Raw genomic sequence first — 144,179 nt, 5'->3', positions numbered from 1 at the left:
GGCAAATTCTTCAACACAGAAAAACAGAACGTTAATTAATAATTAGGAATGATTTTTTCCCCCGGTGATGATTATTTCCTCGTTTATTCGGAACGTTCTCAATCTGTGTCCCAGTGCGAAGCATTGATTGATTCTTTGTTAAGAGCTCGAATTCTTTAAATAAATTTGATGTTAATGCTGGTTATATAAATAACTTTAGTTGTTGTCATGGCGACAAAATACCCTTAGCAGTCCTTGAGTTCTCGTACCTGGTTGGTTGGAGGGAAAAAGTTTTGTTTGGGGTTTTTGGTCACTCGTTATCCTCTGCACTGCACACATCACCCTCAGTTTAACGGTCTCAAACACACTTATATTATTTCTACTTATTAGAGCAACGTCCTTGTTAAAGTGTATTTTCATCCCCGCGTATCATCCCCAGGTATCGATCTCCACAGGGTCTAATTAGAGAGATTTCTCCTGCAATAACAATTTTTAAAATCTTTAAAAAAAATATATATTTTTTTTTTGATCGTAAACGCAATTTCGGAATAATTCAGAAGTCACTCCAGTCTGACGCGATCCTCATCAGTCAGTTTCCTTCTGATGTTTAGTAACCAGTGTGATATGATTTATTAATGATCAAGCAAACAAATACAATAATAATAAGGAAATAAATCAAATATAAAACAATCAAATGCTGCATAAGGGCCTGGTTTTATAGTGACTCATAAAATACCTCGGTTTAATTTCACGGCCTATTTTGCACCAAACGGATTAGAGCGAAGGACTTTAAATGGCTTATTTACTAAATAATTTCACGCCGCAGTTATGAATGAACTCATTATTATTTCCCGGTTAAAGCGCACCCGCGAAAGTCGGCATTAACACTCGATCTGATGTCCTGCTTTGCTTCTGATGAAATCAATAACTTTTTTGAAAATGAGCAGAAAAAGCTTAAAACATGCAATTAGTTTAAAATCTGCTGCGCACTTCTGCTGCCTAATTAACCATCAGGACTAATTTAAACAAACGATTTATTTCTAAAAAAGCAGTGTGTGATGGCCCTGGTGATTTAGTTTATTGCTGTTATTAGTGTTATTACGGAGCCTCTATTATTCTTCGTTCTTTACACTGAACCCATAGCAAATGATTTTACTAAATGATAGGACGAACGACCAGAATTGATTATTTTCCCGTAACAGCATGCTTTCAGCTTTTACCGCTAACATAATCCACAGCTACCGAACGTCACGATTCACGTCTTTGCTTTTTTGATGGAATGAAAATGAAAACATGGGTGACAACATCGTAAAAATAGTCTGGACTAGTTTTTGGACACAACGTCACGTGCACGATGTGTGTGATTTTTAAGGCGACCGAGCTTTCTGCTGCTTTAACGTTCCGAGTAAATTTGTGGGGTTTTTTTTCCTCCTTTCTGCCCTCTAGAGGGAAGTCTTGAGTCACGTGCAAACGGAGCCTCTGACGAGAATGGCAACATCAAATAGAAATCCTTATGCGTTACTTTATGTTGTGCGTTACTTTATTATATTTGATCGATTGTCGCGTGACCTGAAGTTTTAACAGCTTTATATTTGTATGCGCTAAGATCATCACTAATCCGACAGAAATCATTCACTTTATAAAACTCTAATTTGCTTTTCACATCCATGTTTTATTTCTCTTTATTCTAAATCCCTGAAAGTGTTTAAGATCAGGAGAACTTCTGACTTTACATCAACTTTCCATGAACATCGCATCGCATTGGAGAAGCAAACACTGGCCCGGTAATCTCCCAGTGTTAAAGGCATTATTGGCTTGCCGTACTGGTTACCATGGAAACAACTAGTAGCTGATTTTTGATGAACGTTTGGTCCACCGAGGGTTAATTCAGTCAAAGGCAACAAGATGTGAAATGGACTAATCGCTAAAAGTTACTAAAAGATCCTCGCGTTGGTGCAGGTGTCGCTGATTCACAAGACATTGACTTGCAGATTTATTTTTTATTTTTTTATTTTAATCTAGCTGTGTGTGTGTGTGTGTCCACCAACAATCATTATTCTTCATGAATTAACCATTTGTTTGACAGCTGTCCATCTCCTCTCTCTCTCTCTCTCTCTCTGTCTCCCCTCCCTTCGCAGTGATGTAAAGGCATGAGGTCGAGGCGGCGCGGCTGCATGACGGCGCTCCTTGCATGACCGATTTTGCTCTTGAATAACACCTCAACCAACACTAACACCTCTCGCTTTCTTCCGTCCCCCGGTCCCGCCGTTCCGTCTGCATGCATACGCTGCGTGTGTGAACGTCCGCTGTGTCCCAGCATGCAGCAGTCTGTGGGCGGGGCTTGAAGGTTACCGGAGAGTGACGTAATAATGATGATAATAATAAGTGTTGCGCTGTATTAATACGACAGTCTCTTAGGTCAGCATTTTGTTATTAACTCTTGTCTTCTTTTTCATATTTATTATCACTTTTTTGTTTCCTTTTTTATTTGAATGCAGTGTTATTTTAATTTCATGACCCGCGTGAGCAAACGGTGAGCCTCTGCACGGCACGGCTTCACTTTATTTATTAAATGTTTATTTTCCCAGAGCTCACAGCGCCACCGCTTGGCGGAAACCACGCACGAGAATTACGTTACATTACGTTTCTGTTTTTTCTTTCTGACAGGGAACAGTATTAGGAGGTCGAAAAGAACAGAAAAAAAAGAAACAAGGTCAATAAGGAGCTTAGAAGTAAAATATAAAGTATTTAAGTCCTGGGTGTGCGTATCAGAGACCTGGCAACAGGACAGAAACCACACCTCGTACCAGGGCTCTTTGTTTTTGTTTTTTTTCATAAATGATTCTATAATATTCGTTTATTAAACATTTATTAACCATCAGATCTGATTGAACAAAATGTTTTGTTAAAAAAGTTAACTATGCCAGGGTTTAGGCTGCTTTCACAGGGTTTTATTTCCCTCCCAAAGAATTATGGTTTAAAATAAGGTGATTTTTTTTTTTTTTTTATCATTATTTTTTTTTTTTTTATAAAAAGAAAAAAAAAGTCCTTTCAAAAGTATGTTTAAATTAAAATAAATGAATGAATGAATAAATAAATAAATACATATATATTGTTTTTTTGACCAATCTGATTGCAGTTGAGCAACTAAATCACGCACAAATTGTTGGTTTCAAATGAGCTTTATTAATAAAATATAGTGTAGTAATATTTAGAGATTTGTCACATTTTAAATGTATTTTTATTATTATTATTATTATTATTATTTATTTTGAGTAATTAGATGCAAATCAGAGGTCCAGACAAGAAAGAAAAATTACACGAGTGTGGGAAAAAATGCATAAGTGAAAATAATGTGAACTATATGAAGCTTTATGATGCTAAAAATAATGAAAATATATAACTCTTTTTTTTTTTATAATTATTATTATTATTGAGCCAATTAGCGGAAATCTGGGACGTCCCACTTCTTTCTCCCACCAAAAAAAAAAAATACTACAAAAGCAAATAACTTGTTTGTTTTTTTTACAAATAATTACTGCTTATCATGTTCAATCTAAATGAATCTTTCGTCGATTACTAGTTACCATGCGTTTATATAAATTAGCTAGCTGATACTAGCAGAGGTTTATAAAATCGTTGTTATGGTTAACGTAATATGACCAGCCTGAAAAAACAAAACAAAAATGAAAGCAGCCTAAAATATCTAGGCATAAAAACCAGTAAGCTGAACCACAGTTGGCTCGATCACAAACCATCGAGTGCTTTTGCGTTGTTACATTTTACACAAGGACACAGAGAGACGACCGAATGACATCATCAGGTCTCTAGGTCTCTAACATGTGCGTCTGCGATACTAAAATATCGTTTCCGCATCCGCTAAGAGGCGTGTCCTGTTTTATTATTATCTATTTACTTTTTTTTTTTACCTCGGATTGATTGATTGATTGATTGATGACTCTGTGGACTAACACACTAAACCGTGTGCTGTTTATTAGCCCTTAAACTTCAAAGTCTTCTGCTGCTTCTTTTCTTCATCACGTCATGACGTCCATTCTTACGCGCCATTTTGTACTGTTTAACGACTTTTTGTTTGAATCTATATTTAGCTTAAGTACATTTGTAAGGGTGTTTGTAAGTCGAGGAACGCACAACGCGTGGACTAGACAACAGTGTTAGCCTATTTAATATGAAATTTACAAAGAAACGTTCACGATAAGAACCGTCCATTAGGAGAGGACCTGCTCTGATCGGACACCTCAAAAGAAAAAAGAAAAAAAAAGAAAAATGACAATGACATTTTGGTTTTTCGAGTATTATTATGGTTGATGTGTTTTTTATGCATAGAAAGATGTTACGTTTAAGTCAAAGTAGCAAATAATCTTTCCATTTGCCAAGTTTTATATTGCTTGTGTACAGTATGTACAGACGCTCTGTGTAAGGAAGAGAAGGAAATTCCTGCTCATTAGTTTGTATAATTATATATATTACCAAAAAAAGAAATTCATCAAGAAGGTGATTGATTTTAGTTTAATTATGTGTTGCGACTCGACGGGAAAATGTGCTTCCTTTGCTGCAAAACTGTACAGTTGGTAATCAAGTTGTAAATAAAGCTTGTATAAAATTCTGACCCGTGTCTGTGTGTTTCTATTTCGGTTATCTGTAATGTACATCGAACCCTCCAAGAGGTCCTACACTATTTAAATAATAAGTTAATTCCGGTAACATCATCCTGCTGATAGACTCCACTGCTGTCAGGGAACACCGTGGTCCCATGAAGACGTATAACTCAGTCAGCGGTAATGTTTAGGTACAGTAGGTTGTACATGTCAAAGTAACATCCACATCATTACCAAGACTCGAGGTTTCCCAGCAGAACATCACACTGTCTCCGCTGGCTCACCGTCTTCCCGTTGTGCATCCTGGTGCTGTGTGTTCTACAGGAAAGCAGTGCACACGCACACACACACACGGCTATGCATGTGCGGAGAAAAAGCCGCCTTCTTCTTTCGATGCTCTGTGGTCCTGTTCTGATGCTCACATACATTGACTTGAACCAAAAAACATTGAATTATTTTTTTTATTAGATAAAATATTATAAGATTTTATTTCATTGATGGATCATTTTATTTTTTAAAATTGGCATTGAAAATTAGCAAATTATGTCTAAGTATTTTTTTAATTTGAACGTAATGTTATATATTAGAATAAAATACTAATGTATTATAAACTTAATAATAAAAAATATTATTATTCAGTTTACAACTAGGCAGTTGTGGTACATATTGGGTGCCATTAATTTTGGCAGAAGATAGATAGACACACAGATGGACAGATGTGGTCAATGATGTTCTGACTTCTTTCTATTGGAAGGCATTAACTTAAACCAAAAACCATTAACTTTAATATCTAATAATTTAAATCCATTTTATAATTCTTATCATAAATTATTGAATATTATTATCATAAATGATATCTCATAACTTATTAGAATACGAACCATAAATTTTATAAAATTTCATTGGTAAATCATTTTGCTTCAAAAAAGAAAAGAAAAAAATTAAGCAAATTATGTCAATATGGATTTTTTTATTGTTTAATAAATAGTTCAGTGGTTAAGGCCTTGGAATACAGATCGAAAGGTCCTGGGTTCAAATCCCAGCACCACCAAGTTGCCACTGTGGGTCCCTTGGGCATGGACCTTAAGCCTCAATTGCTCAAATGTAAAAAAAAAAAAAGAAATCGATCTACCAAATGCTCAAATGTAATAAATTAATAAATGAAAATGTTAAATATAGGCTTAAAACACTAATGTAATAATATTAACTTTTTAGTATGTAAATAATAAAAATTTCAAATAAAGTATTATTATTATTATAATTATTGTTGCTTTTTATTGTGGTTGATCTGTTTAATTAAGAACCAAGAAGTTCTGGTACATGTTTTACAGAAGATAGACAGATATGATCAAAGGTTATTATCTGTGGGTTTTATTCATTTTTACGCATTTCATTTTAATGATGGGTGCCAATAATTTTGTGTTTTTGTGCTGCATGCTGTCGGATTCGTTACAGACTGAATTCAGTGTTTAAATGGCACTAGATGACGCACAAACCCTCGGCTGGCGACGCTTCTCCTTCCGTGGAATAATTTGGACTAATCCGGGCCGGAGATGAGGCGAGGAACAGAACAGGCTCCGGCTCTGATTACTATCATGTGTGTTGGAGTGCTTCACTGTAGTAGAGATGCTTTGGCAGTTTTTGGCTTCACCATGTCTGTGCAGATGAAGATGAGCTGGATCTTATTAAACCGAATGACACATGACCAGAGTTTGAACTTTGACCCAAGGTCTCAGAACATTCTTACTTTTGATGAACCAAATTACAGACAGACCTTCATTACGGAGGGGCTTAACTTCTGACGTCTGCTTGGCAAGTTTTTGCACGTGACCAATCAGATCGCGGGATTTCAAAGCTAATTTGTAATCACGTCCAAGTGCATGCTGGAGAAAATCCAATGCAATCAAGAGCTCAGTCTGTATCTATGGTGGATATACAATGATCAGGATGGGAGGCAGAAGGGAACATTTTGTCCCTGCTGTGTTGGATGTGATGGCTAGGCGACACTCCAAAACTGCAGACGAACTGGTATATTAATAGGAATAAATGATCAAAGTCTCATAAATGAATACGAAATAATATCTGCCAAATGTACTGGGGTCGAACAATGAAACTGAAACTCTGGCCCATTTATTGTTGGAGGTTTCATGGCTAAATTTGACCGGCCTGGTGGCCAATCTTCATTGATTGCACATTCCACCAGTAACAGCAGAGTGTGAAGGTTTAATTAGCAGAGTAATAGCGCAGTTTTGCTTAAAATATTGCAATGCAGGCAACATTATGAGTTATATCAGAGTTCAAAAGAGGACAAATTGTTGGTGAGCATCTCACTGGCGCATCTGTGACAAAGACAGCAAGTCTTTGTGATGTACTGTATCAAGAGCCACGGTATTTAGGGTAACGTCAGCATACCACCAAGAAGGATGAACCACATCCAACAGGAGTAACTATGGACGCAAGACGAAGCTGTCTGAAAGGGATGTCTACTGTTTCTACCAAAACAGTTCGTCAGGAACTCCACAGGGTCAGTGTACGTGGCCAGGCTGCTATAGACAAACCTTTGGTCACTCGTGCCAATGCCAAACGTCGGTTTCAATGGCGCCAGCAGCGAAAATCTTGGGCTGTGGACAACGTGAGACATGTATTGTTCTCTGTTGAGTCCACCTTCACTGACTTTCCCACATCTGGGAGAGTTACAGTGTGGAGAAGCCCCAAAGAAGCGTACCACCCAGAGTGAAGCATGGGGGTGGATCAGTGATGGTTTGGGCTGCAATATCATGGCATTCTCTAGGCCCAATACTTCTGCTAGATGGGCGCGTCACTGCCAAGGACCACCGAACCATTCTGGAGGACCATGTGCACCCACTGGTTCGAACATTGTATCCTATCAGGATGAAAATGCACCTTTACACACAGTAAGACTGGTGACCGAGCATAAAAGTGAAGTTGAACATCTCCAATGGCCTGCACAGGCTCAATAATATTTACAAGATATAAATATTATTGAGCCACTTTAGGGTGTTTTGGAGGAGCGAGTCAGGAAACGTTTTCCTCCACCAGTATCTCGTAGTGACCTGGCCACTATTCTGCAAGAAGAATGGCTCAAAATCCCTCTGGCCACTGTGCAGAACTTGTATCCGTCATTCCCAAGATGAACTGATGCTGTATTGGCTGCAAAAGGAGGCCCGACACCATACCATACTAATGAATTATTGTGGTCTAAAACCAGGCGTTTTAGTTTCATTGTCCAACCCCTGTATGTTCATGTATATCAGTATATTTAAATACAGTTTTTTTTCTTTACTGTATATTGCAGTATTTTTAGCAACACTCCCAGTTTTAGTGCAAGCATTCGGGAGGGAATAATGTGGGTTTTTTTTAACATTAGTCAGATTCTATAGGCACTTTTTTCACACACATCTGGCAACCCTGCTCTTGCTTTTGACATAAATAGTCTTACCTACTTTTCCCAGGTCACATTCCTATACAGCAGGACACACATAAAAATCTAAACCCGCCATCTGCAGGCTCACAGAAATTCCTGCTGGGAAAAAGAAAGCTACAGTACACCCAACCTACAGTTGCCATGTTGTAACAAATCCCTCCTTACATCTTCTGCGTTTTATAATCTGGTGAAACGCGCAGCAGCCGTCTCGCATTGACGCAGTGCAGATCGAGGGACCATGAACCGGGTTCACGGCAAAAGCATTCTCACATGGATGCTTCATAAAAACTTCCGGGAATGAGAGTCAGGAGCCAAAGTTAACACAAGGAAAAGAGGAAAACAACATGTTCATGTCGATCTTAATTAAAACGCCTCGTATGAGGGGCGTTTAAGTCAAACCAGGATTTGTGATGAATTTTCTGGTGGATGAGGGCATAAAACCGATTAACGCTTACAGACGAGGTGGCTCAGAGCTGCCGGATCCTTCAAAATTGACAGATTACTTGCAGAAGAGACACAAAAGTCTGTACACAAAACCCCTGTACATTGTGTACAATGTTGGTGTACATTCACCAACACCACTTGAACATTACAGGAACTCAGCTGGAAGTTATCGCCACGTCCCCTGTACAGTCCTGACCTCGCTTCAAGACATTTCCACATGATTGGACCATTGAAGGAGTTCCTGGGAGGCCAGCGTTTTAGACTTAAAGCAGGCAGTCTGATTATGGCTAAGATTTATTGAGAATATTTTCTACCTTGATAGTATCCAAGCACTGGGATAAGCGTATTAGTAAAGCAGGGGATTATATAGAGAATTAAAGGGAGTTTTAACTCTGATAACTACAGTATGTTCTGTTAAAGTCCCGCTTTGATTTGAACCCGCGCTGTAGCAAAAATCACAGGTTTATACAGTATAAACATGCTCTTTCTAATCAATCATTGTTGCTATAGTAACCTCTCTTTCTCAGGTAATTGTACAGTAGATGCTCCATAGTCTTCACCAAATAATACACGCAGTGTATGTGTTGCGTGTGCAGGGTTGCCAGGTCTCGGCAAAACCTCCATCACAAATGCTCTAAAACTAGCTCGAAACGTTTTGTATAAAACAGACATGTTTTCCTTATTTTTTCTATTAGCACATGCATTGTAGTGATTCCAGTTGAGTTAAAAGGTTTCACAGTTTCCATAAATCAATGCCAAAGTACACTGCTGCACTACGATTCAGACTGAAATATCACCCATGTGCTGTTTAGATTATAAGCACACACTGCAGACTACGGCATAAATATTGTAATTTGGAGTTTTTCTAGTAGAAACTTTGACTGTGCCGTGCAATACGCTTATTTTTATTTTAAACACATGTTCTCGGTGGTGCCAGTGTCCGGTGTAACAGTGTGTCGGATGCCGCAATTTCCCTTCCTGTGGGAAGACTTTGCCAAATCCTTTCAGAGGAAATAAGCTTATACATGTTTAACAAGTCACTAGGAGTCACCGGAGGACATCCCAGACTGATTTCTGTATTCATTAATTTGTTACATGTTTTGCGTATCAGATTAGACATTAGAATAGATTTCAGTTTTTTTTCTTGAGTGTCATGACAGAAAAGCGCTCACCATTTTGTCTAAGGTTTGAGTAATGACCATGCCACAACAGTCCCTGGCCAAGAGGACAAGAGAGTAAATTTGTCCATGCCTTCTGGATGGAAAGAATGGCACCTTATCTTTTTTGTCGATCACAGTGAAACTAGACAATCATGAGGGTTTGTAAGCTCATGCATGGAGAGGGTGATGGGTAGTGATTGATCAATGAGAACAATAGTGGTTAGAGACTAGATTATGGGAGCAGGGGTAGTTAAAGACTAGTTGATAGGTACAGTGGCGGGAAAAGAATAGTTGATGGGAGCAATAGTGGTTAGAGACTAGTTGATAGGAACAGTGGTGGTCAGTAACTAGTTGATGGGAACAATGGTGGTCAGTGACTAGTTGATAGGAACAGTGGTGGTCAGTAACTAGTTGATGGGAACAATGGTGGTCAGTGACTAGTTGATAGGAACAGTGTTGGTCAGTAACTAGTTGATAGGAACAATGGTGGTCAGTGACTAGTTGATGGGAACAGTGGTGGTCAGTAAGTAGGTGTGGGAACAGTGGTAGTCAGTGACTGATTGACAGAAACAGTGGTGGTCACTGACTAATCAATTAAATTAGTGGTGATCAGTGACTAGTCGATGGGACAGTGTTGGTCAGTGACTAGTCGATGGGAACAGTGATGGTCAGTAACTAGTTGATGGGAACAATGGTGGTCAGTGACTATTTGATAGAAACAGTGTTGGTCAGTAACTAGTTGATAGGAACAATGGTGGTCAGTGACTAGTTGATAGGAACAGTGGTGGTCAGTAACTAGTTGATGGGAACAATGGTGGTCAGTGACTAGTTGATAGGAACAGTGTTGGTCAGTAACTAGTTGATAGGAACAATGGTGGTCAGTGACTAGTTGATGGGAACACTGTTGGTCAGTAACTAGTTGATGGGAACAATGGTGGTCACTGACTAGTCAATTAAATCAGTGGCCATCAGTGATTAATTGATGGGGACAGTGTTGGTCAGTAACTAGTTAATAGGAACAATGGTGGTCAGTGACTAGTTGATGGAAGCACTGGTGGTTAGTGACTAGCTGATGGGAACAGTGGTAGTCAGTGACTGATTGATAGAAACAGTGGTGGTCACTGACTAATCAATTAAATTAGTGGTGATCAGTGACTAGTCGATGGGACAGTGTTGGTCAGTGACTAGTCAATGGGACAGTGTTGGTCAGTAACTAGTTGATGGGAACAATGGTGATCAGTGACTATTTGATAGGAACAGTGTTGGTCATTGACTAGTTGATGGGAGCACTGGTGGTTAGTTACTAGCTGATGGGAACAGTGGTGGTCAGTGACTAGGTGATGGGAACAGTGGTAGTCAGTGAATAATTGATAGAAAGTGGTGGTCACTGACTAATCAATTAAATTAGTGGTGATCAGTGACTAGTCGATGGGACAGTGTTGGTCAGTAACTAGTTAATAGGAACAATGGTGGTCAGTGACTAGTTGATGGAAGCTCTGGTGGTTAGTGACAAGTAGATGGAAACAGTATTAGTCAGTGACTAGGTGATGGGAACAGTGGTGATTAGTGATTAGTTTATGGGAACAGTGGTGTTTAGTTATTAGTTTATGGGAACAGTGGTGGTTAGTTATTAGTTGAGGGCAGCAGTGGAGGTTATAGAGATGTAGTTGTAGAGATCAGTTGATGAAAACAGTGGTCTGTTTATATAAAAACTGATGGTCAGTGACCAGTGATTAGTGATCGTTTGTATAAAAAAGATGGCACTCAGGTTACTGCCACTGTTTGGCATTTTATCAATACCAAAATGAGGAAGATTTATTAAGGCAACAATTCCACCTATGGCAAAGGGAGCTGACAAAAGGTGAAGCTATCACTGCTTGTTATAGCGCGTAGTTTGCTATGATTCAGTGAGTCGGTAAATCTGTGCAAAGCCATGAAAAATGATTATCATTGGCAGACTCACTGTGTGATCAAGGCTGCCGGCCAGATCTGACGTGGAGCATTAGGCTGCATTCACTTAGCCCGACTCCTTTGGCCTACTGATGTCATTTGGAAAACAAATAAATTAGTCCTGTCACTCAAAGTGAAAGCCTAATACTTATATTCTGGTGCCAATCTGTTAACCCCTGGGGACATTCTGGCCACACAACGTTCTCATTAATGAACTGTTCAGTTTGAATTTCAAATGGGGTGTAGTGATGACAGGAACAAAGCGCTCTATGGAGAACATGCGACTGCTCGTTGGGGGGAGCTGCGGGGGCTCCAAATCAAGCCTACATAATGTACTACTCTGCTGAATTATTTGGGACTTCGTTTAAGTGACTGTAACTTTTGAGAAAATCATGATCCTTGAACTTTTGATGGTAAAGCTAAAACAATGACCTCAGTTTTAATTTCAGCGGTCAAAACTATTCCTCCGGAGTGTATCCACTTAACGCAGATGTAGACTCCATAAAGGTTTTTTTTTTTCATCTCTTACTTGACAAATGCATTGGTTTCGAGAACTAATATTTTTGGATTAGTGCTTTGTTATTTTAGCCGCCATTGCTTAGTGGTTGTGCTTTTTGGCTAAGCCTTAATTAGAAACACAAATGAGGTGACATAACATGTGGCAGGAATCATCCTTTAAATTTTAGAGGAGCTGGTGTATTATGTATGATCGTGTGGACAGCGATGCTGGATGGTGTTCCAGTAAAAAAATTTTTTTTTTAAAAACAGCGAGTAATCAAGTCCAGGCTAATTTTTGCAGAAGCTTAGAATAAGCATTACCAAGGAGTAAAGCATGCATGTTTGATGTATCTGAGCTTGTTCTGGCAAGCTTTGAGTAAAGCTAAAATGTTTGGGACTTTATTTCATTGTTGTTGGATGGCTCAACGTTATCTATAAGCTCCATTTCCATCATATCCTTATGGACTTCCAAAAATGTAAAGACAGGAGGTGACATGTTGTCCAGTGATCGGTTTAGAACAAGTGCTGGTGGTGTCAAAGAACCTTAGAACCCAGGTCAAAAATTTAATAAAGAAATATATACTGTATATATAACATCGATGCAGATAACTGGAAAGCTATATATATATATATATATATATAGCTTTCCAGTTATCTGCACTGATTGATGTAATCAGAACATAGTTATTTTGCTTTAATCAGACGTCCTATTCTTAGAGATTCATTATCATGAGGACACACATTACAGGATGGTCTGGTATATAAGACATTCACTGGGATCATGTTGTGTCATGCAGTGTGACAAAGAATTATCCCAAACATACTGGTTGACTTGTGTGGGTTTTTCTGCAGTGTATGGCTAGGGCTGTATGATTTTTAAAAAATAATAATAATAATCACATTGTGATTATTTTGACATATTGTGATATAATTTATAGCAAATTATTAACTATTAAATATATCTTATTGTATTGAAAGGTATTTATCTAGACAAACAGTTGGACAAATTGTCTCATTAATTGGATAGTAGAAAATATTTATTTAATGACTCAAGATGATTGAAAAAAAAAACCTTACAAAATGTATTGACTGAAATTTTACCGATTATGCATGTTTTTGCCTGTTATGAATTTTTTTTTAATCGTTTTAAATAATTGCAAAGGTCCATAGTGCGATTATTTATACAACAGTTTTACAAACACCATTTATTATTATTATTATTTGCTGTATGATTTGTGTGTTTATCTGATCAGTTATTTTGCACATATTCCTCTGCTACTGGTGAAACTGACAGGTTTCACTGATGGTGACTGACAGTGAATGTAATCATCAGGGGTGAAATTCGTTTTAAATTCTTACTGGTACTAAGTAGCCAAAAGGTCAGGAGAATAAACCATTTACAGAACAGTCCTGTAAATCTGTAAATTCTTATTCTCGTTGTATTTCCACTTATTCTGCTTTAGAATGTCAGCTATGGTAACTTCTGGGGGTTAAATCCCAAATAGTGTTAAATGGAAAGCTAGTGCACTACATAGGGCGTACAACCTTTGTTCCACACACCAAGTAGTGCCCTTGATCAGGGGTAAAAGAGGGATTTGGGATCAGCCTTGTGTTAGAAGCTTAGTAGCTCGTGTAACCCCCGAACAAAACAACTAGGAAATTCAGAATGATATAGAATCATACCGATCAGATTACTTGGTCAGAACCGTCGTATTACGATATATATTTAGCGAGCAGGGATGCTGATGTCCGCTATAAATCAGATACCATAGAACAATATTTGTGCAGTCCTTAAGAAGCACAAGAGAAAAACACAAACCTGTTGAATGAAGAGAACAGTTCATTATTAATTTCTCATTGCCCTAAGCAGATGAATTGCTTGCTACAGCGCTTAGGTTAATCGGCCAACCTGATCACCACTTATCAAAGATTCCTATATTTAGTTGATCACAAGCTTGTGGCTATATTTTCACCCCACATTTAATTAATTTGCCACGGCGCTGCTCAAGCAGAAAGCCAGTGGTGGAAGCCGTGGACCTCCGATCTCTGTGATGGAAAGGAGAAATGGGAAATTGAGGTTGTTCACATCTTCCTCCCATATGTCCTTATATTCTTTTTGTCCTTAACACCGAGTTCATTTCCAGTGTGTTCATCCATTTAGTATACGTGTGGATGGAGCAATAGACTCACTTCACAACTTGGCAGGACACTGCTTCACTCCTTATTCAGATGGATGTGAATGTATAAATGAAGCTATGGCCTCCTGTCATGACAAATTGTGGATTAAGCGAAAAACATAACAACGAACCGACCGCGCGCCCCAATTCTGTCTCGCTATAATGTGAGTCAGTGTGTCTTTGGGAGTTTCGTAATAAATGTGTAAAAATGAGACCGCTATAGATCAGGTTAAATGTATAACCACAAAGGTGAGGGAGAGTCCCTAAAGGGAGGATCGGAAAGGGAAGATAAAGCCAATGTGGGCTATACTTCATCCTCCTGCACCGAGCTGATCTCCATGTCCAAGCCCAACCCAAATCAGTCACGTTCTCTCTCTGAGATATCGCTCCCTCATGCTCGTCTGTCCTTCTGCTGCTACACTTCAGCCAAAAATCTCAGCTCTAATTACGCTGTCAGTAATTACGCACATCAGGACTACAGCCAATGCAGTCTGTTCCACAGTTCAGAGAGTTCTCATGACAGAAACGTTATTGTAATTTATTCTTATTCGGCATTCAATCATTTGAAATTTCCATGGATGATCCGCGTCCTGAATACGTTCTCAGCTTGTTCACGTCATGCCTTGATTAGGGGAATTACATGCTTCTGAATGAGTTGTAAAGAAGCTTTTAGAAATATTCTCCTTTCATTTAAGTCAAAATTACTCTTCGGGAACACTCGGGATTTTTCTGAAAGCTCCATTTTGAACAGTTGGGGGGAAAAATGACTTCTGCAATTAGTAATATAATGCCTTTTAAACATTCCCTGTCATCATCTTGGATTAACTGGATAATTAATAGTATAGTATGGATTAGTTATTTATTTTAAAAAAATCAAGAAGATGAACTGCTCTAGGATAAATGTGTGAATTGCTCCATTTTTTTTGTTCTATGCTTGTGTAAAGGTTTGAATACACCCTGGGTGGAACGTCAGTCGATCCTTCACAGGAACAATACATTATAGGAGTGTTTCTGTGGTGGGAATTCGTGCCCATTCATTCTGTAGAGCGTTTATGAGATCAGACACAGGAATGGGCTGTCCCCAAACTGTTCCCACAAAGTTGGGAGCAAGAAATTGTCCAACATGTCTTGGTATGCTAAAGCATAAGTTTCATACCGAGACATGAGGATTAAGAGTTCCTTTCACTGGCTGAACCCAACTCCTGGAAAACAACCCCACACCAGTTTCCAGCAAAGTAGTGTATGAGCGCCTAACTATTGTACCCATATATGGTTCTTCTGTAAACTGTCACTACAAAGTTGGAAGTGCACAATTGTGCTTTTATGTCCATTGAGGCTGCTCGATTTCGACAACAAAAAAATATATATAACTGCTGTTATTTTCGTCAAACACGATAACTCACTGACTTTGGAAACATGATAGATTTATTCAACTTTAAATCAAACAACTTGGTGTATTTGACAGTGCAGATAAATACCACAGATATAAATGACGCACTCTGAATGAGCAAGAGTTGAGTGAGGTACGAAATCACACTGCAGTAAAGTAAAAGGATGTGATGAGAGCTTACTCACTCTTACTCATCATCTATACCGTTGTATTCTGTATACAGGGTCGCAGGGGGCCTGGAGCCTATCCCGGGAGACTTAATGTATAGCACAAGGTGGGGTACACCCTGGGCAGGGTGCCAATCAAGCGCAGGACGCACACACATATACACACACTCATTCACGAACTACGGGTCATTTGGGAACGCTGGAGTACCTAGAGCAAACCCTCCAAGTACGAGAACATGCAAACTCCAAGCACACAGACCCAAGGCAGGGATCAAACCCAGGACCTGGAGGTGCGAGGCTGAGCTCACTAACGCTCCAAACCATTTCCACAAATTATTTTTACAAACTTTTGATCATATAGTGAATTTGGTTCTTCTTCTTCTGCTTTGCTTTTCGGCTGTTCCCTTTCGCCACATTGAATCATCTGCATCCTCTTCTTTTACACCAACTACCTTCATGTCCTCTCTCACTACATCCATAAATCTCCTCTTTGGTCTTCCTCTAGACCTCCTGCCTGGCAGTTTCAACCTCAGCATCCTTCTACTGATATATATTCATAATCTCTTCTCTGAACATGTCCAAACCACCACAATGACCTTATCTCTCTAAAACATCTAACATTGGTTGTCCCTCTGATGGACTCATTCGTGACATATGGAGAACTTGTTTGCCAATGGCAAAAAAAATGAAACATCAAAAACCTCCTTCAGACTGGACACCACTAATCATTAGCAAGCTTCAAGTTCTTGTAACAAAGGTCGTTGCCATGACCCCTTCTTAGTCAGTGTTGTAATCGATCCTTTCAAAATATCCCAAATCCAGTCACTGCCAAGTCCAATGATACCATCAAGTCTCATTGGCAGGCTTGAAATACTCCTACTCCAGTTCACTGCCCATCTGGACCTTCTGATTCATTCGCTTTACTGGAAAACCTGTTTCATGTGGTTGCACGGTCTGTTACAGAGGTATGAGCGTCGTAAGCCTGTTGTTCTATTGAATACTTCCTCACGCAAGCCTTTTCAGCAAAACAGCCTAATTTGTGTGAATGAGTAATGTTTTGAAAATGCTTTTCTATGTTTTTACGAGCAAAAACTGCCAAAACCGATTGAACAACTGTCTTTAAGGGGTTTTCTCAGTCAGGCCTCAAGCTCGACCGCAGTTGCATTCTCGAAAGACGCGGTGCCATCGAGCTGCGTACGCACTTGGCCAAGGGGACTGAAAGCCATTTTAGCCTTGTTCGTTTTCACACGGCCATCCGCATCCAGCGGGGCTGGTTTTGCTTTGTTGTATTAATATTAATGGTAATGAAATACGGCTGTAAACGTGGACACCGCCTGCTTCTTTCACCCCCATGCTGCGACTCTGCTCGCCTCCCCGTCTTTGAAGAGAAAGCCTATACACCTCAGCCCCCATTAGCGTGCCTAAGGTCTGCCGAGGCTCCCCGGGACTCCTGTGGTCTTTGGCCTCTGCTTCAAGCAGAGCTCTCCGCGCAGGAGGTTAAGTAGGTGTATTGAGCGCAGCAGAAATGGCTCCATGATCCACTCCCTGATCTTCACAGACGCTGACTTCTCCCCTCTCAGAGACTGCGGTGGATTTGGCTGGAAACCTCTGTGAATATGAGTGCTGATACGGCCCTGGGATTAAGTGCGATGTATAGTGGGAACTCTGTGTCAGAGAACAAACTGGACATGGTTTCATGCAACGTTGCAATTTGTGCATCAGCATATTTGAGGAAAGATATCTGTTTGTGTAACTGATACAGAAAAAATGTGAAAAACAGAGTCGTTAATGACTTTTCCCCTCTTATTTATATTCCATTTCTCTTCTCTTTCTTTCTACGCATTTGCAGTCTCTCTTCTTTTATTTTTCATTTAAAGGTAATTTATTTAACATTCCTTTCTCTCTTATCTTATTTGTAGACCTTTTATGTCAATTATTCCCCTTGTTTTTGTCGTTTCTTTGCCTGCTGTTCTTTTATTTTATTTCCCTTCGTTTTTGCTTCCCTTTCCTGTTACTTTTCTACTTTCCTTTTTTTTTTTATTATTTTATTTTGTAAATAATTTTCCTCTCTTCTCCTTTTCCTTTACTTTCATATTTCAGGCCCGTTTCTTGTCCATTTATTTTCTTTGCTTTTCCTTTTCTTCCTGTCCTTTAAGTTTCTTTTCTTGACCTGTTTTCCGTTCTTTTCCATTCCCTACCTCTTCTGTCCCGGCCTTTTCTTTTTCTTTTATTTCCTTTTATGAATTATTTTTCTTTTATTTCCTTTTAGTTTCCTGTGCTGTTCTTTTTTGAATTTTCTTTCCTTTTCAATTAATTCATCAATTCCTATCCTATCATTTTTCTTTCCTGTTCTTACCTGTATAATTTCTTTTCCCTTCCTGACCTGCTCCTTTCCTTTACTGTAATTGCTTTTTGTAATGTCCTGTCCTGTCCTGTCCCATCCTTTTCCTTTCCTTACTTTCTTATCTTTTTCTCTCTTCTCCTTTTTTTTCAGCTAGCATTGTGACCAGAGACAGAACAGGTTACAGTTTCTATTCAGAGTACTGTCCCAGCCACAGATGAGGTATAGTGTGATGCTGAAAGGATTTTGAATGCTTTAATGGAGTCCAGAACGGGGCTTCATGCGTCTGGGAAACTGGCACTGAACGCCAACACCAGAGCCAAATGATGGCCCTTTCAGATCACCGAACAAGTGAGCATATGTCTTACCTGTTTAGTTTGGAAGAAATCCTGACAGATTGGCCCGGAGACTCGCTTTGATAAAAATGCTCTCAGATCTTTGGCAGTGAAGCGTCCTGTCTCCTTTCAAAATAACCAAAATAAATGGTCTGGAGGTTAACTGATGTTTGGATGAAGATTTGAAAAGTTCATCTGTGTCCACCTGGCTCGTCGATGAAGTGAGCAGTGGTCAGAGCGATGGTTTTTTATGAGCGTGCATTAAATATAGAGAGCAGATGCGATCAACATATGAATTAAAAGTGTGATGAATAATTTATCAAAGATACAGGCCGGCCTCCTCAACCTCAAAGGAGCAGCGGAGATCCGGCTGTGTGTGAAACAAGCAATAAAAGCAGCCCTGAAATGGATTTAATGCTGGCGAAGGGAAAAGTTAGTCATTATCCTTACAGAAAACTCAGTCAAGAATAATCATAATTTTATATGAATTCTATATGTGTGGTATTTAGATGTTTTTTTTTGTAGAGTTAAAATTTCACATAACAATATGTGTGCTTTATTTTCATCTTTAACATGTGACACTATCACATTATTATTTTAAATCACATAATCTCTCTTACCTGTATTTTTTTCATGTTTTCACATGAAATTAAAAATTTACGTTTTGACTGGATTTTGTTTTTATCACCAATTTTTTTTTCGTATTTTTGTTTAAAAATCATTTTCACATTTAGATTTTTAAATGATTTTATTTAAAAAAATGTATACAATTTTCATTTTGTAAGTGATTTTCTGAGTGATTTTATTTTTACATCATCACATTTTGATTTTTTTTTAACACATTTAAAAAAAAACACATTTTTACACATTTTTTTTACAGAATTTTATTTTTAAATCATGATCACATTTATGTTTTGTTTTATTTAAAAATAATCATCACATACATTTTTTTTACATAACTATATTTTGAAATCAACTTTTTCATGTCATTTAATTTTCAAATCATCAGATTTTTATAAATTTTTTACATAATTTTTATTTTATTTATTATTAATTTTATTTATTCGAATTAAAATCACATTACTATATTTTAAACACATATCATATCATATAATCACATGGCATCTAGCGCTTGGGATTTTATCACATTATTCTTTCGTGTGTTTCCTTGAATTTCAGGGTGTAATCACATGATCACGTTACTCGCATAATTGCAGATTTTTTTTCCCCACACAGCAGTAAAATTCATGTTTTAATTATTTCAAAGATAAATTTAAAGAGCTTGAAGAGGAAAATAAAAGTTACTGCTCAACAATGGGAAAAAGTTTATAAGAACCTCGGCATTTTATTCCCTGCTCATGGAAAACCAGCATTTCGTTTTATTTGTTCACGTTTTCTAAACGTGTGAGTGCAAATATTTCCGATTTTACTGCTGAGGATTTTCCTCACCGCCAGGGCCGGGAGATTAAAACTGAATTACAGCAAGCAGACGGAGGATCTTTCCAGAAAAACACAGCAAGTCCCAAAAAAAAACTGGACCACAAATCTGTGTGTGTGTGTGAGAGAGAGAGAGAGAGAGAGAGAGAGAGAGAAATGGAATTCACAATATCGTTTCCTCACAAAAAAAGGGAAATTAATCACAAATAACTGAGAAGAAATTAGGTCACACGCTCCACAAATCAAAATTACATCTGTGGATGTTTCAGAGATTTAAGGAATTGGGGGGGGGGGGGGGGGGGGGGTTCCTTTGAAGTGTAACTCAGCGTGCAGTAGCTACAGGTGAAGCACGTTCGTCCACAGCTGAACCTGGACAACATCCAAAAGGTCTCAGAGACACTGCGTCCTCAGTCCACACTAAATCATTCACTCCATTTATTTAACTATTGATTTTAATTCACATCCATGTGACATGATCATAAGAGTAATATGTGTATTATTAGAAATGCCACATTACATAACACGCCATCAGTTTCCGTCCTATCGGAATCAAGATCTCCACCAGTTACTGCTACAGTATAACCGCATGCTTCGAGTCTCTCAGTTGCCAAAAAGGTGAAAAATTTTCATACAATCTTCTAGAAATTTCTGTTTGACTCTGCCAGACATCACACACTCACTACTTTTAATCATGTCTGGAGGTCATTTCATTTCCTCTTTGGATTTTGCTGTTTTAACTTTTTTTTTTTTTCATCTTATCAAAAAATACATTTATTATTTTTAATCTTTAACATCATGGACCTCCTGAACCTAATACAATGATTAGTTTGAGACTTCAGCACTTGGCTATACAGTATGTCTGAATGTTTCAAGTGGTTCATCATCATTGATTTGTGGTTTTAATATGTAATGTTTATAAAACGGTTTAAAGAAAATTAATTAAAAAAAAACACAAAATGTATGATAAATAACTGTTTGGACTAGAAAGTTAATTTAAAGGTTATACTTTTTTAATTGCATAACTAATTAAATTATATAATTAATTGAGTAATCAATTGCAAATATATGTGCACTGGAGGCTCAGTGGTTTCTCACCTGCCATACAGAAGGTTCAGGTTCGATTCTGGCTGCGGTGTCAGTCTGAAGGCTGAATGAATTGGGAGGGTTGTGTCACAAAGGGCATCCAGCGTAAAACCTGTGCCAAGTTGTGTGCGGATCTCAAGGTCGGCTCCCGTGACCCCTCAGCAGGAGCAGCCGAAAGACTAACGACATTATTAAAATTACATAAAATAAATACAATAAAAAATGTATAGACATAAAAAAAGTATATACTTATTTTAAGATTTATTTGTATAATGTTTATTTTTGTTTGAATATTGATTATAGAAATAAAAACCTCTACCTCTATACTTGGAATTTAAGGTTAGTGAAAATGTGTTCAAACATCATTACCTATAGCATTTTAAGTTTAAGGCATGTGATAATTAATTAATTAATTAATTAATTTGGATTTGGTATATACAGTATGACCATAGTGTAGCAATAAAACAATCACATTATTTATTTGAATATAAAAATAATTCTAGCAATGGTATGCCATTCATAAATAAACAAATCTCTTATTTTATTTCAATTTAAGTATAGCGATTTTAGAAAAATAGGAATTAAATTATTGATTACAATTTAAAATAAAAAATGTATCATTTGAATAAGTGCATTAATGTAAAAATGGAATATTTGAATAATTGATTTAAATTGATTTTTAAATAATAATAAAAATAATAATAGTAATAATAATAAATTATATATTATTATTTATTTAAGGTTCATAGCAGTTAAAAATAATAATAATAATTTAGATAATGCTAGCAAGAGAAACAATTAAGCTATGAATAGAACTATAAACGTTATTCTAGCAAACGTGTTTTTATTTATAAATAAATTATGTGCTTAATTTAAAGTGAATTAGATCAATTTATAACTACAATTATTAAATTATTAATTGTATAAATTGTAATTTAAAGTACATTTTAAGTAAATCTAAGTATGGATGTTATTATCATTGTTCAAATTTATTTATAGCAATAAAAAATATTAATAATCTGAGTTTAACTGTCCTGCAGTGTTTAAATAAAAGTAATTTAACCATTTATTTACCTGTCAAGGTTAAAATTCTGCAAATGATGCATTTGAATTTAAAGTTAATTATAGCATACAAAATCATTTTTAAGAGACCCATTTTGCTTCATGTTGTTATAAACATGCTTGCTTATGTACAGGATGCTGATCGAGTCATAATTTAGTTTCTGATATTCTGTTAAAGTGTATGAAAGCTTGTGTGTGTACATGACATCATGTAAAACTGTAGAGATGTAGTAAATCTATTCCTAATCAGCGTACTCCGTAAATAGTAACTCTGCGTGTGAGGCAGTAGAGCTCGACTTGTGACGCAGCCCGAACAGTGACGTGTTCTGTGCTTAACTTAGTTCTGAGTCAATAACATGAGACCAACAAATTTGACTTAGCCTAGCTGTAAGGCATGCACGTCCATAAGCGGCTAATTACACAGCTCCAGATGGAATCCCTTTCTTAAATGGAAACAGAAACCCATGAAAGAGCATGTGTTTTTTCTTTCTTTCTTTTTTTTTTTTTTTTTGGCCTCTCCAATCCAGAGCAGACGTTTAACATGAGCGCTGTTCAGCACGGTCGTTTGTCCTGCGCCTGATTACGCATCTGCTGTCAAGGCTCAGGTCCCGAGCCTGCGTGGGAATGCCCACCTACACGTGTATTAATCTTTGTATTTTTTCCATAGCCTGTGAAAATAAACTTTACGCCAAGCGTGTGCCGTGCTGCCTGAGGGGACCGTAGCTCACGCCCGTAGAGACCAGCGGTTCCACCGCCCTCCAACGGAATGGCTTTTAGTGTCGCTGCACGTGGTTTTGATTGATGAAAAAGCCAACATTGGGATTAAAAGAAATGAGGAAGAAAAAAAAAAATCCAGAACTGGTAATTTTATAGGCACTTTATTAAATTATGACATATTTAGCTTTCAGTAGGGGGGTGTGGGGGAGGGGGGTGAGAAAAGGTGGGTGCTGGTGTTTATGTGCGTTTGTGGAGCGTAGAACCTGGACTTGAGAAGCTTTCCAGAAGAAGGAAGGAGACTTCCAGCGTCATTATGATCAACGCAGAGGCACTCGCTTTCAATTACGCTGCTAGACTGGAGCTCGGCATGGCAATGAATCTTAAACGTTTAGCCTAAACACACGGCTCGATATTTGAATTCGGTGACATTTCTGCAGACGGGTGATTAATGACACTTTCAACATAGATTGCTTATTCTTTTCCGATGGGAAAATGCTGTTCGGGCATGAATCGCGGCATTATTGAGACCTGCCTTTGTTCTGTAGGATGGAACAAAATTCATTATCATTTTAAAATTATATTGACATTAAAATTATCATTTTATCTCATTTTAAAGTGGATGGTGGATGGTGACGGGGTTGGAACATGAAAGTGTATCATTTTCTAAAATGTCTTTGTATGCTGTAGTGTTACAGGTTCCCTTACTGGGACTAAGAGGCCCCACCCTGTCCTGGGATGCTGACTGCTTTCCTGGCCTCCCCACCCAACAACAGTAATGCTCAAGTGGAGGTTCTTATAACAGCAAAAGCAGGGGCTAAATTTCAACAAATACATACGACTGTGCCGGATCAAGTGCTATTTTATAATCTGCTGAATAATGAAAACGGAAGTCATGCTGTTAAATTAGGATGATTTATGCACCGATGTATAATGTGTGGGTCGGCCCAAAAGTCTGGATCCCTAGGCAAACCAGGAAATGCTGTAAAATTCATTAGCGACGTCTCCATGTAAAGAATCCTGTCTTCATTCGAACGAGTTCTATTCAATCTTCTGTTGAGAGATTTGAAGAAATTTGGGCTGTAAAAAAAAATATGCATAAAGAAATAAATCAAAATATATGTTTAGTGCCTCTAGTACCAGCTTTATTTTTTGTTTTAAATAAAAAAAAATGACACTACATCATCTTACTTTTAATATTAAAATAAGAAAAAAAACATCCCTCTTCAGTCCATATTTTTCATGCTCGATTTTCGTCAAGTTTAAAATCAAAGTGCTTGTGTTTCTGAAAAAAGAAACAACAACAAAAACCTCAATTTAATCCCAGCTCTATCAGACACGACGGTCAAAATGAGAGTGAATCCTCCACACTGTCATCCAGCAGTTTACATTATCGAGACAGAAGAAAGAATAAAAGAGTCACTTTTCTATCTCTTTAGCTGCTCAGCTCTTTTTTTTCTGATTGTCTCATTTTATCTTATCGATTTTAATGTTTTCCAAAAGTGTGAAAGTTTATTTCCAAAAAAAATTAAATAAATAATAACAATTTAAAAAAGGTTCTGTACCATGAAGAACTTTAAAGCGTTCTAATCCATGTGTAAGTGGTTTATTACTGATCGGAGCCAACAAAGTGAATATGAAGTTTCAACGTCCGAAACACTGAAGCAGGAAACGGTCACAACACAACCGGTCTTTAATTTGCCTACAAGAAAACATGGTAAAGCGGTCAGGACTGACTCAGAGCTTACTCAGACTTTAAAGAAAGGCGAGACTTTGCAGTGAATATATGGACCATACAGTAGATCGATCGCACACACGATACACACTATTGAATGCACTACATTGGCAACACCGATACACTGATCGATAGGATGACATTGAGACTTATCAACAGTTCGTAATTTTTAAACCCACTTAAAAAATGAGTATTGGAAGCATTGTGCTTATTCTAGCATTTATAGATGCTGTAACATGTAACAATAATCTTTTCTTCTTCCAACAGATGAAGGATTCAGTCTCATACGGTATGTAATCGCTTACTGTAGATCTTCACTGCCCATTAAATTTGAGCCAATCCTACGAACTTCTTTAGATAATTATAATAATTTAAATTTCTTGATAATATCAAAAAAAGTTGATTTTTTTTTATTTAAACCAGTATCTTAAATCTGAAGGCTACTGTAGCAATTAAAGACAGCTGCAATTAAAGACAGCTGCAAAAGGCTGCGTGCTTAAAATGATCTTCTCCCCATCTGCATTTTCTCACCCAGTCTGTTTGTGTTACTGGAAACGGATTCCTCTCTGGGAATCTAAAATGTGAAAAATCTGCATCGTTCACACTACCGGTGTCCTTTTTATTAATGTCCAGATGTTTCACTGAAAAAAAAAAACAGAAAAAGAAAAAAAAAACATTAATGTTTTTCTTATGCCTGTTCCTGCTGTTAACTTTTGACAAATTCATATTTGTGCACTATTAACATGAACTAGTTCGTTTCAATTTGTGTGAATTGAAATTCAAGCTAGCTCTTGTGAAGTGTGAACTCGCGCAACACATCCCAGAATCTTTTGCGAGCCATTGGGAAGAGACGATGGCGGATAAATCAAAATTTTAGACTCCATAGTGTCTGTGTAACAATAGTATCTGCACTTGAGGTTGATAATTTGCTTTATGATGCGACGGTAAGGGCAGAAACAGCTGGCGATGTGCTGCAAAACACACCATCTTATTTTGTTTCTGTCTTTTTTTGGACTAAGCGTCCTTTAAAGAATGCGGCCCAGAATTGAGACAAAACTATGATATGGACCTCACTCACTCGCACTCATCGTCTGTACCGCTTTATCCCGTATACAGGGTCGTGAGGGGCCTAGAGCCTATCCCATGAGACGTATGGCCCACAGCAGGGTACACTCAGACACCCAAACACTCACTCATGTACTACAGGTGATTCGGAAATGCCAGTTAGCCTAATCTGCATGTCTTTGGAAGGAAACCAGAATACCCGGAGGAAACCCACCAAGCATGGGGAGAACATGCACACAGACTCAGAGGCAGGAACCGAACCCAGACCCTGAATGTGCGAGGTGAGAGTGCTAACCACTAGCACACCCTGGTATAAACGTGAACTACTTAAATGCTTTATAACTAGGAAGCGAATGTTTGATGTTGTATATTACAGTAATTCTGCTAATTGTGACCTCTGCTGCCAGGGATGAAACATCACGAGTCTTGTTGGACACAAGTTTGCATGGAGTTTGCATGTTCTCCCCAGGCTTGGTGGGTTTCCTCCGGGTTCTCCGGTTTCCTCCCACAGTTCGAAGACATCCAGATTAGGTTAATTGTTGCTCCTAAATTTTCTGTATTGTGTTTGTGCTTCTGGCCCCCCAAGACCCTGTATACAGGATAAAGAGAGAGAGAGTGAGAGAGTCAAATGGATGGAGTTCTTTTTCCTATAAACATACAGTCTTTCTTCACGTTTATTCCTTTGTGATTAATACCCTGGCAGTGTGACAACTCTTAACACACTGAGTATGATTTCTCCAAAATGACATTCATACCTTTTCCTGGGGTGTACAGACTTTTGCAATTGATGGTAAATCTGCACACTCTATGTGCTCAGACTTCCTGTTACCAACACAAAGTAACCTCAACTTGACTTTAATGGACTGACTAAGAGCTTCATCCCCGACAAAAAATGACTGTTGATTGACACAACAAACCTTTTTTTAGATTTAAGAGGAATTCATATTGCTTTTGAACTCCGTGATTCATCATCCTTCGTCCATAATGTCCATCTGTGCGTTGTCCTTTCCCGGCAAGCCTGGAGAAAGGAAAAAAAACCAAAAAAAACCAACCCATTTCATTTCCCCTCTTTCCCGTTCGAGTAATTCATCAGTCATCCGGCACCTCCGCTGCCCCACGTCGTCCCTTAGAAACCTTACATATGTGATTGTTCATAAAGTGTACAGGGCTGGTCGTATATAACGGCTGCGCGGACGTTTCTGCTGGGTCTGTGTTTGACATTTCATATCGCCGCAAAAGACATGCTGTGTGTAACAGAGACGTCTGTGCGGCGTTACAGTCGTCGACAGCCAGCGCGCAAACTTTTCAGCTGATACATGGAAGGCTTTTCATGCACTCTGAGCCACGGCCATGCAAATAAACAACAGCAAAATGAACTCCATCACTCTCACATCTGATCAGCTTCACATCCAGGAAGAAATAACAAACATGTAATAAATGTATCCACACTGGCTAATTGTTTCTAGCTAATCGTGTATGTTATAGCTGGTAATAAACACACCATAAATCATCATTTATTCAGATGTACAAACCGTCTGCTGTAAATCAACAGTGTCAAAGCGAGGCTTTGTGCTCCGGCCTGGCGTAAAAAACATGATCCCAATTTGATCTTAAATGTCTGATTTAAAGTTTATAAAAACTCTGACTCAGAGTGTATTTGGTAATGAGTTATTATACTGCAGTGCCTTTTAATTTATTATTTTGACTGATTAATTTTATTTTAAATCAGATCTGACAGTAATTCCATGTACAAGACAAATGATATTAATGCCTTTATCTTTACGCTTTATCGTTTCCGTAGCAACAGATCGCACAGGATCTCATACAGCTAATTCTAAACATAAGCAAAATGTGTTTCTTACCTTAATATTCCTCCATTCACTCACTCCTTTATCAAACACACAGTTTCATTGTCTATGCAAATAAGGTACTGTAGAGCCACGCCCCCTCCAAAGATCAGCAGAGCTGAACAACAAGCCATGGGAATGGAATCTTCTTCTTATATGAGGTCACATTAGGGAAAAAAATAAAACTGGCTTGTTTAAGCTCCCGCCAAAACAAGAATGAAAAGGGGCGGGAAAAATGTTTTTTGTTGTTTTTTTGGTTTTCAAAGTGAACTTTGCATAATAGGTCACCAACAAAGTAGTTTTTCTTTGATGAGAAGGATGACACTGATGAAGAAATAATTCCGTTTAGTGTTTTACTGTTTTTTAATATAACTTACGAAACAGGAAGTAAATCATTTAATGGATTTTCCAAAACATTAAATAGAACAATAAAGCACAAAATTAAAGCCATTCTTTAATAAATAAAGCATTGTAGTTGTTAAGGGCGGCACGGTGGCATAGTGGTTAGCCCTGTCGCCTTGCATTCCCAAGGTCTGGGTTCAACTCCCAGCTCTGGTCTGTGTGCATGGAGTTTGCAGGTTCTTCCCGTGCTTGGTGGGTTTCCTCCACATTCTCCGGTTTCCTCCAACAGTTCAAAAACATTGGAGATCAGACTAACTGGCAATCCCAATTTGTCTAGAATGTGTGAGTGTTGGTGGCTTGTGTGCCCTGTGATGGATTGGCACCCTGTCCAGGGTGTACCCTCAATAGACTCCAGGCTTCTTGATGATCCTGTACGGGGTTGCGGTATAGAATACGAATAAATTAATCTAATAGTTAATACATTGATGTGGCTAAAAAAGAATAACTTTACGCTGCTATCATTGTCACCCTGCTTTGTTGTTAATTAACAATGAAGACTATAACAGCACAATTGAGTGTTTAATCCCTTAATCCCACAAAACTGTAGGGCTTCAGATTTCTCTTCTTGGTTGCCGAGAGTAGAAACTCTTCTCCCCTTGTAGTTCGTCCACATCAAAGTTCTTTGTGTTGTGGGTTCTGAGATCCTTTTCTGCTCAACAGGGTTGATCAGAGTGGTTGCTCGGGTTACCTTAGCTTTCTTGTCAGGTTAAACCAGTCTGACCTCAAACATTTCTCATCAAAAAGTTTCTTTTTGTTTTTAGGCATAATTCGGTTTAAATCGGAAAGATTTGTCTATGCTTGAACAAGATCATCGGTTTCTAACTCAAACCAGCCAACCTGTCACCAACAACGTTTACATTTATGCCATTTAGCAGATTTTTATCTCATCAGGCATCTGAGCAGTTGAGGGTTAAGTGCCTTGCTCAAGAGCCCAACAGTGGCAACTTGATGTTGATGGTGGGATTTTGAACCTGGGACCTTCTGGTCAAAGCTACTGTACACTCTGCCTTAACAACTCAAGTGTTTGCTGTCAATCTGCATGTGCAACCATTAAAAGGAATAAAAAACTGACACCGGATGGCATGGTGGCTTAGTGGTTAGACCTGTTGCCTTGCTCCTCCAGGGTCCGGGATCAAACCCCACCTCGGATCTGTGTGCATGTTGCGTTTCCTCCCACAGTCTAAAGACATGCAGATTCGGACAATTGGTGTTCCCCAAATTGGCCATAATGTGTAAACGTGTGTGTGTGTGTGCACTGCGATAAATTGGCACACTGTACAGGGTGTACCCCGTCTCGTGCCTGGGATGGGCTCCAGACCCCCCGTGACCCTGTGAAAAAGTTAATATGGAGAAGTTTTTTTTTTTATCGTCAGGTTGCTGGTCTTACCAAAGTGACCTCTATATTGTAACCCAACTACTACATTCCTCTGGGCGATCATGAAAAAACTGTAGACACGTTATGTGCGTCATTTTTCCAAATACTTTAAGCAACCTCAAACCCAGCGAAGTTCATTACATCTGAAACCTTTTTTCCCTTTTTTACGAGGGCAATGAATTGTTCACACGTTACATTTGAAACCACTTGAGCTTGCTGTGAACCCGACGTCCACGGCGCACACGGCTTAAGGTCCAGTCAAAGTCATAACTAATAAAAAAAGGCTAAACTGAATCCTTTAGTGATGGCTTAATCAGCGGAGACCTAAGACATCCCGAGGTGGGTTTCTCCAACCAAATCAAGATGAATTTCTTCCTTTTTGGCTGAAGAAGCGGATTTTTTTAAATGTACCCATAAAACAATACGGAGCATGGTCGCCAGATACTGAATCATGATTTTTTATTTTTTTTTGAAAAAACATCTGGGTCTTCATGTTCCACAAGCAAAGCATGAAGAACGGCTTCGGTTCTTGCGGGTGGAATGAAATGCGAGCCATCTGGTGCCCACCACTGATCCATTAAATGTGTTGAAACTCAGAGTCTTTTCATTCAGCATTCGGAGAAAACTTGGAGAAAGCTGTGAAAAGCTTCGCTGTAGATGTTGTTGATCTGACCCTGAGCAGCAAAGCTCCAGATGTGCCCTGAAACGCCTAATCATTTTCTCCCAACTGGAAGAAACGGGTAATGTCTCGTACGCGAACGCCGTTCTGCCGCAACCTTTAAGGAAGTTGACGATCGTGTAATAAAATTCCCCTGGAGCTCAGCACTCTCCTGAACAGGCACCGAGCCATTTGACTTACTCAATAAAACGAAACATTCCTCATCATTTTTTTTTCCTTTTAACACACGAGACTTAGACTAGATAAATAGTTTATTGCTTTTAATTATGTAAACAAATCATAACTCGGTGCAATGTATCGTAAGTTACTGGAATGTGTACAACAGTGATATGGAGAGGTTTAGAAAGCACAGGGAAAAGAAGAGCCAGTCTGGACCATGAAGAGCTGTCAAAGAAGCATAAGCTTAAGCTATATATTTAATAAATTAAACAAATAGACTTCTTGTGAAAAAAAAGAAAAATGTTTGTTAGTACCTTATTTAGTCACAAAAATATAGTGAATCTTATTTATATATAAAAATGAACAAAGAAGCATCCATTTTTATAAAAATTCAATTCTCTAAATTACATCTATGATACATTTGGTATTTACAGAGCCTGCAGTCGATCGCAGGGAATCAATCATCCTTCAGAAAATGAAGAACACATCAAAGGGAAAAGCTACAGCAGTCCTTTTTCCCCTCTTCAGTCTCTCTGAACGACCTGCCGAAGGTCAAGCTTTAGCCGCTTAAGCCAAGGAGTACGAGCACCTGAAGGCACAACGTCAGCACGGTGAAGGAAGCGCGATCCGATAAGGAGGCGGAGCCTGAGAACGTCCTGTCGTGATCGGACCTCCCGCGATCTCGCGAGTCGCCCTCGATGGTGATGTAGCCGTCGATGATGCGGATGACGGGCCGGACGGGTTCCAGCGTCGTGCTGTGCGTGAATAATAGAGAAGAAATCAGATTAGGATGCTGTTTTGTCTGGAGAAACGTTTAAGACCCTGAACATCCTGTTTTTTTTTTTGTTTTGTTTGTTTCGTTGTTTTTTGGGGATGTGGGTAACACATAAACATTATTTGGATCTTTTTAACAAACCTCACCAAAGCCAGAAGTGGTGGAAGATTTCTCGGATTGAGTCAAACATCCTGTTATTTTAACTGTTACTTTTAAAAACAACGAATAAAAATTGAAACAACAACAACGACAATAAATGATGTCCTGTTGGCAGTCCAGGGATTATTCACTGTGTTCGTTGCGGCCTGTTAATGACTAGTGCTGGGTTTTTTTCATGAATTACTGTAGTACAAAAACAAATGAAAAACGTGACATATTACCAACAAAGGTATTATTACATTTTTAAAATGTAATACGGTAATGCACCTGTAATTATTACAACTTTAAAAGCTAAAGACTTTTACCTTTTAATAAATGTAACAAGTTTTTGCGAACTGCAATTACGTTTCCAGGAAATGTATTACATCTGTAGCATTAGTACGTTTCAAGCTCCTGAAAGGTTTTTGTAAAAAGCTATTTGTATTATGCTTGTAGAATTATGACATTAAACGACACGAATTAAAAAGTGCAGATTTGTTAGATTTTTACGTTAATAATATAGTTTTTATTACATTTCTGGGATTATTACGTTAAAAGCTGCAGATCTTAATTACGTTTCTGGGATTATTAAATTAAAAACTGCAGATTTGTATTATATTTGTGGGATTATTACGTTAAAAGATGCAGATTTATAATACATTTGTGAGATTAATACGTTAAAAGGCGCAGATTTTAATTACGTTTGTGCTTGTTCTGTATTACATTTGTAAGATTATTGCATGTAAAAATGCAGTACTACATTTGTGTTTATTACATTTGTGGGTTGTTTTTACGTTGGCGAGCGTAATAACACTGCATTTTGGCTTGGGTTTTATGGCAGGCATACACACGGTTTGTCTTCTCCAAATAAACTTTCTTGCTTTCAAATGCTGGGGAAAAAAAAATCTAGTCCGTGATGGGAAACAAAGGCTGGAATAAACACATGGTATAACGAAATTGGTTCTTTGGAAAGGTAAGCTCTCCAGACCCTTGATGGTAGTGAGATTTGAGCCACCAGTTTATTCTATTATGATTCCAACTGTTCTCTCTCTCTCTCAGTCCCAGCCAGGATCTTAATTAGTCCCAAACTGGAACCAGTTCCGATAAAGCCCTCCTTAACAAAATATTCAATCAAGACTTGGATTATTGTTAGTTTAAAGCATAATCTTTAATTAAAACATTTAGTTGGGGCAAACAAGAAAATGGTTGCCATTTCTATCTGTGAAAAAAAAAATCATTATTCCAAATAGGTTAATTTTCAATCCAAGTCATATGCTTGTAGTTAACAATATTTATTTTGCATTGATTTGATTAGCTTTGTGCTTGAAGTCATCGCGTTTCTAACCTCCCTATTTTAAATGCAACAGAGGTTTACTTAAGCTTGATTCGAGTCTCCTAATGCTTTTTGACAGTTAGCATTAGGCCATGTATCAAAGCAATAGCAAAAAAAAAAAAAAGGCGCCTATTCATCCACCCACTGCAAACCAAGGGGTCAGGAAAGAGGACTGTGGGCTGTTTTTTAAAGTAACAAATGAGCTTGAGTTTTGAGAACGATGATCGAAACATTCAACACCGACAATTTCCAGTTGGAATGTTGGTAATAATCCATCACGGCACATTCAGGTTTGTTGTGCAAGCTTACGAAACGAGCCGTCACAATAAATACAGGTATTTTCCATGCGGGAGAAAAAAAAAATAAATAGAAAGCTGTGAGTAAAGATTTGGGTAAGAATCTGGCACGGGTTAAGGCTCGCCTGCTTTGGGCTTTGTGTAACAGAGGAGGAAAAGGCGAAGAAAAATCGTCTTTTTTAATTTTTTCCAAAAGTGAAATCACATCCACTTCCTTGGACTCTGTCAACAGTTTCGGTAGACCGATGGTACTCGGAGGTCCGGCTAGTTTTTTCCCTTTGCCTACATGAGTCCAGCTGGCTAAAACACCAAGGCTTGTACACGTTCGCTTAAAATTGTAGACAAATTAATTCGAAGGATCCTCCAGAGCCCTGCGATGATGACGGACATATGTGCGTGTGCAGGAAAGAGAGAGAGCGAGAGACACTAGGCTCTCTATAACACGGCGCCTGGACAGCGACTCGCTCGCCAAACGTTTGGGTCCCAGCTGAGTTTCTGTGCTACAGGTAAAAATAAATTCAGTGTATAACCAGAAAATATTGTTTGCTTTTACAGTCTGGGTTCCACCTGCTACGGCGCGCCAGAGTATATTTTAATAATCTGTAAAAGGGATATTTTTTGCACTAGAGTAGGTGGCTGTGAAATATACACGGTGCATCAGCTGGAGTTTTAAAAAAACAAGAGACAGGAATATCTGTCTTAGTGCGCGTGTAAGTTGGGTCCATGAAATAGTTATTCAGTTAACAAGTCCTTTAACGTATCCTTTATTCCATTAATCTGATTATCAATGATCTAAAAACCTCTTGATTCAATCGTCTAAACGGATTGATATCCCCTGAGAAACTGCTAAACGATGAATGCCTTGTCCGTCATTCTCCGTGAGGAAGTCCTTAGGTTTCAACTGTTGGTCCATGGGCGTTAACGCACCGTAAAGGATCCTTCCGTGTCACCGATCGAGAGACCAGTTCGGGCAGAGGCAGCGCTGCAGGGGGACGATGGGGTTGCAGTCTCGTGTGTACGTATGTATGCATGGAGTGTGAGATGTGATAGCGGAGGAGCCTCCAGGACTCTCGGATGAACGTAACACCTGCGTATCAGAGACACACTGCTTCCTGCCAGACCCTGTCCTCTCTTGCCGTCGCCTCGGGCTAAACACCCCTAACCAACACTATATGCACCGAGCACAGGTAGATCAGCTGCAGCGAAACTCTCGCTTCACACGGGATACGAGGAAGCATCCGGAAACTTCTCGAATGATGGAAATAGATAGTGTCTTTTAATTGTGTCGAATGTGAAATGAAGCGCATGAGGAACCGGAATACTTGGATTTCACATGAGGAATTCATAGAAATCCGTTCCGATAATAACTGGAAAACAACCTTGAAAAAATGCTTTTAGAGCCTTTCTTTGTATTACATGGGAGTTCTTCTCTATGCATTTGAGGCCTCCTGAGCAGGTTTAGGTTAAGGTTTTTAAATAACCTTCTGGACTTTTGGGGCAGGTCTTCTACAACTGAACTACAGCATTATAGCTACCTTCTTTGTTTTAGACTTTTGGAAGCAGCTGAAAGCAAACAGAATTGCTCAAGGTCCCCCAGTGGCAGCTCGGCAGTATGGGAGTTGAATTAATCCAGTGGAGTAATGCATTAACCATTGCCACGTCTATGTAGAAGGTGTCTATCTATCAAATTTTAAGATTCTTCAGTTATCCTAGAATGGTTTTGCTGTCAGAAAAGGTGATAGATAGAAAACTAAATTGTTAACCAACCAATAAACACTTGACCAACACCTTTTTCAATAATGTTCAAGCTTCAAACTATTTAATTACTTATTAATCCCCATCCTTAGTCTTGAATGATTTGAAAAATTTTATTTGTTCTGCTCAACCCACCTTTCCTCCATGCGGACCCAGAGGTCATTGAACTGGCGGTGCCGTTGCTTCTTTAGCCTGTTGCGTCGTTTCTTCTTCAGCTTGCGCTCCACCTTCTCGAGAAGCTCCAAGCTGTCTGGGAGCAACAAGTGGGGTGGAGGGTCCTCCTCCTCCTCCATGGGGCGCCATTCTCGGTCTTCATGAAAAAAGGCTTCCACTGGCGACTCCACATCTGATGCATTGTCGTCCTCTTTGTCTGTAGGACGGCTTGATCTCTTGCCACTGTAAAGGAATGAAGAGGAGTTGAAAGGAACAGCAGATTAAACCTTGTCCTGGATAGCAGTGTGGTTTGGTGGGTGTTTTCCCCCACTGGAAATCCTTTCTAGTCTAAAACTATGTATAATCACTGTATGGAACGCCACCACAGCATGTTCCACTGGCGCTGGAATTGGTTGAAAGAGAAAATTGGATTCCGTGAAAGAAGAGCTTATTTGCACGCTTGTTAAACCAACGATTCAGACAGATCTATCATGACCACTTTTTGAATTTGACTTTTTTTTATTTCGACCAGACACATTCATAATTCAAGAGGAAGCATCTGAAACATGCATCACATAAATACTGAGCCAGAACCGTCTATTTAGAAGCTATTTTCTTCATTAAGGGCTATATGAAGGCCCTAATTCTCCGAGGTTTGTGCACTTTTTTTTAAAGGGGGGGAGGAATTGAAGATGCAATTGATAAAGCAGGATACTAGCTTTCTGGAGATAAAAAAGAGAGCATCTGCTTGTAATCGGAGCTCAATCTGGCTCCAAGAAACGCAAATGCATGCGGCTTGTAATGGCGTCTGAAACATTACAGGCATCTATTATAGCGGCAATGGCGCAAATAAATCGAGACGCTAAACTCCGTCTGAATTTTTACATCGGAACTTTCTGGACCGCAGGCTTCCAGTGTCTCCTCCAATCTGGCAACCCATCCATTTTATAAATGCCTCTGTGTGCGCGCACTTGGCGTGTGAATGTGTGGGTGCTTATATAAGAGGGGAAGCAGAAGAAAGAGAAAGAGATGAGGTGGAACAGCATTCTGTCCACTCCCTGAATATTTCAGATGATGACTTGATAAAGGGATGAGATGTTTTTCTTGGGTGTCCAATGACCATCCGAACTTTTTTGTGATATGTGTGTGTGTGTGTTTTATGGAGCGTGAGACGGGAGTAAGTCATTTAGAAGAGAAAGCAGAACAGAGATGAACAGAACGATTGAGTTATCTGATACGGAGTTAGAGATAGCCACCCAGAGAAGAGAAAGAAATAGATGAAGTGTTCAAATCCTTTGTGAATGTGTGCATTCCAGGAGTTTATAACCTTTTAGATGTTAAAACAAGAGGCGGACTTTAAATCAGACCGTGACATTTGAGCACAGCTCCCCTGTGCTTCCACAATATTTGATAGTTTCTAAGAACTTCACGTTAAAATTTATTTGCTTGTTGTTGTAAAGTATATATGCAGCATATAATTTTGGCTTTGTAGCGCAGGTTAGGGTTCAGGGACGCCAGAGTTTAGGAAGCAGGAGTCTGAAAACAGCATGGAAAGCCACAGCGTGGATTTCACGTTTCAACCCTCTGGAAGAATGTATAACCACCCCGAATGTTGATTTACAGCTGATTATGTTTTGGATCACTATTGGCGATATATACCAATGTTGGTAAAGTCATCATGACAATAGCTTGGGATGGTTCCACTAGACTTGGGATGGTTCCACTAGACTTGGGATGGTTCCACTAGACTTGGGTTGGTTCCACAAGACTTAGGATGTTTCCACGAGACTTGGGATGGTTCCACTAGACTTGGGATGGTTCCACTAGACTTGGAATGGTTTCACTAGACTTGGGATGGTTCCACGAGACTTGGGATGGTTCCACTAGAACCATCTGCATTCACAATAGATTAGAACTGAAATTCCCACAAACATTTTTGTCCCTAAGTATGGAACTAAAAAAGTGGACTCCATATTAACTTAAACACCTCTAATGGTATACTGAACTTTAAGCATAATAAGACAGTGTCAATCCCTGCTACCAGTTATCACCCAGATGAGGATGGGTTCCCTGTTGAGTCCGGTTCCTCTTAAGGTTTCTTCCTACTGCCATCTCAGGGAGTTTCCCCTTGAGACCGTCACCCTCGGCTTGCCCATCAGGGACAAACTAATCCTTATAATTTGTACATATTTCCTAACATTTTTATTTGCATAATATTTCGAAGATATATGTTGTGACAATTTCTAAAAGTGTTATAAATAAAAAATTTAATTAAATGAATAGCTTCCTTTAGTTTTTTCCTTAGGAAGGTGGGACATTTCTGAAATTTTATCCCTAATTTAGTCATAGATTATTCCCACCCATCTCTTTGTTAAGGCACTTTCCTATCATGGTAAAATCTTCCAACCAGGCAGGGCGAAGATTATCACGTGTTGAACTAGTGCGATGTAACAAACTCGGAGGAAAGCGCCCCTTTAGATCCTGTCAGATGCACGTGATTGCCTGGTTGCTGTGGCGTTGCCATATAACACCTCCATATGAGCCCCCCAAAACCCCAAGGTTCAACCATTCCGCTCTCTGGACCCCTGGATACAGATGGTTGTAGCATCACCCAACTTCTCCTGCTTCATACTGAACTTCTCAAGATATTAAACCCTTCCCTCAGATTGTGGAATGACATTTATTAGCTCTCAGATACTATAGTGGGAAACAGGATTATCGCTCAAGTGATTATTTTTATTTTATCAGCCATCATGCAGCACTCTGGTGTCATGTAAGGAGAAAAAAAAAAGAAAGATCTTCAAAGAAAAAAAAATCCTCCTACTTCTTATTTGAACCATTTTCAGTTAAATAGTATGAAGATGTTTTATTTACTACTCTTGGGAATGTTAATAATATGTTTAGACTATTTGAGTGGCTTAGTGGCTAACATTAATACCCCATACCTCCAGGGTTAGGGGTTCAAATCCCATTTAAGGGGATTCTGGGTGGGTTTCCTCCTCTTACAGTAAAAAAGACATATGATATAAGACTGATTGGCATTTCCAAATTGGCACTAGTAAGTGACTGGGGGTGTTAGTTTGTGTTCCCTGTGATGGGTCAGCTCCCCATTCAGGGTATACCCTGCTTAGTGCCTTACAGTAAGTTCCCATATACAGGACAAGTGGTACAGATGATAGATGGACGAAAGTTTAGTTATTGACATAAATGATTAACCAAACTCCTGAGTCCTGAGTCTGATTCCAGAATTCGTCACGTCTTTTTATAACTGTCTAACGTCGTGCCACGGTTCTGGACTCGAGCATGACCAATCGCCATTATGTCTTAACACTCTGGTTTGATCAAGCTCATAAAGTGGCTGGCATTTTCCTATTTCCTAGTGTATTTCTGAAAATCTCTGTCCATAATTTAAAATAGCTGTTATATTACTACCAGATTTACATCAAGCTTCCTGGAACGCCTTTTATTTCCGTCCTCTCAAATCACAATTAAGCAACACATATCGGGTTCTGTGAAAGTTGTGGCAAAGTTACAGCTTTAGACTAGTGAACCGTGCACACAAAGGCTCCATTCTGGCCCACAGCTGGAGAACCAGCACAGGCTCTGCAGTTGATTATATGCCCTGGTTCATTCAGGCGGCGTGGGATCGCTGATCTGCGCTCTGTCAGCACGACACAATTCTACACTTTCACTCGATTTTGTCTGCAGTATGAAAGATCATCTGGTCCAAATTCTCTTTTAAATCTTTTTCATTTTCTATTGAGCATTTCTGTTTGGCATGCTACACTGACATAGAGTTTAATACAGTGCAGTAATATCACATTGCACTAATTAAAACTTATTTAACACTTCTCCAACTTATATTAGAAAAAAGAATTACATGAAATAGTGAAATAAACAGGTTTAAAACCTTTAAGCGTTTGCTTTTGTTTGCAAATTTGAAAAAGATGTTTTTAGTTGCTATTTTTTTCATCTCCTGAAAAAAAACCTAAAATTTTTTTGTGGTTTAAGATTTTTGTGGATTTGAACGTTAAGTCCATATCAACTGTTACCAACAGCAACCAATCATTTTTTTGCACACTGGCCAAGATTTAAAATGTGCCTTTTAGTCTAACTTTATATTTGTGTAATTACATTTAAAATCTTTTCATTTCTTTAATCTTAATTTTTTAATTTTTTTGCAAAACAGATCACTGGATATTGTACAAATGTATCTACCCCTAGGAGCGTTTATAGAAACACAATATGTTCAATATTTTGCAGATATAGTGCATAACCACACTATGGTACATGGCTCTACCATGGTACATTCTTTGTTACAACACTACACGTTCTATAGTATGGATCAAGAGTACTACTATGTACTGTCATATGATACTATGGAATCCAGGATACCAGGATACTGTTAAAAATATGTTCCATCCATCTGTAGTCCAACTAGGGCCAATGGTGATCATTGTATTTATTCGCATCTTGTACAGCCGTGGTAGGACCTCCGGTCAACAATCACACACTACAGGACAATTTGGGAACGCCAATTAGCCTAATCTGCATGTTTTTGGACTGTGGGAGGAAACCGGAGAACCCAGAGGAACCCCACCAAAGCACAGGGAGAACATCATGCACAAACTTCATGCACACAGGAATCGAACCCATCAGGAATCGAACTAATCACTAAGCCACCATGCTGCTTATACATGTAGTACCATGAATGTAGTATTTTATATAGTATAATACCACTGTATGTATGTACAGTAACATTAATTCAATACAATAGCGTAATCTTAATATTACATACAATAATATGTAACTACCTGTACTATACCATACCAGTAGTATGTTTTACCAGATTTGATATAGTACAGTAGGTATAAATATATTTGCTGAACTTTGATAGCCAATGTGGTGCCCAATAAGTACCATGAAAGCGCCACATTACGTACCCTGGTACTCTGTAAGGTCCTTTGATGCCTCCCATGGTAATGTTTGAAGTACCATAGTGATACTATGGTATATTATGGTATGTACCATCTTCTTATATACAGTATGTGTATATACTGTAACTTTCACCGCAAAATGTGTTTATGTTGTTTTCCACAACTAGGCACATTTGCTGTATTAAAATATACATCATACTACAATTCCTAAATAAAAAATAATTGACCGCATACCAAATATTCGTTGCTATGTAGTGCACAGGGGCCACTTTTGCTCGAGCCCAGACTATGACTAACCTAGACGTTTCCACCGTAAAAGCCGAATAAGATTGGTTACACAGTTAGGGGTTTAAGAGCAACGAGGCTCCATTTTACTTCGCACTATAATAGTTACAGAGATCCCTGACTGAGGCCACAAAGCCATGACCCTGACTCTGATCTTACTCCATAAATACTGCCCCTCTGACACACGGTTTATTTTTGCAGCCAAATCGCCACCATCGCAGCTCCAAATGGCTCAATTAGGTGATTAGCGGATTACAGTCAGCTGCTGGTATTAAACATCGGCCGCTTGGTTGCCTCCCTGGTTTGTTGGCTCAGGCTGGTTGTGGAAGGAAGCGGCCAACCAGGCAGCCTTGAACTCATCTTTGATGATGGACAGAGACATGGACGGACTAAAAAAAAAAAAAAAAAAAAAAAAAAAAGGCTTATTACCGGGAAAATTTTCCAATTATTCACAGACGAGGCCGAACTGAGCCGAACATCTGTTTCGCTGCAATCGCATCAAGCATCAAGCGAAGCGCTCGCAAAACAATTTCCACTGGATTTCCAGTCCAGGAAAATAAGCCTTAAAATGAGTAAACAAGACGCGAAGCCTTCGAGGCACAGCTAGCTCGCAAGCGAAGCGGTGGCACGTGTAACTTTACACCGCTGTAACTGATCAAATATGGCTCAACAGGCTCTCAACCATTTCACAGGCTTTATGGGAAAGTCATGGTGTGATGGCAAATTTGTACCGAGCATGTCCGCTTCCTTCTCTTCCTGTTCTCCGTTTCTTTTTTTTCCTTCTTTTTTTGGCTTCTCCCGGGGCTCGAAGTGAATTCCAGCTAAGGAAACGAATTTAAAACCGCACTAGCTCTTGAGCTAATTGTGTCGACGCTGTTAGGAAACATAAGAGCGCAGATTAGCATGCTCGTGGGTCTGAGCGTGTTTGAGAAACGCTATACTCCCACCGGAGTGCGGGATCAAGGACGTGGACTCGGAACAAAAGCTAAAAACAAGCAGTTTAGCTCAAATTTACAAATTAAATACATTTTTCTGATGTTTTTCTGTGGTTTGTCTCAGAAGTAGAGAGATCTAAACAATCTGTCATGGTCACGGTGGCACGGTCACATTCGTGTTAAAATTTTCTCAGGGCAAACTAGATATATATATATGTGTGTGTGTGTGTGTTTCAGTATATGTTACCTGTTAATGGGCTGGCCAGCTGGCGTGTGCTCCACCTCGTAGCCTTGGCTTCTTAGAACATCGATCACTGTGTTGTTGCCCAGGAAGTGACCTGCAATATAAACACTGGCTCAGTCATCAGGCAGTCAGCTCGTCCAACACGCAGCCCGAAGGCTCGCCTGGCAAACTGATAATTCCCCCATGCGTAACTGGATACAGCGCGGGAGCGGTGACACACAATGGGGCAATACTTCACAATCTGGCCTAAAGAGCTGACCTGAATAAACACACATTGGCACTTGTCAGTTTACAGGAAGTGAGTGTTTGACACAAGCACCTCTGTCAAAGGGCGAAAAATGAGGCAACAATAGCGTGGCGTAAGTGATCCCTCAAACCCTTGAGCGTCTCGGAGGTTGGGAGATTCCCTACAACAATTGGATATAACCGGCCTTGTCCATGTTTGGCTACAGAGAAAGAACAGATTTTATTGTTACACCCTTCTCAGGATGCAGTGCATTATGGGATAAATCGGCGCTTTTGAGACGAAGCTGACAGCAAATCGCAACCTACAATAGTTCTACTTCGATATATTATTCTGCATATCTGCCTGAGAGGTGATATCACACATGAGCTCGATTCTGATTGGTCAGTTGATTAGAGTTGATCCTTTTGTATAACAAGCACAGATTGGAAGGAGTCAGTGATCTGTACCAATCACAGAGGGACGGAAAAAGAAAAGTCATTGAACCTTCCACAACTTTAAATGAAAGTAAATACAAACCGATAAAAAAAAGCATCATTAATAAATGATTGCTTGTATCTTGTAACTTGTATTTATTGTAAAGTAATCAACTTTATTATGGTAGAGGCATCACAGAACACTGGCGTCGATTGCCTTTCTGTAAGAGCATACCACAATGTGCTTTATTACTAAATGTGCAGCCAAAAAACACTTTTGATCAAGAAATCAGAAAATTTTATGTTTGCACAAAAAAAACATCATCAGGCACAAGCACATCCTTTTAGATATTTAAATTGGGACAGGAGTCCAAGTCATTTTTAAAGGGAAAGCTTGAGCTCTGAGGTTCTCCTGGGCGAGTGAGTCAGGCGTGATGAAAGGCCGCGCTTTCGTCCAGCCGAGCAGCTTGGGACAATGTGACCCCGTTTCCTTTGTGCGAAACAGGGGGAAAGCAGAGAACCTGAACCCACGATGACCTGTATTTCCTCGGGGCAGCAGGAGGGGGGATGCAGGTCACAGAGCTGACCGACTCGCTCGCCCTAAGTCTCTTTCTCTCTCTCACATACAAAAGACGAATGACGGTTTGCTGGTACAGAAATATAATGATCGAACACTTCTTGATTATCAGTGCTATGTGCTAACAGTTTGTCCCCCCACTTGCCATGTTGCAACGATAAGAAAGTATTTAAGTATTTAAACTACACTCACACATGCAGAACCCAGCTGATGAGGATTAACGTGTGGCATTAAGCAGGAAGCTTCTAGCTTTGTGCTCTGAGACTTATCCTTTAAGCCGCTCTCTGTTAGTGATCACCGACTGCTGGACCTCCCAGCTACAGTCCTGAAGCTTGCCAATGACAGATCAGAGGAAAAAAAAAAAAAACAGTGTTCAGAGATGAAAGTTGTTAGTGAAAGCTGCTTTTATAAAAGCAACAGTTTTGCCCGGTCCTTTATAGCAGTTAACGTTAGGATTTGGGCAGCAGCTGCTCGCTCGGCTCGCTCCACATCACTATAAAAGGGCAACTTTGAAACCCTGGAGAAACCCTTGAGCGAGGCACGATGGATATGAGGTTAATAATAATCGTCACGCTTTTTGCCGTCCGGATTGGAAGAACGTCTTGGTGACAGGTATCTGGCACTTAAACAGCACTCAGAGTAAACCGATCTTCCATTAGCGGATGATGTGAGGTCATGAAATCAAACGTTCACTTTTCCACTATTAATCTGAAGCGAGGCCACAGCGCCGGAGTGAAAGCGGGGTGAACACGTGCCAATCAAAATGTTGCCTGTAGGGGGTGACACGAAAGATATTTTCTCAATCCGTCAAACCCTGTGGCGGGCAAGTAGGCGCTGAAGAATGGCAGGCTCTTAAATGATTAAGCACGTCCAGCGTGTAACCACGAAGTGGTGTGGAACGCAGAATGGGTTCTTATGTGGCTAGTCCATTAGTGTGAATTATAAACATACATCTATTCCGCAGTCTCTAATTCCAGACGGCTCTCGGGTTCTCGGTTCTGATTGGTCGGTCGAAAAAGTGGTGAACAGCAGCACTGACACTTTGTCCCAGGTGCAAGGTTTAGATGAACACATTTAATATATACATTACTGTTTTTATAGTAACAAGTTACTCAGAGACATCAGATCATTGATGCGGAAGGAGGAACTCCTTCTTTTGGAAGGAGTCTCCAGTGTCAGCACTTTGTGACAGTCAGATGTCTCTTTGATTTTTTTTTTTCAGAACTTAATTTATTTGTCTATAGTTTATTTTATGTATAATTTAATTCTTTATTTTGTCTGTTTATTGTATGTATTTTTTCCATTAATAAATTTTGCCTATTTATTGTATTTTTTTAATTAATTATATTTGTTAATTGTTTGTTTGTCCTGTTTTCTTATATTGTGTTATTTGTTTATTGGTTTTATTATGAGTTTTGATGTTTTATTTTGTCTGCTTGTCGTTTACATAATGATTGTTTTAGATATAAGGTCTGTTTATTGTAATTATTTATTATTTGTTTTATCTGTTTATTCTTTATATTATGCTTTTATTGATTACTTTGCCTGTTTATTGCTTATTGTATTGGTTTATCATTTGTCCATTAATTGTTTTATTTTGTCTGGTTATTGTATTGGTTTAATGTTTATTTTGTCTGTTAATTAATTCATCTGTAAATTGTTTGCTTAGTTGCTTATTTATTTTGTCTGTTTATTGTTTATTTGACCTGCTGTTTGTTTTATCTGCTCGTGGTTTATTTTGTCTGTTGATTTGTGAATCTGAAAAATACATATGATATTAATACTCGTGTAAAAGAACAGAACATGACAAAATAAGGACTTTTATAACGTTCAGTTCTATCTTGAAGTTTTTCACCAAGTCATCATTGGATAAACTGCTCAACGCTCTAACAGTGGGTCTCTTGTGGTCCTCTGTTAAATTTCTGACCTGCTGCCCTGAAGAAACCAGTTACACCTCGTATCTATCACACCTGCCTCTAATATTCGTGCGCTCGTATAGTCTTTGCGATAGTAAGCACACTAGAACCGAGCTAGAAGTAAATTATCGGCAGTGGACGAGCTCCAGGAGCTGTTTGGAGTGGGACAGAGATCGGCCCCTCCATGACATAAATGTGTTTGGGGGGCACTAAGGGGCACTAAGGAGCAGCATCTCCTCTGCTCAGGGTCCCACACCCACCTGTCAGTAAACACAGCACTGTTCTGGGCAGGAACAATCTCCAAAACCAACAATGCCACACACTTGAGAAATATGTTCATCCAACTGAGGAATGTGTGAGAGACTTTTTTTTTCCAGTCTTAAGGTTTATTATCAAAACCAATCAGGAATAACAGGAGTTTTTAGAGAACGCTGTTTAATACAGTGGTTCCTGGAATGTGACGAGGAACAGTCCGCTGTATGATAAGAGTTTTCTGGCTTGAAAGCAAATCAGAGGCAATAATCATCCGTAAAAACAGACAGGCTGTACTGAGGTCAGAAGTAGCTGAGGGGGGAAAAAAAGACAAGAAAAAAGAGCAAAGCTAACAGCGTCTCTGGAGCTTCTCAGAGACTCAGATTATTTAAAATGTCTGGGACAAAGTGAAGGTGGCTGTAAACACGACTCCTGTAGAGCTGATAAAGCTGTCTGATGGATGTGTTTTTGCCTAACAGGCAGCTTTTTCAGGATCATATCAGAGGATTTTAGTTCCTATAGAAAATGATTCTGTCTAGTCTCAACGTGTCATGACATGAGGACAAGAAAATACTTTTTATAATAATAACTACTACTACTACTTCTACTAATAATAATAATACATTGAATTATATTTCTGTCTGCTTATGTTAATATTATTGATTTATTATTGTTCATTATATTAATTTATTGCATATTTTGCCTGTTAATGATTTATTTTGTGATTTTGTGTATTTGTTTATTGTTTATTTTGCATGTTAATTAATGTATGCATTGACCTGTTAATTATTTATTTTATTTGTTGACTGTTTATTTTATCTGCATGTTTTGTTATTATTTATTGTTATTATTTATTGTTTATTTGGCATGGTCATTATTTATTTTGTTAAAAAATTTTTATTAATCCTATTGTTCATATCATTTTTTTCTTGTTTATTTATTATTTAATTTATTTTTGTTTTGTCAATTAATTGTTTATTTGTTCTGCTTATTGTTTTTATTATTGGTTTTTACTTTTGTTATTGCTTAGTTTTTGAATGTATTGTTAATTTATGTAATTTTGTACTGGTTTATTGTTTTTTATCGTCTGTTAATTGTTTATTTGGCATGCTTATTATTTATTCATATGTTTATTATTTATTTTGCCTATTAATTACGTATTTATCTCTTTATTGTTTATTCATTTTATGTTTTTATTTTGTCTGTTGTATTAAGGTTTAAACTCATATGTAAGGTTTATGAAAGGATGAAGTTTAGTACCTTCAGTAGATTCAGGGACAATACTTTTCTCTAGCATCTTAAAGGGTTTTTTAGTCTTGTCTCTCTAGGGAACACACAAACATTCAGGTCCAGGATGATATAAAGGTTCATAAACGTCTCGTGAGTTCACAGATGCTCATAAAGGTGACTAATGAAAACCTCTTAAAGCATGTTTGTACACATATAAACCTTTTTAGGAACCTTTTGGAAATCGAGGACATTTTCTAGAGACAACAGCATCACTTAAAAACAAACAACAACAAAAAAAAAACCGCACACCATAGTAATCCAGCATGGTAATTCTCCCATGTGGTTGCAGGAATCTTAACTGTAAAACAGGAACAGAAGCAAAAATAGTTTCTTAGGGTTGTGTTTTTTTTTTTTTGGATAATTAAAAGATCTTTTTAAGATTAAGAAAGCCTGTTAATGCATTCTAATTGAAACCTTTCCTGACAGGGAAACCCAATGTTGTTGCCAAATCGCTCCTGAGGGTTCTCTTGTTTCATTAAACGGTGACTGAGACAGAGCCAATTTGTCTGATGGTCGCATGCAAGCTTGTGAAAATAGACCTCCAGTTAAGACGTGAAACTTGTTTAAGTGCATAAACGGCACAGAATTACTGGAAAAGGTAAGAATTTCTACGCTAGTTAGCAAGTGAATGGTGATATATCACACAAATTTCACCTTTACATTCAGTCAGAGGTTGTGCGACGAACTTAAGAGTGTACAGTACGTTTGTGTGTGTGTGAAGTCCAGAGACACTCATAGTGATAGCGCTGTAGCTAATCTCCAGTGTTAGCAGAGCCGTCTCGGCTGTCTGGAGCCGCGGAGTGACCTGGCCGTCTGAAACAAAGGTGACTCCATCCAGGGGCGCCGCTCTCCTGCCGGATCTGTGTGTGTGTGTTTATGTGAGTGTGTATGTGCGTTAGGGCAGCTCTAGCCCTTAAGGAGTGTGTAATATTCACACACTTTACAAGACTATGCAAGACTCACTGCAAGTTCATAAATCCCCGCACATGTACCTGAGGCCACACAGCGAGAGCTGTCATGTCTATTACATCACTTACAGCGAGCTGCTGCTACTGAACACCAGCACCAGGGAACATAGAATTAGCTCGCTGATTAGAGAAATTAGCCAGCTAACTTTGCTAGTGATACATCAAGCGTTGTGAGGAATACACTACAAAGTTTTAAAGAAACAAATGAAGCGCTAGGCAACTCAGCTAGCTAGCTTTCTAAGATGTATATCTGCTTTTCGTGGCTAATCGAGGCTAATCATGCTAATCAAGGACGTGATTAGCGAAAGAAAAAATTCGCCTGGACTGCAAGAGAGGATTTCCTGATTTGAGAGCAACGCTTATCTACTGAATCTACGTCCGCTTTACGTTTCGTACAGCTTTTTTATTTTACTCTGTCGTGTTCAGCTAGCTAGCAAGATGCCAGAGATACGGACCTAAAAGGGTTTACTCAAAACTCCAACGTTTTTGGGTTAGCAGCACGTGGACTGAACTGTTTTCTTAAGCTGTTCGATTACTGAGTGCTATTCAGCACGTCCAAGCTTTCTCTCTCTCTCTCACACACACACACACATACACACACACACACACACACACACACACCAGTGCCTCAGAAAGCATCCAGTGTCCTCCACGTCCGTGCTCCAATTATTAGCGTGAGTGGCACATCTTAAATTGAGTCTCTTTTTTCCATGTCGTGTAATATTTATATTAGGACTTGTGAACCGGGGGCCGTGCTAAATAAATAAATGGGTGACGCTGGAGCTTTTGGGTGTAAGTGAAGGCTGTTTGTGTATGTAGCTCCTGCATTGAGCTGGAATTCTGACAAGTCTATTTGACAGGAACATGCAGACAGAAAGAGAGAGAGAGAGAGAGAGAGAGAGAGAGACAGACTGAGAGATCAATAGGGGTCAAAGGAGATAAAGTGATATGAGGAAGACAAATGTCTCACCGTGTTTAGGTAAAGTCTGCACAATGAAGTATCACTGATAAAGTGTATGGATAATTGAGTAATAGTCACATCATCGTCATTATTATTATTATTATTATTATTATAAGAACTACTACTACTACTTCGATTCTTGTATCGGAATCAAATACAGCTCGATTCATGAATCAAAATCATCTCTGGTTTAAATCACATTGCATCCAATTTATACAAATGAAAATTATATAAAATTAAATAAAGACCCTACAGATTTACATTCAACTGTTGGACTGGAGACTCCTTCGAAACGGATATACCGCTTTATCCCGTATACAAGGTCGTGCGGAACAGGACAGGGTACCAATTCATCACAGTGCACACACACATTCACACTCCATAGACACATGAACCCGAGGCCTAAATCAACAAAAACCCGGACCCTGAAGATGGCAAGGCCTCCTTAAACCCTAAAATAACCCTGTCTACTTCCGACCAATCAGAATAGAGAACTCAATACTGCTGAGGTAGAAATGAGCCTAGTATGAACCCGCATTTAAATTTTTACGCGGATAAACCTGGATAAAAGCCGGACTCCCAAATATTTTGTGAAGACATCGGATGAGCAGCGCAGCCGAGTCGACGATCTGATAACCTGAAAGGTCGAGGTGTGCCAGAGAGAGAACTGTGTAAACATGAGGAAAATGACAGGGTAGTTCGGAACGAGTGTCTGCGTGTTATTTAGATAGGTGTAGCAAGGACTGAGGTCGAAAGTCAATGATATATATATACATCACGTCCATCATCGGTGTAGCAGCAGCACTTTTAGCTGGTGTTATTGGAAAGACCAGGAGACTCTCCCGAGCCGCAGGGAATCCGAGTTCAAGACATGAAGACAGCTATTATACATGTATGTCTATTTATAACAAAAAATGTACTTTGGAGCTTTGTGTCTTTGTCCTATGTCTACATGTCTTGGAGTAGAACATACTCACAAAAGCTACAATTTAAATGAATTTGAGGTGAATTTAAACCAAAAGTGGGTGTGGCCTAAACCATAAAAATTGAAGTCTCTTTAATTTGGTTTACGCAGTTATTATTTTCATTTATACCTTCCTATGACATGTTGAAGAATTTTCCAAGATATGAACAAATCTATACCTCCTTTTCCCCCTGGGGTCACCAAGTTGGATTATATGTTCTGGCACATGTTTTACACCGGATGTCCATCCTGTCATAAACTTCCATTTTTTAAATTGACCTGGGACTGCCACATGCAGTAGCTGGGCGATATGGGGCGTATAGTTAAGGGTCTTTGCCCAAGGATCCAACAAAGATGACCAGGCGGTGACCCCAGACCCTTCAACCACCAACCCAGAGCCTTAACTACCTGAACCACCACTGCCCCTTAATGCATGGTTTAATTATATCACTATGTCCTTGGTTAGGCGGTTACTAAGGATAAATAAATGAATAGTGTAAACGCATCATCAGTTGCCCTATGACCTTTATATCTGGCTGCTCGTCCATACAGATAAACAAACGTCTTGCTCACGTCTTGTTTTTTTAGCATCCTATGGGATCCCTGTCCCAAGACAAACGTCAAGTCTCTTCACGATGTCCTGCAAACATTTCTGTTTGAAACATTAAGTGCTCGTATCTGTCTATAACACATCTGTTTATCTGTTCGTTCAGAGTGTTATGAATATTCATATTCAGTTACATCCCGGGCATACAAAACAGCTGAACTCTGATGAGAAAAGCAAACAAACAGATCCCTCATATGAGTCTCTCATACACTCTAAGTAACCCTACAGTATATTTTGGGTGAAATAAATATCACTGGGTTTGACAGCTTGCTTAATATTAACCGCGTACAACTCAAACGGACAACGTGTATTCTAGGTTTCTCTACGTGTCAGTCCAAAGCTAATAACAGGCCCCAGAGGAGCTGGAATGGAAAAGAGAAGGTAGAATAATTGAAAAATCACGGCTTGCGCTCTGAGCACGCGAACAGCGAGAGGCGGTATGCGTTTCACTACTATTAAGCAGATGCCCCTTGTAATAGGTATTTTAGTGCCTGGCAGACAAGCAGCACTGAGGCCTGTTTTATTCATCACCGTACCACACACAAAGACTGCTGGAATACTCAAGGGGGAGATTTTTGACGCTGATGCACATACCATGACCATCATGTTCAGCCTTGTGCTTATGGGCAGATTACGGACTTACTAAACCACAGTTATTATTTTTGTTCTCGGGATAGACAGCAAGGATTTTTATTTATTTATTTATTTATTTATTTATTTTGATGTAATTGCCTGACTTAAAACTGAGAGAGAAAGCATGGACAAATAAAGGAAAATACCTATAATTAGAGATTAGATATTACACCAAAAAGACTTCTGAATGCTCAAATCTGATTTGTTCATAATATAAGGGGTGTTCAAGTCAAACTGAGATTTGTCATGAAATTTCCTGTGAAGTCATAAAGTTTATATTTACAGAAGACAGCACAGCATAAAGGGAAGACACTGATCTATGGACGTCCAAGATCGAGGATCCTGACGGATAATTCATCAACAGTTTGCGGAAGAGACGCACCACTTTGTGGGAACTGTACACAATCATTCACCAACAACACTTGCACATTACAGAAACATGGTTGGGGGTTATTGGCACATTGACCTCGCTTCAAGCCATTTCCACATGCTTGGGCCATTAAAGGAGTTCCTGGAAGGCTAGCGTGTCAGACAAAACTTTCTACCTTGATGGTGAAAACCTTGGGATAAGTGCATTAGTGTGGGAGGGGATCTGATAGTTTTACTCACTTGCAGCAGCTGTAACAATAACTCAATATTACTTATTTTTTAAAGTACTCACGTCAATAACATCACATTTTGGCATAAACAATAGCACAAAGAGCTATGGGTAAAGTATTTTCTGCTTAAGGAAATGTGCAACTCTTATATTGTGTAATGCTTGCCAACTTCGCCCTGTCTAAAAGGTCAGCCTTTGATATTTAACAGCTTGGACTGCCTGGCTCCTAGACTAACCCTTAACTGACCTTGATCAGGCTAACAACAGGTTGAAGGCGCCCCTCTCCCTCGCATATGCTAGGCTAATGGCATACTGTAGCCAGAGGTAAGCAGCCAATAGGTCACAATAACTGGCTCGGCGTCTGAAAGATAGACGTTAATTGTTGATCCTTAGACAAGTCAGTCTGCTTGGTTAAAATTTATAGCTGTATACGTTGGAAGCTAAGTGGGCTTCATGAATACCGCTGCACAACGATTGACAGTGCTTAGTGCTAGCTGACCAGCTTGTCATGGAACTGTGGAGCACTTGGATGAAACCTGAGAAGAGATTTTCAGTACCGTTGAGAGCTTTGATAGATGAACAGCTAGATGAAATATTAAGCCGTGTTGTTTATGTGGAAGTGCATGATTATGGAATAACAGTGTCAAGCCATTAGAATTGAGCTCTGTAAGCTAGTTTTATTAAAAACGGGAATGGAATTAATTATATATTGCAGGAAAATCCTGTCCGCTAAATGTAGAACTCGAAGTGGGCCAAAAAAACTGGATTAACTCAATATTTCAAGGAAATTTCTAAGATGCATAGGGCTTCCTCCACGCCTGAGGTCTTTTGTGGTGATTTTAATGGCTTCAAATGGCTTGTTGTTATTGGAGCCTGTGGACTTGACACAAGCAGACGTATTTTTTTCAGTCTTGGCTTATTGCGATCATCTAGTAGGTAGGTAAGTGCTGTAAAAAGTCCAGTAAAGGCCCGAAGCCAGCGAAGGAGCCAAATAAAATCTCCTTCATGTTATTTTAGCATTCTACCCAGCGCTCATTAACGCCCTTTGTGTCCGTGTCCAATTTCAAAATGATTTCAAAGGTAACAGGAAGCGTCTTCAAGTATTCAAATGTCTTTACAATAAAGAACAGCGTTGAGCGAGAGTGATCAGTAGTAGACAAGCTAAACCTAGAACAAATGTCGAACAAGTTCACCACATGTTTTTGTTGGAGTAATGGTTTCCTGCAGTGGTATGAGAAAAGAGAGAATCATTCATTTTGGATTTTTTAACTGAATCAGAGCGCTTTTTAAGGACAGAATATCCATCCTTGTTAACCGGATGGCGGTTAGCGTGAAAAATGGAGCGCTGTAGCTAGGCTAACAATCTAGTGACAGGTCCGAGGCACTGGAACAACACGGCGTGGTTACAATTACCGCTCAGATCTGCGCCAGTACATGGAAAAGAAGGAATTCACTATAATAAATGATTAAAACAGTTCCAATTAAAATATGAACAAAAAAGTAAAACACTCAAGATATTATCTGGAGTTATCTCTTGAAAGTGACTATATGTTTTTTTTGGGGTTTTTTTTTTTCTGAGACACAGCTCTGTTTTTATGTTAAAGGTTATTCAGGAGCCAGTCGTTGTTCTTCCTGAAAACTTCATATCTGGTATATCTGTTTTTATTAAGGAACACACGCAAACCCGGGCGCAGATAGCATCTCGACCCGACGCTAACTCTGAGCTGAAAGACATTCCCGTAAGATCTCTTTAAAAACCCCGCCATGCTCGAGTCCCAGTGAAAGGCGTTCAGGAATCCCAAAGCAAAATGTTACTGATACGAAGAAAAAAGAAGAAAAAAAAACACCTTTTCTATAGAGACTCCATGACAACAAGAGTTTGACTGAGTGACTCGAACGTTTATCTGAAATCTAGACGGGTCAATAACCAGGTGCCTTTTGAGTCTGATCATGAGTCCAGTTTACACTTCACAGCAATGGAGATGGAACAGATACCCAGGTGTTCTGTTGTTCTGTTCGCAGAGCATGGCCGAGTGGAAAAGGCTAGGCGTGAGGAAAAAATTTTATTGTTTACAATCCATGGCCGGTATTTAAAAGATGAGACCACCAAAAGAGTTCTACAACACTAAATAGATAATAGTACAGCAATGTAAAGGGAATAATCTAGTTTAAGAGATGTTTTTGGGCAGTAATCATCTCTGAGAGATGCTTTCTGCACAGCATTCCGCTTGGGTTTTCCCTTGCCGAGTGGAAAAGCCCAGCTCAGACCGATCCTGCGATTCCAAGAACGCGATACGAGTAGGCGAGAAAGCGCACCGGGCACTCTGCGAGGACGGCGCAGACTTTACATGGGCATGGTTTCAAACTGGAGTCCACCTTAAAGCACGCCGTCTGCTTTAAGTACAGCTTTCAAACGGCAGCCAGTACAAAAGTCAGAGATTAATTAGTGCAGCACTGTTCCACCGAGAGCCGTAATATCGAGTGTCCTTTATGTTTTTTCCTTCACTAGACTGAACACAGAGCGCGCTCTGCTCCGGCGCAGACCAGGATTAAACTTGCGTGCCAGTTTGGCCAGCTTGCTGTAGGGTCAGTTAGGTAGAAGTAATGTAATTTCCTTCCTAGGCTCCTTTTCATACAGAATAAAGAGAAAGCATAATAGAAAGCAATCATTTAATACCCAGAGTTGCAGTTCTTCGCAGCAGTGCATTTTTTTTTTAAACCTCATTTTACTTCATGTAAATTACCCATGACCTGGAATATGTGATTTTTCCATTGACTTGCATCTCTTTAACGGTTGACTTTGATTACACTAAATGAGTTAAGGCTTTTCATGAGCTCACTTTGTGACAAAATAAGCTCCGTGTTCAAACCAAGGTATTAGAGGATTTCAACAACATGCTAACCTACTGAGGCCATAAAAGGACAAGAACGAATAAAATACATGGGGGAAAAAATCTCCTTTAAAAAATAAAATAAAAAAGAAAAAGTGAATACCCAATCATAATATATAGTTATTCTTTTTTAATATTTTAATAATCATTGTAATTATTTATAAATAACTTATTTAGTCTATACATGTGATTTATGTATTAGATGTAAGAATGAACAAATATTGTGATAAACTGGGCTAAAAACACAACGTCCCACCTTCATGCTCTTTTCTAAACAATCATAGATTGAAACTCTGTTTTGTTGTAAGTAATTTTATAATTCACCTCACAATGAAATAAACAAAAACAAAGACTCTTTTTACATTGACCTTAATATACTCGACCATTTCAAGAATTTTTAAAAATTAATTTTTCCGTTATATCTCCTATTTTTACCTCATATGTCCCTTAACATATGCATGTCCAGCCTCTAATCAAGCTAACATTTTAGCCAGAAAAAGTTCTAGCTACCCTAGTCTTCTAGCTATCTGTATTACTAGCTAGCTAACTTTCTATCTACCTAAGGTTCTACCTGACTATCATTCTAGCTACATAGTGCTCTAGTTATCTATCATTCTAGCTAGTTAATGTGTTAGCTACCCATTGTTTAACTACCTGTAAACCTCGCTACCCAGCTTCTAGCTGCCTATAATCCTAGCTAGGGTAACATTTAGCTACAAAGCGTTTGTTCTAGCTAAGTCTATGTTTAGCTACTCAAAATAACATTCTATCTTCCTAGTGTTCAAGCTAACTGTAATTCAAGCTACTAAACACTCTAGCTACCTATCTATTATTCTTACTACCTAACATGCTAGCTACCCAGTTTTCCAGCTACCCATCATTATAGCAAGCGGACATTCTACCTACACACTGTTCCAGCTACCTGCTATTCTACTGTAGCTAGCCAACATTTAGCTACCCAATGTTCTTGCTAAGTGTAATTCTAGCTAGCTAACTTTCTATCTACCTACGGTCCTGGATATTTATCATTCTAGCTACCTAACATTGTAGCTAGCTAATGCCCTACCTATCTATCTTTTTAGCTAGTTAACATTCTATCTACCTAGTGTTCTACCTACTTATTATTCTAGTTAACGTTCTGGCTTGCTAATGTAGTTCTTATGACCTATTTTGACTAATTTGACTGCCGTTAAATAAATCCTTGTGTCTTTAATGATACACATTGAGACTATGATATTAAATTGACACTTAAGAAAAATGCAAACTTTGATAAATACAGGCTAACAAACTACCAATCTATCAATCAATCAATTTCTCTATCTATCTATCTATCTATCTATCTATCTATCTATCTATCTATCTATCTATCTATCTTCTTTCTCCTAATCTAGATCAGATTTTTCATCTGTGTGTGTGAGAGCAAGAGCACGCATAATAGCAGAAAAAAAGCAGACACTAGTTTGTGAAAGCTTTGCGTTAATATACTGATGGCCTTTGAGTTCGCAGTGGCACATTCCTCTCTTTAAATCTGCAAGGTGGTAAACATCTCCAGCGCACACACGCACACACATCATCTCTATCTGCCAACCCAAGCAACAATAAAATGGCCTGAAGGTTCTGGAGAGGGAAAGATAGAGATGAGAACAGGAACAAGTCGAACATAAGCGCTCCAGCAAAAATAAACAGAAGCCGATCGATCTACGTGAGCGTGTCATTTGACGTGTCTGTTTCCGAGCCAGGACGCTGTTTTAACCGGCTTCAATCTCGGTGTCAGATCTGTCGAGTCAGCGTGATGGTGGCAGTGGCGGCAAGAGCGCTAATGCTGATGGACAGAAATTCCATACGCACTCAGGAAGTTGGCTGTGGTTTCTCTTTCAGAGTGTGTGCGTGTGTATGTGTGTTTGATAGCAAGAGTTTAACCAAGTGCACAGTGTTTATACTTCGCCAGCTTTGCAATGCATCATGGGGCATCATAGGGAGGGATCTATGCACAACCAGGCGCACACAACACTTGCACACAATTTGGGTGTGTGTACAAATGTATAAAGTGGCCTGTTATTCATTTAGATGCAATCGAAATGTGTTGATACATACGACTTTTGCAGCCTGCAAAACTGGTACAAAATAATAATAATAATAATAATAATAATAATAACAATAATAATAATAAAAACAAATAAATAATCCTTTGCACTGCGTGTAAAGTATGCAACAAACAACACAAAATGATAACAGAGATTCCTATGGCACAAAAAAACAGCTCCACCATTTGCCAGAGCATGCTTTATCCATTAGTAACTGTACTGTTCTCTGTCCAGATTTCTCCACTGTGCTTTTTATGCAACAATTTCCCTCTCCCTGTTTCACACACTACAATTATTATCCAACAGAGTGCATTTTATCTTATCTCATTGTCCAGTTTGTTTAAATGGATATGTTTATAATCTTTCAATATCCCACTGATCACAAAAACTGAAAACTACCCCAATCAGCCATAATGTTACACACACTCACAAGTGAAGTGAATAACCCTTATCATGAACATTGATTGGATATACAGTGATGGGCAGCAAGTAAACAGTCAGTTCTTAAAGGTGATGCGTTGAAAGCAGGAAAAAAAAAGATTTCACATGGGCCGAAGTTGGCATTCTTGGAATGAATCCATTTATATTGCCGTAAGTGTGTGTGTGTGGGTGTGTAAAGGCTCTTTCCTATTTATTTTTTTTAATAGATCTCCAGAAGACTTGGTTTTGCGAATGCAACACACTGTGATCTTCACAAAGACTGTGAGGCACCTCTGACCTTTGACCCCACTGCTCCTGCACTTTATTAAGAGAATCCAATAAGGCCAGCATAATCCTACAGTCTTAAAGGCTCTCCAAAACAAAGAGAGGAGAGAGGGGGTAAAAGTGCCTTCAAGCTCCTGAAAACAGGCCATAAACGGCTTGGGGAGCGGCGTTATCGCACTGTCTTTACCTCGTAGCCATCCTGCCTCCAGACTCCAGACTTAAAAGGGTCTACACAATCCTTTTGCTTTCCATGTGCCGCTAATAAGCAGATATGGAATTCTTCCCTCTCTATCATAAAGCACTGAATCTTTGGGAGCGACTGTTTGGGAGTTGGCTTAGGGCAAAGAAAAAGAAATACCATTCCAGGTGCGTGTAGCCGCAGCTCTGGGTGGTGCAGAGGTCAAAGTGTGGAGGTGAACTGGATTCAGCTCGTGCCGTTTAATCAAAGGGATGGGGTGTCAAGGCTTGCTAGCGCTGCATAGTTTCAATGGAATATAACGTTCAAGTCAACCTGGGACTTGTGATGAAATTTCTGGTGAATAAACTCGTAAAAGACTTAAAACACAGAACGGTGATGAGACTGAGTCACACTAAAGCGTTTCCATGGTGCAGATGTTTTAAAGATAGCAGAACGTCCATAGGCCAAGGTGGCTGGATGGGCATGAGTTCCTGGGAGGCCAGCGTTTAGAAGTGAAGCCCTCAGTGCAAACATGGCTCCAGGATACTGAGAGAATTTTCTACCTTGATGGCGTCCAAGCACTAGTGAAACACTTGGATAAGTGCATTAGTGTAACAGGAAATTATACAGAGAAATAAAGAGAGTTTTCCTCTCATAACTGTGTTCACAATCAAAAGTCCAGGTTTGACTTGAACACCAAATGTACAATTCAGTCCATGAGAAAATGGCCTGTTCTTTATGTTCATTAATTCAGGATGACTCTGGTGCCAAGTAGGATTAGCCCGTACCGCTAACATGAAACCAGTAAAATGCCAGGAAATGAATCTTTGCCTAGCTACCAGCCAGTGAAACTTGCCGATCTTGTTGGCACCTGCTTGGCACCCTGTCGGCGCCGTGTTGCCACCCCGGTGCCGTCAGCGCTGGAAGCGTTTCCAGGCTACAGCTCTTCGTATGCGGCGCTCGTAAATGGTTTCACAGTCATTCGCGCTGTGATAAATCACCCCGATGCAAAACACCAATCCTCGTAAAGAGCGGTGAGTCTGGAACGCCAGCTCAGCACAGCTCCGGTCCCCTTCACATTAATGGCCATTTTGGGTGATGGGGGAGCCTGCTGCATTTTTAACGCTACAATAAACGTGAAAGCATTTTCGTATATATTTGGGTGTGTACTGTACATGAAAGTTGTTTTAACATCTGAACCAGATTTATGTGACAAGCTTGCAAAATAAAAACGGTTATAAATTATAGAATAGATGTGTCAGTTTTATAAATTGGCAATGAATAATAATAATAATAATAATAATAATCAACGACATGCTTCTTATCACTGAGCTGTGATGCTCGGATGTCTGATGATCGTTTTTCAAACGCTGAAAATGTTGAACACTGTTTATGCCGCATGACACACTTCGGGCGTGCCAGAGCTAACCCAGGCCCCCGCTTAGCATGTCTTATGAGCGGTGACTCTGAAGGAAATTTAATTGTGTGTGAAAAGAATACAAGATCCAAACATAAACACTGAAGCTTACAGCCACAGTCGCAATTACATGGCCACAAATATTTGAAGTTGTGGTTTTTCTACTAAGGAGTTTGTAATGCGACGAACAGCTGCTCGGGTATTTTCTCACCCGAAGCGCTTCCCTGTTGCAACATTCGAAAACTCGTGAACAGATCCTGCTAGTGTCAAAACAAAACAGAAAAGCAAATACATAAAAAAATGACAAAAGCCACTGTGCGACTCAAACGAGCGCCTGCGCAGGTACCTGTATTGCATTACTCTGATCTGCGCCGCTTGTTTAAGCATTTCCAGATGCTCTCCCACAGCTTAGTGTTTCTTAGCCATCAAAGTGCATGTACATTAAAATAGCGAACAAAGCTTCAGGCTCAGATTTATGATCAGATTTATTTATGAATGCCTTGTTAGGTCTGAATTTGTTTAATCCTGCTACAGAATCTTTAGATTTGACTCCAATTTTAAATGCACACAATCATTGAAGACTTTACAAAGACCTTGTGTTGTGAAAGAATAAAATATTGCTCAAACATGCTGCTGATTTAGGATTGGGGTGCGACTTATAATACATTTATGATTATATAAATATAATGTATAGTTACAATGTATTTAAACACAGAAACATTTTCTTTACTGTGCATCGACAGCACTTGTGTGACCAAGCCTACTGTAACTACACTTTAAAGGTCCCATATTTTGCTATTTCCTTAACAAATTAACACAGGTCTCAGGGCCCAACCAAAGTGTGTGTTAACGCTCCAGCTGAAACACACCTCAGATAATGCATTTTTTATTTAAACCTCTAACCTCTGAAACTAACTAACTAACCCATTATTTCACTTCTCTTCCAAACGCACTGTTTCAGTGTTTATGTAAATGAGCTAAATTTGAAACATTCTCCTACAAAGAACAGCAGAGGTGAGCTACAAGCAAGAGGAGGGAAATCTTATATGAGGTCACAATAGGGGGACAATTCAAATTTCTCCTGTTTAAACTCTGGTAAGTACAAAAATCGGAAAAGGATGGCCTCCGAGTGGCGCAGTGGTAAAGTGCTCGCCCTATCATCGCTGGTTCAAACCCTGGGTGATGCTGTTACCTCTCACAGTCGGAGGTCTAGAGCTGAGCTCTCTCAGAGGGGAGGGATGAGGGGTATTAGTGCTCCCACATTAATTACAGCTCTACAGCCATTCAGGGGCGTCTGAGAGCTTGCGCATGCGGAAGGAGCGGCTAGCGCTTTCCTCCGAGTGTGTTACTCCGCCCCTAACGGTGCGTGAGCAAGCAGTGTAAAAAGATGCGGTCGGCTGGCGTCACGTGGTTCGGAGGAAACACGGGATAGTCTTCGACCCTCCCGGCTGAGTGGTAGTAGTAGCCTTAATGTGGAGCCCCCTAGTGACGGGGAGGAATTGGCTACGACTAAATTAGGGAGAAAAATGGGGGGGGGACAAAGGAAAATAAAAAAGAAGGGAGGTTTGTACTTGCAAACTGGATTCCCATCTAAATGACCGAAACATGCACTTTTAGATTAGAACTTGAAACAGATTATAACTAAAAACTGAAATATACTTTATTGTTTCCCCAATAATAGTCCGTAGCCGGGAGTTCTAGGGGGCATGTTCTCAGGTGGTGGGTGAATCATGTGATTAGATTTTTGGGCCTCGTGATTTTCAATTCATTTATGCAATCATTGAGTTTAATGTCTGATTTGTTACACGCAGTTATATTTCTTACATGATTTAAAGCATTAAAAACAACTGCAAGTATTTAATAAATGTTGAAATTCTGTGTAACTTTCATTGAATGTTAAAATCCCATGTCTTGTAGGAAGCCATAATTAAATTTTCCTGCTAATCTAATGCTTCAGTCCTCACGTCAATCCAGTAGGTGGCGCTAATGCACCATCTGGCTCTAAACTTAAAAGCGGAAAAAGCGATACTTTTGCAAAATGTGAGTATTTGCAGGTTTATATTTTCTGCAAGGGCAGATTTAATATTTTTACAGAAGACATCTGTTTTAGATCATTTAACGTTTTGAAGTTTACATAAATAATTTAAAACTTCCGAATCAATTCTGAATTGAAAACTATCAAATAAATTGCATTACAATTTGGGTGGAAAGTAGATATGACAAAATTAACAATTTTTTTTTTTACCAGCAATACCAATGTGAGAAAACTAGATGCTCTCCCACAGCAAAACACCAATATTTGCCCTAATATATGCAATCATTTTACAATATACTGTAGAAACAGTAAAATCCTGAGTGGTTAAGACATTTGTAGTAGCATGGCACTTTATGTTGTCATGGCAGGTCGTTCAGTCGATTAGATACAGGTCATGCCTCGATCCCAATCCAAGTACACAACAAGGTCTTTCTATACCACTACCTTCATCTCTCTGATAAAATTGGGGTTGTGACCTTTAACCTGTACCGCAGCCTTCTGTATATCACACGCTACATAACTGTGACATCATCCTACAATAATTTTACTGACATTCCTCAGATTCTTCTACTAGGATGGTAAGATGGGTAAAAAAAAAAAAAGTGACCGAAGGAGAAAATGAGCATGCTGGTTGTGGTTTTCCTCTGACTATCTTCAGAACGAATCGTGAGAGAAATTCCTGTGTGCTCAAACAGCGTCAAGTAGCAAACAAACACCGTGTTTCATGGCACCGCAATTCTGAATATTTATAGCGCCGTAAACATTTGTTTGTCGTAAACAGGATTTGCTTACTGTTAAAATACAGCTTTGAAAGATAGGGCCGGAATTTTAGTGCACGTCAGACCCTGGCAACGTGTGGGAGAAGACTTTGAATGCATGTCCGGGAGGATTTGTCGTTGTTGATGTGGATAAAATGGATGGGAGAAGGTCAAGCCAACTGGATATATAGGTGAGATGCTTCCATAGAGTTCTGAAAGCTTAATTCTGAAATTTTGAAATCATTGGATGAGTTCGTCAGATGGATTGCATAGGTCTGTAGTGATGGGTAAAGTTGTAAAGGTGTGAAGTTCTAAGGAAATTTGTTCAGCTTTAGGGTTCATTCGGCTTACTTGGAAAGTTGACTGGATGAGTTGGAAAGTTCTGAGTCCTTCATTTGTTTATTTGTTCTAATTGGACTGGCGGCACAGTGGCGTAGTGGTTACCTCCAAGGTCGGGGGTTCGATTCCAGTCTCGGGTCTGTGTGCATGCAATTTGCATGTTCTCTCTGTGTTTGGCTGGTTTCTTTCGGGTTCCCTGGTTTCCTCCCACAGTCCAAAGACATACAAAGTAGACTAAATGATGTTCCCATAGTGTATGAATGAGTGTGTAAGTATGTGTGTGTAATGGATTGGCACCGCGTCTTGTGCTCAATGCTTCCTGCGACCCTATACAGAAAATAAATGAATTGCGACGACCTGGGTTCATCCGATTAGTCGTGAACTTCTGAGTTTTATTGGACGAGTCGCAATATTCTGACCGCTAATAAGTCCATATGGTTTGGCTTATCATACGAGACCATTCAACATCAACAGCAGACCATGTAAAGACAAGGTCAGGTTGCGGGGTTTTAGGTGATTGGGGTTGAGATCACTTTCCCTTCACCTCTCTGCACTCAGAACCTTGTAAAGCGATCCCCACAGGACCGGGGCCATGAAACAGGGTCCTTGTTAGGGACTGCCCTATTAGCCCTGTCTCTGCTTTTACTCACACACTTCCTGTGGCTCAGCAGACTGTGGAAGCTGGGCTGCTACCACCAGCTCGCTCACGCACAAACACACACATGCACACAAACAAATGAGCGCTTGTACTTACTATACTATGAAAACATTATATATATATAAATGGCATAGAAGCAGTTTTGGGAAATCGGTAAACTGAGAACCATTGAAAGTTATTCAGGCTGAAAATCTGGGTTAATAACACCCAAACCGCGTTTCCTTCCGTTTTAATTATAGCATGAGGCATTAATTCGCTAATCGTGCTAGCTGACAAGTTCTAGTCAGGGCTGGATTTTTGGTGTCCAACAATATGATAGTGGATTCCTAGATGTTTTAATCCCATTTATGTTTTTTATCCCATCTTCTCATTGCCTTTTACACTTACATTTCTTTTCTTTTTTTATTCAATCTCCTTGCTCCATCTCTTTCCATTACATTCTTTTTCCTTCTTTTTCCACTCACGCATAGTGGTGTGACTGGACTGAAGCAGTCACTTGTCGGCTATTAACTAGCAATGTGTTTGCTTATCTGCCTGCTACTAATCACATTATCTCTGTAATCAGAGCATATCTGCCTGAAAGGGCCAGTCTGATTGCTTGAGAAGTCATCTGCAGGTCAGGTAATCCTTTCTTCAAACACCACCAAACTTTTTAAGTCTGTCTGTTTTCATTCCTACACCTCGTCTGATCTCAATGGCTCCGAATTTGGTGATTACGCAAAAAAACAAAAAAAAAAAAAACAAGCTTAGCAATTGTCCAGGGTTTCACAATAAACCCAGACATTTCATCATTAAAATAAAGTGGAATTGGAATTCTGGCGTCGTAGGGGCGACTCCTGGTTTGTGTTCAAAAGCAATACTGAATCAATGTAGACTCATTTCGGATCTCCAGCTAAAAATCCAATTGTGTTTAGACATGCCAGTCTCCTTATCAATCCCCCCTCCCTCCCCAGGCGTCAAAAACCTCAAGTAATGTAACAAAGAGCCCTAATTGTTCCAGTAAAGAGGTGCTAACAGTATGCTCCGCCTGACAAGATTCACCTCGACGAGCCCGACGTTTGTCACCCTCGCCTTATGTACACAGCTTTAGAGGGTGATGTTCTAGACTCCTCAGTCAGATTCCTTCCAAGTCTTTCTAATCAGCGATCTAACCCACTGATGGGTGCTTCGTTATGCTGGAATTCGAACCGCTGACATTGTCAGCCATGCGTTCCACATTGTCTTACACCTGGAACATGTAAACACGGCCCCGTCTGGTGGGGTTTCCCGACGTATCTTATCGCATTTTTCTGCAGAGGTAAACAGATGCCGTGTGGAGAGAAGCCTAGGCTGGGTGTGTGGTTTCATTTTAAATGAGGGAAAGTCCTCAAGGGGGAAAAAAACAACAACTGATTTCTGCTTTGTTTTCATTTTCCTTTGAGGTTCACCAGGTCTTGCACCGCGATCTGATACCTGCCAGATGAATCCCCAGTCTTGAAAGCAATTGATAACACAGATTTGAGGCATGCTTCTCTAGAAAGTTTGCATTTCTGTTTGCAAATCTGGCTAAAGTGTCTTCACAGACTATGGTGATTTATTCCAGACAAAATCAATCCTCTTGTAGGACAAGTCGGAAGCAAAACGCTCGAGCACAATACCTTGTCTCAGAAGCATCTGCATTATTGATTAAGTTAATGTTTACCACCGTCTACCTACCACTGTATTTCTACATACAGTATGTAGCTTTTAGATAGTCCACCCGTATCTGCTATGAACGTTCCAAGAACCTGCTTCGCTTATGAAACGTTGGCCTCCCAGGAACTCCTTTAACAGCCCAAACGTGCATGGTCAGGACTGTATGGGGGATGGGTCAATAACTCTCAGCCCAATCCCTGTAATGTGCAAGTGGTGCTGGTGAGTGATTGTGCGTACAGTTCCCACAGACAAGTTAGTCACAAGTTATACATGGCTTTTAACAATAAGTGAATTTTTTTATGAATTACTAAAATGACTGCAGTGGTCTTAGAGCCCAGGCTCAACCAGGATCGTCATTCACAGATATACAGCCTGCTTTCAGGTGTTTGCACTATTTAAATGTTTTAGTAAGAGTCTTTCCACCGTACTACGCTTGAAGTCAATCACTTTTACGAATTTAATCAGAGAAATTTCATCACAAGATTCTAGTTTAAACGACCAGAATATCAAATCTAACGGAAGCTTAAAATCTTGCTTTATGCTTCAAAACTATATTTGGGAAGATGAAAGAAGAATGAACCCATGGCTTTATTGGTAAGGTTGCCATTTACTACTGCATTTCTGGTACAAAACTTAAAAGGATCTTTTTTGTTCTGTCCAAGCTTTGCTCCTCACTTTAGCCAAATCAGTTCTCCAACCTTACTCTAATGCCTTAATCGTTAAAGCTCACTCTGTTAAACCTTCACTTTACAGCATTCACGCATTATCATTAGCAATAAAAGTGAAGTCACACTCTGGGAGAACTGAGTATATCACCTAAGGGAAATGTACTGATGAACTTTAAAAGCATTCTGGCCTTTTACTCTTGGCAATGTTGCACTTAAGCATAAGGTTTCTCAAAGGTTCTTGGAACACTTAAGGGTTCATACCTCCCTATAGGAGCTCACCTTGATAGAAAACCCTATAGGATTCCATGTTTAAGAATTCTCTAGTGTAACAACCAAAAGAAACCTTTTAAAATTCTAAATTTAACCCGTCCAAGAGCACAGGATCGGTTTCCTCAAGAGCCGAGTCTCCTCCACTCCACTTCAGGCCTCTTCACACTGCCCTCATGAACTCTCCAAAGTTCACACACTTCCTGGCTTTTATAAACTCCCCTGCTTCCAGTTTGGCGTCAAATGAAGCCAATGATATGGCAATAAACAGATTGCTGGAGTCTATAAGTCGGCTGTGTTAAACTCGGCCCTCAGGTGCCGGTCACAGAGAGCGACTTTGCCGTTTATTAGTCCCTCACTAGCCGTCTGTAGCGGTTCAATAGCAGATCACAGTCGGTTTGACTTAAACGCCGGTACACTAAGCCCTCTCCTCTCTGCGTGAGTGCAGCACTTAGAATGAAAAGAATTTAAGTCATTTGCTCTAAGTAGCCATAATCAGATTCGAGGCTCGTTTTATGTAATGCTTGTTCTGGGTCTGCAGATGATCTACAGGTGACCTCACATTGAACTTGAGATGAGAGTTCTGTTCCAGAACAAACTTCTCGTAGAGGTTATCTTGAACACAATTTCATGGTTGGTGTTTGACAAACTTCCGAAAATATACACAATACCCGTAAAAGTGAGGAACTGGGTAAGTGAAGGTTCCTTTGGATATACTATGGCTAAAGTAGAGCCTTAGGATTAAATGCAAAAGGATTTGAAAATCCTGTTTAGAATGCTCAACAAAAAAAAAACGATCAAAGAAGAGAACTGTATTTTAGGCTAAACTGGGTGTACAAACCTGCTCCGAAGGCGAAGAAAAAGGTCTTGTCGGGATGCTCCTCCAGCAGAGCTTTGACCCTCTTGCCCATCCGCTCATTTCGCTTGTAGATGAGCTCCTGACGAAAGTAGCTGTCGATCTCCTGAGCCGTGATCTGTTCACTCGGAGGCAGAGTGACGTTGTTAAAGTTGGGGACCTGAACGCATAAAAAACATTTTAGAGAGTGGTCACAGCTTGTACTCTTTGGCTAGCTGTTCTTTTGCTGGATGTGAATGTGTGGACCTGGGAAGTGTCATGGTTGAATATGATGGAGTTGAGATCGCCGCAGTTGTAGTGCTTAATGAGATCCTCTGTGGTGTAGGGGACCTGCAGGCTCCCGGCCCGGAGGCTCTCCTGCTGAAGCAACGTCTGATTCAGGGCAAAAATCACCTACAAGAGACGTCGAGTGGAAATGAATTAGTACTGCATAAGAGAGAGCGAGGTAAAGAGAGCAATAAAAAAAAAAAAAGGTGGAATATTGATGTTTGAAAATCAAACATGTTTTCCACTGACCCAATAATAAAGTTTTAAAAGTTCCCAAAAATCTATAACGAAGTTTGTACTAATAAAAGACTAAGACTTTTGCACAGTACTGTATAATCATTACAATATACATTATGAAAAGAACATTTTAGTTGACATTTTCTCATCATCACTATAGAATATTTGGAAATTCCATAACCCATAAAATTTGCTTAGCACTAGCTCATTTGCACAAACACTGAAATGATGGATTGGAGGAGGAGTGAAATAAAAATTTAAAAAATTCTTTTGAAACAGCTGTTTCAAAAATCGCAAAATTCGTAATCTCGCTTTGCTTTCCACTGACGCAAACAGGTACCTGGAGCCTATCCCAGGAGGCGGGGAACACCCTGGACAGGGTGCCAATCCATCGCAGGGCACACACACTACGGGCAATTTGGGAACGTCAATTAACCCTACCTACAGTAGGTAAGGTCTTTGGAATGTGGGAGGAAACCGGAGTACCCCGAGGAAACCCACCAAGCATGGGAAGAACATGCAAACTCCATGCACACAGAGACGGGAATCGAACCCAGACCCTGGAGACGCAAGGCGACAGTACTAACCACTACACCACTGTATCGCCTAAATTTAATCCTAAAGAATAAAATGTGTAAGGGATTCATATGGCGAGGGTTCACTGTATTTGCTATTCCTACGCAACAACAGCAAAAAAACAATCCTCAAATTCATTGTTAACCTGCAACAGAAACAAAGTTTTTTATTTTGTTAAATTTTTAAAATATATTTTTAAAGTATTGTAAAGATTAGCAAATATAAATATCGTCTCTATAGCAACAGGTGTACGATCGCTCAAGCACTAAAGACGAATTCATTGTAAAATGCTACAGGATGACTCTCGTAGCCCGTTTGCACTGATGAGGTCCTGCACTTTCCAAAATCAAGCATCTGGTTCTCGGTCAGCAAAATTAGTTTGGTTCTTGTGCCAGAACGCTGCTGGTCTGGAACGAAGAACCGGAGATGTCAGGAGCTTGGAGGCATCCTTATTATGAGTCATTTCCATAATGGATATTTAAATAAGACAACAAGACAATAATGAACGACAAAAGAAATTTAGCGAAAGCTCGTTAGTATTTTGAGGAATAATCGAGCGTGTTCCTAAAATTGAGACCAGCATTCCCGGGATGGACTCTCATTCCAGAGAAACTTTAATAAACATAAAACGGCTTCTAAAAGTAAACGTATTGGCGGTAAAAAAAAAACCCACAGCTAACAGCGTAACAGTCGTCTGATACGGCGTCTGCGTGTTGTCTATGACGTGATGCTGAAATGTGTTTCCAATTCCAGAAGCACACGTTGTAACCTCCTTGTTATTTTTGCGCTGTTCATTAGTTAATGCTGACATCAGACGCACACATAAAGCTCAAACGTTTTCGGGTTGTCGCGTCGTTAATCTTCATCCGCAGTTGCAGCGAAAGCAACGTCGCTGTTTTGTTTACCGCCTTTCGTGTTTACGCAAAGGAATGACCGAAGTTTTAAACAGTATTCATTTCTCGCACTTCTTTTTCTTCGATCCGAGCTTAGCCGAGGAACAAAAGCTCTCCCTGTCTTTTAGGCTCTCTTTCTCTCTCTCTCTCTCTCTCTCTCTGTTTCCAAAAAAACAAAGTGCTAACATCAGGGAGTCTTCTCCGAGATCAAAGGCAGCGTGCTGCTTTTCTTTCAATTAGTTCTACTTCTCTTCTTTTTGTTGGTCCTGTTTCAGGAGCTCGCTCTTGTCTCACCATGAAATTCTCCTGTGTTTACCCACTGGCCCAGCAATGTGCCCACAGCCCCTGATTACACACACACACACACACACACAAACCACTCTCTTTAGATCGCTCTCAATAGCTCTCCCTTCAACCAAATAACAAGTTTATTTGTTTCTCAACGGGGAAAAATCAATCACGCCGCCGGCCGCCCCCGTGAACAACGCCGCACTGTGGAGCTTTCAGCTTCCACATGAATTTAAGAGAGTTCTCTCAGCGCTCTCTCTCTTTCTCTCACACACACACTCACACACTCACTCCGGTGCGGAAGGACTCTTTTCATGTCGTGTGATGACACTCTCTGGCCCTGGCGGCCATTGTTTCAGGGTCTCGTCCAGGCCAGAGGGCGGCAGATGCCTTCTCATCCGGGACAAAGAGCCAGCTCTCCCCCTCCAGTCGTGCTCTGCTCTCTCGTCACTTTCATCCCTCGCTCATCAAAGCGTCCTGCTCTGCATTTGAAAGAGGGCCGGCTTTATGCCACTCAAATTAGCCTATCGCCACCCCGCCGGCCACAAAAAAAACTTTTCCCATCTGCTCCGGGGCCGAGCCCCTTTCAGCATCTTAAATCACGGGTGGGGAAGAGGAGAGAAAGGGGTCTCTCTTTTAGAGAATGAGAGTGAAAGAAAGGAAAAGTGTGTGGGGGAGAGTGGGAGTGGGAGTGGAGAGAGTGAGAAGGAAAAAGAAGAAGAAGATGAAGAGGGTTTGAACTGAGTGAATTACATTTCTTCCTGTGATCTGCCTCGATGGGTTCATTTATGCACACACACACACACAGGCGCGCGCGCACACACGTACACACATGCGTGTATAAGGACCCGTGGCACCAAATATCAAAGAATGGTGGTTCCATGAAAGTCAATAATTCTTTGTAATGGAAATCGCTACTTCTCCAGGGCAGGAAAAAGCAAACAAGTGAGTAAGTAAGCAAATATAATTCCGGCATAAGCACCCCAAAGAAAAAAGTAAGTCAAACAACATAAGAATAAAAAGCATTTCGAGCCATAATAAACTATCTACAGGTATGTATGGATTTAACGTTGAGAGTAAACAGCATAAACAGGAGGATATCCCCGGGTCCGACCTTGAAGAACTACCAACAAACTCGTTATATGTGTGAAATGTTGCACTCAAACGCATCGCAAAATCAACAGGTTAAAGGCCAGCTCACTTTTGCTAATTGCATGCTTTGACAGTAATACCTCCACACCAGAAGAGGGCAGTAGTCTGATTTTTTAATAAAAACAGGAAATGCAAAAAAACAAGCCTTTGTCGCAAACCATTTGCAATCATCCCAGACAGAGAATTACAGTAGCAGGTTTTCGTTTTACGCTTTCTGGAGTTTCAGTTCTATTGCACATTTAAACATTGCTGATTGACTACTGTTGAATTTCAGACGTAGTTTGTACAGTGGCGCTCTTGCAAGGCCATGGTCACTCTTCATCTTTGACAGAATCAGCTAGACCTGAGTACTTGTGCGATTCTTGCGTACATTTTTGCAGCCAAAGCGACCTTCTGATTAGTAGTGCAACACTTTAATCACTGAGCTACCCCTGCTGTAAGATTCTGCGGTTATACAGATGGTGGATAACCCTTCGAAAAAAACTTTCAAAATAAAAAAGCCAAAATATTATTTATCTCAGACCTTCGTTAGTTTACATTCCTCAGCTCTGTCCCTAACCTCTTTAACCTTTTGAGGAGCAGTGGTGGCTCAAGCGGTTAACTAATCAGAAGGTCGGGGGTTCGACCCCAGCACCCCCAAGCTGTCACTGTTGAGCTCTTGAGCAAGACCCTTCACCCTACCTTCTCCACGGGCGCTGTATCCTGGCTGACTCTGTGCTCTGACCCCCATCTTCCTAACTGGGATATGTAAAAAATAATAATGTTGTATGATACCTGAAACGAATGATTGAATCTTAATCTTAATCTTAAACCTCTTGCTTTGTTATTATGCCTCCAAGGGCACAATCTACGAATGTGTAAACAGCATATTTGGCATGTAACAGACCAACATTAGGGGGACGAAAACCGAAGTCAGCCATGTTGAATTTGAATGAAATGGGCATCGGCACAGTTTTCTTTAAATTAGTCGTCAACGAGCGTTCCAAGAATTTGCTATAGCAGCAGTTTTGTTTTAATCCACTGGGATCAACCTCTGTGATGTGCGTGCCAGAGTGCAAACTGTACACACAGCTGAGGTACTCTAGAAGCAGCAAGTGATCGTGATGTAAAACAGGTGCAAAGCAACTAGAGCCCAAATAATAAAACCTTAGACCGGGTTTAGTAGCGTTGTGGGAGCTGATGGAGAGAGTGATCGGAAACATGCTCAAACACTGTGAGAAAAGGAAAGTAAGGGTCGCTATTACCCGTTCGCCCCTTGTGGAATATGAGGGAGTCGGTGCTCGTGCACTAGAGTTTGTGAAAGGAAGTTAGCGGGGCAGGTCGACCAGGAGACATTTTCAGTTTTCAGCATGGAAGCAGGCCAGGCTGTGTAATTCATCCTCTTTTATCTTCAGGTTGATGTGTACCACCGAGTCAGTCCACTTACTTGGTCAAACACCAAGACCAAATGAAGGCTCTGATCGCTCCGTCGTACTTACAGTAAGTGATGACACGGATGAAAAAGTATAGATGGTATCCGAGAAACTCAAGACTTCAATGCTTTGAGTGAATACAAGGCTACATTAAGGGATACACCAGGACTTCTCGAGTGCCAGCCGTCTTAACGGAAAAGGTTTCGTGTACCGTTTGCTCTGGGTCGCGCTGTCCCATTTGCATTACGGAGAAACCGTAACCGTATTTCCTGCAGTAGCACCGTTATCCCAACGACTGATTGCTGCGTCCCCTCATACGCTGATAGACATCGTCACTCTTCTGTGCTAACGGCCTGACTTTACTTACTTAAAAGGAAACCTCTCTCTCTCTCTTTCTTGTTCTCGTGACATCAAACGTTCCACCAGTCAGGAATGCAAACAAGCAGGGAAAAGGCTCATGCACGCAATGCCGGTGACATCATCATAAGTGCCAGGATTCCCCCTGCCCATGCCACCACCGGATTTTTGCGGTCACCCCAAGATCATGAAAAAAACAACATGGACTGCAGTGTCACGCACGTTTCTCGTTCGTAAATAATGACGGTGTTAGAGTTGAGGTAGAGTTTTTCGAGCGCTTGAGATTTCAAGCCTGGGAGAGAAATGGAAAAGTATGGAAGAGGGCTAATTAAAAACAGACCCATGTGGATAGGAAGGGAGGATAAAAGAAAAGTACTCGGGAACAAATACGTGAGAAACAGAAAGAGAAAGAAAAGGAGAAGCAGTCTGTCTTTTTAATGGCTTTGGTTATTTATTATACACATTATGTGATCGTACAGGTTAAAGATTAACTTGGGAGAAAAGGAGTGTTTTATAGGCTGGGAGTTCGCTAGGGCGTTATTAAGTAGGGGCAAATACTTCAATACATCAAGCGTAACTTGTTTTTACAGTAGTGACCTTTTGCAACATTTTGGCATGGTAGATAGTTTCACAAATTAGCATCGATGCAGTTATGACTATAATTTCGCAAACTGCTTCTGGTCGTCATTCTTTCCTGGACTAGCGTCAGCGCGCTGGTGGCTGGTGGCTGCGTCTTCGTTGACAAACAGCTTCACAGCCGCGTTCTATCGTTCTAGCATGACTTACTCAAAAGGCATTAACCTTCTTTTCACATTAAATTTACACATTACACATAAGCTTCGCTGAAGTTATGACTAAAATGGCCATCCTTCTTTACTGCTGTTTTCTTTTTCCGTATGAAAAAATAAAAGCTAAGCAGAATGTTGCTTAACAACCAGCGCTCATGCTCATCCAAGGTCAGCCTGGAAGCCAAAATCTGCGATCCAAAATCCCACCCAAGCAGCAGAAAGAAAGCTGAGAAACCAGCGTCCTCCTGTCCAAGGACGGTGATTGAAAAAGATGGACGACCCTGCCAGCAGTCCTAGACGCGATCTCCGGCGATCTCTTAAAGCTCTCGGTTCTACTTCTTCGTTTATTCCTTTGGCAGACACTTTTACTCGAAGCGAAGCAGATTCTAATCCAAGTTTAGAGCTTGGATTAGCAGTTGAAGGTTGAAGCCCAACCATGGCGCTCTGGCAGCTTAGAGAACTTTCCAGTCAGAAAGCGCATATCATCAGAAAACCTGGCCAAGTTCTGCTAACCAGTGCGGAAGAAGATTTGGTTTGTCATGTACAAGATGATCTAGTCGTCCAAAAGGTTCATGAATGTCCATATTGGGTCTTTATATGGACATAAAGATAACGGATGAGCTATGCATTCAATTCAGGTCAGTTTTATCTGTCTAGAGGTGAGGAAAAACTCCCTGAGATGACAGGAGGAAGGAACTTTGAGAACAACCAGACTCTTTTAAGGGAACTTCTTCATGACCCTCGATAGTGTGGTTATAAATCATTATAAGCTCTTCCAAAGCTGTATAATACAAAGTCAAACAGTTACAAGTGTTTTGAGAAAATGTACATTATGAACAGCAGGGTCTTTATGGTTACAGCAGCAGTTCTTATGTACTAGCCGGGAGTTTGAGGGAAGTTCGGAGCTTTAGAACGATAAAAATACTAACAACCAAAATGCAAAGGCAAAGGAATCGTCTATATGGGAAAAAAGCTAACGTGGACGATCCATCAGGAATTTTTATTTCATTTTTTCCTACAAATGTAGACGTCGGTAACATAACCAGAGAAAACGGCTCCACAGGAAATGTAAATCAGAACTTAGATCATCTGAAGCCGTTGCTTTAGGTATCTTGCCAGACCTAGTATGGTGAAGCGCTGAAATCCTATCTTGAAAGAAGGCTTTTGATTTATACCTGGTATTACGCGTTAAAAGAGCTGCAGATCGAGCGAGCAGTGAAAGCATCCGATCGTTTCATGAAGTGCACAGAGCACTCAGTCTTTCAACAGGAGTTTCTCTTCTTCTGGGCCTGAAAAGACAAACCTGTCATCACTGGGTGTCTGATGGAGCCTCCCTTACACACACACACTCACACGTACACACACACATATATATACACACTAGTCCAGGTCAGACGGGGTGTGTGTGAATTCGCTATCTTATGCTTTGATCCTCCAGACACTCTGCAGGTCCGGCCTCCGCGAGCTATCCCGGGCATTCCACTGGAAAACATTGATGGCACCAGGCTGCCTGGATTACAGCAGCAGTGTATACACACACACACACACACACACACTCACGAGTCATCATTATGCTCTGGGAACCTTCTCAGCGGAGACCGAAATCGTGTACTTGTAGTACAGTTCAGGTTTTGTATTACAACATAATCATAATAGATTACGCGGTTAAACAAATGTGTTATAATTCTGGACATTTTCGAGACGTAATTGTAGTTAAAATATGTTTAGACACTAATTCAAACACTTAGTCGTGTCGCATTGCACACACTGACAAGCATCTGATTGCGTGATATGTACAGTACATGTATATCAAATGTCTTTCCTGAGATTTTAATTCCTGCTTCATTAAGTGTGAAAACTGTTGCTCATACAGTTGTCATAGTTTCTTAATAGAATATCAATAACTTTGTTAAATAAAATCACGAACATTAGCGCACATCTCACTCACTCATCTTCTATACCACTTTATCCTGTATTCAGGGTCACCTGGAGCCTATCCCAGCAGACTTAGGGCACAAGGCGAGGTTCACTGGTTTGGACTGTGGGACGAATCAGAAATCCCGGAGGAAACGCACCAAACACGGGGAGAACATGCAAACTCCATGCACACAGAGACGGGATTCGACCCTGGCCGGGAATCGAACTCAAACCCTGGAGGTGCAAGGCGACAGTGCTAACCACTACACCACCGTGCCACCTGGAACCAGACATAGACTGTAATATATAAAAATCAACTTTGACTGCAGATGATATTCTTAACAGGGATTTTTTTTCCCACAAGGCCATGTGGGTGAGTATAACATCTGTACATTAGGAAGAAAAACATATCTGTTTGAAGCTGGTATAAAGACAGACTGGCTGGGTGGCACTGGGGCAGATTCTTTCTCACAAGCTTTATCATCATTACAACACACAAAAACGTAAGTTTGGCAGATTACTGATGTCTCAGTAGTTTGTCTGTTTCTATGGAAACTAAAACAACATCTGTCCTAAACCCGAGACAGAGCGAGAGACAGAGAGAGAGAGAGAGAGAGAGAGAGAGAGAGAGCAGAACTTCCACACTTGGCCGTCCCAGTAGAAGGGGTACCTTCTACGTTAAAGACATTGGCTTAGTGCCTGTCAGGGTGGCGAAGGAGGCGTGACCTTTGCGCTTGTCAGTCAAAGTGGAGGGTGTGTCCTGTGTCCTGCCAGTCCCAATAGGAAGCGTGGCTTTTGTCCTGTTAGTCCCAATAGGAGGTAAGGCCTTTGTTTCTGTCAATCACAGTAGAAGCTATGCCCTTAATGCCCGTTAGTCCCTGTGGTTAGCATACGCCTTATGCCTGTCAATCCAAATAGGAGGTGTGTCCTTGATGCCTGTCAGACTCAAAAGGACATGTGGCCCTGCTGCCTGTCAGTCCTAGTAGGAGGTGTGGCCTTCATGCCTGTCAGTCCTAGTAGAAGGTGTGGCCTTCATGCCTGTCAGTCCTAGTAGGAGGTGTGGTCTTCATGCCTGTCAGTCCTAGTAGGAGGTGTGGCCTTCATGTCTGTCAGTCCTAGTAGGAGGTGTGGCCTTCATGTCTGTCAGTCCTAGCAGGAGGTGTGGCCTTCATGTCTGTCAGTCCTAGCAGGAGGTGTGGCCTTCATGTCTGTCATTTCTAGCAGGAGGTGTGGCCTTCACGCCTGTCAGTCCTAGCAGGAGGTGTGGCCTTCATGCCTGTCAGTCCTAGTAGGAGGTGTGGTCTTCATGCCTGTCAGTCCTAGTAGGAGGTGTGGCCTTCATGTTTGTCAGTCCTAGTAGGAGGTGTGGCCTTCATGTCTGTCAGTCCTAGTAGGAGGTGTGGCCTTCATGTCTGTCAGTCCTAGTAGGAGGTGTGGCCCTCATGTCTGTCAGTCCTAGCAGGAGGTGTGGCCTTCATGTCTGTCAGTCCTAGCAGGAGGTGTGGCCTTCATGTCTGTCAGTCCTAGCAGGAGGTGTGGCCTTCATGTCTGTCAGTCCTAGCAGGAGGTGTGGCCTTCATGTCTGTCAGTCCTAGCAGAAGGTGTGGCCTTCATGTCTGTCATTTCTAGCAGGAGGTGTGGCCTTCATGTCTGTCAGTCCTAGCAGGAGGTGTGGCCTTCATGCCTGTCAGTCCTAGCAGGAGGTGTGGCCTTCATGTCTGTCAGTCCTAGTAGGAGGTGTGGCCTTCATGCCTGTCAGTCCTAGTAGGAGGTGTGGCCTTCACGCCTGTCAGTCCTAGCAGGAGGTGTGGCCTTCACGCCTGTCAGTCCTAGTAGGAGGTGTGGCCTTCATGCCTGTCAGTCCTAGCAGGAGGTGTGGCCTTCCAGTCTGTCAATCCAAGCAGGAGGTGTGGCCTTCACGCCTGACATCCCAAGCAGGAGGTGGAGCCTCGATTCCTGTGCATTTCAGTTAGAGGTGTGCTGTTTTATTTGCCATTTACTCTCAGTGAAAAGGTATGACACTCCAATCCAACAATCAAACTTTACACTGACTTTCTGACTCACTGACAATTAATTCATATTAAAATAAACGAATCGGATCATTGGTCACATGTCTATAGTCACAACGATTTATACAGGAAGGAAAAAAACACACACCGCTTAAGACTCTAACAGTTCATTAATTCGTGCATCTCAGGCTAATCTACAGAGAGAATAAAAGTGGGTGGGGCCCAAAATCGACCCATAGAAAACAGACAAAGAATTTGCAGTCAGGAAATGAGATCGTTCATCACTGTCATCTGCCATTGTCTCACATCAGTTGTCAGAAAACCCGGTCAGTGCACGGAATCCAAAACATTGTTTGACATCCTCTTCAGTGAAGCAGGAATGACGTGAGCTAATCGCTCCTTCAAGAGTGTTGTATTATGTTAAGTGAGTACAAACTGCGGCTTTCATTCTGCCTTTGCCACTTATCCAACTGAACCTCAGCACAGTCCCGCTCACTGCACCTATATACACACAGACACACACAGACACACACACTCATACACATACCTGCACACAAAACTACCTTTCTATTACATCTCCCTCATAGTTTAAAGCACCTCGCTTAGCTGCGTCCTCAGCCACAGATAAATATTTAGCCTGTCAGGGGGAATCAGTATCAAACACAAAAGCGTGGCGGCCTCACCAAGCCCACGTTGGTCAAACGCGCTATAGCATGCCAGGCCCAGGGGATTGTGGGAAAGGAGTGTAAAGGTGTTGGTCACTAACAAAAACTCCAGTGTTGTATTTTCTCAGCCTTAATTTTATTTAATGCTGTTTGGCACACACATATATAGCTAATAAACTGTCATAAAATGTTTGATCTTAGACAGAAATTTCTGCAAAATTTGTTAATAAGGCATTTGCTAACCTTTTACCACTAACTAGATAGCTATGATTAGCCATTTTGAGCTAGCTGAAAGTGTATTTATTTCACAATTACTTTAAAAAACCTTATTTTTACTTTTTCTTTTTTTCTGTTTTAGCTTAAGATTTTTGTGCCCCTCCTTAATTTTGTCACGTTCCGCCTTAATGTTGTGGTTTTTACTGTTTGTTTGCTCAGTAAACATGAAGGGCACTTAACCGGACATGCAAACAAGATTAGCTGCTAGTCTGCAACCTCGCTAAGCACCCAGAAACAATCACATTTTCCAACAATGTGCAACCCGAAGTCAAACTTTTGGCTCAGAGCAACTGTGGCTTTTCTCTTTGTAGTGCGTTCCTGTATTGAAAATGCACGTATATAAATGCTTGAAAGCGAAACTGTTGTATGCGTAGCGGAAAAAATGTGCGGAGAACCTCTCTAACCCCCCAGCACCACCACCTCACCCCTACCCACCTCACGGATGCAAAAAGCGGTGTAAGGCGATCAGCCCTCGGCGGTTTCTCGACCAACTGCAAAACTAATGTAGACATCGCTGAGCTGCCTGACTAGCAAACCGCCAATGCCACTCAACAGCGCATAAATACAGAGCTGACACACACACCCACACACAAACAGGCAGATATGCTCAGAGCTTAGCTAGCCACTGGATTCTGGTCATACTTTGAAACAGACTTGAAAGTATAAATCCACAGGAACCAAGGGAGCCTGGCAAGCGCTAGCGCTTTATGGAAATGTATTTAAAACCCAGTGCTTAAATCACACGCGTTTAAATCAAACGGAGTGCGAGAAACGTAAAAACGTGCGGTGCGAATAAGGAAAAGACAGATGTAGTCAAGGTAGAAATAGCAGGAGTGAGTGAGTGAGAGGAGAGAACAGAGAGCTTCTTGTCGCTGAGGTTCTGCAGCTTTTTAGAGGGTCAGCACATGGAGGCGGACAAGCAGAAAAAACTCCCCCATCCCCAAAGACAAACACACTCCGGGTGTAAATGACCCCGAAAACACCCGCCGTTTCATCTGGGCGTGTGGAATTCTCTCCGAGCCAGGACAAAAAGTAAACAATACGGGCAGGGGAGTGCAGGGTTGGGATGGGGGGGGTTGCCCAGCTCTAAAGGGGGTGGGGGAACTCTCCCTCTCTCTCACACACACACATACAGGAGAGAGAGAGTTAGAACTCAAGGAGCTCTGGAAACCCACCGCCTCTCGTCTGATTCACTTTACATGTGTTTGAGCGGCCAGAGAGCGGAGGACGGAGACTTCAAAAAGAGTTGAGTGGCAGCGTGAAACGGGCTCCGACGGGGCTGTTTTTAAAAGCGGCTCGAACACGCATGCATGAGCTTTCGGCCCTGTGGAGGAGCCCATTGTGGAACAGGGACCTGAGCGGGAGGAATGTAAAAAAACGACTTATCACTGATCCACAGATGAGTCAGTGAGGGCCTCACGTTACTGTAACCACAGCAGTCAGAATTATAAAAGTGGTTAAATGAAACAAAGTTAAGATGTACGATCATAAAAAGTCAGTATTATGTGCTTGTCGGACGTCTCCTTGTACTAGTGGTTTTACGACAATTTGTAACTATTAGCGTCCAAACGTATAAACTGTGTTTAGAGTTGGGGGCGTTTCTAGCTCGGACCTTTTCTTATGACGTAATTCGTTTACAATTCGATAAAATCCAATCACATCTGTTTGGTCAGTTTAATAGATGGATAGACATAAACTGAGAGTTTTATACGGTTTATAAATCTGTTCTCACTTTGAGTGAATTTCAGCTAGGCCAAAATAATAAAAAAAAAAAATGTCATGATGTACAGCTCATGTGAAAAAGTCCATTGTATGTGATGATGTAAATGAGAGCTAGCAATGATTATAAGTAAAAGGAGGAAAAAACTTTTTTTTTTAAACAGAGGGTACTATATAAACTCAATTTGTTTTCAGTTTTCAAAATGAGGAATTACCACAGTAACTGCAACACAAGCAGCAGACATTTACATTTAAACTAACAAACAGTAAAATAGTAAAAAAAAAAAAAGATCATAGTTATGATTAATAACTGTAAAACAAAAAACATCAGTAGTAACCAAAACAAAGCCATTTTGCTATTATTATGTAAAGTTTTGCTTGGCAGGATTTATTTATTCAAAACAAGTACAATCCTATAGTTAAAGTTTATTATTATTATTATTATTATTATAGCAGGATTATAGAACATGCACAAACAGTTTTCACACTGTTGATTTTTTATCAATTGTAACTAATTTTAATATGCAATACCAATTTGCATTATAACACTATGATTAAATATTAAATTTGGAAACCAAGTACAAAATGGAGTTAATGTTTTGGTTTATAAGTGATAATTATTTGTTTCATTACTAAATAGGTAAATGATAAGAAACATTCATAAAAAAAGAAATATTTAAAACTTCTATAATCTATGCATGATACATTAGAAGGCGGTGAAAAATTGCCATGATGTCTAGAGCTCTAATAACTTGCATGTTTAATAGAAAAAATTATAATGAAGCTGAAAAAAGGAACAAGTAACAAGCAATGGTGTGAAAATAATGAAAAAAAACCATAGAAATTGTATTATTGTATTATTTTTGTTACAATATGTTTAAATATGAAATATCTCCACCGTGATGATTTATTCATAATTTAATTTGGTTTAAAAAAACAAAAAACGGTTCTTATGCACATAATTTGTGGTTGTGTATGTGTGTTGCGTGCGTGTGCTGTGTTGTGTTTGTGTCTGTCAGGAAGTCTGTCAGGGCATCAATGAGTGGTTCAACAGCTAGAGGTGTGAATTCACCATCTGCCTTTCACTGCATGTTAGCCATGACTCTCTCGCTCACTCACTCACTCACTCACACACACACACACACACACACACGAAATGTGTCCCTGTATTTCCTTGTCGTCAGCGCTGTCTGTTCCCACTGAGTATTTCTCTCCTCATCCTATTAATCATGTCGAGCGAGTCGGCTGTTTACAGTCCAGACGCATGCCAAGAGTTTTGAGCGCTCTCTCGCTCTCTCCCGAAACCCTAGGAAGCTCCCTATAATCTAAACAAGTGAACTTAAGAGAGACAGACCAGGATAGAGTGGAATAATCCAGATAAGGGCTCAACATTTTATTTTTTATTTTTAAGAAGAACCAGGAGCATGACTACAGTTTGCTTGAATAGCATTCGACAAATCCTAACATTAGCAAATGCTGTAATGTGGGATTTGTAAAGCTTTGGACAGAAACAACAAAAACCTCAAGAGTAAATCATGTTGTTAAAAATGCTAAACAACCACAGCAATAACAACGCAACAGTTTTATGTTTCTTTGGCTGTCTGAGTTACACAGCTAAAAAAGCTGAGGAGGAGATGTTTATGAGCACAAATTAGCATGCTATCGTGTTATTTAGACACTAAAATGATTACACAAACTACTCTGACGCTATAATACTTAATCATTATAATACAATAGTATTATAATACTTTAATAATTTCAGTATTAAAGTAATTACTGAAATGATTTCCAACACTTTTATATAATTAAATGAACAAAAACTACACACTTAAAGCTAATGCTAAAACTGCAGGAGGCCATTTTGAAACTGAATGAAATCTTTCGAGTGCACATTTACATGAGCCACGTGAGCTACAATCTTAAAAAAATTACAAAAAGTACCTCAACACTGGTGTCAACCATTTTTAATCTGAAATCTCTTGATCTTACATCAAGTTTGGTTTGTTAGAGCTACAAGGCCCATGTAGCTAAACATGTAGCTAAATTAATGTAGCACTACAACTACTATGTATGTCATCATGCTAGGTGTGTGCTAAAAAATGATATTAGCAGCTTGTGCCTTATTTAAACAATAAAAATATATAGTGAAATTGGAAATCATGTTACAAAAACCATAAGCAAACATAGCTAACTTGGCACTGAGTTACACTGAGATGTAAACATCTAGCTCATCTCTCCGTTTTATGTAGCTAAGAACAATTAGCATGAACAACACGACATATGACAGTTTGGCAGTACTTCAGGATTTGCCTGATGTTTAACCTGCACCATAAGTAAAATCAAAATGTTGCGTGAAAGCAATGTCATAAACAGTTATGTGCAGCTGAATTAACGGCGCTGAAGTGGTATAAGTGAATTTTAACACGCTGGAGTCGTTTTAAGACAAAACGAATCTTCATCCGATTTACTTTAGCGAATTCTTATCTGTGATTAACTCTGCGATTACCGAACAGGGAGTGTACTCGGATGACGACAAATGATGTACAACTTAGCGTAAACAAAGAGACTCAACTTTATAAAATTTTTATTTCTTTATATTAATAAGTAAGGCGGAGAGTTCTCCCGTACAGAAAGACAGGCAGACATGTACGTGGGCTTCGAACTGAAATCATAATATCACTGATTACATTAAAGCCGATCAGCTTATTTTTAGCTTTAACCTTTTAACTTTTTTAAAAACATCTAGGTCAAGGTGTGGTTTCTATATAATAGCTAGAATTAAAATCCGAATTAAGCTAGAATTAAAAACTTTTTTGTCATTTACTTAAATATTTCATAAAGAAATCGTTTGTGAATACTATTTTAGCATTATTTGTTAGATAGTGATAATACACTATTATATGCATGCGTTCCAGTCCAAAAGTGGTCAAAATAAATGTGGACAACCATATATATTTTGACCCGTCTGCCATTTATGTGGAAAATTATCATATTAATTAGACGTCAGCTGGTCTAAATGTACCTATAGTACTGCTAAGACCAGTCATCTCCGAGATTTTGTGCATAACTGCTCGGCTGTATTCTAAATGCTACAACACTAAATACTATAGTAGTTCTGAGAGCCAAAGGCAACAGGTTTAAATCCCACCAGACTCTGTTAACACTCACAGGGCACTAATGCATTAGCACGTTAAAGACCGGTGTGTGTCTGCCAATGAGAGGACAATAGAGGCTATAATTGGTGCTGAGCACAGCTCACACACTTGGTAATTGGGTAGAGTCATTATGGGTCGACACAAATGAGTCTCTCAGCAGTTGTTTCACTGCAGGGGAAGAACAATGGGGCAGGACGACAGGGTTTATAAAGTTCATGCTGCTACTGGAACAGCGCTACTGAAACAGTGCTACTAGAATACAATACTGTGTATACTGTAAGAAATGATTACCTAGTACATTAAGGTCAGAGATCACACTTCTGACTGCATTTTATCTGTAGGGGTTAATCGCTGATATGTGTAGCATATTATAGGCACGTTTAGGCAATCATGTACCGATGGTATTATTTTATGAATTTATTATAATCAAAGGGTTTCTTTATTAATTGACGCCATAATTTTAAATAGCAATGAAACTTTTATTTTTTTATATTTTTCAGCATGCACTGAAGTAGTTTTTCCTATTAATTATTATTATTATTTTTATTGTTTGTAATTTATTTTTAAAAAATTTACTCTTTTTGTTTCACTTCGTAGAAGTCTAGCAGTCAAGTACCCCAAATATGTAAAAAAATACAATCAACCTGAAAGTACAATGTGTTTAAAAAAAAAAAGAATGCTGTAAAATAGGCCAAACACACGCAAAAATAAATTTGTAACAACTGCAATTTTTGTCTAATTCCAGCACATGGAAAAATTCTGCTCATTTTTTCCTCTACCAAGCTGAGAGCCACCTCTTGCTATTTTTAAAAAAAAGCAGTACAACAGGCAGTAACTCTAATGTTTTGTTAATCTATTGTTCTTCCTACTAGCTAGCCAGTAACAGCCGATACACATCTGGGTCATTTGTTAATTTTAGCCCTTAAATGAATCTGGAATGGTCAACAACCATCAAAGCTAAACTATAAGAGCTTGTTTAAGCCAAAAACTCATTTGTAATTTAAAAAAAAAAAATAAAACAACCAGCAGTCGCAGCTTATACAGTTCCAGAATGCGTCCACGCATTACATAAACCTCAATAAAAAATTACAGCTAGACACTCTTACACAGGTGCTATAGCGGAAAAAAGACGTCTCGTCGACGCCTAGCCACTCACACACATAAAACGTTTAGTTCGACTCGCAAACACTCATGGAAAACGAAGCCGTTGCCAACAATTCAGAAATAAAGTCTAAGTCTGCTTTAATGGAAATGTTCCATTTAACGCTCGGACAAGAAAAGGTCATAACTCTGAGCTAGCATAAATAGCACAGTAATGTTATTTGTGTAGCGCTTGTTAGACATTTGAAAAAGGCAACGAGCTCATAATATCTTTAATTACATCTACGTCTGGCCTGGATGATGTCGTTTAGTCCTGCTTCATTTGATAGCGTCGACTTTAATCTAGGTATTTTATCAAAGCCCTGATCTTTGTTAGCGTTCGGCAAGGCCAAGGCTTTGATACGAGCGGTTTCGCTTGTCATTGAACGTTTAATCCTGCACCTCACTGATTAATTGTGTTTATGTATGGAACTGAAATGGAAAATAGATTTTATTGTGTCCTAAGGACTATATTTAGGTCAAGATAAAGCGTGAAACTTCCTCGACATTGCTCCATCTGTTTTTCGCTGCCTACAATCCGACATCCTTAAACCCTGAAATTCTTAGTCTCTTTCATTGCCTGTCTATTTCTCTTTCAGAGTTTGGATGCTTGATGCTGATCAGATCAAGGACAGTCGCTTGAGGACAGTCGGCTGAGGATACACGTAGACACTCCTGGCTCTGATACCCTGCTGTGGGAGACAGGAACGTCTCCTTAAACGAACGCAAGCTTGGCTGCAGAGAGACTGGATAGATCTCGAGTGGCAGACTTCCTTTAATCTCACACAGACATCTGTAAACAGAGACGTCTCATTTCATAACTTGACAAAAACACGACGCGAGCTGGGAGCGGAGACACGGCGCGCCGGCGACTATGCAGCCCGGTCACTGGTTTAAATCTTAGATACGGCACAAGGGCTATCTCAATTACCTGCCCTTTCTCTAAGCTCTATCCTTCAGCAAGGTGCCTAACCCCTGAAGTGCTCGAGGGCGGCTGCAACGTGACACCCACGTCTCCTCCCTCCTCACCCCCTCCCCCTGTCTCTCCTGCATTAGTGCTCTGAAACCTCCCAAGACTCTTTAGTGATCCTTAGCGGGTTCATTTCAATAGCTCTATTGACGCTGATATGGATAGATGGCACATTCACGGTATCTGATACGACGAGTCACTGGACATCGGCGCGTACACAAGGTCCTGGTGGAAGTGAGGACACAGCAAGTTGAATGGTCATGCTTAGCTTTCTCATTCAACAGTACAAATCTTCGACTGTAACTAAGGACGTGTTACCCAGGTATCATAAGTACCAAACTGTGACAGACGGGTGGAGCTAATAAGACCTTTCCAATCTTTAAATTGTCTCAAAATATCTATAACAAGCTTGTAGCATGTAGTGACTGTCTGCCAATGTCATATTTTTATCACAAGATGCAATGTTTCTATTTATTCCCACACTCTATTCTTTTCTTGCTACTCATATTTAACTTGACTTTTCATTTATTATGTCAGGCATCACCAATGAGAAGTCCATCTTCTTCAAGTTACACTAAATCCCAGTTAATTTTGTATTAAAGGGATACTCTCACTATAGCAATATAATAGGAAGCTGGGGTCAAAGTGCAAGGATACAGCATCCCTGAAGCAGATAGGGTTAAGAATCTTGGCTCAAGGCCTTAACAGTGAAAGCCTGGCAGTACTGGGGCTTGAACCCGTGACCTTCCGAGCAGTAATCCATAGGCTTAACCACCATTGGCCCATTTATGTTATATTTATTGCATGTATATAAACCAATCAGCCAAAACATTGTGAAATGAACAACAGTGATCACCATCTATACAACAGCAAACTGGAGACAGGACCAAAGGCCAGCCGGTCCGGTCTGAACCCATAGAAAATCCAATGCAGAACAAAAAAAATGTCAATGCAGAGCAAAAAAGTCAATGCAGGCCACAATAGAAAGGCACCAGAACACCCATGGAGGCCCGGCAAGCAAAGAGCCCAGGACCGCCCACCCAAAGACCTCCAAACTCTAGAGTCCACAATCTTATCAAGCACCCATTTGTATGTGCCTGACGAACAAGTCCGATCCAAAAAGGCCCCACCCTGCAAACCACAATACGAAAAGGATCCACTGTCAAAGTTGTGGTGCCAGACACCACAAAGAGCCAGAGTCGCCCTGGTGGCACAAGGGGAACCCAAATCCTAGGTGTTTATAATGTTAATGGCTTTAATGTTATGGTTGATGTGTGTATTTTTGATATTTATGCATGAATGAACCTAACGGTGCCAATACTTTTATCGAGACATAGCAGAGTGCTTGGCTTGCCATAACCAGATATTGTCTGATATTCAGCCACAGAAAAAGGAGAATTAATATATGTATGTATATTTAAACACTGTCTGACCAAATATGCTTGGTATTTTGTTGATTGAGGAAATTATTGGCACCTTTGGATTCACCCTGGACCCAGTTTTAACCTTTCAGAATGGGAAAAGCGCGGGACGCGACCTAAGCATGGATGTAAGTTCTAGATGTGAATTTCGTAACTGTTCCATTCTGTTCTGTCTGGAGGAGACGTGTTATCAGGACTGTGTTATATAATTCAATAAGCGATGTTGGCTGCTGGATCACAGGATCAGAAGTCTTTACGAATCCAGAAGCATTAAAACATATCGCCGTCTGTCTGGAAATCTTGGAAGAGCATAAATGAGAAATGCACAGAGACAGGATGCCGTGCAGTTAATCCACATTTTGTCTAAGGCAATAAATCCAGACAGATCAAATTCAGCGTTCTTGACTTCACAGCTTCAAAACAATCGTCTCCGATTTGCAGTCTCCGTCAAACTCCATAGAAACTCGCCAACGTTGCTCTCGACGCTCTTTGCCGAAGACGAGCTGAATTGAAACCACCTGTTATGGGCATGTGAGATCTGTTTAAACAGCGTACAAATCTGGCCATTGTAAATTATGATTTCAGTATGGATACGGTAGACTGCTGCAATTTTTTATTTTATTTTTTTTGCTTCCTTTGTAATCATCATCCGCCTCTGGGAATAACGGCATCATGCAATCCATCTCAATCTGCGTACTTGACTCTGAGCACATGCATGAATTATCATCACTACGTCAAATTCAGCTCACCACAAAAAACAAAACACAACTGAAAAAATCGTAGAGAGCACATTTTGTTTTCTGCACTTGATTGCAATACCGGTTGTTTGGATTTAATCTGATTAGGGAGCGCTTTTTATTCTACTCAGAAGCTCGTGGCTCGATGCCGAAATTTTGCCAATACAAGGAAAAAGTTTGGGAGCTTCAGACCTTCAATAATTTCAAGGCATTTCTCTCAACACAGCATTAAAACATTTAATGCCTAATAGGGATTTGTGGAGAGACGCAATGACTGACAGCAAGATTGAATCTGTTGGTGTTTAATTCAAGGAACAAATGTGATATAGTAAAAACAACTCTTTTTGCTTAAAGACATGATCTGACTTTATTACAAGAAACTATTTGAATTTTGAAATTTTGAATGCGTTCTGACTACTGAATTAAAACGTTTCCCAGAAATTTCTGTTCTTTTCATTTTCTGAGGATAGTAGAGTATAAAGGAAGTATAATAGATGAATAAAGTAAAGTAAAATATGTAATTCTTTTTCTTTCTCCCTTTCTCATTAATAACTATTTATCCACACTGTTATTAACAAAGCATCATTTCAGCGAGTACACGTTAAGAACAGATAGCACTCTTGTATCTTCCTTTATATAACCATGTTCAAGTCGCCGTCTCAAAACAGCAAAAAGATGCTGTTTTGATTTGCAGTTGTTCTCAAAAGCGGCTTGTAAAATTTAATACAAGCTCTTACGAAACTCTCAAAATCGAATTAGCCGACTTTGAAACGCTACGGTTATTGGAAAAAAAAAAAGGACGGGTTCCTTGAAGCAGCATCAGCACCGTGTCGCTGGAAAAATAAAGAAGGATATCAGTAACTCGAACACAAAAGATCAGTTCTTCCGCCGTGAAAAGTGAAACAGGTCGAGGTGTGTAAAATAACACTCGTATTGGAAGCAAAAAAGAAATACTGCTTTAACGAATGCCATGTGTATGAAAATGGGTGCCAAAACATTTACATTTTAGCTGGGTATCATATTTATAGTACTGTTTCTGGATTAGTCAAGAAGATGAGAAGAACATGATATGAATTATTAACAGCTTCATCCTCGTCAGGTGTCATGGACAAGGAGATTTGCACAAGCTTATGAACGCCATCGATATAATTCCATCCATCCATCTAGGAACCTCTGTAGTCCAACTAGAGACCATGAAGGCCAGTGGTGATTACCATTCCTCCGGTCAACATTATCGATATAATTATTTTTCCGGCATGATTAAGCTCGAGTGAGTGACTGTATCAGGTCCAGGGACAGATGTTGTGTCTGGTGTCCCACTACCCTGGATAGGACACCAGTCTTTCTCTGGTGTCCTTTCTCACCATGCACTCATTCATTCACACCTTGGGGCAATTCAGAGTCGTCAGTCCACCTACATGGCAAGTGGGAGGAACCGGAGAACCCAGAGAAAAAGGCTCGAACTCAATCACAGACCGTCATTCGAACTCAATCATGCTGTCTTGTAGTAAATATCTGAAAATAATTAGACTGATCACATTTAAAAGCTTGTACTGATCACCTCATGTACCTCTTTCTTCTTTATTTGTCTTTACTTATCAATTATGTATTAAAGCTTTCTCACCAACAATTCCATTACTTCCGCGCTTGGACCTCTCATCACATCATGGCTGGCCAACAACCAACAAATCACAGATGTTTCACTCTGAACATATTTAATATCTTTCAGGATGGAGTTTTTCTTCATGCTGATGAACCTGGAATTAGCGGTGGTTACCTCAAATTCCCCCATGTTCCTTTTGGAAATTGATGGAAACTAAGTGCATCATCATTCATCATCTCTTTACGCTTCATTACCGCATGTGACAGCAGCCAGACTCCTTGCTTTCACTCTCCAAGCCTACGCCACCTCCACCACCTTGATGAGGGCTGCCCCAGCTCTTTGGCTCTGACCAAGGATCTCCTAATGAACGTAGTTAAAGGTGGAGAACCTTCATCCAAGATCAGCAAGATCATGTGTTGCGCAGGCCTATTTTCTGACAACCTCATCATTCTCCCTAATAGACGTCGAGACCTTGCGCACCACAAGGTCTGGGAACTGCTGTATTTCCTAAAGGAGATGGGTTTTGACATTTTTGAGGGACTTGTAAAGATTTACTGCCTTGAATAAAAGATGTTTAACTCGGAATGATGAGAGGTCTTTTTGATGGATGCTAGTTTTGTTAATGTTTGAAATGGTTCATTGTGGCTCGATTTCAGGAAGTATACAGTATCTTTTCAGCACAACCTATTATTATAGTAGAAAGCTACTTAAATTGATATTTTCCTGTTTTTAGTGTATTATTAGCTCGTTAGATATATATTAGGGTCAATTTTTCCAGAATAACTTATACTTATACTGTTACAGAAACTTTGTGGTGCCATGACGGAACATGGTTTTAGCACCTTAAAATAAAATGATTCACTACTGAGCTTAAAATATACTTGGAGAATCTTCATTTTTGTATCTACAGTTAATTCGGTAAGATAAGATAAGGCAAAGAAACCAAACAGCTGGATTGAAAGATTTCTCTCACTAATTCTATAACATGCGAGTTTTCTTGCCCTTGCTTGGGGTCTAACTTGTAAATATAAATATGTTTTAATGTTTAATACACAAAAATGGAGGAAATAATTATAACGTATAACTTCTCAGTTAAACTTACTGTAACATATTTTGCCATTATGCACAAACTCAGTTTTATCGTCACTTTATTACAGTTCTTTGCACAATCAGTTATTATATCAGTAAAATTAATAGTATTTTCTTTTTCAAGTAATATTTTAGTTATAATTTCTTTTCCCCCAGACTTTTGATTTATATGCTTTATTTACATGCTTATAATATATTTTGTAGTTTTTGTTAGCATTGCACGAGTAACTTCCAATCAGTTCTCGCATTACACTGTGTCTAATGACTAGATGTAAGATACCGAGTGTGCAGTCACTACGCCTACACAGCTGCCTTTGTGTTATTGTCTCTATTGCCGATGGATATTTTGAATTTCCTTCAGAATCAATAAAGCATCTATCTATCCATTAATCCATGAATCCATTCAACCAACCAACCAACCAATCAACCGTTTCATCTTATCATGAATAATGTGTGATTGCTTATATAAAAAAAAAATTACAAAAAAAAAAAAAATCAAACTTGCAAAGAAAGTAAAATAGATCATGGGAATGTATTTTTGCATGGAACGAGGGTTGTGGGATTACTTAAATTGTACTCGCGTTCCAGGTGACAAACTCCACAGTTGGACCACCTCAATTATACTGTATTTGCACCTTCATTTTGATTTAGAACAAATGTAAAACAAAACAAAAAATATTCCATTAACAAAATGCCAGGCCGGCCACGCCCACAGTGAACTCTTAGACTCACAGCTACACTTAATTTCTAAGAGTGTCTTAGGAAGTCTTAGGAATAATAGCTTAATCTTCCACCATTCCTTGTATTTATTAACCTTCACAAGGCGCAAGAAAACATTTCAGACAATCTTCAGCCTGTCCTATCATAATAGCAGCACTTAAACTGGCAGAACGGAGCTGACTACACAGCACAGACGTGATGTCTATGAGCACTGACTCTGTGTTTAGCCGTCTGCGTGTTAGCTTAAAATTGCCATGAGTAATCCCCTTAGTTCCATCGCCGCATTAGCCCCAAATTCCAGCAGCCGCTACATGATTTCTGAGCGGCTCTGTGTGCTTTGAAGGACACTCGTAATTGCCGGCCGCCTAATAAGCCGACTCCTGCAACAAGGGCGTTTTGAGTCCGATTCAGATGAAAACCATTACTCTCAAATTTATCTTAATAACGGAAGACACGCCAAGAGCAGACTATTTGTTCAGCTGATAGAAACCCCACACCTGCTGTGGCCCCCTGCCCCTTCACCAGTCACAGCCACTCATCTGCCCCCTTGAAGCTTTAAACGCAACACTGCGGCACTCTTCCTCCCGAGGGCTTCTGGAAATATTTCACAGCAAATATTGCAGAGACTGCGGAAATAACTTTTTTTTTCAAAAATCTCACATGAATGAAGGAAAAAAAATCTGGCTTTATCATGTTGCATTACTTATAGGAAAGAAGGTTCCTCGAGAATTATTGAGTTCAATCTTTTAGGATCATGACTTTTAGGGCTTAAAATAATTAATCAAGAGAATCACCCACCTGCGAGAAGTTCAACCCGTTGAGAGGATGGCACTGCTCCTCAACCTTCTCCACAGCTCCTGTCTTCTTCTTCATCCTCTCTGCCTCCTGGGCCAGGTAGAGATCCAGCACAGGAACTCCACGCGTCTTAATGTCCGCCTCGGTCAACGAGTTCACCATGAGCATGACCCACACCGGCCGTTTGCGTTCCCAGTTGCCTGCGATGGCGTTGAACAGGTAATCAGCGTACAGACCTTTGCCTCGCTGATCCGGAGTCATCCACGATGGCATCATGAGCTTGACGTACTCCAGGTGCCTCTTCAGGCGGCGGTAAATGTCTTTCGGCAGAACATCCTGCAGGTTCTCGCCCTGCGGCAGCAGCTGGCACCGCGTCAGCGCCGAAATGGTATAGGGGTCGGTGAGGTCCAGCTCAAAGTATACAATGTTACTCTCCTGGAAGGCTTTTTTGGAGTTCTCCGGGATGTAGTCCCAAACCCGCGTGTAAGGCACATGGATGGTGCCGTAGAAATACGACGGCGGGTCGCGCTTGATCGTCCACAGGAAGGAGTTCAGCTCACTTTGCTGCAAAACAGTGTGTAAGACCTGATCAGTGATCGAGTGACTGCTGTGCGCATTCATTTCACCTGGAAGTGAGTGTTGTAAAGACGGTATAAATGCGTAATAATGCTGAATGCATTGGCTTCTGATTAGTTTAAAGCCTAAAAGCCATTTTTAGAAACAGCTCATTCATGACATATTCAGATTTGAGATCCTAACTAACCTGTAACTTTGTGTGATTGCACAATATAAGAAATATAGGAAATAACACTTTTCACAAATGTTGATTGGAGAGCCGCTAATTGCCTTAACGGGCTGTTAATATGGCATTTAATGCAATACACGTCGCACAGATTAATGAACTCTGCTGGACATCTTTACACATTGCATTCAGCTGGAATAATGCAATCACGTGGGATGATTTTAATTTAATAAAACGTAACGGGAAGGGGAAAATGCGCATTTTATAAATATGCACATGTATATTTTTCCCTGTGCTTGAAAGTTGTGCACAAACTGATTTAAATAAAAAGTTAGGATACGCACAAACTGATACCAAGAGTAGCAAGTTTGTAACTTGTTAGATACTTAATGCAATATTTAGTGTAACATAGTATTAGTGATAGTATTTGATTGCAAACAACGTATGACAATATTGTTAATATTAGGTCTAAAAGAAAATGAGATGGCAGAAATATGTTAAGATTTTTTGTCAAGTTAAATGCTTTAAAGTTGCCTATTATTTAAAGTTAACATTGCATGAAAGGAAAATGTACAAAATTGACAATAGCTATAAAACAAGTATACAAAAAAACCTTTTGTTGTTAGTTATGATCTCAAAGCAACAGGTTGATGCCCTTCCTAAATACTTATACAAGGTGCACGCTTAAACACTTGCAAGATTGCATGCTTTCATGCAACTTGTACAATCTAACTTTTAAACCTGTCAATAAATATTCTTATATATTTTGCATTAACAACATTTAAAACAGCATGCACTGCAAAATCATTGCAACTGAGCAGCGCGCGGTACCTTCCTGTTGAGGTCGCAGCTCGTGCTCTCTCGCGCGCTCCACTGGCTGGCCTGCAGGAGCAGCGCAAGGCACGCGCGCACAAACGCGCAGCGCGTGAGCCCCATCGCGGCTTTTCTGATCCGTTCTCCTGTCCTGCCCGCGCGCGCGCGCTCTCTCTCTCTCTCGCGCTCCCTCAGAGCTCCGCGGTGTCAGGAATCCGGTGAGCGGCGGTGCGGTGTGTCTCCGCCATGCTTCACTACCACTCTTCACATGCACGCACCTTGGTTATTTATTTTGACTTTGTAATAAAAAAAAAAATTGAACAACAAAAAAAAAACTTAAACTTTATCCAAGTTTCATGACAGTCCAGGAAAAAATAACTTGTCCTTGTCCTTAATCTGCATGCAAAAGAAATGTAATAAAGAAAAACACACAAACACACAGCAACAGGTCCGACTCGAAACTGTGAAACAGCCAGCCTCGCGAGCTCAGTGTCTCGTGCTGCTGTTTCTCCGCGCGAGACGAGTGAATGACCAGAGCAGCATCACTGGAGCTCTTACCTACCCCGTTCCCCCTCCTCTAAAGACACCCCCCTCACCCCCCCACACCCAACATACACTCCCCCGTCCAGGGCAATAATCTTATTGAAGCATCTCGTGCCCCCGCGGGGCTTTTTTGGAGGAGGAGCGCGAGCCATCAGCCTCACCGCGGGGCTTTAACTCGAGCAACTTGGGGCAGTAAAGCGCAGAAAGTTTTGAGGAGCTGTAACAGCACTAATGCACCATGCAACAACACCACAAGTACAGTATAACACACACACTCACAAAGTGCATCGGGTAAGCACGCGCATGCACATAATAAAATGCTTAAATAAATTCAAATTCAAATTCAAATTTTATTTGTCACATACACAAACATACACAGTACGAAATGTAGTGAAATGCATTATACGCCTGCAATTGACCCTAAAAGAGAGTTAAATTTTACAAATAAGAAATAAATATGAATAAAAAATTAAATTAAACTAGGAAAAATAGAACTAAAAATAAAAATAGAAATGTGCTAGAAAAAAAAATAGAACTAAAAATAAAAATAGAAATATGATGTACAAAATAGAAATATACAGTTAATAAGAAGAAACAAAGAAAAAGATATAATAAACTCTGTCTCTCTTTCTGTTATTTATTCTGTCTTTATCAGACTCCCTGTCTGTCTTTCTTCCTTTGACTGTCTGTCTATACCTTTACTTCTGTCTGTTTATCTGTGTCCATCTGTCTGTCTCAGTCTGTCTGTCTCTGTCTTCTCATGTCTCTTTGTCAGTCTATCTGTCTTTCTGTCACTCTGTCTGTCTAAGCATGTCTATCTCAGTCTTTTCTGTCTCTATTTTTCTGTCTCTCTGTCTGAGCAGTCTGTCTGTCTCTCTCTTTCTGTATGTTTTAACTCCCACCACCTGCCTGCCTGCTTTTCCTCTCTCTGTCTGTCTCTTTCTCTCTCTTTAAAGAGCATGTCTTATTCTGTCTCTCTCTTCCTGTCTTTCTGTCTGACCCTCCCAGTCTGTCTCTATCTTACTGTTTGTCTCTCTCTCTCTATCTATATCTCTTTTGATAGAGTAACACAACACTGTCTTTTCTTTGTCTTTTCTCTTTTATTTAATCATTTATTTAAAAACAATTTAAGCCAATGAATTCTACACACAGAAATTGAGAAAGGTCATTGAATTAGCTAGGAGGGCGGCTCAGTGGTTTAGAGGTTCAGAGGTTAGTACGGTTAGGGAATTATAGCGCTGTCTGAGGCTGCAGGTTCAAGTCTTGACTTTGGTCTGTGTGTGTGGCGTTTGCATGTTTTCCCCGTGCTTGATGGGCTTCCTCTGAGACATGTAATTAAGTTGCTGTTGTTCTTAGTCTTTCGGCTCGCGACACAATTTGGCACAAGTTTGCCCTTCCTGATGCAACCCTTCCATTTTATCCGGGCCTGAGACCGGCATCGCATCCAGTGACTGGGCATTGGGCATTGGGTGGGAATCGAAATCAAGCCTTCCGTATAGCAGGCAAGAAACCTACCACTGAGCCACCAATGCCCTTGACATGCAGCTCAGTGGTGTTTCGAGTTTTACTTTAGTGTGCGTGTGTGCTTGTGCCCTGTAATTGGTTGGCACCCCATTCAGAATGTACCCCAGCTTAAGCCCCAACCTCCCTGTGATAAGCTCCATGCCCCTGCACCAGAGACGATGCATAGACGCGAACGCAATATTATCAAGCATGACACGTTTCTGGTTTCCTGAATCTGCATTCTTTCTAGCCATTCTCTACCATGTGATGTCATCAGTGTTCACCTCTGGATTCATCATGCGGCTTTTTGAGGCCAAAGGTTTTGTTCTGCATTTGAGTTTGTAGAAAAATTCATCAACGTTGTTTACTTAGTGAAGATATCGAACCACCGACTGTCTGCGCTTTGAGAAGTTTTAAACCAAGTGAGCACCAAGTAAACAACTGAAATGCAGGAAAACTGAAAGCAGATTTTCCGTCAGGGATCCAGCTGGTGTGTCTGGAGAGAATTTTCGAGCCGATTGGGAAGCACGAGGCACGTGCTTATGACATCACGTGGCAGGGACTAGTTCTATAAAAAAAAAGTTCTACATGGAGTTCAAAATATTTTCAAATAATTGTTATTTATTTATGAGGATAGGGACCTAGTAAAGGAATTATGACCTGTGTTACTTATAATACAACATGAAACATTAAATACAACATCAAACTGAGATGTTTTAAGCATAAGAAGCTGAATAATAAAATTTTCTTTTGAAAAAAGATCTAAAATCTATATATACTGTAAATGTGAAGCTGGTGCTTTATTGCACTTTAAGCAATTTAATAGCCAACACATGTATTTCGTTTCTTTCCAACATACAAGCACAAAACGTGTAAAATAATATAAAGGTTTTCTTATTTTTAGGTTAGAAATAAGCAGGGTTTTTTTCTTCCTGTATGACGCCTATTATTCAGAGAAAAGCAGTGCTATAGTATCAAATCAATAAAAGATAAACCCATGATACAGGTGAGTTTAAAGGATTTCTGGATAAAAATAAAAGAAAATTCACCTATAATGACCTCACTTTTTACACTTTACTGTTAATGCATATTTCTCGTTTTAAACATTTAACTACAAATTCATCTATTTACTAGCAAATAACCCTAAAAGCACTTAGTAATTCATCACAGAGTCTTTAAACATGACATCTGTCTTGCTCTGACATACTGCAAACCTCAGCAGTGTGAGATTTTAGACTCATGCCTTCAAAAGAAAATTAGGAAAGTGAATTTTAGCACCATCTAGCGGCGGGAACAACTATCACAACAACTAGGAGAGAGTGCTGGCACAAATGACACATTAGTAATTTTGTTCTTTAGGTAGCTAAAGGGGTGATGTATACAGTACTTAAACACCAAATCAATTAAATAATAATAATTAATTTATTCATCTTCTACACTGTTTATACCTAGGGCATGAGAGATGAGTGTTGAGAGTATCTAACAAACTATGATCTACTACGTACTAATAATATCATCCTGGTCTTATAATTATGCTTTCATAATTACATGATCCAAATTTTATAATTATGACTTATTACGTATAAAAATATCTTGATTTCATAATTATGACTTGTTATTTCATATTAACAACATCCCGATCCCATGTGTATGACATATTTCATAATTATGGGATACAAATTAAATACTGTGACTTACAATCTCATAATAACAACATAATAATAAATCATTGGTTCGTCAGTTGAGAAATTTGGATTTAGTAATTCTGAGATAGTAAGTCATACATCATGAATGTATTTTATTGGGTTTATATTTGACAATTCAGTCTCTAGATGTGCAAAGCTGGTAGAGACAAATCCCAAAAGACTTGCAGCTGTAATTGCAGAGTAAAGCGGTTCTACAAAGTATTGACTCAACAAGACTGAATACAAATGCATGCCACACTTTTAAGATATAATTTAAAAAAAAAAAAAAAAGAAGGGAAAATATTGATAATTTTCCTTTCACATCACAATTATGTGCCACTTGGTCTATCAGATAAAATCCCAATAGAATACATTTACGATTGTGGTTGTGGAAAAGTTTAAGGGGCGCGAATACTTTTGCAAGACACTGTATTTAAAGCCGAACTTGATTCATATAACTGATTAAAATTTCAGATAGCTATGAGTGCCGATTCACTCGATTTAAGGGCCGTCATTAAAATTTTAATGTGAACCTGCAGCAGGAAGGTTCTGAATGATTCAAGTGTCCCAAAAGATTCATCTGTAATTCAGACTTGCTGTGTTCCCTTCACTCTGCTTAAAGAACATGACCTTTATCTTCGCACCTACACCTGATGTAATTAAGCAACTAATTAATTAACAATCCTTCCTCAGTTGAAGCGTGTGTGTGTGTGTGTGTGTGTGTGTGTGTTTATGGTAATGCAAGTAATGCAAACACATGCACAGACACATGTGAAGGACCCTGGGTTCTCCAGGAACCAGGGTTTGGGAACTTCAACTTTAAAACATCGTCCAGTTTAATTTAAAATCGTTGGAAAACTGGATGTAAATCAGCACTCTGCTTCTTGCCTGTTTATCGATTGTAAGCGTAGGCAGCACATAAGGTTTTACTTTTACAGGCCGAGTAAGTAATTAAATGCACAAAATAGCCAACTTCCATTACAACGCCGTCGTTAAAACCGAACAACTTCCATATGTTATGAAGAAGGACAGACTTAAACGAAATGAAGAAATGCTCATCTCAGCACTGTCGCCTGGGCTGTGTTCGTTTTGTCTCTTGACACCTAATTAGCTCGGAATTATTTCGGTTACTTGAGTTTATATATATATATACCACACTGTCTTCTTTAAGTCAGAAGTGAAGAATTTATGCACCCCTCTTAAGGGACTCCCAGTTGTGCAGTTCATGTAATGATTAGACACACTCAGAATGCACCTTTAAGTCATTCAATAGCATTTAGATTTAGACGGAAAGCTGTGGCAGTTCAACTATTCAGAGCAAAGCAATGTGAGAACTGAACCGGGTGCTGGTGCAGTGTTTCCCATCTGAATTCCACCCGTTCACGGTTCATTTACTAGGATTGTTTAATTGATGAATAAATAATGTGCGTGCGTTCTTTCCAGGGGTGAAAGTAGTTTTAAATTCTTACCAGCCCTATGTAGCATAATAATGGAGAGAATAAACCATGGGGGTGGTAGACAGTCCTGTAATTCCTGTAAGTTTCTATTTATAACTTCACTTATTCTGCTTTATAATAGCCTCAGCTAACTAACAGTTTCGAGGTTGAATCCCAAATAGTATAAATTGGAACGCAGGTGTTCTATGTAAAGGTGTAGAATCCCTAGCGGACTTGTTTAGGGTTTAGAGACAGATTTGGGATTCAGACTTGTGTTAGCTTTGTAGCTTGTGTTAGCGGTGAACAAAGCAGTGAGCTCAGTAATGAAAGACTTACACGACACGGAGGCAATTCGGAAGCAATTACAAAGGAGACTACGAGGGGCAGGCATTCAATTTGTATAAAAAAAAAAAATCTGAAAAATATTTGGCCAAATTATGTCTCCAGGAATGAGTACGTTCATGACCATTTCTTCTTGTTTAAAAAACCTGCAGTATAGTTTCACATGATGCCGCTAGATGGTCAAAGCCAAAATGGCGCACCAGGTTGAAAAAATTAAACTGCACCAGGGCCAGCCCATTCAGCTCATGAAACGATGAAACGTGTGGGCTTTGTACCCCAAACGACTTGGGGTACAAAATTTTGTCTCACCCACCCACGCACCCAGCCTCGCACACAGTGGCTACTTCCTCTTCCATCACTTGAAAGATCGACTTCGTGGCAGCCGCGTTTAACGAGGTTGACGTGAATACCGAGGTGGAACTTTACCTCAAGAGCCAAGAAGAAGGCTTCTTCAAAGACGGGGCTCCATCAGCTCATCCATCTTTTGGAGAAGTGTGTCGTCTTACATGGAGGATATATAAAGAGGGACCAAGCTCAGGAGCAACATTTGTTTTCAATGCATTCTTTTTTCTTAGCAATAATAACAATTTTATGACCGCCCTTTTTAAGTGTTGTTTTTTTTTGCTGAAAGTCTTTTCTCTTTCTGTTACTGTGGACTGAATCCGACAGCACTTTAAGTCCCCACAGTGTCAAAGTGCTAAAAAAGTGCCAACCTAAGAGACATCATAATAATTTTTTCTCAGTATGTACTGTATTAGCGCTAATGCTAGCCAGTTATTTTCATTCACATTCCTAAGAGAAATAGCATTTACTTTTATTGATTTTACTAATTAGCATAAAAAGCTGCGTAATTTGAAGTAACTAAAAGTCTTGAAAAGGAACTTCAGTCCTGTTTATAAATGTTACCACGTAGGCTAAGTAGCTAGCTGACAAACAAAAGCTAATTTGACAGTCTTGTATATATACAAAATAAAAGCTAGCTGGCTAACATGGGCTAGTCTTCTGTATTCTGTATATATTCTGGATATACTGTACTTACCTTTATAAATGTTTGAGCTAGCTGGATGAGCAAGCGTTTTGAGAATATTTAATACTGTTAAAAATATGAATAATCTACTATTTACATTAGGCTTGCTAGCTGGCTACGTGTGCTAATGACAGATTTTCTATGATTTTTAGTGGTCTAGTACTGTAAATAAATAATGATAATATTTACTAGTTTTGTTAGCTATCTGGCCATCATCCCATAAGAAATATTATTATAGTGTCCACTTCAGTCTGTACCATAATATACCACAGTATACCGGTGGTACTTTATAGAGTACCAGGTTGGGTAATGTGGCACTTCAGTGGGTACTGTAGGAGTACTATGGTGTGTACCACAACACTCTGATGAATAACATGGTAAATATTGGGTACTATAATGGCTAATAAAGTTCAACAGTTTTTTTTTATAAGGTATGTTTGTGCAGTACATACTGTACCATACTGGATATTACACGCTACTGGTATGGCATACCATATTACCATATTGAAGATCTGCTAAAATTTTGTAGCCACTGTGGAATATAAAGATGTATAACGTATGTCTGGCAGTATTCTGATTCGTGTTCCATGACACAATACTACGGTACAGTATAGAACTATGTACTATACTAATTGCATTTACTTCGTTGCTGTACTTATATATTTACATTTTACTTGAGTAGATCCTATAACAAAATATCTTTTAAGCTACTACTTCAATACACCTCATTGCAGTACATAACCTAGTCTTCTGACCACTTCCATCAAGGGGATGAGATGGCGTTTCAAGATGCACCAGATGCCCTTCCTGACACAACCCTCCCATATCGTCCCCACTGCATGGGCGGGAACTGGTCCCAGGCCTTCTGCATAGCAGGCGCGAAACCTACCACTGAGCCACCGATGCCCCACAGTACATAACCAGAGTGGTGTGTAGTATTTGAAGTGGCCATATCGCCACCTGCTGACTATTATGCATAATTGCCTGATTTGCATTTCCTCCATAAAAATGCCTAATCGTGTAGCAGGTGTTTGAAAGCAGAAGTGGAGCTGATAGTTAAAAGCTGCAGCAAAACAGCACATTCGGGGTCAGTCGGGAGAGAGAGAAAGATTGAGAGAGAAAGTCTTTTACTATGACTTTAAGGCTAATACAAGCTCAGTACTTCTAATACCTAAGTGAGTTTGAAGGTAAGTTTTTTTGTACTTTTACTCAAGTAGAAATGTAAATGAAAGACTTCTACTTTTACTTGAGTAATACAGTATTTTGCCTAGGGTATCTCTACCTTTATCCAAGTAAAGGATTTGTGTACTTTGTCCACCTCTACTATAGTACATGCACCACTGTACCAAAGTGTTTACCTTGGTAAAATATCAAAAAATTAGTACCATAGTACTGTAAAAAATACCATAGTATTTTGGGACTAGTACCATGGGACTACCATGATGCCTGTACTATGGTAAAAATTTCCTTTTAGGGCATTTTTTTTTTTTTTGTATATACCGCTAGGCAGCACAGTGGCGTAGTGGTTAGCACTGTGGTCTCACACTCCCAGATCCAAGGGTTCGATTCCCACCTCAGGAGATGTGTGTGTGTGTGTGTATGTGTGGAGCATGTTCACCTTGTGCTTGATGTTTTTTTTCTTCTTTTTTTTAACTTTGGTTATCTCACAGACATGCGGATTAGGTTAATTGGCGTTCAAAATTGCCTGTATGTGTGTGTGTGCATGCCCAGTAATAGTTGGCACCCTGTCCAGGATGTACTCTGCCTTAAGCCCAGAATCTCCTGGGATAGGATCCAGGCCCCCTGCGACCCTGTGCACAGGATAAGCGGTATAGAAGATGAGCGAATGGATAAATATTCTGCTTTGTTGTGGAAAGAGATGAGTTTTGCTAATAAGTAGTTTTGCTAATATGGTTGCCCAATAAAATGTTTTTTTTTTTGTTTTTTTTACATATTTAAATGTCCATATGGTGTACATGCCTTATCTGAGTACTGTGTTAGTTTGGCAGGTATAGGCAGGCAGGATAGAAAATACCCCCCCCCCCCCTCCTCTCTCTCAGTCACAAGCATAGCTCTTTATCCTGAATCAAACATGACTTCCTGCTGATCTGTTGAATAATGTTCAGTGTGTGTGCGCAAATCATCGCAAAACTTCCGTAGGTTATTGTATGTACAGGAAACAAATCTTAACAAATCTTCTAGTCCGAGTCGTTCGTTCTTTTGTCATGTGACTCCTATAGACATTATGCGGTGCAATAGATTTAAAAAAACGACTCAGACCAGAAGATATGAGAGGTGAGCTACTCATTCTGTGTATTATAATATGTCCTTAGCTGTATTGTAATATTTTCATTACTGAAACTATAGCCAAAGTTTGTGTATGTAGACGTATTTGGGGTCTGTTTTTTTGAAAATGTAACATTTTATTTTATTTCTGATCAAAAGAACAAAAAAAAACTAAATGACTCAAAAAAAGATTTAAGAGTCACTAAAATGATTCAAACTTCCCATCACTAATCTGGATGTCTTAAGACTGTGGGAGGAAACCAAAGAACCCGGAGGAAACCCACCAAGCACGGGGAGAACATGCAAACTCCATGCACACAATGGCGAGAATCAAACCCTCAACCCTAGAGGTGTAAGTTGACAGTGTGAACCACCAAGCCAACGTGCCACCAAATAAATGTATATAAATGAATAAAATCAGTCAGTAATTCATATTTATATAAATGATGAAGCTGAGATAAGTAGCATTTATGCATCAACACAAAAATTATTGGCACCCTTTACAATAATAATAATAATAATAATGCATTTCTTTTATGGTTGCCTTCCAGATCAAACAAGAATAGATTAAACAATAAAACAAGATAAAATCGATAACAAAGATAACGATAAATAGTAAAAGTGGATTAAAACAAAAATTAAATGAAAAGAGACAGTGTCATAATTTAGGACATTTAAAAACAAATGACGATTCATAAGGGGGTTTAAGTGGAGATTTAAGTCTCCTATAAGTTTCCTAAAAGTTTAGGACTTTATTTGTCTATAATTTAAATCCAGGTTCCTGTTTACTGTTTAAAATTAATTCCAACACACAACGCATCCAATATGATTAAATATTTGTGTTGCTAAGCAGTTCTCGACTTGCCGGTTTGAGATGACCGGCATAATGACGTGCAAAACTTTAGGTAGAGCTGAAACAAGGGTTAAATCCTCCTGCCTCAACTATAAAGCAGCTGATTGAAAGCCGCTGTGAGCAACATAGGAAAGTGATAACTTTTAAGTGCTATCGAAGGTCAGATGTTTATTCTGAAATGAATCTTGCAAGCCGTGTTGATTGCAAACATGAATATGGAAGTTGTTTACGGATGAATATTTTCCTTTAAGTGGTGGACTTAATTACACTAATCATGGCCCCTTAATTAAATGAGTATTCTGCTTCATTTATCACATCTGGTTTAGCTTACCAGGTCATTTACAATGTATTCATGACCGACTGTAGATTTAGGGAAAGTTGATCAGCCAACATTTCTGTCTGTCTGAACAATAGATTTATATGCAGTATGTGCAGTGCATTCTATGGATAATCCCAGGAAAGTGCCCTAGAAAGCCATGTTATTTTCCTCCCTCTTATTCTGGATCAAACAGGACGTCCTGCTGGCCTGTTGAATGATGCTCTGTTTGCCCACACTCGGCTCCTTTTATTAGTACAGACTGGACACACACACTTACACACACGCACACACCCTTTACTCGCACGACTGCTTATCTAGGATCACATCCCTTTCACCATTCAAGAACTGAATCTGAAATGCCAAGAACTGATCCAGGATTAGTTCCCGTGTGATGCATGACACCAGGTATTCGAGTCGGCCTTTGGAGAGATGTTACGGTGGGTGGAAAAGCTGATCTGCTCCAGAGGGGCAAATCAAAACACGAGTGTAATGTTTCATCATGGCTGGGCTTTGAAGAGACGTCGGAATGGACCTCCTGCGGCATGAGAGAGAGAGAGAGAGAGAGAGAGAAAGAGAGAGCTGAGCCTGCCTCTGAAAGGCAAAGGAAGATTTCTTAATAGTCTGAGTGTAAATATGAAAAGAGGGTGGAGCTAAACTAAATTTAATATTTAATATTGACATTGACGCCAGCACTAACGCTCTGTTTCATTTTTAAGTGTGTTGTTCATACTCAGCATCCTGCTTGATGTTAGTGGATACACGAAGTGCAATATGTGAGATCTAAAGCAGGCTAGCCAAGGTTATTAAGGTTAAGCAAGATGGCTAAAAAAAACGACCGTGTTTCCACATTAGCCATTTAATTAGCTGCCCTAGCCAAAGATAACCTCACTTGTGTAAATTATAGCTGTTAATTATGTTCCCCAATCGTGCTAGCAAGCTAGTTTGTAACACTCACTATACATCAAAGACTGCACATTACTGTATTATTTAGTGCATAACATTCTGTGAATAAAATTTTAGAGGAGAATACAAAACATTAATATTCAAACTACAGTATATACACCTGCAGGATTAGAATCCCAATAATATAATAAGTACAGTACATGGCCTTTTAAGGGAGGTATAATACAACGGGGTATCAAAACTTTTGAGACTAGTTTTGTAACACATCAACAGATGGCAGCACAAGGCTGCACAGACAATCACAGGGAGTACCGACCTTCATGAGTCAGTGTGCCAGAAGACATTATCGTGTGTATATCGGGAGTTGTGCAACTGGTGCTATTCTGGTGACCATGTGCATTACCACGTCTGCTATTTCATCATGGACAGCAAGTTAGAATGAACAAATCTGCCACAAAGATGTTTAAATGATTGGATAAGTTCACAGCGATGCTGCAATGAGAAAGGTGTTTTGAGTGGCACGTGCACTTCAAAAGCGCTCTGAAGAACATCACCAGAAGATGACGAGAGATCAGGAAGACCTTCAACGAGCTCAAAGCTCGAAATTGTCAAAACCATTTGGCAACTTGTAAATTGATGATTCTCTGAGAACAATCCACAACATTGCCACCACTGTCAGTGTGTTATATTGAACAGTCCAGGCAATCCTCATGTGTGATTTGAACATCATCCCCAGGCTGCTGACCCAGGAGCAGAAGGAACATCACGTTAAAGTCTGCCAAGAACTCATGTCGAGGATCATTACCGGTGACGAACCTGTGTATGACCCTTAGACGAAGCAACACATTAGAAGTCTTTACAGTAGAAAAGTCCATCATCTCCATGACTGAAAAAGGCGAGGCAGATCTGCAGGCCACATCCGATCCAAGTGTTTGCTCATCGTCTTTTTTCCGACATTCGCAGCATTGTCCCCAGGGGCCAAACCATCAATAGCGAATTCCACTGACAATTTACAGTGAAAAAACTCTTGAAACGTTTTGATATCCCCTCGCACTAGTTTGCAAAATAGTTTAGCAACACTTTCTACCCATAGGAAATTTAACTATGGTATAGGAATCATACTGCAGCATCACAGTACCTATACCATGGTATATACAGTAGTACCATTGTATTTTTGACAGTAACATACAGTAACTGCTTTTACGATGATATATCCTTTTGTACTATTGTATTACAGTATGGTACGATACTACCCTGTGCTGTCATATGGTACTATGGAACATATGATATTATAAAAAGATTAGTTGTTATGTACCATAGTACATTAGATATATTCATATAGTACGGTACAACTGTATGTGTGTAACATGAATTAAATACCATAGTGTTGAAACTCTTAACATTACATACAATAATATGGTACTGCATGTACTAAACCATACTAGTAGTATGTACTAATGTATCTACTATGGTACCATACCATGTTAGATACCCACTGAACTTTGATAGCCATTGCGGTACCTAATAAGTACCATGGTACCTACTAAAGTGATATAGTGCCTATAATGTCCAAGGTACTATGGTAATCCTATCGTATACTATAGTATGTACTATAGTGTAAACCATACTAAACTATAGTATATACCATAGTATCACCTCTTATGAGTAGACACATAAGCTCCTTTCTATTTAAGCTAGCATGGACGCCTCTGACTCAGCAAAAACTGGATCTGTGAGCTGAGTGGCATCCCGCAGTGGGTCGATTCGATAAACCTCACAGCACAGCTAATACCAAACCCCGTCCACACACCCTGCTCCCTGAGCCGCTAGCGCATGCTGAATGCTAAAAGCTGACTCGTCATGGTTTGTGTCACAGTTACTCAGGGGCTTCTGTTGCGGTTTTTAGCATCGCTCTGGCCTTTTCTGTGATGATTTATTAAGCATGTGCAATTCTGGGACGGAAACAAGAGCAAAGAAATCCCACTTGCGCTATTTCTGAGCCACCATAGCGAGAAGTCTACGCTAATTACCTGTCAGTGTGATGATGCCAGCCCTTTAGCTTAGAGACAACCACGGCGAGGATCAGAACAGAGTGTTAGTGTCTTAGTGCCTCAAGCACAAGAAATAAAACACTTTTACTGAGTTAGTAACCACCTTGGAGTTATATTTTCCTATAACACCATGAAATTTTTTTTTCATTGATAAGCATTTTTTACATTGATAAATGCTTGACATGCAATATTAATGCACAAAAATCAAGACATTTAATGTTGTGGAATATCTGCGACACAAGTTATTTCCTGATTCTGTTCCTGTTGTCACTTCTAATATGTTACAGCAGTTCCTTCACTGGCATCTCTTATTTTTCTCTACTGAACTTAATGATCTATATATATATATATATATATATATATATATATATATATATTTTTTTTTTTTTTTTTTTTTTTTAAAGCAGCTTGTCATGTTACTGAGAAACTGGAAAGTGTAAATTCCTGAAGACAAAAAAATTATACTGACTGCTCCAAAAGTGCTGACACTGGAGACTTCTTCCAAAACTATTATATACAGTATGTTCTAGTTCCACTGTGGAAGGATTTACATTTGAACTTTTCCCCTTGTTAACTAATGTACTTTATCTCTTAATATTTTAGTGTTAGATTATGTGGATAACTTTAGTCCCTGTGAATGAGCTAATACTACAGACATAACATAGAGAAAATACTGTACTGTACTAACGTATTATATGTATATTTGACATTAAGATAACTATAATTTGCAAAACAATCTTTCTTTCTTTCTTTCTTTCTTATATACTTTATATTTAACAAGATTAACTGCAGATAATTTAATCTTTTTTCTTTCTTTCTTTACATTTAGCAATAATAATAACAGTTAATAATCATATATTTTTTCTTTGTTATTTTTCTTTCTTTCTTTCTTTCTTTCTTTCTTTCTTAACATTTAGCAATAACAATAATAACAGGTAAAAAAATCTTTTTTTCTGTTATCGTTCTTTCTTTCTTTCTTTCTTTCTTTCTTTCTTTTATATTTAACAAGAATAACCCTATATTTTTTCTTCTTTCTTTCTTTCTTTCTTTCTTTCTTTCTTTCTTTCTTTCTTTCTTTTTTTTTCTTCTCATATACTGTACATTATAGTTAACAAGAATAACTAAATAATCTTTCTTTTTCTTATTAATTTTATCTTAAACAACAATAATACCTATAAACATTTTCTTTAAATTGTATTGTAAATACTCCTTTTCTTTCTTTCCTTCTTTCTTTTTCATATGCTGGATATTAAACAACAACAATAATAATTAAATAATATATCCTTTCATACCCTTTTCTTTATTTTTTCTCTTTCTTATATACTTATTATTTAATAAAAGAATAATAATAAAAGCCTTTTTTTCTCTCTTTCTTTTTTATATACTTTATATTTAACAACAATAATATTATATTTTCTACTATAAATATTTTCTTTTGTTCTTATTTACTCTATGTATATAGAAAGAACAATAACTATAAACACTTTTCTTTCTTTCTTTCTTTCTTTCTTTCTTTCTTTCTTACTTTCTTATAATCTTTATATTTCAATGAAATAATAACTGTTAATAGTCGTTAAATGTTCCTCTTTATATTCTTTTCTCCTCTTTTTTTACATGCATTTTTTTATCTACTTTACATGTAACAAGAATAATAACTGTGAAAAAAATGCTACTTTTTTCTTTCTTTTTTCTACACTAAAGGAAACTGTGTATAACATGAGTAATATCTGTAAATAATGATTTTTTTAAAAATTGTTATGTACTTTATATTTAAACCAACAGATTAACTGTACTGGTGTACTAGGCCGAGTGTGTTAATATCAACAGGAATTGTTCAAACTTGTCAAAAAAAGATGTTATAGAAATAAATCATATCAGTTTTGGATTTCGATCAGATTTTAAAAAGCACTGGTATAAACTCTATTAACGCATGCTGAAGTGTTTAGTGCAGAGTTAGCTGTAGTAGTGTACCACATGCAGATGGAGATCTCCTGTCTATTTTCTCAGCTGTTTAAGCCACAGCTAGCCTTTGATGGACAGATAACCTGAATCGACATCTCCAACTGCGAAGCACAAACGAAGGTAGAAATCTGAGTTGTACGAAAACAACGCCAAATGTCTAGAGTTTCTAAAAAGTCAGCACGGTCTAAATAAATTGAACGAAATCAAGTCCAGGTGCTCTTCCATGTAGTGCCACCTCTACTAAAAGCACAGGGATAAAAGGGGATGAAAGGAAATGTAGGCAGAACCGTTAACACTGATGCATATCGATTCAGGCCTTTCAGTCTTTCAGCAAACACTGATGGAGAAAAAAAATAAGGAGAAAATACTAGTTTCCAAAATATTAAACATCATTATATTTATACTGTTATATGTTCAGTTGCATGCTGTTATACACTCTGTTATATGTTCAGTTCCATGCTGTTATATAACTTCCATGCTGTCATACACTCTGTTATATGTTCAGTTCCATGCTGTTATACACTCTGTTATATGTTCAGGTACATGCCGTTATACACTCTGTTATATGTTCAGTTCCATGCTGTTATACACTCTGTTATATGTTCAGTTCCATGCTGTTATACACTCTGTTATATGTTCAGTTCCATGCTGTTATACACTCTGTTATATGTTCAGTTCCATTCTGTTATACACTCTGTTATATGTTCAGTTCCATGCCGTTATACACTCTATTATATGTTCAGTTCCATGCCGTTATACACTCTGTTATATGTTCAGTTGCATGCTGTTATACACTCTGTTATATGTTCAGTTCCATGCCGTTATACACTCTGTTATATGTTCAGTTCCATTCTGTTATACACTCTGTTATATGTTCAGGTACATGCCGTTATACACTCTGTTATATGTTCAGTTCCATGCCGTTATACACTCTGTTATATGTTCAGTTCCATGCCGTTATACACTCTGTTATATGTTCAGGTACATGCCGTTATACACTCTGTTATATGTTCAGGTACATGCTGTTATACACTCTGTTATATGTTCAGTTCCATGCCGTTATACACTCTATTATATGTTCAGTTCCATGCCTGTTATACACTCTGTTATATGTTCAGTTCCATGCTGTTATATGTTCAGTTCCATGCCGTTATACACTCTGTTATATGTTCAGTTCCATGCCGTTATACACTCTGTTATATGTTCAGTTGCATGCCGTTATACACTCTGTTATATGTTCAGTTCCATGCCGTTATACACTCTGTTATATGTTCAGTTCCATGCCGTTATACACTCTGTTATATGTTCAGTTCCATGCCGTTATACACTCTGTTATATGTTCAGTTCCATGCCGTTATACACTCTGTTATATGTTCAGTTCCATGCCGTTATACACTCTGTTATATGTTCAGTTCCATGCCGTTATACACTCTGTTATATGTTCAGTTCCATGCTGTTATACAGCCAGTTAAACACTAGGTTACATGTTGTTATATATTGTAAAGATTTACTGTATACTTAGTTGTACATTTAGTTATACACTTGTTTATACACTCAGTTACATGCTGTTATACAGTACATGCTGTTATACACTCAGTTATCCCCTTAGCTACTTGTTCAGTTACAATCTGTTATATTGTTCAGTTATATTTTCAGTTACACACTCCGTTATATAATGCATTAAGAAAAAAAAAATCCTATTAGGAGAAAGTTTATTTTCTTTTGTAGTTCAAGTTAAAAAGTGAAACTTTTATATATATTTTAGATTGATCATATTAAATACTTTTAATTTCGATGGTTATGGCTTACTTCTCATGAAAATCCCCAAATCCTTTATGTATGTACTACTAAAAGAGCAATCAGAAAAGGCACCTACAATACAGAAATTCTGTAAAATGATCTTTATTTAAGCACTCAGTAATGTGTCGGGCCCCTTTTGCATGAATAACTGTATGAATGCAGCATTGAACAGAGGCGATCAGCAAGTGGCACTGCTGAGGTGTTAGTGAAGACCAGGTGTTATTGAAGACTTCAGGTCATCCGTCTTGTTGGGTCGGATGTTTCTCATCTTCCTCTTGACCGATACTCCATAGATTCTCTATAGGGTCCAGGTCAGGAGAGTTGGTTGGCCAATCACCCACTGCAAACGTCACGGTCAACAAATCAGCCAGGGGTATTTTTTCACAATGTAAAAAAATCAGCTCTCCATAAAATGTATCAGCAGATGGAAGCATGAAGTCCTCAAAAATTCCCTGTTAGATGTCTAAGTTAACTTTGGACTTGATAAAACACAGTGGACCAACACCTGCATATGTCATGGCACCCCAAATCATCACAGACTGCGGAAACTTTACACTATGCCTCTCCACTCTTCCTCCAGACTCTGCGATCTTGAGTTCTAAACTAACTACAAAATTTGCTTTCATCTAAAAAGAAAACTTTAAACCACATGGTTTTCAGTTCCTTCTCCTATTAGCCCAGGTAAGATGCTTTTCCTGTTGTCTCTGGTTCAGGAGTGGTTTGATACTCGGCATGCAACAGGTAATACCAATTTTCTGACGACGTCTGTGTGTGGTGGCTCTTGATGCACTGACTCCAGCCTCACTCCACGTCTTGTAAAGCTCTCCCAAGTTAAGGGATACTTAATGCTGCAGGCATCCCTGTTGTTTGTGCATCGTTCCCAACCATACTTTTCTCCTCCAGTCAGATTTCAGACTTTATTGCAATGAATTTAGAATATATTAATATTAAAAATATATAAGTTTCATATAAATTTGCACAAGTTACAAGTTACACGTTCCGGTAAATATTTAGTCACACCCTTACACACATGTCTGTATAAATGATGTATATTGACAAATACGGAAGATAAAATATAGTGGTTGTGGTTGTGACATGACAATGCAATTCCACATCTGTCCATTAGAGAGCAGTGTTTTTCCGATCAGTTCAAACTCCCTGAGCACAATAAAGCCGTCCTCTGCTTTGACTACACACTCGTACACTTATATTCTACTCACTCATTGCATGTACTTAACTTTCCTTGTGTGTGTGTGTTTGTGTGTGGTCTCATGTGAGCTGTCTGTCTGTTTGTCTGTCTGTTGGTAATATTCACACTCTCACCTTTAATACCACTTTTTCCGCTCCGTATCCATGGCGACTCTGGTCCACTTTCTTTCCCATTAAGGTTGAAGTGTTTGAGCAAACACTGTGGCACCCTCTAGGGCTCTCTGTGTGTGTGTGTGTGTGTGTGTGAGGCATACTTAAGTGGAAAATTATAAGCAATATTTGCTGTGGCTTCACCCAAAGCATTTAATTCATGATGCTTTTGCTTTCATTCTTTATTTCTTCCTTTCTTTCCTTCTTTTTGTAATAAGGACAAAGATTGTGACCATTTCCCCCCCTCCTTTATGTAACAGAGTTAAGGATTGTGCATAAAGCCCCAATCCTCTTTATTAATCTGATGACACTTGAATGTGTCGAGCAACCTGAACAATTACACGAAATTCTTTGAATTTCGAACAGTCTGATCTGCTTAATGCACAAGACAAACTAATGTACAATGCTGCGAGTTATCGTGGGTCCACCAATCTACCAATCACGATGGTCTAGGAAGGGACGCTTTAAGTCTGATTTATGCTTCTGCATCAAGTCTATGTAGGTTGGCTACACAAGTGGCCTACAGTTATTGAAGCATTTGTGTGCTGATTTGTCTGTATTGCTCTGCAATTACACCATCCAACCACTAGTGGCCAGCAGAGTTCCTATGCCACTGGGCTGGGTCTCGTCACCACGAGTTAGTTTGTCTGAGTTTAGTTGAAATGCAGACAAACTAAAGTTCTCTTGGTTACATTTCTCTGTCTTCTGTTAAGAAACATGATAATATAAAGTTTTTACATTTACAAAAAGTTAATAACTGGTGCCAGGTTTTAATGCAATTTGTATTTACGGACATAAGAAACTTAAATATCCAGCGAATATCGAACATTCTACAGCATCTATAACAGACAAAATCCGAAGTACAAGGGTGAGTCAATTGTCCGCACCCTGGATGTAGAATTGTCTTTCTGGAAAAGTCAAATATATCATTTTTTAAACATAATCTCATTGCTTTTCTATACACTTTGTCCATCCATCAACAAGTTCTTATATTCCTTAATTAAAAAATGTTTTAGGCTGAGCTGTGATTCATTGATGCGCCGCTGTCTTCACTTCTTCATCAGAAGTGAATCTTCATCCTCAAAGAGCCGCTTTCAGGGGACCAAACACAAACAGGTGAATGTCTGATGAAGCGAGATCAGGACTATACGGAGGATGATTTAATGCCTCAAAACAAACCTTTTAAGGGTGATGCTGTTTTCCTCTCACAGCCAGAGGCACAGAGAGAGAGCTGATTGGCCGAGCTCTCTCAAAGGGGAGGGATGAGAGGTACTTGCGCTCCCACATTAATTACGGCTCTACAGCCAATCAGGGGCGTCCGTGAGCTCGCGCACGCGAAAGGAGCGGCTAGCGCTTTCCTCCGAGTGTGTTACTCCGCCCCTAATGGTGCGTGAGCAAGCAGTTCGAAAAAGATGCGGTCGGCTGACATCACGCAGTTCGGAGGAAACACAGGATAGTCTTCTTCCTCCTGACTGAGTGGTAGTAGTAGCCTTAATGTGGGAGCCCCCTAGTGACGGGGAGGAATTAGCTACGACTAATATTGGGGAGAAAATTGGAACCCCCCCCCGCCCTCAAAAAAAGCTTTTAACATTTAGGCATTTGGCAGACACCCTTATCCAGAGCGACTTACAATTTATCTCATTACACATCTGAGCAGTTGAGGGTTAAGGGCCTTGCTCAAGGGCCCAACAGTGGCAACTTGGTGGTTGTGGGGTTTGAACCTGGGATCTTCCGAACCGTAGTCCAATGCCAATCACCGCGCGAAACCGCGTAGATGAGATAGGGGTATTAGGCTTCAGCTCTTCAATAAGCGTCGAACTGTAACGAGGTTCACTGTTGATTGTTGTGCCTTTTTCCTGATAGTGTTCCAATACTTCTGGCCCTCGAGAATCCCAGATAATTGTAAGCTTCGATGAATTTAACAGCTGATGGTCGACTTTTTAACTTTTTCTCGGACGGTGATTTCCATTCCACACTCTGCCGTTTACTCTCAGGCTCGTAGTGATGAATCCGTGTCTTGTCAACAGTATTGATTCTGTTAAAGAAACTTTCACCTTCCTTAGAGTATCGCTCAAAATATTGTTCACTGATATCCAAACACTTCTGTTTATACGCTTCCGTGAGTTGTTTCAGCACCAGGTACACCCTGAAACCACACACACGCACGAATCATGCACGCTGTTCTTCTTTCATGCAAATCACAATTGGGGCATTCATTGTTGATCCCACCGCACTGATGTAACACGTCACACCTGCACCGATGTAACTGATGTGCTGATCAGTGCTCGCTCGCACTGATGTAACACGTCACACCTGCACCAGCAGTGACAGGGGAGACAGTAACCCTGAACAGAAAGTGCTGATAAGTTAATAACGGCCAACAAGATTTTTTATATAACCGAAGTGCGGATAATTTTCGAATCACCCATGTATATCCATATAACTTATCTTTGTCCAAGTTAGAAATAAACCCTTATTAAAGAAATTCGCACCATGTGTGAGAGATGAAGAAAGAGAGAGTGTATGTCAGGAAGATGATCAATAATGCACTGAACAGTTTATTAAACCAAGAGCATGAATTAAGTAATCATGGTATCATTATTATAATTACATGTCCTCTGACTTTATTAATCCGCGCACGTAGTTTATTAAGCCGACAAAGAATCTGGAAACATGCTGCTACCAGGTGGACCAATCGCAGCGGTTGCACTTTGGAGGTGGATGTCAGGTTACGCCATAGGGTACACAGCGGAGCGAGGCATATGGTGTAGACTGACAAAGAAGCATAGTTCAGCCTTTACAAGCTGTGAATTGTGTTGCCAGATTGGCCAGTCTTCTGCCTGATTTAGCTTTTTTTTTTTAAATCAGGCTGGCAAAATCCGTCTTCGGCAGGTCATAAATATTTTATATTTTTCGCCAGGAGGATATTTACACTGAGGTTTTATGGTGGGATTTCAGCACTGCCTAGGCAGGATTTCATCAGGATGATCTGGCAACCTTGGCTGCAAAATAATAAATCTCCAAGAGATTATTCCGAAGACGTGCATTTATGGAAAAATAATCAATGTAATCAATAATGCAATTTATTCAAAGTCTCCTGGGATAGGCTCCAGGCCCTCCGGTATCCCTTCATACAGAATAAAGAGGTATAGATGATGAATTAATTTATTCATTCATTAAAAATGTTAAACAGTCTAAAGTTGACAAATTCCTTGAAGGTAGGCTACTTCACAGCTTTTGCATAAAATACAAAGTTACAAAGTCAATCAAAGTCAATCAAAGTCAAATAATCACAAGATAATCATCGCTTCTTCTTTAGAGTTTATGTGTTGTCCAGTGCAATACCACCACCTGCTGGACTGGAGTGTAGAACGAATGATTGGCAGAATAAAAAAGATTATTGCACCAGACATGGCATTTAAACAATCAATTTTAATTACGCAGCATTTCAGTATTTAATATGTTATACTTTTAGTAACTAGCAGTTTTGCTTGGAATCCTTCGAATAAAAATAAAATAAAAATAGCTGCTTAAGGCCAGTGTTGGGGAAGTTACTTTAAAAAATGTAATCTACTACAAATTACTAATTACTACTTTAAAATTGTAATTTGATTACATTACTGATTATTACATGTAAAAAGTAGTTGTATTAATAATTACATCACTTTTAAGTTACTTTAAAAAAACCTTTCACGACGTGTGCCTGTGATGGGTTGTCGCTCCTCGCTCACTCCGTAGGCTCCCTACAAAGGTGTTCCCCCCCTTCTGCAGGTGTGCGAATGGGCGTGGCCGCCAAGTCGGACCGTCCGGTGATAATTAATGTTAATGGATCTCGGGTGTTAAAAATCCTCCCCTTTAACCCTCTCCTTTACCATTTAAAAAAAAAAAAAAAAATCACCCCTTTTCCCATAAGACCTCGCCTAAAAAGTGAACCTGTTGCCTGTTAACATCAAATGTAAAACTACAAAGCTCTCTGATGATTTATTCAAGCGCATGCTCGTTAACTGATGCTGCCACGCAAAATGTGATTTTTAAATGCATTTTGATTAATTTTTAAATACTACATTTGTAGCGCTAGTAATGTAATGTTATTGACGTTAGTAACTGTAATTAAATTACATAGTAAAGTGTTATATTAAATTATAATAAATTAAACAGTAAACATTAGGGCTAAATTAAATAGAAAAAAAAATTCTCAAAATATTTAAAGAGGACGTCTACTGCGAAGTGAAATTCTTTATTCTTTGTTAATAGGGTTGGGTCAGAGCGCAGGGTCAGTCACGTTTGCACCCCAGGAGCGGACAGAGTTAAGGGCCTTGCTCGGGGAGCTGGTGCTCAAACCACCGACCTTCCGATCAGGAACTTAACACACAGTGCCAGCACTGCCCCGGTGCATTATGGCAGCAGTGGGGTTCGAACCCACACCTTCAGAGAGACTGGAAAGTACAACGTGTTGTTTCTTTAAAACCTCATAAACTCTGATTCCTGGTGACCCAGTTGTTTCATTCTTGCAAAATTTGAGGTACACAGACTATCACAAACATGAAAAAGCTCTATTGTGTGTGTGTGTGTGTGTGTGTGTGTGTGTGTGTGTGTGTGTGTGTTGGATCAGTCTGTCCCAGACAAACCCCCATGTACAAGCTTTCTGTTTCCAGCTGTGGAAAAACATTCCTTTACCTGCACAGAGATTTTACACACACACACACACACACACACACACACACACACACACACACACACACTGTGCAAGTGATGACAAACACTTTTGTCGATGTCAAGCCGGCTGAGAATGTGTGTCATGTTGCGTGAGGTTTCCACTGTGCCATGTCCGACCAGAGTGTGTGTGTGTGTGTGTGTGTGTGTGTGTGTGTGTGTGTGTGTGTAAATTCCATGTGCAGTTACACAAATATTTTTCTGCACCTGGAGATAAAGAGATTGCTCATGGGGTTTCTTTTGGAATAGTCAGATCAAACACACACACACACACACACACACACACACACACACACACACACACACACACACACACACACAGCACTCACCTTTGACATACAAGCTGTCAGTCAAACAGAACTGGGTCAGTAAGTCTGGACAGTACAGCATCACTTCTCTTTAAAAATATTCTCGTCTTTTTTCTCCCTAAATTATCTTTATTTCATGAAGTAAGAATTTTACATCCACAAAAAAATCATAGTTTTTTTTTACTTTTATTTTAACTTTTATAAACCTCGTGCCCTTTTTGTGAGTTATTTAATGCTTAATCGTAGGAAATGTCTGTTTTTTTTACGAACCTTCTGTCTGTGGAATTACAGAGAAAAACGTCGCGGCTCTCTACAACGAGGGAGAGAGAGAGAGAGAGAGAGACAGAAAGGAGAGAGAGAGAGAGAGAGAGAGACAGAAAGGAGAGAGAGATAGAGAGAGAGAGAGAGGAGAAGGAAAGTAAGAAAAACTGACTCCTTCATGTGTTAACATTCACTTACCCTCTTAAAGAAAGACAAAAGGAACTCTTTACCTGATCCAGAAAAAACTAACAATTAACAAAATGACAAAACAGACAACAAGTTCACAATATCTACATTCAAAGACAGAAATAAAATAATTATTTGATGTATTAAAGATAGACAAATAGATAGATAGATAGATAGATAGATAAAACAAAATGACTTCACAATCTCTGGTTGTTAAAGAAAAAAAGAAAACTGAAATGACAGAAAATCAGTCTTCATCTCTACATGTTAAAGAAAGGAAGGAAAGACATCACTTTCATATTGAAGATAGATAGATAGATAGATAGATAAAGAAAGAAGCCATAAAAAGACAAAAGAAACAATGTTCACAAACTCTGTACCTGTTACAGCTAAAAGAAAGAAAGAAAGAAAGAAGAGACAATATATCCCTTTCTTTCTTAAAGATAAATAGACAAGCAGACAAATAGAATGATAGATAGACAGACATATACATAGATAGATAGATAGAGATTGAAACAGAGATGGAGAGACCAAGAGAAAGAAAGAAAGAAAACTGAAATGACAGAAAATCAGTCTTCATCTCTACATGTTAAAGAAAGGAAGGAAAGACATCACTTTCATATTAAAGATAGATAGATAGATAGATAGATAGATAGATAGATGAAGAAAGAAGAATCCATAAAAAGCCAAATGAAACAATGTTTACAAACTCTGTACCTGTTACAGATGAAAGAAAAAAAAGAAAGAATCTCTTTATCTACTAAAGACAGACAGATACAAATAAATGAAAGGAATAAAAATAACTTTTCCCCGTTAAAAAAAAAAAGGATAAATGAATAAATAAACATCACACTGAAATGAAGTGCTGGAGACTTGTTATGAAATTAAACCCGTGTTAATGAATGAAGAGCTTCTGACCAATCAGGATGCAGAGTTCCACAGCATCATGTATCTAAACCCAGCTCTGTGTGAATTCCAGAAATGAGGCTCAGGATAATTCACCCTCTCAGCTCTGTTGTCTCTCTACACACCAGCCATCAGGGGGCAGTGTTGACCCACAGCCCCACTGAGTGGACGTCACACTCACGTTCCCCTAAATAATGTGCGCTCTGTATAAATAGCGGCTGCGGGTTAATTGGCTGCCGGGGTGCTTAACCGGACTGGGTGTCACTGATTGGGTTTTAAGCAGCAGAGCTGATCGCTGTGGTGGAAAAATGCCTAATGAATTTTCATGGCTCAGGTAACATGTCCTCCATGTGGCTCGCTCTTAACATGAACGAGCAACCTTTTCCTTTATCTCGACAGGCATGGAGATTAACTTCAACACGCCATCCAGAGCCGTTTAATACTCACGTGTGCGCGGTGACGCGGGGTGGAGATGCGGGGTGGCTGGCGCCCATAAATCAGCAGGACGGGGGTAAATGTGACGAGGGGTTTCATTGGAAATGAATCCATGCATGTACGGGTGTGTCTCATACATCAACACTATATTTAAAGTTAAATGGATTAAATTATGTTCATTCTTGTTATGATGTAAATCAATAGTTTAGGATTTTTGGCAGGTTAATATCATCCACCGAATGTTCTAAAAGTTGAAGCTATTATGCACAATTCACTTTTAATCATGTTTTTTTTTACTCTGTTGTGACCTCATATGGGAATAGACTTTCCCCCAGCTTGTAGCTCAACAGTAGCCCTTTAAGATATTCAGAAGAGTAAATGCAGTGACAGTTTGTGAGAGTATTTCAACTGAAGCAGTAACAGTAAAACATAAGTAATGTTTTAACTTGTTAAAGGAACAGTAACATATGGGACCTTTAAACTCCAATCTCAGGACTTTCCCAGCCAAATATTACAATATAAAGAAAGTAAAATAATGTTTTGAATGAAGCAATATTAAAATCTCTCAGCGTTCTTAATCCCCAAGGTCCTACAAACAGTCCAAAGGAGCATAAGTATAAAAAAAAAAAAAACATCCTTCTTCATTCTTAAAAAAAAACCTTTGTCCACATGAAAATTGTAAAAACATGCTGTCAAGAGTATGCCAAACCAACAGGTGGCGATATAACCCTATATGTAAAGCTGCAACTCTGGCCAATCAAAAGCCTGAAAATGGGTTTAGCTCATATCAAGGAGAAACATCTGCTTCTGTACCAAGTACCAAGGCATGCAGTTCCTTGACTGTCCACTGGGAGGGGGGTCCAAAAGTGAGTCAATCCCCCAAAATTAAACGTTTGCTGCCTGGCGCATAAACAATTTTAATCTGCATAGCTAGATTTTCTATTCATGTAGCTGATTTGAGTGACAGCTACTTTGCAGGTGTCAAACTGCTAGCGATTTACTTTGCATCACTTTAGCTAACCAGCTACCTGGAATCATTGTAATTTAACTTATGACAAGCAGTTGACACGGGACGACGTGTAGGATATGGATGACGCGGTTCAATCGAATGCAACGTAACATTAGCATATAAATTAATGTTAGCCACCTAAACGTTTTTGCTAAGCCGAAGCTAACTAGCTAGCTAGATTGTGGTAATTGATGTACAGTAAGTATGTGTGTCCAAATGACAGCCAGGCTTAGCGGGACACATTTACCCGTTTATGGATTAGCCGCGTTTAAGCGACGTCAGCTCCTGGTGACCAGAGCTCCTACAGCTTCAAAACCGTACAGATCTTATACAGTATGGATCACACTCCGAAGTCAAGAATGAGAAATACTGTCTCACATATTGTACTATTATGAGCCAAAAGATTTTCTGTCCACACATCAACACTGAGAACCGAATAATATTTCTGAAAATGTATTATCCTGGAAGGTGTTTTGGATTGTTTAAGTGATTATATATAAAAAAAAAAACTATGTACATATGGACTATGCATATATATATATATATATATATATATATATATATATATATATATTTTTTTTTTTTTTTTAAAGATGCAAAGAAGAAACATAGCAACATTCCTAATTGAGTTTTGTAATCACTGATCCAGCCCTTGGTCCAACCATGAAATCTTCAGCTCCTAAATTTTAAAGTCCTTCAAACTAGACTTGTTAACTGGAGTCACCATTACTGTTATTATTATCATGACATCATTCAAGTGCACTCAGACTTTCATTCCACTGATTGAAAGAAAAGTTACAGGCCTGTAAACAAGAATCTTGTCGTCACAATGATTTATGAGGAAGTAACAGCATTGCAGGTTTAGTCGCACTGGTGGCCCAGTGGTAGGTTTCTCACCTGCCATGTTGGAGGCCCAGATTCAATTCCCGCCCAAACCCCAGTCACTGGATACCCAACCCTGGATAAAATGGCAGGGCAGTGCCAAGCTGCCAAGTTAAACCTGTGCCAAGTTGTGTGTGCGGATCAGATGGTCCGCTGCAGCGAAAGTCCAACAGCAACAGACCTTTGCAGGTGTGTCTAATAATGATTGACACGATGCTGTTTAAATATCAAGAAACACTGCAGATTTGTAAAAATTATTATGTTACATAATTTTCTGCATTTTTCTTCTACTAGTAAGACATTAAATGAAACAATACAATATAATTAGTAATTCCCCCTTAAATCACTTTAATTAATAATAATAAAAAAAAAATTTTTACTTCTAATGCGACATAATTAAACGTGTTAATCAGTCACTCGCGCATCGTCTACAACACTTTATTTACATTTAGGCTCTTGGCAGACGCTCTTACCCAAAAGTGCTTAGTTTCCATCATTGGATAGGTTTATCCGGACTGTAGGAGGAAACCGGAGAACCCGAAGAAAGCCCACCAGGCTCAGGGAAAGCATGCAAACTTCATTCACTTCATGGTGTAGTGGTTAGCACTGTCGCCTTGCACCTCCAGGGTCTGGGTTCGATTCCTGGCCAGGTTTGACTCCCCTCTCTGTGTGCAATGAGTTTGCATGTTCTTGGTGGGTTTCCTCCGGGTACTCCGGTTTCCTCCCACAGTACAAAGATATGCAGATTAGGCTTATTAGCGTTCCCAAATTGCCCATTGTGTGTGTATGTCTGTGTGCCCTGTGATGTATTGGCACCCTGTCCAGCCTCCTGTTATAGGCCATGACCCTGAATACAGGATAGAGCAGTATACAGTAGATGATGAGTGGTAAGTTAGAAAATAATAAGGTGGTTAACATCTTTTTACTTTCTGCAACATTTAATGTAAGTAAAATGTAAAAAAGTATGTTTTTAAGTTTTAAGTTTATAAAAATTGTAATCATTGGCTACAAAAATAAATGAATAAATAAATACACTGGCCCACTTTGCTGTTAGTCAGAATAATTGGTTATTTTTTTCAGCTCACCCCTAACTGTATTTTATTCTTTGCTTCTTGTATTATTTAGATTCAGCACAACCTCAGCACATGAGATAAACACTTCTACAGACAGGTCCATAAAATGATCATTACTGCTCACTAAACCTTACTGGCTCGGTTTCAGGAAACGATTTTTGAATCGATTTTCAGTATAAAAATGCATTGCCGAGGACAAACAATCTATTGGGGTTTGCTAGTGTTAAAATCATAACTGATACAATAAAGCGTTTTAGGGTTTTCATAAAAGCAATTAGTCTGATTTTATTACTTCACTCATTTCTATATCATCATCATGTCATTTTTATGTTCAGCTTTTATATAGTAAGTAATTGTTATGGTGTATAAGGAACAATTGCCTTTGGGAGGTGCTTTTATTCTACGATACCCTTGTGTTTTATTTAATTTAATCAATACCTGTTAAGCCCTGATGTGCTGTCATGTTGTTTAATATACACCGCCCATCCAAAAAAAAGTCACCACCTGGATTTAACTAAGCAAATGGGTAAGAGTCTTCTATTAGATAATATCTGCAGTGATTAATATGATTCAGCTGGCAACAACATATTTAACCCCAACTGATGCAGTGAGGAATCAGTATCAGAAGACGTATCATGTGGTCGTGGCAAAGATGTTACTCTGTTTCAGAAGGGTAACATTGTTGTCTTGCACCAAGCAAAGAAAATAACTAAGGAGGTTGGTGAGACTACTAAAATTGTGGTGGGTGCATTATTAAAACCTGGAAGTATAGTGGTGAATAATCATATTGAAGGAAGAAATATGGTCAGAAAAAAAATGTCCTGATCGTGAATGGTGAAATCAAATCGTACAATCTACAGTATGTTTAATAGTGAAATAGGAGCATTTTCACTCCCACAATACGAAGAAAACTCATGGGATTGGGACTAAACAGCTAATTGGAAAGATGATTCAATTTACTAGGAAGCATAAAGAATGGACTATGGAGCATTGAAAAAAGGTCATGTGGTCTTATGAGTCCAGGTGTACCCTGCTCCAGAGTGATAGGTTGGGGAAACAGGGAAAAAAAAAAAAAAAAAAAATATATATATATATATATATATATATAGTCTACCAAATAAATAAATAGTCATACAGATAATAAATTTTTAATGTTTATAAATAATCTGTATTCATATGTATAATCATATGTTGATAGGCTCTATTTATTAAACACATTTACTGCCACTGCCATAGACGTCCAAATAAAATAAGCCAGATTAGGTCAAATGTTGAACGTCAAAATGACGTCCAAGTTGGGTCATGGTTGGACGTCCAAATAGTGGACCTAGTTTGGACATCGAAATGACGTCCAAAAAAAATAAGCCAGATAAGGTCAAATGTTGGGTCATGGTTGGACGTCCAAATAGTGGACCTAGTTTGGACGTCCAAATGACGTCCAAAAAAAAAAAGCCAGATTAGGTCAAATGTTGAACGTCAAAATGACGTCCAAGTTGGGTCATGGTTGGACGTCCAAATAGTGGACCTAGTTTGGACATCGAAATGACGTCCAAAAAAAATAAGCCAGATAAGGTCAAATGTTGATCGTCGAAATGACGTCCAAGTTGGGTCGTCAAAATATTGGACCTAGTTTGGGTCATGGTTGGACGTCCAAATAGTGGACCTAGTTTGGACATCGAATAGATGTCCAGAATTGGTCGTGAATCGACGGACCCAATATAGACATGATCTGCACGTTTATCCAACGTCCAATGTTTAGTAAGATGCACAAAAAATGAGATCAGCTGATTATCTAAATGACCTGTTTTTTTTTATTAATAGATTCTTTTTCTTTCCTGGTGGCTCTGGCATATTCCAAGATGATGATGCCAGGATTTATCAGGTTTAAACTATGAAAAAGATGTTCAAGGAACATTAAGCATCATTTTCACACATGGATTGTCCACCACAGAGTCCAGACCTTAATCCAATTGAGAATCTAATCTTAACACAGTAACAAAAATCTTCAAAAGAAATCAACGCAAATCTGGAAGGAAATAAAAGTTGTAACATTGTAACTTATCTGCTGTTTAAATCAAGCATGTTGGTAGTGTAACTCTACCTTTATTCTATTCAACACAGTCTCCATTACAAGAAATGCATTTAAATCCTTTTTGAAAGTTAATGAACTTTTTTTTTGTCAAAGTTAATTAACTCCCTCTCTAAGGTTTGTCTTCATTGTTGGTTTCCTCTTCTTTAAACGTCTTCATCCATTAGTGTACATTGCTCTTGTCAGTGGTTTCATTTTTGTAAACATTCTGTAAAGCAGTGGGATCAATTGACCATTGGGTTCAACAATGTCACAAATGCATGGCTTGTGATGGAGACAATGTTGAATAGTACTTTTGTTTAGAGGAAGATCTACTGCACCACCATAACCCATGCCAGTTAATAAAGTTAGGCCCATTTTTGCAGCCCTCATATTATTAGATGTTTCCTATTAACCTGCTTCGTGTTCCTCATCGTTTAAAAAAGTAAGAGTAACAGCTATTGAGGTGTATTTGCCGTTTGTCTCTTGTACATTTCTGAATCACTCCATGGCTTTCCATTAGTCTATTTGCCTGTCGGACGTTTCAAAAACAGTGTATTTAAATGGAGCGCCAGTGCAATTCGGCGTGTTTGGGAGGAAAAGAAAAATCCATTAGTACCCACAGAGAGCCAGCTGCTTTGTGTTAGCGCAGCAGCTAAATCAGGTCTCTGAGAGCGTCTTGCTAATTGACGTGCCTAATGTTTGACAGTGCAGAACTGATATCATTAATCAGTAAGTCTGAAACAAGAAAACCCAGATACCAAAAGGTGGACGATACTTTAAAACCTCAGTAGCCGTTTTAATTACTCCAAGGAGCACTTATTGCCACGAACACTTCCTTACTTCCTGTTTAGCTCTGTTTCCCAATTAAAGTATGCACCTGGGTCTCGTTTCAATGTAATTAGTCTCATTGAGTATTGAGACCCAAATGCTAAAAGAAATGGCTGGTCATAATTAGAATGTCTAACAGGGACTAGAAATGATTCTAACTAGCTTTCTTGCTAGCTAATGTTGTCATATTTATCATTTAAAAGTCGGTTTTAATACTTGCCAAAGACAAACGATTACAAATATATCGTTGCATTAATAGGGAGTGTAGGTTTCTTAAAAAAACAACAAAAAAAAACAGGTAGGGGGATTTATTAGCTTTTAGCAATTAGCTGATTAGCAAGCAGACTTTAGGCTAGTTATCAGGCACAATCTTCTCAAACCAATCAAACAATTTATCTCCATCATGGAACCTCTATAGTCTAACTACGGACTGTGGAGGCTAATCATGACCATTGTATTTATTTCAATTTTTACAACCGTGGTAGGACCTCCAGTAAACATTTACACACTACAGACAATTTGGGAAATTTTGCAGACCTGATGCGGGAATCGAACCCAGACCCTGGGTGACCACTACACCACTGTGCTGCCATAATATGCTTAAATAATGTGATTCTATAAAGAATATAAAAAAATCTCCTTATTCTTTTTTTAGAAAGGGAAAAGCAACTAGTGATACAAAAATTAACATTTTTTTTACCCTTGCTTAATAGTCATCTTGTTTCCATACAGATATTTCCTATAACTCTTAAACTGAGGAATGTCATTAGCATTCATTATTTATAGCTAAATGCTACTTTTCTAGTTCAGTGTTAGCATGTTATTATGGGCTGTGCTAAGGGTAAGCACCAGCCCCTTTGCCCCTTGGTGTCCAAGTTGCCCCTTTGTCAAGACATTATATATTTATTTAGTTATTTTCATCCATCCATACAATCATCCAGCAAGCTCTGTAGCCCAACTAGGGACCATGGAGGCCAATGGGGACCATTATATTTATTCCCATTTTTACGACTGTGGTGCATGTTCACATACGAACAATTAGGGGTACAATTAGCCAATTAGGGACCTGGAGCCTATCCCGGAAGGCTTAGGGCACGAGGCAGGGTACAACCTGGACAGGGTGCCAATCTATCGCAGGGCACACACACACACACGCACACTACAGGCAATTTTGGAACGCCAATTAGCCTAACCTGCATGTCTTTGACTTTAGGAGGAAACCCAAGAAGCATGGAGACATTGCAAACTCCATCCTCATATACCCGAGGTGGGAATCGAACCCGGATCCTGGAGGGACACCTCTGTGCCGCCATTTATTTATTTATTTATTTAATGAAGGTCTATATGTGGTCTTTAACAAGAAGAACATTTAATAATTTTTTTAAAAATTGCTCTAAATAAAGTCTCCTGGCTGCCGTCAGTCAGGTAACGTAACATGATGACCTTTAAACTTCTCGTGACTGGCCCTAGTTAAGAGAGTTGTAGTTGCCAGGACACCGCAGGCAGACGCTCAGTGGGAGACAATGTTTCGTATTAATTAACATTACATTTGTGTAAAATGAAGAAAAGCATGAGTAGGTTTTAACAGAAGCCTTGATTCTATACTGTATATAGTCTAGACTTCTATAACCTTCTATAACTTTAACTTTACCTTTTAATTTGTATATACAGTATAGTCTTAACTCTCCTATTGTCATGGTTCAAAATGATTTGTGTGAATAATAGGCCACTGAGTGACAGCAACCCCTACTTCTGCCAAAATACATATACCCCAAAATACAGTAGCAATAATAAGCATTTTATTAAAATATATTAATTCTCTGACATATTCTCTCATTGCTTAAGGTGGGTTTATTATTGATTGGGTGCAAGGAATGTTAATTATGCTTTATAACAAGAATAGATTAGGATTAGTGTTCTTAATGTTCTGTCCATGCTTAAGAGTTTCCTGCTACAGTCCGAAGACATTCATGGTAGGCTAATTGGCATTTCCAAACTGCCCGCGGTGTGTGAGTAAGTGTGTGTGCTTCTGCCCTGCGATGAATCGCCACGATGGATGTACCCTGCCTAGTGCTCCGAATCCCTTGAGATTGGCATTCCAGGCCTCCCGTGACATTGTACAGGAAGCCATATAGAGATTGAGTGAGAGAAAGTGTGGCAAAGTGCGCCTCATTCCTAGATAGAGTGGAGAGTGTTAGTTTAGATGAAGGGCTGGAGTGAACGAGAAAGAGAGTCATTAAACCACAGCCAGGAGAAAGAGTGCAAGGAAAAGCAAGCCAGGAGACATGACGGTGGTTGGGGTGAAAGAGGGACGTCCGTTTAAATGTGTTGGCTAGAATTCAGCAGGTTTGCTAGAAATTATGTTGGTGTATGGTTTTAAAATCAGGTGCTGCTGCTTAAAAAGGGAGGTTAACTAGCCAGGTTGCAAATATGCCTTTAGCATCATTGTGTTGGCAAAGTTAAGGTTTTATTATACAAAAAAATGTATTGCATGCTGGGGAAAATTACCGAGTTAAAGCTTGCAATAAACTGAGATTATTTGACACGTTAAAAACATTAAGGCTGTGAATGCAATGTCGTTTTCTTCCTTTTCCGACTCGAGGCTCGCTGTTGTGGATGTAACAGCCTTTATCATGGTAACGTTCTCTTCAGTGTGGTAGTACCACTCTTGGCCACTAGTTGTGCTGATCACAGTACTGATCCATTCAGGACCGCAGTGCCTCTAGAGCTTCTGCCACTTCCATGTCTGAAACGTTCATTTATGTGCTTTGTGTCCTTTAGTTTCTAAGGTAGTAAAATCTTAACACTTTACATGATGTTGCATTTTGTTCATCAGCCTTTTAAGGGCATTGAAATTCAGTTATGACTCGCTCAAGTGGAATTAATACAGCAGTACCTAATACAGTATATGTCCCAGAGTATAAATAGGTAAAAAAAAAAGTTTTAAATATTAATGCAATAAAATATATATTTTTTTGGGAGCATCGCAAATTGAGCATGCACTATATGTAACATGGCACATTAGGATTCACATAATGTCACATGACCAGAGAGCTTACAAAGGATGCTACTGTCTGTATGTAGTCTTTATGAAAAACTACACATTGTTGAAGGAGGTGTTTTTGGACTTTGGAACAGATTATCGTTGTTCAGGGTTTTTTTTTTTTTTTTTGTGCACACAATTCATCACACTGAATAGCTGATTTATGTTTCCATTAAATGATCATGTTAGGAGTTCATGTAATCTTAATGTGTTTACACCCATTGTGACCACAGTGCATGTGCAGCTCTGTTGAAATTGTTCCTTATTCTCCCAGTCCACTCCTTTAGAAATAAATTAGAACTACTACTAATGAAGAAATGTACTGCTTTGTCTTGTGTGTAGGCTGTTACTGCTAAAGAGTGGCCAGTTTATACATACATTAATACATACAGTAGGCTATATGTACGCTCACTGGCCACTTCATTCATTACACCTGTTCAACTGCTTGCTAATGCAAATATTTAATTAGCCAATCACATGGCAACAACTCAATGCATTTAGGTATGTAGACACGGTAAGGATGATCTGCTGTAGTTAAAACCGAGCACTAGAATGGAGAACGAAGGTGATTTAAGTGACTTTTGACATGGTTGTTGGTGCCAGACAGGCTCGAGTGAGTCTTTCTAAAACTGTTGATCTACTGGGATTGTCACGCACAACCAACCCTAGGATTTAGAGAGAATGGTCTGAAAAAGAGAAAATATCCAGTGAGCGGCAGTTCTCTGGGTGAAAATGCTTTATTGATGCCAGAGGTCAGAGGAGAGTGGCCAGACTGGTTTGAGCTGATAGAAAGGCAACAGTAACTCGAATAGTATCTCGTTACAACTGAGGTATGCCTAGGAGCGTCTCTGAACACACAACAGGTCAAACCATTAGTAGACTGTAGATTTAATAGACATAGATTGTCCGTGAAGATTCTCAGTCATCCAAGGCCGGGTTATCTGGGAGTTGGGTCATGTCAACTGGACTTTTTTCCTGTTAGGTGGAAACATTTCACTACTCATCCAAAGAGCTTCTTCAGTCTGAGGAATGTTGGAGAGTTACTCATATTGGTATCCTCCGGGGTCAAAAGGGTCAGAAAAGACTAGCTAGGTGAAGGTAAGAGTAGGAGGGAGAGTTGTTAAAGAGTAGAGGTAGGAAAAACAACAATATCGAGAGATTAAGGAGAGTTGTTAAGGTGTAACGAGTCCTTAAGTGTGCCTGTCCTGATGGACCTGTAAAGAGGTCTTGATCTTTTTGGGGATGGATGGAAGAGCAGCATAAAAAATGGGAGACAGGTTGTGTCTAAGACCTCCACCTCTGCTGAGAGAAGAATTTTCCACCAGCTTCTTTTTCTCCCTCCCTCAAACCATCTATCCTCTCTGTCCTTGAGGCGAAGGTATAGTGCTGATTCAGGCCCTGAAGTGTTGCTCTTTCTGTATTGATACACCTCCTTTTGTAGGGGTTGTTTTGTCTCGCCAGTGTATCACTCTGAACATTGTGTGCACTGCATATATTATATTGTTCTTCAAATGTTTTGGTGTCTTCATGGTGGACTAGTCTCTGTCTCACCGTGTTAGTTGATTTGAAATGAACTGGTATGTAGTGTTTTCTAAAAATCCTTTTTAGCCTCTCTAACACTCCAGCCACATACAGGATGATAAGATTTTTCAGTTGCTGTCTGGGCCTTAGCCCTCTCTGTCGTCCTTCTGTCGGATCTGGAAGCTATTTTGTTGAAGAACCACTTAGGATATCCGCAGGCCTTGAGAGCTGTCTTCAGATGCTTGTATTCCTTAGCTTCTGTGGATGTGGGGATGTTTTCTGTCCTGTGCTGCAGAATCCTGATGGCACCTAATTTGTGTTTTAGTGGATGGTGGGAGTAAAATCGCAAGTATTGGTCTGGGTGTGACTTTCCTGCAGATCTCTATTTTTAGTTTCCCACCATTCCCTATGAGAACTGCACAGTCCAGGAAGGCCAACCCTCCAACTGTCTCTGGTCAACTTGGTGAATCTTAATCTTCACCCAGGTGCCATCTAAATATTTGAACCGATTGGTTGGAAAAGCCCCCAGGATGGAGTTGAGTGCTTTCTTCTCCACTTCCTCCTCATCCAAAATAGGTGGCACTGGGGAGCTCATGACGCAGCCATGCTTCTGTCTGTAGAAGTCACCTTTACAGTATAAGGAGATTAGCTACATCAGTAGAAGACCACATCGAGTACCATTTCTATCAACTAAGGACCAGAAACTGGAGCTACAGTTTGCATGGGCTCACCAAAATTGAACATCAGAAACATTGGAAAACTGTTGCCTGGTCTGTTGAGACTCGGTTTCTTCTGTGACATGCAGATGGCAGGGTCAGAATTTGGTCTAAAGAATATGAAAGTAGAAATCCATCCTGCCTAGTCTAAATGGTTCAGGCTGATAGTAATGGTGTAATAGTTTGAGGGACGTTTTCTTGCCACACTTTGGAGCCATTAGCACCAGTTAAGCACTGTTTAAAAGCCCCATCATTGATGTACGGCCGAGAAACTGCGTGATCTTCTCAATATGGACCAAAATGTCTATGGAATGTTTCCAGCACCTTGTTGAATCCATGCCACCAAGAATTAAGGCAAAAGGAGTCCAGCAGGGTGTACCTATGAAGTGGAGAGGGAGTGTAAATTTGATCATAATGCTCTGGGAAATGACTTAGCTTTGTGGATTGGAACATGTGGAGGAAAGTACAAATTTAGTATAAAAATTCTGACCTCTAATGGGATATGAATTATTTTTCTCTCTAAGATCTGACCTTACGGCTCCACGGGGTTTCGTTTTATAAAGCTCTCCGTTGTGGAGTGGAAGTAATTTTCCCCAGTAAGTTTTTCCCCATATGTGGATGTTTCATTTATTAAATAAGTGCTTTGTCAGAAAATGACAAGTTCCCCCTAACCTTTAGACAAGCTGAAGGTAGCAACCTCTGACTCAAAAAAAAGGAAAGAAAGAAAGAAAGAAAAAGTGCATTGTTAGAATTGTCAGAAAGCTCAGAAACCATTTCTGGCATAAGGAATAAAACCACATGGTGTTGTGCTGTCTTAGGAAAATAAGAAATGATGCAGCATGAAACTGCTGTTTTACATCATGTTCCTTTTACACCACACAGGAATTTGCCCACGCCTTCCATTAAAGACTTTTATTTATTAACAAATTATTCCACAGTTATGTTTTGGTCCACTAATTTGAGCAGTGTTTCAAGAGTGCTTTATTCCTCATTGCCAATGGGTTGGCACCCTGCCCAGGGTATACCCCGCCTCATCCCCTAAGTCCTGTGATAGGCTCCAGGCACCCCATACCCCTAACCCCCCCCCCTGAATAGCGGTATAGACGGTGAGTGAGTACTGAGGCTGTATTTCTGTATATACAGCACACAGGTCCCACCTCTTCGTTTAAGAAGAACCAATCACCTTTAGGAATAAGATGTTATTGGAAAGCACCTTCAGATAATTCAGACATTGTGTGTAAAGCGCTTAGCTCCGTTAGTTAGCATCATTATTAAATCTGTGTTTGTGTCAATCCAGTTATGGTTTCCAAGTGAAAATCTCTTCTTACAGTATATTTGGGAACCGATTTTGAAATTTTCAGGGGTAGAACACATCATGATGCTCCCTGAGTAAGCAGTTATTTTTATGCGCGCTTTATTTCTAAAGCTATCGATCTTTCTTTCATATATTTTTTTCCATGCTCGTGACTACAGCCTCCTTCATTATGGCTGTCTAAGGTTTAGCATTTACAGGAAATGAATAAGACACACACACACACACACACACACACACACATATACATGCATGCAGACAAAGCGTTTCTGACACAAGGCCGGACACTCTGGAGCCGCTCCAGGAAGCGAGCACGAGGTGAGACGTGGCGACTGCGTTCGAAAGGTTACATCGAAAAACACTGATCTGTGGATTAAGTGAAGGATATTAGCCACAGCGTGATAATTAGATCTTTCCAGTTTCACGTAGTCAAAGCGGGATAATGTTCGATGTCAGACATGGTTTGGTCTGTTATTAGCCTGACTCTTTTTTCATTTATCTTTTTTATTCAACACCTGCCTATTCAATCTGTTAAATCTTTTAATTTCCTCCCAGAGATAGACACTACTCGTTATACTGCCCCCCCCCCCCCACCACAGTCCAGTGTGAGATAAGTGATATGATTTGTGATATGAGTAAGTGATTTCTTGCTCCTTTGTTCTGTATATATGTTGCTTTATTAGGAATGTTTTTTATCTTTATCTTATTTTAGTTAATAATTTACCTAAAGCATTTAAATGAAATGGGTGTGTCCATTAAGTCAACTTGGGGGGTAATAAAAGGGAAAATATAAGGTGTGTTCAAGTCAAACAGGGATTTGTGATGAAATTTCTCATCAAAGTGATTGAGAATGAGTTTTACAGAAGACTTCAAGCACAGTACGGTGATGAGACTCTTAGCCGCAGTAAAACATTTAAATGGTGCAAATGTTATTTTAAAAAAGGCCACACATTTGTGAATGTTGATCCTGGATAAGCCATTTCCACCTGTTCGAGCAATTAAAGGAGTTTCTGGGAGGCCAGTGTTTCAGATGTCATGACTCCGGCATAGCGAGGAATCATTTCACCTTGATGGTGTCCAAGCACTAATGAAACATACTAATGGGATATGTGCATTAGTGTAGCAGGGTTTATATGTTTATATAGGGGAAATAGGTGTGTTCTGTTATGCTGCACAATCAAAAGTCCCGGTTTGACTTGAATGCCACTCGTAGGTAATAATTTGGTGGAAATTTTCCAACAATAATATTTTCTTAATTTATTACAGAATCAATTGTCATGCTCATCTCTCATCATTTATTCCGCTTTATCCTGTATTCAGGGTCGCGGGGACCTGGAGCCTATCCAAGAAGGCTTAGGGCACGAGTCAGGGTACAACCCTGGACAGAGTGCCAATCCATTGCAGGACACACACACTCTCGCACACTACGGGCAATTTGGGAACGCCAATTAACCTAACCTGCATATCTCCGGACTGTGGGAGGAAACCGACCAAGCACAGGTAGAACATGCAAACTCCATGCAAACAGAGACGGGAATCGAGCCCTGCCGGGAATCGAACCAAGACCCTGGAGGTGCAAGGCGACAGTGCTAACCACTACACTCTTGAAGCCAAAAAAAGATACATAAGACAAAGACTTGAAAAACTGCTAATTTGACTGTTGCAAACCCCTAACACTGGAGACTCCTTCCAAAAACGGCTGAGGATTTGACTGTTGTCGAGCTGACTCGGTGATAAGATCAGGAATTTCCATCACTGAATGAAATGTCATGTAGAAAGAAGAACAGAAATGAAAGCAGAGGATATGTGTGCAGGGCCCAGCGTGTTTCCTTGTTGAAGAATTCGAATTACAGAAAGGATGAGATCTCTCTCTCTCTCTCTTTCTCTCTCTATCTCTCTCTCTATCTCTCTCTGTCTCTTCGAGCCCCGGCCCCAGAGTGGCTGTCTTTCTAATTACATTTCACCCAGGCACGTCTGGAAGTTTATGGCTGCAGTTCATTTTGATTAACAGTGTGTTAATACACTAGGAGCGACCATATGAATATAAAGGATGCATAAATATCGCTGCTTTCTCTGAAGCATGCTCCAGAGGCTGAAGATTTCTATCAGTATAAAACCTCTTTTGCAAGTGAAAGCAGCAGTATTTCTGCCTCTCCGATGCCTCCGGATGGATCGGGGTTCTCCGGATCATGTTACGCAGCTTACACGATCTTTCAGCGAACGTGCTGCGTTTCTGATTTTAGAGCCGATGTGATAATCTGATACATTTAATTTGTCAGCTGACTTCATTTTATTGCCACATAATGTTGCTGAGTCTCGACCTGAGCGACTGAAGCAACCCCAGATCATAACACTGTCTCCAGAGACTTGGACAGCGGACACTGTGCATGATGGGTGCATCGCTTCATGTCCTTCCCTTCTTACCCTGACACGCCCATCACTCTGGAATAGGCTCAGTCCGGACTCATCAGGTCACATGACCTTTTTTTATTGCTCCAAAGTCTTTATGCTATAGTATTTATACTCTATTTCGGAATTAAGCTTTTTTTTTCTTATCTGTTTAGTCCCAATCCGGTTCCAGTACCATGCAACATCACCAAGTGTTTAAATGACCTCCATTCATGATTTTTCTTTTGACATCGTTCGTTTCACACTATTTATTCTTCCAGGTTTTCATAATGTGTTGAAGGGTCCTTAACCCAGTTCCAGTCATTTCAAATCTCCTAGGGAGAGTTTTGCTTGATGCCCCTCAATAGTAATAAATAGTGATTTCTTTTTGTTTTGTTTTGTACAGTATATAATAAAGCTATGTGTGGGTTCTGTAGTGTAATCTTCTGTGTTATTTTAAAATGGATAGTTCTGTTTTCCCCTCTTGCCCCTGCGATCACCAGCCCTGGTTTGGTACAATATGGGCCATGATGTGAGAAAGTATTTCTCTACAGTATAACTGTATATATATTGTTAATAAACATGACGATTCCATGTGCATGGGCCTACAGCAATGCAGTGCAGGATGATATTCAATCCTCGGGCACATCATTTGTAAAGGAAGAAACATTTGCTGTTTTCCTCGACAAAAAAATGGCATTGATGAGGATTCTTTATCAATGACATGTTCCCTAATACGCATTCATTCGATCTGTCATTCTGCCATTACGATTATGAATTATGATTTCTCGCTAATGATGATATATAGAATAAACTCTGATTTACAGTTTAAATAAAAAATAACATTGAATTTCAATTCTACGGCTTTGTTTAATAAGTCCTGATTACTTTTTATAAATATATTATATACTGTACTGTATTTTAATACTAAATATTTAATAGTCATATATTAATCTCAATTCCCAAAATGAAAATTAAAAACTTTATTTATTTCTTTATTGTAACGGATCTTTTACAGCCCACCTGCAGTACCATCACACGGCCCAAACCTTACGGAAATACTTTGATAAATAATGTTATAACACTCCAAGAAATGCATAGCCTAGCTTTGAGGTGAACAGATTTTTAGCAGCTAAGCATGTTTAGTAGATCATTAGTAAATGCGTATTAGGTAACATGTCATCGGTCAACACACTAGACGTAACGACCTGCAGGGAAACGTGCATTTTGTTGCTCTGTAATTATGAGCCGGATTGCATTAAGCAGGAACAGATGTAAAGCCAGCTGGCAGCGGCCCATTCAAGGTGAGGTTAGCACAGGACACGGAGAAACATTGCTATTCTTTTACCTTCTTCTTTTTCTCCCTGATGCCACGCTGCGTAGAGAGGAGAGGGGAGAGAGAGAGCGAGAGACCATGAATAAGTCATACGGCTGCACATGCAGTTCACGTGACCCGCACGGCTGAAAGAGATGTTAATTAACGGCCATATTGTGTCACTCGGCTGCCCTGGCCACGTTCCCGAGCTTGCAAGGTCGTTAGCCGCGAGCCACGTGTACAGCCTGGTGAATGTCAGCTGGAGTTTATACACTGTCAGGGTTGAGACCTCAGATATCAACTGGTGTGGTTTACAGGATTCACTCCAAGGGAGGTCGCTAATAAAGATTCCTGGAAACGTACTAAATGAAGAGGTGTACACTAGCAAGCAACAAGACCACCATGACGCTTGTAGTTTGGAGATATGGGGTATTACTACTATGATGAAGAAGATGATGATGATGGAGCATTGGTAATATTGGATGGAGCATTGCTAATATGATGATGATGACGATGTTAATGTTGATGATGGAGATGATAAAGATAATGATGTTGATTGAGATGATAAAGATGATGATGATGATGATGAAGATGATGGGGATGATAATGTTGATGATGAAGATGATGATGTTGATTTATGATGATGATGGGGAATTGCTAATATGATGATGATGAGGATGATGATGATGATAATGATAATGATGGAGATGATGTTGATTGAGATGATAAAGATGATGATGATGGAGCATTGGTAATATTGGATGGAGCATTGCTAATATGATGATGATGATGACGATGATAATGTTGATGATGGAGTTGGATGATAAAGATGATGATGATGTTGGGGTTAATTGCTAATATGATGATGATGATGATGATGATGGTGATCATGTTGATGATGATGATGGGGAATGGCTAATATGATGATGATAAAGATAATGATGTTGATGTTGATTGAGATGATAAAGATGATGATGATGATGATGGAGATGACGATGATGAAGATGATGGGGATGATAATGTTGATTATGAAGATGTTGATGTTGATTGAGATGATAAAGATGATGATGATGATGATGGAGATGACGATGATGAAGATGATGGGGATGATAATGTTGATTGAGATGATAAATATGATGATGATGATGATGATGATGATGGGGAATTGCTAATATGATGATGATGATAAGGATGATGATGATGGAGATGATGATGATTTAGATAATAAAGATGATGATGATGATGATGGAGATCATGATGATGAAGATGATGGGGATGATGATGTTGATGATGAAGATGATGATGTTGATTGATGATGATGATGATGATGGGGAATTGCTAATATGATGATGTCATGTTGATGATTATGATGATGATGGAGATGATAATGTTGATGGATGACGATGAGGAGATGAGATGAGGTTGCTAAAATGATGATCATAATTATGATGAAGGTGAGGCATTGTTATGATGATGATGATGATGATGATGATGATGAAGAATTGTTCATTTGGATTTGTTGATTTAAAGTGTCGTACTAAATTTACAATTTATTGACTTACAGCACTTGTTATTGATTGACGCGCAGATGTGTGTGTGTGTGTGTGTGTGTGTGTGTGTGTGTGTGTGTGTGTGTGTTTTAATCAAACCACTGAAGTAGATTGAAAAAATTATTGCAGTTATAAATATGTACACTTTCTATAAACGTCATGGCCAAGAAGCACAAACTTACTGTAAATGCAGTAATACTGTTTATTAGCTGTGTGTGTGTGTGTGTGTGTGTGTGTGTGTGTGTGTGTGTGTGTGTGTGTTAATTAGAGAGGGAGATTGTCTCTTTCTGAAGCTGCTGTCCAGCTGCAGGCCTATTCAAGGAGCCAAGATCTCCTGGGGTACATCCTATAGGAGGTGTGTGTGTGTGTGTGTGTGTGTGTGTGTGTGTGTGTGTGTGTGTGTGTGTGTGTGTGTGTGTGTATAGTGAGATGTTTATGGTGATTGATTTTACAGTGTGCCTGAGGGGTCATGTCTGAACAGGGGTAACACACTCACCCACCTCCCTTACTGTCCCAGGAGTCTGTTGATGTCTCTGATGTTTGTGACACACACACACACACACACACACACACACACACACACACACACACACCTATTTTTAGACCTGCATAGATCTATTTGTCGCTGCTGTAGGCTTCTATTTAATGAAAAAGTAATGCAATGTGTTTGCACACACACACACACACACACACACTGGACACACACTGGACATTACTGGTTAGTGTCCTGAATTTCAGAGACCACCAATTAAAGCTAGGTGTTAACAGAGCAGAGTTCGAGTGGCTCGCTCAGTGTTTGTGCTGCAGCGTACAGTAGTGTGAGGAGTACGGTAAGAGCTTTACACACTCCTCATGTCTAGACACTCAGGCCACGCCCACAAAAACACTTCCCTGCGTAACACACACGACTTCATGTGCAAAGAATATTTCTGCCTTTTCATCTAGAGTGAACGGTAAACAGGTGCATACAGTAATTGTCTACAGTAAAGGATAAACAGGTACACAAGTATGTACAGTAAAGGGTAAACATGTGTGTACAGTAAAGGGTAAACAGGTACACAAGTATGTACAGTAAAGGGTAAACATGTGTGTACAGTAAAGGGTAAACATGTGTGTACAGTAAAGGATAAACAGGTACACAAGTATGTACAGTAAAGGGTAAACATGTGTGTACAGTAAAGGGTAAACATGTGTGTACAGTAAAGGGTAAACAGGTACACGGGTATGTACAGTAAAGGGTAAACATGTGTGTACAGTAAAGGGTAAACAGGTACACAAGTATGTACAGTAAAGGGTAAACATGTGTGTACAGTAAAGGGTAAGCAGGTACACGGGTATGTACAGTAAAGGGTAAACATGTGTGTACAGTAAAGGGTAAACAGGTACACAAGTATGTACAGTAAAGGGTAAACATGTGTGTACAGTAAAGGGTAAACATGTGTGTACAGTAAAGGGTAAACAGGTACACGGGTATGTACAGTAAAGGGTAAACATGTGTGTACAGTAAAGGGTAAACAGGTACACAAGTATGTACAGTAAAGGGTAAACATGTGTGTACAGTAAAGGGTAAACATGTGTGTACAAAGAAGGGTAAGCAGGTACACGGGTATGTACAGTAAAGGGTAAACGTGTGTGTACAGTAAAGGGTAAACAGGTACACAGATATGTACAGTAAAGGGTAAACATGTGTGTACAGTAAAGGATAAACAGGTACACAAGTATGTACAGTAAAGGGTAAACATGTGTGTACAGTAAAGGGTAAACATGTGTGTACAGAGAAGGGTAAGCAGGTACACGGGTATGTACAGTAAAGGGTAAACATGTGTGTACAGTAAAGGGTAAACATGTGTGTACAGTAAAGGATAAACAGGTACACAAGTATGTACAGTAAAGGGTAAACATGTGTGTACAGTAAAGGGTAAACATGTGTGTACAGTAAAGGGTAAACATGTGTGTACAAAGAAGGGTAAGCAGGTACACGGGTATGTACAGTAAAGGGTAAACATGTGTGTACAGTAAAGGGTAAACAGGTACACAGATATGTACAGTAAAGGGTAAACATATGTGTACAGTAAAGTGTAAACAGGTACACAAGTTTGTACAGTAAAGGGTAAACATGTGTGTACAGTAAAGGGTAAACAGGTACACAGATATGTACAGTAAAGGGTAAACATGTGTGTACAGTAAAGTGTAAACAGGTACACAAGTTTGTACAGTAAAGGGTAAACATGTGTGTACAGTAAAGGGTAAACAGGTACACAAGTATGTACAGTAAAGGGTAAACATGTGTGTACAGTAAAGGGTAGACATGTGTGTACAGTAAAGGGTAAACGTGTGTACAAAGAAGGGTAAGCAGGTACACGGGTATGTACAGTAAAGGGTAAACGTGTGTGTACAGTAAAGGGTAAACAGGTACACAGATATGTACAGTAAAGGGTAAACATGTGTGTACAGTAAAGTGTAAACAGGTACACAAGTTTGTACAGTAAAGGGTAAACATGTGTGTACAGTAAAGGGTAAACAGGTACACAAGTATGTACAGTAAAGGGTAAACATGTGTGTACAGTAAAGGGTAAACATGTGTGTACAGTAAAGGGTAAACATGTGTGTACAAAGAAGGGTAAGCAGGTACACGGGTATGTACAGTAAAGGGTAAACGTGTGTGTACAGTAAAGGGTAAACAGGTACACAGATATGTACAGTAAAGGGTAAACATGTGTGTACAGTAAAGGGTAAACAGGTACACAAGTTTGTACAGTAAAGGGTAAACAGGTACACAGATATGTACAGTAAAGGGTAAACATGTGTGTACAGTAAAGGGTAAACGTGTGTACAGTAAAGGGTAAACAGGTACACAAGTATGTACAGTAAAGGGTAAACATGTGTGTACAGTAAAGGGTAAACATGTGTGTACAAAGAAGGGTAAGCAGGTACACGGGTATGTACAGTAAAGGGTAAACGTGTGTGTACAGTAAAGGATAAACAGGTACACAGATATGTACAGTAAAGGGTAAACATGTGTGTACAGTAAAGGGTAAACATGTGTGTACAGTAAAGGGTAAACAGGTACACAGATATGTACAGTAAAGGGTAAACATGTGTGTACAGTAAAGTGTAAACAGGTACACAAGTTTGTACAGTAAAGGGTAAACATGTGTGTACAGTAAAGGGTAAACATGTGTGTACAGTAAAGGGTAAACAGGTACACAAGTTTGTACAGTAAAGGGTAAACATGTGTGTACAGTAAAGGGTAAACATGTGTGTACAAAGAAGGGTAAGCAGGTACACGGGTATGTTCAGTAAAGGGTAAACATGTGTGTACAGTAAAGGGTAAACAGGTACACAAGTTTGTACAGTAAAGGGTAAACATGTGTGTACAGTAAAGGGTAAACAGCTACACGGGCATGTACAGTAAAGGGTAAACATGTGTGTACAGTAAAGTGTAAACAAGTACACAAGTTTGTACAGTAAAGGGTAAACGTGTGTATAGTAAAAGTACAAAGGTACACTGGTATGTACAGTAAACAGGCGTGTATAGTAAAAAATAAACAAGTACACAGGTATGCACAGTAGAGATTAAACAGGTAAACATGTGTGTCCAGTAAGGAGATAAACAGGTGTGTACAGTAAAGAGTAAGTCTGTGGCCCTGTTACACTGCAGGAGGAATGTAGTGCGGCTCATCAGCAACAACCATGACATCATCCAAAGAGAAACTGCTCTCAGACAGGTGCAAGGACAGCATCTGTCTCGTAACATTGCTAAGACATTAGAGACGTTTGTCTTAGCAGTGCCTGCACTTTCCCATCCCTGACTCCTTCTACAGGACCAGCTGCATTACTGTCCGGTACAGGAACTGTCACCGTCTATGACACTGACCTCATGGTCCATCCACTGGAGTTGTCGCTGACGCTTCCCAGTCTTCCCATAGACCACCGTCCAGCCTGAAGTCTATACTCTACACCCTGCTACATCAATTCATCTCCCCTGTCCCCTACATCTACTGTAAGAGGCTGAAATGACAGTAAAGTCTATTCGACTTGAATGAACTCGAACATGATCATGGCGTATCTCTGTAGTCGAGGAGGAGAGAAGACGGAATGATTGTGAGAAGATTCAGATTCAAGATTAAAAGAACTTCATTAATCCCAGAGGGAAATTGCTGAAGACGCATACAGAGTGACCATGAGTGTAATAAATAAAATCGAGGTGCGTTAATGAGCAGAGAAATGTAAAAGCAATACTGAAGAAGCAGCTAATTAACCATTAGCATTTTAACGAGCTATTGATGTGGTGTTAAAAACAGAACACATAGATGGTGGTATATTTATATCACTCACGCTCTCTTTCTCTCTATTATACAATCTAAAAGCCTTTTGGTGAAAAAAAAAAGCTACTTCATGTCATATAAAACAAGTCAGCAAAGCCAGGATGATATATCTCTGTCTTGGCTTTTGATTCAGTTTTGATTGAGGAAAATCTTTTGGAGCCATTATATAAAAAAATCCCAAGGAAACTAAAGTAAGAATTACACTCGCAATGTTTATTCTTATTTCCTTTCATCCTATATACACTATCCCAAGGTTGGGGGTTCAAATCTCTTTTCATGGAGTTTGCATGTTCTCCCAGGTTCTCCGAATTCCACCCAAAGTCCAAAGACATGCCGCCAAAGATTGGCGTTTCTGAATTGCCCGTGGTGTGTACAGTAAGTGTGTGTGTGCTCCAGATTCTACCCCCAAGACAAGACGTCTTGCACCCTGGGATAGCCTTCAGGCCCCCAGCGATTGATCCTACACAGTATATGCGCTATAGGAGGGTGTTGGCTATATCACCCACCCTGTTGTTGATTACTTTCCTATCACAGCACCACCATTGTGTTTTATCAAACACAACTCTTTTAATACATCTCGGCTCTCTGACAGGTCTTTTTGGAAAAGCCATAATAAAGAGACTGACAATCTATCTAACCTCCTGTCTGAGGATTATTACAGCAGTTCTGCCTTCATTCTGCTTAACACCGCATCAGCTCTGACAGCCGGCGTCAGGACAAGATGACATTTCTCATCTTGTCTTATTTTTACAGCAGACAGCAAACATCGTCTGTCACATTCGGTTACAATCCAATTTAAATAGAGCATCACAGGAAGCTGAAACTGAGCTCTTTTTTGTTTAGTGTTTTTGGTAAGAATGAGCTGCAGGGAACCATCAGCCTCTGTTTATAGTAATACAGAACGCAGGCCAGGACATGACACGTTTCACTGACTTGATGATGGGTTTGTTACGCTTCGTTCCCGGCAGCATCGATATAAAACTTTCCCAACAAGTATACATCACTTTATCTTTGTCCTTTTTCTTTTTTTTTTTGATCTGACATGTTTTGGCTTTTAACGCATTCTTTCTGTGCTGGAATCTATGTACTTTATTATTTGTTAATTAAGTAGCATCCAGGCTAGCTAGTCAAGCGTGGTGTGTGTGATGAGTGTGTGTCACTTTTAAAATAAACTCCAGAACAGGAGCAGACTGTTCAGATAAAATGATGTACTTGCAGCTGAGTGACGGCAGAACCCTGGCTCACACCTTTACCTGGTTAAATATCACGGTGGAGTTTTAAAGGATTAGATGTCATGCACAGAGGCCACGCCTCCTTTTTTATTTCATGTGACACAATGAGGCCACGCCTCCTTTTTTAGCTGGCACAAAGAAGCCACACCTCCTTTTTTTGGAAATAAGACAGACAAGGATACCACACCCGCTTTTGTCACTAATGAACAAATAGGCCACACCTCTTTTTTTTGAAGCTGAGAGACAGAAGCTACACTGGCTTAAGTCATATAATAAAAAAAACCGACACATCCTTTCTTAAGAATGACAAAGATGTGAAAATGAAAAAAAAGTGGCCTCATGTCTTTTTTTGGAATTGACACAAAGAGGCCACACCCCCTTTTATCACTGATGAACAAAGAGGCCACACCTCATTTTATGGAAATGACAAAAAGAAGCCACACCTCCTTTTGGAACTGACACAAAGAGGTCACACCCCCTTCTTTCACTGACAAACAAAAAGGCCACACCTCCTTTTTTTTAAATGACAAAGATGCCACACCCCCTTTTCTGGAACTGTCACAAATTGGCCACACCTCTTTTTTTGAAAGTGACACAAACAGGCCCCACCCCTTTTTGTCACTGACATACAATAAGGCCACACCTCCTTTTTCTAAATGACAAAGAGGCCACACCTCCTTTTGGAACTGACACAAAGAGGTCACACCCCCTTCTTTCACTGACAAACAAAAAGGCCACACCTCCTTTTTTTTAAATGACAAAGATGCCACACCCCCTTTTCTGGAACTGTCACAAATTGGCCACACCTCTTTTTTTGAAAGTGACACAAACAGGCCCCACCCCTTTTTGTCACTGACATACAATAAGGCCACACCTCCTTTTTTTAAATGACAAAGAGGCCACATCTCCTTTTGGAACTGACACAAAGAGGTCACACCCCCTTCTTTCACCGACAAACAAAAAGGCCACACCTCCTTTTTTAAATGACAAAGAGGCCACACCCCCTTTTCTGCAACTGTCACAAATTGGCCACACCTCTTTTTTTTTTACAAATGACACAAACAGGCCCCACCCCTTTTTGTCACTGACATACAATAAGGCCACACCTCCTTGTTTGAAAATGACAAAACGAGGCCACACCTCCTTTTTTAACTCAAAAAGAGGCCATACTTCCTTTTCTGGAAAAGACAAAGAGGCCACACCTCCTCGTTTAAAAGTGACAATAAGGCCACACCTCCTTTTTTGGGAAATAATACAGACAAAGATACCACACACCCTTTCTTCACTGACAAAGAGGCCACACCTTCTTCTTTGAAAAATTGACCAAACATAAGCCACACCTCCTTTATTGGAACTGACCCAAAGAGGCCACACCACACACAAAGGCCACGCCTTTTTTTTTGATATTCCATCATCCTGTACATCCCACACCCCTTTTTATTAGACCACGATTCTTTGCCCTCCTGATAAGCTGCATGTGCGTCTCAGCGTCTCATTTATCATCCTGATGACGCATGATCATTAAGGCTCACCGAGCGTCTACGAAAGCCTAACAGTTATCTAATTTCGCCCCGGGGGACGCGATCAGTGCTGTTTATGTTTCAGATTGCTTTCTTCAAAAACGCCAGTTCACGTCCTTCTTCCTAACGCAGACGAACAGCAGTAGTTGTGAGCAGAAGGAAGGAGGTGTGCGGTCGGTCGAGATAAACACCGGTGCTGGATTCACTTTCATCTCATTGTTGCACAAAACTCCAAATAATCAGCCTCCATCCTCGAAATGCACCAACCACTCAACACACGCCGCACTCGCGTCTCATTATTCTTCCAGATAAATTCGTCCTGCTCTCTCACTGTCATGGCACTCTGGCACTTTTCACTTCCTTCTCCCTCATCTCCCAGAATTTCACTTCTGCTATCGTTATCGCTCTTTAATTTATCGCCCTTATGACCCGATTTTTTCTTCTCCATCTTTTTGATGCTCTTCCTCATGTTCTCTAGATCTGTTTCCCTGTTTTTCTGTTTCTATTCTTGCTGTTTGCTTTTGTAACGAATAAAATAATATATCTACCTAGCCTAGATTATAATAGTGATGTCATGTTATGACGGTTCACATGGTTCATATTATAAGTGACACATACTGTAAGTGACTTTTACTGTATCTAACTCTAATGTGGACACGTTGGTCCTTTGAATCACGTCTATTATCGATACGCCTTTGCTCGTGCCATCTGTTTTGAAGCATTTCATGATATTGTGGGACCACTCATTAATTTCTAACATTGGATGCAACAGTTTTTATAAGAAAATGTAAAAACACACCATATCTTATCAACCGAACCGTACATGATACACCAATTAATAATTTGGTATCAAAATGGAGGTTTTTGATACCAGGAATCTGAAAATACGCAGAACTCAAATCACCCAAAATGCGACGTAGTACCCCAGATCATACATGAAGCTAGCATAAAGCAGGAAAAAATGTGTCTAGATAATAATGATATTGTCGCTGATGAGCAAGCCAGTGGCAAGGAAAAACTCCCTGAGATGGCAAAAGGAAGAAACCTTTAGAGGAACCAGACTCAATTGGGTGATAACGGATAGAAATTATATAACATCATGTTGGTACAATGTTTAAAGCACACAACGTGACTTTTTTTTATTTGCCATTTTTACAGATGTTCATCTCAGTCAGTGTTTAAAACCATGTCACACTGAGACGAACACCATGAGGTTCACACTGTGTGGCAACATGATTGTTACATTTATCAAGTTCATATTACTTCCTAGGTCAGGTTCTTATTGCGTCTCCCATGTTGTCACTAATTTCTTATCACGCACGTGATCACACGCTCACCAGGTCACGATCACCAATGAGATCAAACCAAGTTATTACTGTGTCCAATCAGAGTGCACCATCTTACCAGGCGCTTATTCTGCATTTACCAGATTGTGATTGTGTCCAGCGGGTTGGTATAACGGGTTTTCTACAACAAGGCATGGTCATAGCACAAGCCTGAAGAGGTCGCTGTGAGCACTCCACCAACGAGTTCTTCCTCCATGTTGCTCTGAGCATGTCCTCACATCAAAAAAATGTTTATGTTCAAAACAATAAACATGTTCAAAGAAAGCGTTTTTTTTTTTTTTTTGGTTTGTTGCACTGAGACTTAAATAATCTTTTGCATAATATTTGAAAAACTATGATTGCTCATTATTTTATAGAATATTAGAAATATTTTTTTGCTAAATTATTGTTTATTCTGGTTAAATATTAAGCTGAGTCTGCATACACACGAACACACACACACTTTTAGCTTGCGAACTTTGTCAGAACCATCCGTGGAAATTTGTCCTGCAGCTAATTAACTCTACGCTGCACCTAAATCTATTTCCAGACAAAGATCCCTGCAAGGTCGAGTCTGATATTCGGTCTTCTGCAAGATATAAAATCATGACCACACGTACCCTTTACACTCTGGCTGTCTCTAGCTTTAGTCACAGCCACTATGTAATTCGCTGCTGAAAAGTTTAATTTATTTTATTACTGTAAAACTAATTTTTTTAAGTGGACTAATACTGTAATAACTTTTAACGCGAATCTCTAAAAGTCTGGTATAAATAACTTTAACTACTTGATCATTATGACTTAATAAATGAAGTAGTTTTTCCTAACATAACAAAAGTATATTTAATTAAATATAAATCAAAACTCTGGCCAGTTTTGGATTTATTTGAGCTGAAAACATATAAAAGTAAAAAACTAATTAGATATGTACAGTATGTCTTTAATTATGTATTTGATTAGGTAACTACAAAAAAACCCAGATGTTTTTAAAATTTTTTAAAGGTTTAACTAATTTATTTACTTACACGACGTGGGCAAAGATCTAAGCTTTTAGTGTTAAAAGCTTGAATGCAAACATTTTGCCCAGTATTGTATACGTCACTTGGACATGGCTCCTCAAGACCTCTGGCGATGTGTTGTGTAGAACGTAGGACGTTGGAGCTGTGGGTTGCAGGTTGGAACCTTGTTTGTTCGTCACATCCTATGGGTGCTTGATCGGATTGGGATCTGAAATATTTGAAGCTAGGTTGGAGGCTTAAACACTTTGCCTGCTGGGGCACACTGGGTGTTCTGGTGCACTTATTTTGTGGTCAGCAACAAAGGTTTTTTTTTGGTATACCATGCAAACCCCATGCACGAAGACACCCAGGCGGGAATTAAACCCAGACCATGAAGGTGCAAGGCAACAGTGCTAAGCACTAAGCCACCATGACCATGCCACCTTAATAATGCTAATAATAATAATAATAATTATTATTATTATATATTAAAAAAGCTACTACTCCAAAAGCACTCATACAGTGTATTCTGTTACTATGGAAACGATGACTACTTCTGCAACACACACAAAGTATAAAATAATCAGGATTTTTTTCTTCCGTTTTTCATCTGTTTGCAGGAAAACATAAAAAAAAAATGTAATAAAAAACAAAGTAATAACCAGACAAACTGAGGTATGAAAGGTGTGAGGAGGTGTGTTCGGCTTGGACTGTAGTAAATAAGGTGGCTTGGGAGCTTCAGAAAGTCATGGCTCATTGTCAGCCAATCAGTAAACACTTGCTGCCCTTTTCTTTTCTTTTGGCTAGCTGTGCACACACACACACACACTAGAAAGGGCATGGTGGTAATGTGGCCTGAATATCAAATACACGCACTAAAGCTGATGCACAAAAGCTTGCACTTGCGCACACACACACACACACACACACAGAGCACAAGAAGGGGGGATTAAATTCCATTGGTTTCAGTAGTAGTAAACTTGATCATGTGACATCAGCACGCTAGCTCATTAACTGCTAATTAAAGATTAAACATAATTGAACTTCCTAACATTAGCTAGCGTGCTAGCAACCATCGCTGTGTGTTTTTTTTGTTTGTTTGTTTTTGTTAACAAGGTTAAGCTAATGCTAACTAGCTTATTGATTCACAGGATACTAATTGAACAAATTAGCTTGAACTAGCTTGCTAATATATAAAATGGCAACAATACAGCTTTGCTAATGCTAGCTAACTGGGTGTAATTTTTAATCAATAGTATGGTATGTTCTTTAATAAACAGATAAACAGATATTAGCATTGGCTAATGGCTGTGGTATTCAAGAGGGGAAAAAAATCAATCTTTATTAATCGCCTGCTAGCAAAATTTACCGGCTAGCAATGCTAACTTTAGCAAAGATGTTAGCTAAGGTAAATGGTTTAGCCAGGTTGATACTTGGCGAGGATGTTATTGTAATTCATAGTTATCTTAAGTTACGTAATGAAAGACAATTAGGTTTGTTCTCTTTGACCTAGAAAAACTCACACACACACACACACACACACGGTAGTACAATATGGTGTGGTCATACAAAACCCCAG

The 144,179-nt window shown here is 39.5% G+C and overlaps 2 protein-coding genes across 4 annotated transcripts in view; one reads left to right on the top strand and one right to left on the bottom strand.

Moving 5' to 3' along the window:
• Positions 1-4,609, top strand: part of hook3 (hook microtubule-tethering protein 3) — a 36,717-nt gene extending 32,108 nt beyond the window's left edge. For all 3 annotated transcript variants that reach the window (XM_053485328.1, XM_053485329.1, XM_053485327.1), the window contains one exon: positions 2,118-4,609. In XM_053485328.1, the coding sequence (XP_053341303.1) occupies positions 2,118-2,133 (16 nt within the window). In that variant the 3' untranslated portion in view covers positions 2,134-4,609. The remainder of the gene's footprint in view (positions 1-2,117) is intronic.
• A 25,528-nt stretch (positions 4,610-30,137) lies between these two features.
• Positions 30,138-91,120, bottom strand: trabd2a (TraB domain containing 2A). The gene is made up of 7 exons (XM_053485683.1): positions 90,630-91,120; positions 89,060-89,620; positions 65,117-65,263; positions 64,856-65,030; positions 40,918-41,008; positions 34,496-34,756; positions 30,138-30,818 (listed from the first exon to the last, which is right to left on the bottom strand). The coding sequence occupies exons 1-7, from the start codon at positions 90,732-90,734 to the stop codon at positions 30,623-30,625; spliced, it is 1,536 nt and encodes a 511-aa protein (XP_053341658.1). The 5' UTR covers positions 90,735-91,120; the 3' UTR covers positions 30,138-30,622.
• Between the last annotated feature and the right edge of the window lie 53,059 nt (positions 91,121-144,179).

This window comes from Clarias gariepinus, chromosome 24 (genome assembly GCF_024256425.1).
Source record: "Clarias gariepinus isolate MV-2021 ecotype Netherlands chromosome 24, CGAR_prim_01v2, whole genome shotgun sequence".
Lineage (NCBI taxonomy): Eukaryota > Metazoa > Chordata > Actinopteri > Siluriformes > Clariidae > Clarias > Clarias gariepinus.
The sequence above is the reverse complement of the archived record's forward strand: the minus strand, read 5'-3'. Positions and strand labels throughout refer to the sequence as shown.

Excerpts from the sequence above, each read along its gene's own strand:
- trabd2a (XM_053485683.1), bottom strand. The coding sequence starts at position 90,734 with ATGGGGCTCACGCGCTGCGCGTTTGTGCGCGCGTGCCTTGCGCTGCTC. Across the intron at positions 65,031-65,116 it reads TCAACCATGACACTTCCCAG|GTCCCCAACTTTAACAACGT; the intron begins GTCCACACATTC and ends TTATGCGTTCAG. Across the intron at positions 34,757-40,917 it reads GCTGGCCAGCCCATTAACAG|TGGCAAGAGATCAAGCCGTC; the intron begins GTAACATATACT and ends ATTCCTTTACAG.